Source organism: Cupressus sempervirens, chromosome 2, assembly GCF_028749045.1.
Source record: "Cupressus sempervirens isolate cs-2001-9-10 chromosome 2, ASM2874904v1, whole genome shotgun sequence".
Classification (NCBI taxonomy): domain Eukaryota; kingdom Viridiplantae; phylum Streptophyta; class Pinopsida; order Cupressales; family Cupressaceae; genus Cupressus; species Cupressus sempervirens.
Window position 1 is genome coordinate 503,145,292 of NC_143119.1, and position 144,179 is coordinate 503,289,470.

Below are 144,179 nucleotides of genomic sequence, written 5' to 3' on the forward strand. Positions count from 1 at the left end.
GGCCATAACTTTTGCGTTTCAGCTTGAATTTATGAATCATCAGTTGTATTGGACTCATATATTTTTTGTGAACAAAATGAGCTATCATTTTCATTATTTGATTACTATATTGAGTAGTAATCCTTGAAACTACTCTTGAGCTCCTGATTGACCCCCTCGTCAAGTTGATTTTGGCCCCCAGAGCCTCCTTGGGCACATTTTGCACTTTCTAAGTACACTTGGGATTCCCAAGTGAACCTAGGGTGCAATTGGTACTTTAATGGTTCACTTGGGCTTACCAAGTTTGCACTGGGCACACTTGGGGTAGTAGGATGCCCATAACTGCTCCCGAAGCCCCTATGTTGCACTCCAGAGCCCATAACTTTTGTGTTTTAACTCAGATTTGCAATCAATCAATTGCGTTGGATTCATATCTTTGTTGCAAACAAAATGAACTATAATTTTCATAATTTTTTGTCTTTCTTGAGTGGAAACCCATGCAATTACTCTTAGGCTCTTGATTGACCCTGTTCTGCACTCTAGATCTCATAACTTTCACATTTTAGCTCTGATTTGTGATCCGTCAATTGCTATGGTTTTGTCTTCTCATTGTCAACAAATTGACTTATAATGTTCTTATCTTATTCAATTTCTTGAGGGGGTACCCATATATATCATCCCTATTGGGTCATGTTGTGGCTTTTTCATTAGCATTCTTTGACACAACGCTCTAAATCACATTGTATCAAAGAGGGGCAAAATGTAGATGCTCAAAAATGGTTCGCATCTATGGTTTCATAAATTCTTCATACTAATTCACCCCATTTTCTCATTCCACTAACTTCGATCTTTTGGCCAAGTTGATTGTATTTCATCATTTGTATCCTCTTTCACGTCTATTTCATGTCATTTCAAAATCATATCAAATCAACCTGAAACCATTCCAAATCAACTCAGAATCACCCAAAATCAGTCATAATCATCATGAAACATATCAAACATCCAAAATCAATCATCATCTATCCAATCCTAGGCATTATTGTGGCTTTCATTGCCTTGGAAACCTATCAATCTATCAAATTTATCAATCTGACCTTAGTACTGTCATGGCTCTCAGTACTGGGTCAAACTATCAATCACATCATCTGATCTTTGACATTGATGAGGCTTTTAGTGTAAGATCATGACATCATCAAACCACTTTAATAATATTGATTGTGTCTATCGATATTATTATGATCAACCTTATCAATCAATCTCAATTTTGTAGCATTTACAATATTAGTTAAATGTTACGTATCAATCAATTCATGTCATGTGTCCTTGGCATGTTATCAATTTCAGTCAATCAATCAATTTGACCATTGGTTTGGTCTACCTATAATCATCCTATTCAATCCATATCGTCGTCACATTCTCATCAAAGGATACTGTCGCATTTATTTAATCAATTTGGCCAATCATTTGCTAATTTTCTCTATAGGATTAAATAACCCATAATTTAATCCTATGTCATTCTTACTAATTATTCTTCCTAACTATCATTCTAAATTAATTAATTATATTAATTAATTGATTCATCATTCGCAAACCATGAAAATTCACAATTTCCTAAGTCACATTTTCTATCATTAATTCCATTTTTACTAATTCCTATTTTGTGGAATAAAAGGATTTTTAATTCAAATATTCCATGAAATATTGACATCATCGTGACACTTGGGTATGACACCTCATGGATTCTCCTTTATAAATTGGTTAAGATATGTCATAATTCAATATTATAATTCTCTTACGCATGGCTATCTTTGGCTTCTTTGTCATAGATTCTTGGCTTTAAGTGGGCTTGAGGTGTCTTATGATGCATCATAGATTCTCTTCCACATTTAGCCAAGTTTGACTCCCATGTGTCATAGAATCCTACATTTGGCATCTTTTGTCATATGCGTCATGGATTCTCAAAGGAATCTCTTGCCACATTGCACATCTAAGGGTGACAAATCCAATGCTCTCATCCTCCATGCAATTATAAAATGAGCATTCTTCCTCTCATTTCCAATCCCTAATTTCTTAAGCCTTTTCAGGTCCCTATCTTCTTGCATTTTGCATTCTTGAACATCTCACATTCAAATCACAACTTCAAGTATTCTCATAGCATTATCATCATCTTAGGCTTTTGCTTCAACTTTGTATGCACTATAGGAAATTTTGGAGCTACAACATTTGGAGAAGAAAGAAGGACATGGGAGCTACAAATGAAAGAGGGGGTTTCTAACCTTGTGTTGATTTCTTTATTAGTTTGGCTTTCATGGTAGACTAGTGGGTGTTAGCATATGTTGATTGAGTTTGTGATTTTCTCATTGTATGTTAGACATTAGTGTATTTTCTAGTCCTACAATATCATTGTTATGATATATGTTAAATTGCAATGTATCGATGATAGGGATTTTAGTAGTAGATTAAATCCATTTTCACATACTTTGGCAGTGAGTAGTGAGTCTATTTGTAGTGGTGCTTAGTCATATTCTTTTGTAAGGGTAGTTAGCCTGACCAATGGCAAGATAACCCGCAATGAGAAAAATTGGTAGTGAACCTTTGTAAAAATCACCTTAACTAGTATCACCCTAACGTGTGTTTATATCATGAGAATTAGCATCTTTGTGCTTTTTCCCAATTTGGGTTTCCACATACATTTTGGTTTTGTGTCAATATTCATGTACTCCCATTACATTTATTATGAATGTTTCATGTAATTACTCAATAGATCATAAGTTAATAGTGTTATTATTTATGAGTTTATCAACAAAGTAAGAGTTATATAAAGTGTGGAAAAACTTAATTCACCCCCCTCTCAATGATTCAACTTGATCAATAGATCAAAAGGGCTTAGACCTTCTTCTGATGTGTTGGTTTTTTAGTGCCTACCCCTAGTTCACATTTTTGTTATCATTGACAAACTCTTCTAGGCTAGTTTTATGCTTGTTTATCAGTAGCATTGTTTAGAGATTATCAATTATTGTTTCAGATTCAGTTGATTTTACAATGAGATTACTTGGTACTCTATATTTCATGTATTCATGATGATTATCATAGTGTTCGCAATTATTGATGATGATTAGTTAGATGGATTATCATATGTGTTTTCTTATGGATACTTACCCCATACTTGCATGTGTATGGTGTGTGTGTTTGTTTTCTTTATGTATGGTGTTTCTAATGTGGTTAAGGAAGGGAGTCATAGTCACTTGCTAGTTGAGATCTACACGATGCACCACTTCCTGCCATTGCCTATTTAGCTTAGTATGTATTTCGTTTGTACATGCATGGATTTTATGCAAGTTGTAGGTACCAAAAATCGACTTCCTTGAATTGCCAGGATGAGCATACCCTATCACATTATCTCAATGGTAAGAGAGGGGAGATAAATTCTTAAGTCCAAATACTAAACCCTTAAGCCATTTGTCCTAATTGACAATTAGGACAAGTATTTGAGTCGTGTACCTCCTGAATGTGTCGGATGATGTTAATTCATGATTATAACCCTTTAGTTTGATTTTGTATGTGTTTTTCTATGGTGGATTTTTGTATTTTTTTCTATGAGTCCTTGGTGAATTTTCTATAAATTAAGTCTAATTAAAAGATTAAATTAATGATTTAATTTAATGAAAAATTATGATGATGTTTTAATATTTAATTATATTTAATTAATTGATAAATTAATTAAATAAAAAGAATTAAATTTGGAGATAAAAGTTATAAGGATAATTTTAGAACGTGATAATATTTATTTAATAATATATTTAGAGTTAATTTTTAAATAAATGCTAAATATTATTATTATTTAAGTTAATAAATATTTTATCAATTAAGTTTCAAAAATAAATTAAAAAGTGAAAATATATTAATTAAAAGTTTTAAGTTTGCATGATGCATGCATGAGATTAAAATACAAGAAATTAATTAAAAAGATAAAACAAGTATATGTAATAAAGATATTTTAATTGCATGAAGTGCGCATGAGTTTAAAAATTAATTAATTTATTAAAAAAAAGTCAACTAAAAATTAAATAAATTTATTTAATAATTCATTTGACGTGCATGAAAAGATAAAAGAGAAGATAAAGAAAGATTAAAAAAAGTTAAATTTGGAGTTGAAGTTTGTTGAGCACGAAAGTCTCCCGAGTGAATGCACAATTAGTGCCCCAATTTAAGGAGAGAACTCCTTATCACCAATGGAGGGTTCATTTTCGAGAGAGATGAATTTGGACTCTAACTTGGAAGAAAATTTGGAAGTGAATTTTGGAAGGGGAAATTTTGGGAAAATTGCTAGAGAGAAGTTCTTGGATAAGAGAAAATGCTCTCATGAATCTTCTAGGCATTGCGATTTTAGCATTTGAACCAGGTAGGTTCTTGAGTCCTGTTCACCCAGTTAGAATTATGTTATTTAGATACTCTTGTCTTCTTCGTGATTGTTAAAATCAAATTTTTAGGTATCTATCATGTCCCCTTTTCAAATAATTAAAAATAATAAACTTTGCTAAGGTAGGCAGGCTCCAGAAAGGTGAAGTTTAGGCAAAAGGGGCTAATCTTTGGAAACCAATGGACTAATAAATAAAAATTATTATTAAATTATATGTTATTAACCCCTCTTGGATGTGAGTTAGGGTTATGCCCTCTTTTAAGGGGTTTGGAGGCATTTTGGGCTCATTCCATAACTTGATTTTTGCTCATTTCTTTGATTTTCTTCAGACGCTGCCAAACCTGTGGAGAAGGAGACCCAAGAATGGGAGTTTGAAAGTTTCTAAGAAGGCTAAGGATGGGTGTTTGAAGCCATTCCATGTGCATGCTCATACAGAGTTTTCCTTTGTGTTGAACAGTGCAGATTTGTGGGTTTTCGGGTGTGTTTTTTGTATGAGTTTGGTGCTTTCAATTGAGTATTTCATATCAGTTTGGATTGCTGTTGTATTTCAGACTTTAAAATGTTAAAATAGAGCTAAATATATGTATTGGGACATGATTAAACTTATGAGATAGATTATTAGTGTTTTTGTGGTGATTTCGGGCATTTTTGTGTTAATTTCGGGAGCTCGATGAGCATAGTTTTTGTCCTACATTTGTGAGCTGTTGAGTAAATGCTATAAAAATCTAGAAATTTCATTTTGTAGGCTGTTATTCTGCTGAAATTTCTGTAAAAATGTCCATTTTTAGATTTATTAATAATTTGTGAAGTTGTGAAGTTTTTTGGCACTATTTCGGACATACCCGATTTGGGTTTATTTGAGAAATTGGTGGATCTTTGTAATATTGGTTGTTTGGTTTTGAAAATCTGATTTGAGGCTTGAAATATCATATAAAATTAGAAAAGGGACATTTCAGTGGTATCAAAGCAATGATCTTGCCAGCCTGAGGGTTTGTAGAAGTTTGCATGTCAGTTTTGACAACTACCCAGATCTTGCATGTCATAATTTATGGTTGCACATTGCTTCTAATCAGTTGCATGTCAAAATTTATGGTCGCATGCAACTAAGTGAAAGAGAAAAAGGATATTTGTAGCGAGAAAAGAATAAAAAATTTTTGATCAAACCTCCAATTGAAAGTAAAAGTACAAAATCCAAGGAAGGGAAAAGTATGGTTGATCCAGATGAAATGGCAAAGAAATTCTTCCAAGACATCCAAAATACTCAGAAGCAAACAGTGGATAGTTTGGCAGAAACTAGAGAGGCTTTGCGAATATTGACAGAAAAACTACAAGGAGTTGCATCTATTAATGAGAAAGGGAGCACCTCAGAGGAGCCAAGAAATCTGAAATCCACACCATCTAAATCAACCAAAACTATTTTCTTGCCTGTAGATGAGCCACCAGTACCAAATCCAGCCATTAATCCTGTGGAAGAGGTTACAGGTAACTTGATTGCATTAAGAGCTACTTACAATGGCTTAGATGATGACTTTCGTAGTTTGGTTCCTTTTAGAGAATATGTGGATATGATGAACACTTTGATGCCCAAGAAAGAGAACAGGAGGGAGCATGACGTAAGTGGAAGAGAGCTCAAAAATAAAATAAGCAAGTTTACAGCACCTACTTTTGATGGAACAAATAAAATTTCAACTAGAGCATGGCTACAAAAATTATAGACTTTCTTCACACTTAACCCCATGAAGGAGAGTGATGTTGTTCAATTTGCAAGTCTACACTTGGAAGATGCAGCCTATGATTGGTGGTATCATGGAATGACTACTCAAGGTCGTGATCAGGTAACTACATTTGATGATTTCAGTCAAAGAGTGATAGATAGATTTGACCTCAAGGATGATGAAGAGTACTTTAAAGAATTGTCAAAGTTGAAGCAAACCAAATCAGTTAATGAGTATATAGAAGAGTTTCAAAAAATGGTTGTTATGGTACCTGATATGAGTGAAAAGAGGATTGTTTGTCTTTTTCTTGATGGTTTAGAAGATTTTGTTAAGGGTTTGGTTAAGGCTTTCTCACCCTCAACCTTACAGGAAGCTATCAAAAGAAGCTTGCAACTTGAAACTTGCGTGCCTATGAAATCAGTCACAAATCAAAAACCCCCAAATCTTTGGCAACATAAGAGAAATTTTCAGAAAAAGACTTTCCCAACACTACCACCAAAAGATGTGATAAATGTGGCAAAAAAGAAGGTAGATGAAGAGACTAGGAGTGAATTACGAAAGAAAAAGCTTTGTTTTACTTGTAGAGAACCATGGGTTCCAGGACACAGATGTTTGGGGAAAGGTCAAGTGCACTATATTGAAGTTGCTTCAGAATTTGATTCAGATGAGCATGAGGAATTTCATGACACTAAGGAGGAGGTAGAAGAATAGAAATAAAAAGAAATCAGCAAGGATGGCACTTTAGCAGCATTATCAGGAGTCCCAAGATACCATCCCTTTCGAATACAAGGGGTACTAGCAGGGCAAAGGTTGACAGTTCTTCTTGATAGTGGGGCAACTCACAATTTTATTGATGAGGGATTTGTCATGAAAAGAGGGCTTAAAGAAAAAGATTTTGAGGGATTCAATGTTGTTGTGGCTGATGGATTCACTATGCCTTGCACACGGGTGGTGAAACAACTCAAGATGACCTTAGGAGATTATGAGTTATGTGATGACTTCTATGTGGTTGGTATTGGGGAGACAGATCTTGTATTGGGTGTTCAATGGTTGCACTCTATTGGAGGCCATTACATGAACCATCAAACTATGGAGTTTAAATTTCATTCCAATGGGAAAGAAGTCATATTGAGAGGCTTATCGAATGGAGCACCTAAGGCGGTCTCTGTAAAGAGGATGGAGAGGAATTTTCGAAGAGGACAAGTAGCATGGGCAGCAGGAGTCATAATCCATCCAACAAGCTCTCCAAAGAATCAAGGAAATTTCCATTTTGAAATTCAAAATATTCTTGATAAGCATAGTATAGTTTTCAATGACTTGCCTCCAGGATTACCACCAGATAGAGGTTTTGAACATGTTATAGAGTTAGAACAAAGTGCCAAACCAGTTATAACAACCCCATACTGCCATCCAAGAGGTTATAAGGAAGAAATTGAAAAAACTATTAAAGAACTCCTGGACATGGGATTCATAAGGCCTAGCTCTAGTCCATTTGCATCATCTGTGGTACTTGTCAAGAAAAAGGATGGTACAGTGAGAATGTGTATAAACTACAGGGCTCTAAACAAGAAGACCATAAAAAATAGGTATCCCATACCACGCATAGATGAACTCATTGATGAGTTACATGGTGTTGTATACTTCTCAAAAATTGACTTAAGATTAGGGTACCATCAAATCCAAATGAGGAGTGAAGATGTGGAAAAGACTGCTTTCAAATGTCACTATGGGCACTTTGAATTTCTTGTTATGCCATTTGGCCTCACTAATGCACCTGCAACATTCCAATCTTGTATGAATAAGGTATTTAGCCAGCATCTTCAAAAATTTATTTTGGTATTTTTTGATGATATCTTGATTTACAGTAAAACATGGGAAGAGCATCTAAAGCACATAGACACTGTTTTGGAAATCTTGGAGCAGCAATCCTTCTATGCTAAGCTATCTAAATGTGAGTTTGGTTTGACAGAGATCCTATATTTGGGACATATTATAAGTTCTAAAGGAGTAAAGGTTGATCAACAAAAAATCCAAGCAATTTTGGATTGGCCTCCACCCACTAATCTTACACAGTTGAGAGGTTTCTTCGGGTTGTGTAGCTACTATAGAAGATTTGCCAAGGGATTTTCTCAGCTTGCTGCCCCCTTGACTGATTTGACAAAGAAAGGAGCTTTTGTTTGGACAGAAGAGGCACAAAAAATATTTGATAAGCTTAAGGAGGTAATGAGTTCATGCCCTGTGCTTGCAATTCCAGATTTCTCTTTACCTTTTGTTGTTGAATGTGATGCTTCTGGAGAAGGTATAGGGGATGTCCTAACTCAAAGGGGACATCCAATAGCATTTGAGAGTAGAAAATTAAATCAATCACAGAAAGGTTACTCCATCTATGATAAGGAAATGTTGGCAATCATGCATGCACTTCATAAGTTTAGACAATATTTGGTATGTGGGAGATTCATTGTAAAGATAGACCATAATAGCCTTAGGTTCTTCTTGAACCAAAGGGATTTGAATGACCGTCAACAAAAATGGGTAAGCAAATTGCAAGCTTATGATTTTGATATTGAATACATGAAAGGAAAGAATAATGTGGTTGTTGATGCTCTCTCAAGAAAGCCCACTTTGTGTTCCTTAACATCTATCTCTACTGATTGGAAAGTCTCCATAATTTTAGAGTATGCTAAAGATTCCTTTGCCACCAAGATTTTGGATAAGTTAGTGGATGATAACAGGTACAAGGTTGTTGATGAATTGATTTATTACAAGAACAGGATCTTCTTAGTGCCAGGATCAAAAACTAAGGAGAGGATATTGAGGGCCTTTCATGACACACCTTTGGCTGGTCATTAGGGATACTTCAAGACATACAGGCAAATTCGAGAGTGGTTTCATGGAAGGGTATGAAGGAGGATGTCCTTAAACACATTAAGGAATGTATGGTATGCCAACAAAGCAAGAGTGAGCAAAATTTTTTGGCAGGGTTGTTGCAGCCACTTCCTATTCCTGAACAAAAATGGGAAAGTATTTCTATGGACTTCATCACTAGGTTGCCCAAGGTTCAAAGTAAGGATTGCATATATGTGGTGGTAGATAGACTAACTAAATATGCACATTTCTTTCCTATCACATCTAATTTCAAGGCATCACAAGTGGCCGAATTGTTCTTCAAGGAATTTTTTAGATTACATGGTTTGCCTAGAAACATTGTTAGTGATCGGGACAGTAGATTCCTCAGCTCTTTTTGGAAGGAGCTCTTTCATTTGGCAGGAACTGAACTCACTCCCAGTACTAGCTATCACCCTCAAACAGATGGACAAATAGAGATAGTTAATAAATGGATAGAGGGATATTTGAGGAACTATGTTTCAAATCAACAACATGCTTGGGTGAAATGGTTACACCTAGGGGAGTATTGTTACAATACATCTCATCACATGTCTATTGGTATGCCTCCTTTTCATGCTCTTTATGGTTATGATGCCCTTTCCTTTGTTGATCTAATACTTTTTGATAGCAGAGTACCTGCAACAAGTGATTTCGTCAAGCAAAGCCAAGACATAATAAGGTTCCTCAAGGATAATCTACAACATGCACAAAACCAACAAAAGTTATATGCTGATAGGAAAAGGATTGAAAGATCTCTTGAGGTGGGAGATTTGGTATTTGTTAGGTTGCAGCCATATAAGCAAAGCACCTTGAAGAGGAGTGGGGCAGAGAAACTCAAGCCAAGGTTCTATGGGCCTTATAAGATCATCAAGAAGGTAGGAGAGGTAGCTTATGAATTGGAGCTCCCACCAAACAACAAAATACATAATATTTTCCATGTATCTTGCCTGAAGAAGGTTCTAGGCCAGCAAATTATAGTATCTACAGAATTACCACTTCTTGATGATGAAGGGAAATTAGTTTTGATACCAGAAGAGATTTTGGATACAAGAGAGAAAAGATTGAGAAATAGGAGCGTCATAGAGCATTTGGTCAAATGGAAAGGATTACCACTAGAGGATGCAACTTGGGAAGGAGAACATATTCTTGAGAATTCCAACCTTCATTTCTTGAGGACAAGCAATATTTGGGAGGGGAGGACTTGTCATGTCCCCTTTTCAAATAATTAAAAATAATAAACTTTGCTAAGGCAGGTAGGCTCCAGAAAGGTGAAGTTTCGGCAAAAGGGGCTAATCTTTGGAAACCAATGGACTAATAAATAAAAATTATTATTAAATTATGTTTTATTAACCCCTCTTGGACGTGAGTTAGGGTTATGCCCTCTTTTAAGTGGTTTGGAGGCATTTTGGGCTCATTCCAGAACTTGATTTTTGCTCATTTCTTTGATTTTCTTCAGAGGCTGCCAAACCTGTGGAGAAGAAGACCCAAGAATGGGAGTTTGCAGGTTTTTAGGAAGGCTAAGGATGGGAGTTTGAAGCCATTCCATGTGCATGCTCATACAGAGTTTGCCTTTGTGCTGAACAGTGCAGATTTGTGGATTTTCGAGTGTGTTTTTTGTATGAGTTTGGTGTTTTCAGTTGAGTATTTCATATCAGTTTGGGTTGCTGCTACATTTTAGACTTTAAGATGTTAAAATAGAGCTGAATATATGTATTGGGATGTGATTAAACTTCTAAGCTAGATTTTTAGTGTTTTTGTGGTGTTTTTGGGCATTTTTGTGTTAATTTTGGGAGCCTAATGAGCATAATTTTTGTCCTACATTTGTGAGCTGTTGTGTAAAGGCTATACAGACCTGGAAATGTCATTTTGTAGGCCGTTATGCTACTGAAATTTTTGTAAAAATGTCCATTTTCAGATTTATTAATAATTTGTGAAGATGTGAAGTTTTTTGGCACTATTTCGGACATACCCGATTTGGGTTTATTTGAGAAATTGGTGGATCTTTGTAATATTGGTTGTTTGGTTTTGAAAATCTGATTTGAGGCTTGAAATATCATATAAAATCAGAAAAGGGACATTTCAGTATCGTTGTATGAATCTTTTGCTCTCTTGTTAGGAACTTTATGATATTGTGATATATCTCATATGTATATAAGAACTAGAAAATAAATCAATTTGAAAACCTTGTCCATAGGTAAAAAGAAATTGTATTTAATTCGAGTTGGTTTTGAAATTTTAAAAAAAAAAATTTAAAGAGAAAATTTGATTGGTTGCTCGAATTTTCTCTATTAGGTTAATGTTGAAAACAATTTTTTAAAAAATATTTTTAAAAAAAAACGAAATTTTGAGGGGTTATTGTTTATAGAATTTTACATAAAATATATCTAAAAATATATATAATTAAAAAAATGTTATTATAAAATTTTATATTAATAATAAATAATTATATATATATATATATATATATATATATATATATATATATATATATATATATATATATATATATATATTGTGGGGGGGTTTATACCCACCACCCATCTTTTAATAGTGGTTGCGGCTGCTTAAGCAGAGCGTAAGCCTACCAATGGCAGACCGCAGCTACCTTTGGCAGCTCGCAGGCCTGCAATAACAGACCACCCATGTTTTAATACAAGGGGTGTGTTTTAAAATTATATTTTATAATTATAATTTTTTATAAATTTTAAATTATATTAAATTTATATTATTATTTATTAATAATTTATTATTAAATTATATTAATAATTAAATGAATTATTTCATAAACTTTGTTATTAGAAAATTTAGATTTTAAATAAATTTTTTTATTAAAAGTTTCTTAATTAATTATTAATAATTTTAATCATTATTATTGATTAGTATATTTATCAATTAGAGTATTATTTGTTAATAATTATTAAGTTTAATAAAATATTAATGAATGATAATATGATTAGTTTATTAATTAATTTAATTTAATTTAATTTAATTAAGTTAGTTAATAATTGAAGTAATGTAATAAAATATTGATCAATTTAAATAAATGGAATTTGATTGAGATCGAGTTAAAGGGGAGTATTTAATGGAAGTGAATTCATTTGATGATGATAATGATTTTTGATAAAATCAAAATTATTTTATTGAAAGATCATTAGTTATAATCTTAATGTTTTAAATAATCAAACATCAACCCAAAGGGTATTTTTAGGGAAATTGATTTTAGAAAAATTATTATGGGTGTATATCCTTATTGTTATTCAAACAAATGCTTGGGTTAACTATAGGGAAACAGAGAATACTTTTACTTGAAACCTACATTGAACGAAAAATTGAAACCTTACTTTTAACTCAACAATGTGTTTTATATTCAACCAAACTATGAGACTTACTGTTTTCTATGTGTTGTCTATGCTTTGGGGTTTTGGGGGTTGATTTAGCTTGGACCAATCTTAGGTTGTTACTAGAGGCTTGTGGGTTATGCGTTTGTGATGTCATGATGATATTTTGATCTCAATCTCTTTATACCCAACCATGGTAATGTGATGATATGCTCTATGATGAGTTTGTATTTTACTGTTTGTTATTGCTTTCCAGTCTTCTTGTGTGAAGCTGAGGTGTATGTATATGAGATACTTGACTCAACCTTTTTTGAGTCCTCTATTAGTTATACATGGGTTACTTTCCAATCGCCTTGATGGGACTGAAGTGTTTGCTATGTTCTTGATGATGTCATGGTGTGACATGTTTGACTTGACCATTTTGGAGTCTTTGATCAGTATTATCTTGGGATACTTTCCGGTTGCTCATTGAGAATCGATGGATATTGTGAATTGTCATTTGATGCTTTCCAGTTGCTCGTGGAGAACTGGTGTAATTATTGTAGATTATCTTTTGATGTTTTCTAGTCGCTTGTATAGGACTGAGGTGATTTTACTATGATTCCTTCTTTTGTGCTTTTATCGCTTAGGGTAGGTTATCTACTTGTACTATCGAGAGGGGCTTGTAATGGGGGCCAGGGCCCTAAGTGGCTGCTAGGGTAACTCATTGTAAGTTGTTTTAATAAGTGAAAACATTACAATAAATAGGGATTAAAATGAACCTAATAAGATAATTGTATGTTCTCACCCATGCCTTGAGTGTTAGTACAGACTAGATGGGAGTAGAGAGAACGCTTGGTTGTGACCTTGCATTCCGTAGTATGCCTTGTCAATACAAGAGGATACTAGTGGCCGCATGGGGATCACTACGGACCCTGGAGTCCTAAGAAACTACCAGGGTAACTTCTACATGATTCATGAGATGACACTTGCCCGCTTACATAGTAGGTTTCCTACATGTCTTGTGTGCCTTTGTGAATTAGATGTCAACCTGTCTTAGAACCTTTGGGTTAGAATACTTTTAGGATTTCCTAGACTTAGAGAGAACTTGTGTTATGTGATTTGATATCATGTTTGGGACTTGAGACTATCTCCTCAGTGCGGTGGGAGTGGGCCATTTAGGTTCCGCGCAGTTGGGTGGTAGTGCTTTTTCACTCTTACCATTGAGATCCGTCCGTAGTCACCATGGTTGGAGCTTCTTGGGATGCTTGTTTATCATGTTTAGATGATGTTATTTACTAACACATTTCTTTATATTGATGATTAGCATGTGAAAGGTGATGTTATCTACTTTGTAGGATCATCTTATGCTTTATTCTCGCATGTTAGATTTCTTTATGCTTATGTTGTAGAATGTTTTAGTATTGGCGTCCCTATTACGATAGTACCAATGATCTGATTGGTTGCTTGGGATGTTACGCGTGGGGGATGGCTAGGGCCCATGATGGTCTTATGATGCTATTGATGGTTGGGGGGAACCGTGCACTTAGTTAGTTGTGTTTTATGATGGATAGTTGTATTTCATATTGGATGTTTATATCTTTTATGATGGATGGATGTATCTTGCATGGTGAATGGTTTCATTTATTTACTGTACTTTGTATCATGGATTCGAGGAGAATGATGTATCTTTATTTCTACATATGTATATTCTTTTAGCCTTTCATACCCTGTGACATGTACAGTGGATGATTGAGCATTTTGAATTAATTTACCAAGAGGCATTTAGAACAAATGAATAGTATGGACATTGGAATTTTCATTATTCTTTCATGTGGATGTGGTAGTTGTTAGACTTAGTATTAGATTAATTTAAATGTAATTCCATGTCATGGGATCCTTAAGGAATGTAACCTGTTATGCATGCTTTTAGTTGATTGTATGTTATTGCTTTTGCTACCATGTGTTTGATGTGTTTGCTATCTTTCTTACTTTAAAAAAAAAAAAAGGTTGGCAAACTTAGTAAAACTTTAGGTCATTTCTTTTGGGTCCCATGGTGGGGTGTTACAGGCTCCTCTCACCAAAAAATTATGAATAATACTATTTTCATGAGATGTTCCTCTATTGGTGAAGCTTGTACCCTCAAAAGGATTTTTTAATCTTATGTATGTGTTGTAGGCTAATGTATTAATTATGCTAAAATATCCTTTTAATGGTTGAACTCTCCTTTGCATGTCAATCCAAACATGATACTAAAGCCTTTTATAGCTTTAGATTGGCTAAAGTCATTAATTTCAAGATAGTGTAGTTAAAGGATGACTCTAATAATAAAATTCAATGCTTAAAAGGCTATCAAAATCCTTCATGGATAATTGAAAAAATGGATTGCTAAATTTTAGAAAAGCTTAAGGACCTTTTAAAAAGTGCATGTAATTCATTCCCACTAGAAACGAATTGGGTTGTTGAATGCTTTAAAAATGTGGGTGTTTAGGAAAACAAAGAGATGTGGCATATAGGTGATTATGTACTCGAAGATGTTAAAGCCCTATTGAGATGTGATATATGTCAACCATAGAGAACCTCCCCTCATATTCTTCAATGATGACATTATTGAGTTAGTTGTCCTTGTTATCATCATGAAGAGTGTTATGAATTTAAGGAGATTATTATTTTTTACATGTCATAGTATCTTTCATGCTTTCTAGGTGCTTTATAAAAAATGTTCAACAATTTTCTATCATGTATTCTAGTTTCTTGACCATAACAACACCCATAAAAAATAGGAAAAAGGATATAACCTCTTAAGTTTGAGGAGGTCAAAAGTGATGACACTATTTGGATAATCTTGAAGCAATAGGACTTAACTCCTCCTATTGAGAAATTACATGGGTTTGATCCCAATGTTACTACAAAATTTGTCAAGGATTGGAATGAAAAGCATGTTTCTTTTTTCAAAAGGAATTTTGAAACTAATAAAAAACTAGTGGAAGAGATAATTTTTTTGCCTATGGAAGGGGAAAAGTTTTATAGAGATAGGAGGTTCTTAGATGTGGCAGTCAACAAGTTCCCCAAAGATGATAAAGAGAAGAAGAAATTGGTCAAAACCATGAAGAGAAGCTATGACACAAGTATGATCAAATCTATTTGGCACTCTTTAAATATGTTATTATGATACACGCTACCCTTGAAAATTGTTATACTAGGGATTTTGGGCTTCATTTTGCTGTGATGAAAATTTTTAGGCATAAAGTGCATATTTCATTTCCTTTTTACATGCAAACCTCTATTATATCAATATTAAAGAGTATAGGAAAAACAAGAAAAAAATGATCATTCATTAGAGTTCACTATTATTAATTTTTGAGCATTTGAAAACTCAATCATCTCCTTCCATAGTAGTATCTACCTACTCCTATGAACCAAATTATGAGGGAAAACAATAACCTACCTACAGCTAAAGCATAAGGTACTTTGGATATTTTATCCTCCTGTTATTGTATCTTTAGACATATCTCCTTAGTCGATTTCAAATGACTAGGCAAAGGTGTGTTGATAGATATGGCATTCTCTAGATAGAAATGTTGTAACACCTCCTCAATAAAATCGACTTGAGATGATGTCAATTTTCTGTTCTTCTTATCTCTACAAATTTTCATACCAAAGATTTTTTTTGCTACCCCCAAATCCATCATAGCAAATAAACGTGCTAACTATTATTTCAACCTCTTAACATGATCCATGTTAGATCTTGGTACAAGCATATCATCAACATATAAACATAGAATAATATATCTATCATCATCCATTCTCTTAAATTAAACACAATGGTCAGAGTGACACCAAGTGTATCCATGCTCATTCATAAAATTGTCAAATTTATTATACCAATTATGAGGTGCTTACTTCAATTCATATACACTTTTTGTCAATATGCACACTAAATTCTCCTTACCTTTGACCTCAAATCCCTGTGGTTGTTCCATGTATATTTCTTCATCCAAATAACCATGAAGAAAAGTTATTTTAACATCAAGTTGTTCCAAATAGAAATCTCTAGCAACCATAATACTTAGAATAGTATGAGTAGAAGTCATTTTAACAACTGGAGAAAAAACTCATCAAAATCAATGACCTTTTTTTGTGAAAATCCTTTTACAACTAACTTGGATTTATATATTTTCTTACCTCCATCCTCTTCTTTAAGCCTATAAACCCATTTATTTTGCAAAGCCCTTTTATCTGTAGGTAAGTTACAATAAATCCCAAGTCTATTTTTTCAACAAATAGTCCATTTATTTTATAAATGTAGACTTTCACTGAATCTTTGTATCCACCTGCATTGCTTCATCATATCCTTCATCATATCAATTAATAAAATAGAGTACAAAGAGAGAGAAAATCTTTCTAGAGATCTACTTGGCCTTGTTGGTTGTCTAACAATCACTGGGTTTTGTGGTATTTGTTTTTTTTGTTGTTGTTCTTATTGTGGAGCATGAGGACTACTAGAACATCATCCTTTTGAGTATCATCCAACACTACATAATCATTTTATTTCTTCTCATGTCGTTGCAATAGATCTTTGTTCAACACTTTCTCATTGAATGTGACATCTCCACTTCTTATAATTTTATGATTGTCAAAAGCCCAATGTTTATAGCCAAATTCATTAATGTCATATCCAATAAATACACATTTCTTACTTTTAGCTTCCATCTTGATTCTATTTTTAGAATTTATATATGCAAATGCTTCATAACCAAAGGTTTTGAGAAAATAATAACTCAACTTCTTACCGGTCCATGCTTCCTCTAGAATACACCAACTCAAATGAATAGAGAGACCTCTATTGATTAAATATACAACAATATTAATAGACTCTTCCCACTTATTTAAGAGTAGCCCAACATTCAACCTTATACTCCTTGCACACTCCATTATTGTCATGTTCACGCCTTCAACCACTTCATTTTCTTGTGAAGTCATTTGAACAAATTTATGCCTACAAATATCATTAGTGGAACAATAATATTCAAAATCTTTCCTATAATACTCACCATCATTATCAGATTTGAGACATTTTAGTCTTTTACCAGTCTTATTTTCAACCAAGCTTTTCCATATATTAAGAGTTTCAAATACATCATATTTATGTTTAAGGAAATAAACCCACATTTTTCTAGTTACATCGTCAATGAGTGCAACATAATATAGAGAGCCACCAAGGGAAGATGCCTGAGTTGGTCCCCATACATCTATATACACAAGATCTAATTTTTTAAAAAAAAATTTCCTATCCACCCTTCACCTAACTAACTCTTTTTTATTTTCCATAAACACAACTTTCAAAGAAATCCATATTGACACTTTTTAAACCTGGTAAAATTTCTTTGAATGAAGTAATTTCATACCTTTTCTCACTCATGTGCCCAATCCTATAATGCCATGGTGTTGTTTCAAAATAACTGTTTGACATTCTTCCTCCTCAACTACAATAATTGTTCCTGAAAACTGATTTTTTTTTGAAATAATTAAATAGAAGAAACAATATGACCTATACACAGATATAAGGTGCTTACTTTACAACCTTTTGCTACTACTAAGGAACCTTTTGAAATCTTCCAATTTTTATCATTAAAAGAAACTATGCAACCATCATCACCTAGTTTTCCTACTAAAATTAAATTCCTACTAAGCCTTTGAATGTGTCTTACCTTATGTAGTAGCTATTGATTCTCTTTCTATAAATTTTTTAATTCTTCCCTTTTCAACAACCTCATGGGTTCATTATCTCCCTAATAAACTAGCCCAAAATCCCCTTAGACATAATCAAGAAACTAACTTCTATGAGGAGTAACACAAAATGAAGCCCCTAAATCTAAAACCCATGAATCATCAACATTTTCCAAGGAAAGAAGAAAAGAACCCTTTTCAAATTTGTTACTTACCACATTTGCCTCCTTTTTTCCTTCTTGTTTGTCTCCTTCATTGTTCTTCTAAGACCAACACTATTTATTTTTATGACCTGCTTTTTGACACTACCAGTAGTGTCTTGGTCCCCTAGATTGAGACCTCTTTCCTTTTGATTTTCCTTTTGATTTTCCATAATTTCCACAATTGTTTCCTCTCATTTGTTTTGCCTCTACTTTGTGCTTTCAAGACACTTCTTGATGTAGATCCATCTAAGCTTTTCCTATGAATTTTCTCAGTTAGAATGACACCAACACATCATCAAATTTTAGGGTATTAGAACCAGAAACAAAGTTACTCACAACCATTATCAAGCCATTCCATCTTTCAGGTAAATAACACATAATCAAGAAAGCCATAATTTATTCATCAAAATTGATAATAACATAAGATAATTGACTAGTAATCATATTAAACTCATTTAACATTTAAATGATCAACAATAGATTCACCTTCTACCACATTCATATTAAATAAATGCTTCATGAGAAATATCATATTTAAAGTGGAAGACTTTTCATACAACTTTGCTAGGGTTTGCATCAACTCTTTAGTTATCTTCACTTTTATAATATTGATTATGCCATGGATAAAAAATACTTCCAAGTACCTTCTTGTCCAAAATCTCCTAGTCCTCATCTAACATATTTGGGTCTCTCATGGCCTTTCCTCCCAATGGCTGCCATAAATCCTTCTAATAAAGGTAGTCCCCCATTTGCATTTTTTTCAAAACTCAACCTTTTTCCTATTAAACTTCTCAACCTTCATCTTACCCATGTCTTCCATTGCTCCCATTTACTGCAAGACTTTCCTATAGACCATAACTGAAACAACCTTTCTCTAATACCACTTATTAGGATTAAAGAGATAGAAATAACAATTACATGCAAATATAACTAGTATAACAAAGGAATAAAGAATAAAAACGAGAACACAAGGCACAAATATTTAACACAGTTCACCCCATCCTTGGGCTACATCCACCAAACAATGAGTCCAATATTCTTATTATACAGTGATTGCAACTTGATTACAATATGCAATCCCTTACAACTCAATATCACTGCAAGAAGCTACTATCTCATCATACACTATAAAATCCCTAACCCTAATCCATTTTATACAAGATTTATGACGGTTACAAAATTAGGGGTAGAATATTTTGACCAATAGAAAATTAACTCCTAACACCTTTAATAATAGTAAATTCATTTTTTTTCTTTGGGGGCCTTGCCCCTCGACCCTTCACTATATTGCAACAAGGAACATGCTTTGGGCACTACCCCTTGACCTTGCCTTGGGTGTTGCCCCTTGACCCCACCTTGGGCATTATCCTAGGACCCTACATGGGGCATTGTCCCTTCACCCCAAGTATGGGGTTCCACCCCTAAAGTCCCATAGAGACATCTAGGGGGAAACCATGAAATATGAAGTGGAAAAAATTAACCTCTGAGTTTGGTTAGGCTCCTCATAACAACAATTTGGTGAGGGGAATCCCTAACAATATAATGATAATTGTTTGTGACTTTGTGCTTGACTTATTTGGATTGTAGAAATGGATTTTCAATGAAATAAAATAAATTAACATAAAGATTCGTGTTGTTAACATGAAACAAGACAATTATAATATTGAGAAATAGAGCTTGGATGAAAGAAAATCCATTGTGAAATCTATATGGAAATTAATACTTTTAATAACCTAAAGAAGAATTTTGACATAAGAATGATAAACTTCGAATAATTCCTTAAAAGAGATTATGATGAGAGATTGAAAATTTTAAAAAAGAAGTTTCAAAACATAAATGACAACCTCATATCCTTTTACTTGCAACCAAAAAGTGGTTAAAAGCTCCTTAGAATAATTACGATTTTAAATTAGCAAAATGATGAATTGAGCTATTTGAAATCTCCTACCGTTGGGGCTAGGGTTTTGGTTCCTTCTTATAATGCTAAGGTGAGATTGATTCCTTCTTATTCACTTGGAACCTATTATGTTCACCTCCAATAGCTGCTCATAATAAAAATAATACTTTTTGCACAAATGCATAAATCAACAACCTGAAAATGATCAATTATTAGTACATGTGCTATCATTTTTTGGGGCTTTTTATAAGCAGTAATTGAGGGGATCTATAAAAGTAGACATAGAGGTCATTAAAACATGGACGACTATAGATATAGCAATCATTGAAACATGGGTGGTTACTGAGTGATCTACCTTATATCTATTTATTTCTAATTGTGAAGTCCTACCCTTCTTTTTGATATAAGTTGAACTAATGGAAAAAACGATCTCAAAACAAAACAATGTAATCGAATACCCATAAAACTTTCATTCTCACCCTTACCCCGTTTGGTTGCTGGCATAGGAATAGAAAAATGGAATGGGAATGGAAATGAGGAATGAGAATAGAAATAGGCAATTCCAATCATGTTTGGTGCACTTGGAATTCGACTGGGAATATGTTAATCTATTGTTTGGTTGTACAAAAATAGAATAGGAATAAGGTTAAGTTTTGTATTTTAAAAAATATTTTTCCTAATTTTTTTTTAAATTTATTATTTTTTTAGTTAATTCATTTTTATTTTCATTTTTTTAAACAAATATATATAATTTAAAAAAATGTTATTAAATTTAAAAAAAAAAAAAATTTAACAAAAAAAATTAAAAAGTAAAAGTAAAAAAAAAAAATTCGAAAAAAAAAAAAAAATATATTTTTTAATGGAAAATCGAAATGGGAATGAAAATGGCCTATTCCAATAACATATATTTTTTGGCATAGACATATCCTCATTTTAGGGGCAAAATTAAAAATGTCTCATTTTAGGGCCCCGTTTGGTTGCCAGCATAGGAATAGAAAATTAGAATAAAAAAATGGAATGGGAATGGAAATGAGGAATGGGAATAGAAATAGGCAATTCCAATCATGTTTGGTGCACTTGGAGTTCGACTGGGAATATGTTAATCTATTGTTTGGTTGTACAAAAATAGAATAGGAATAAGGTTAAGTTTTGTATTTTTAAAAACATTTTTCCTAAAAAAAATTTTAATTTATTATTTTTTTAGTTAATTCATTTTCATTTTTTTAAACAAATAGATATAATTTAAAAAAATGTTATTAAAAAAAAATTTAAGAAAAAAAATTCAAAAAGTAAAAGTAAAAAAAAAAAAAAAAAAAAAAAAAAAATCGAAATTAAAAAAAAAAAAAAAATTAAAAAAAAAAAAAAATAATTTTTTTTTTTTTTTTTTTTTTTTTATAATGGAAAATCAGAATGGGAATGGAAATGGCCTATTCCAATAACATTTATTTTTTGGCATAGACATATGCTCATTTTAGAAGCAAAATTGGAATATGTCTTCCTATTCCCAATTCTGACTGAGCTTACCAAACAGCGAATATAAAACATATTCTAATTTCGTTTTCCTATTCCACTCATATTCCAACAACCAAACGGAACCTAAAACATATTCTAATTTCGTTTTGCAACCAAACGGGCCTTAATGTAAAAGATAATCTCACCGTCCAATAAGAACGACGAAAACTGTAGCTCAATAGAACATTCCATTTCGGGTCTTTAATACCACGCAAGATTTTTATAAAAGTTAGTTGACAACGTTGACTATTTCAATTGTGTATGTGAAAACGATTTCACTAACATCCAAAAATGCCCATCATGCTCCTCTAAATCTACTGCGACACTCTCTTCCTTTTCAAAAACTCGCTTTCCTTTTTTCAAATTAGGGAATAATGGACGATCTAATTAAGGGATTCGTTCGCACAAAGTTGCACCTGGATCAACCGGAGGATGATAATTCTGCTCATCCCTCCTACATTGAAAGATCCACCTGGGCTGAGGTTCCAATCTCTGCCATTTTAATTTCTTCAAGTGATATAGTGAATTCAATTTCTTTGAATTGAGAAAGTTTTCTTTATAGTCTTCCTTGCATTTGCATCCAAACTTAGCATATTAATTACCATGCCGACAAGTATGGAATGATTGACGATATTTTCTTTTACTTATGGCTACTAAATATGATGGATAATAGGCTAGTTACAGTTCTTAACATAGTTGCTGAGTATTATTTTTCTATTTGGATAGTCAATGTTTAATTTTTTAATTAATTCAATAATATGTACATAAAATATGAAATGTGATCTAAATTTTTAATGAAGTCTTTCTACATAATTTAATGTAATATACAGTTTATAATAAAAAATATATGTTATGAAATATGGTTATTATTTTGGTTCTGTATGGAGGGATTTTTGACTTGGCCCACTTGAGTTGAGGTCACACGGTGGACAACATGCACACATAGTATCAACACAGATTGCCTTACGGTAGCCCAGCAGGGGCGGGAAGGGGTTATTTAAGTTATTTTGCATCAAACCCTTCAGCACATTGGATCAACAAGGGCAAAAAACCAATGATCACTATTAGTCCAATAGGGGTTTGAACCTTGGTGGCACGACCATCGCCACCACCACCACTTAACCACCATAGTATGTGATGAAGCCCAAATCATGGTTACTTTTTCTTATTAGAGTTGGTTTCCAATATTTTTTTGGTTGTTATAAGGATAAATAGTCTTGACTCTTTTTAAATTTCTGGTATTAGAAACATGGATCATTTACAGTGCACAGATAATCGATTTCCTTAACTTAGTACCAATATATATATATATATATATATATATATATATATATATATATAAAGATCTTTTTTGTACTTCTTTGATATTAGAAATATGGGTATTTTTAGTATAAGAATAATGTAATATCATATTCTTTATATAAAAGTTTAGATCTTTTTTATTCAGTTTCAAGGAAAAATTAAAATTCAGCCCTTAGATGAATATTCAACAAAACTAAAGAATTTACTACTAGTTGTTGCAAATTTTGAAGAGTGGATGTTGCATGAGATTTGATAGCTAACATTTTCAATTGATGCCAAATTTTGGAAATTTCTTGAAAAGATGCGAAAGGTGAAAATGCAGCACATAAAAACTACTTAGCCCTATGTGCACCTGACTGTGTTAAGATTATGAAACCTTGATGGCAAAAAATACCATAGCCCTAAATACATACTTATTACTAAACAATTCTGTCTTCAAGGTGACAAAATTCAATCACATAATTAAATCATCTGTGTAGCAATACATTCCCAGTGATTGAAGCTTGAAGAAATATAGTAAATAGTATAACATCTAATGGTAATCTCATTATCAAATCAACCTAATCTACAGTTCAAACTTGCACAACTCAATATGAGTATGCAGACTCGCTGCATACATATTGATACTTGATAGTAACTAAGAAACATAAACCACATTCTCATTTATATGGCAAACTGAACAAAACCATCTGGACAAGACAATGGTCCTTGTCATGCTGAGTTCTCTTCTTTATGCTTGGCAACACTTTCTCCTCCTAAGCTGGTTTCTTACGCTTGCAGATTCACACTTAAGCCTCTCTTTGGAGTCGACCCGTCTAGCCAACCCCCATCTCTCTGTGCGTCTCCCTCTTCTTTCTTTCTTCTCTGCAATCCCTTTTTCTATTCCTCAGTGTGCTCTTTAACTCTTCAGTTGTTACTTTCCATCTGCACACCATGCACACAAAGCCCTCTCTTTGTTCCGGTTCTGTTCCCCCAAGCTCCTGTCACTATCAGTGCTCCACAGGGACATATGCTTTACTAGATCTCCCCGGCTCCTGTCCTGGGAATGGTACAGGGATGCAGGGAGGGGAATTTCCCTTCCCCAATGCCGTTCCAAAAATTTAAAAAAAGGTAAATGTCCCAGAAACAGCATTTTGTGCAAAATGGGGGACTCTGGACACCATTAGGTACCAGGGACGGCCTAGCCATCCCGTGACAGTCCCTGGTACCTAACAATGCCCGCTTTTCTCCAGCCAAAATAAGCCCACCGTTTTGTAAAAAGTCACTTTTTAAAAACTATTTGGTGGGCCTCACATGCATAGAAATAACAATTAAACATTATGGAACCCTATTTGGAGGCTTAAAAAGTAAAAAGTCACATTTTTTTTTTGGTTCCAACCATTCTTGGTAAGAAGAAAAAGAAAGAGCAGCAGCAAGAAAGTTATCATTTTTGAGCACAGCCATATATGTGGCATATATTATTTGCAGATACATGATTGATTTTGATTATTATGGACATTGGATTACGTAGTTGAACTTCTATATTATTGTTTACTGTTATTATTTTAGTTAGACTTTTCTTTATGTCATTTTGATTTGATGCATGAAACTTGGAGCCTTTGGGCGTTTTTGCTATATGTATGCCATATTATTTACAATGAAATTATTTGAATTTTGTTAATTTGCTATGTATTGAGCTTCAAAAATGTCTATGGTGAATGGTTTATCAAGTGCAATGCATATTTGAATTCTCTCCCCACATAAAAAATCCCCTATTTTTCTAATAGCTGTCCCCTAAAAATTGGCTCTGAATCGTACCCATACGGGAAACAAGTTCCTGTCCCCAGCACAGCTTTCAAGTCATACTTCCTTCTTAATCTTTTCGACCCCTGAGACCTCAACCAATTCATCCTCCTTGTCAACTTCCTTTTGGAAGGAAGATCCAAATTCCCAAGATTGCTAACTATCAACATTTCCTTTCTACAGTTTCCAACTTTCTAGAATTAGTTGTGGCAATATACACCTGTATAGGAAATCACATGGAGCTAGAAATGGTTTGTGAAATCTTCTGGTTACCAATTGCAGTGTGTAATCTATCTTTCCACATTCACAGCTGCTGTTGTATAGACACGTCTCCGAGGAGGTATTACATCGGACAGTACGTGAACAACACATCCACATCAGCATCCCAAATTTTTACTGGCATTGCATGTAGTAACATCCAGGGGCAATCTGCAAACAGGCTGGTAATAGAATTAAACAATAAGAGAAACCATGTATGAATTGAACGAAGTCCATGCCTTGTGCCAAATCTTGCCTAAACTGAAGCAAATAAATGACAAAATAATTTGGTTGGTGCTGAATGCCGATTCGGCCAGGATGCTCCTGCATTAGACTCCTCGGGTAGGAAAGATTTGTGAACATGGCTCTTAAATGGAATTAGGTAGTAGGACTACCCTTTTAGGTTGCAACGACCTGTGGCAAACTCCATCACGGATTTAGATGGGGATAATTTCTTCTTCTGCCTCTTCCAGCTCTTAGCCGGGGTTCTTGCCATCCTCCTCCACCAAGTTTGTCCTCCTCTCTTCTTCCTTCTCGTGAACTCATGGCCACCAATCTCCTCCTCCAAGAACTTTCTCTTCCTCTCCTCGAAATACTCTCTACATTCATCCCTTTCTTTGTGGAATCTTGTCCACCACGTACTGACCACCTCCACCAATATCCTGCAACATCCTTCTACATGCTGTATATGCAACCAGCTAACTCCTATAGGACAATTTACAACTATACCTTCTCCCACTTTAAACAACGATAAACTAAACTCAATATAATAAAACCTATCCAGATTTAACTCGTTCTCTTTCACTGCCCCAACATCCTCTTCATTCTCATCTTCATAATCTGCAACCTTCATCTTTGCCTCCTTCACTGTCTCATCTGGCTTCATACCTTCAAGTTTTTCCATCCATTCTTACTCTATTGCAGAAAATCGTGCCCACAAATCTTCCTTCCTCTTTCTGTTTGCATCTTCTCTTTCTAATGCCAACTCTGCAATGTTCTCATAATGCCTTGGTTTGCTTTCATCTTTTTTGATCACTGCTGCTCCAACATTTACCACTTTATTATCTATTGCTCCTTTTTCCTATTCATTCAATTCTTTAATTACTGCTGCATCAATGTACTCCAATGAACATTTCTACATTGCTGCAAATTATCCCATTCTCATTTCCTTCTTTATCTCTTCCAACACCTTTTGTGCCTCTTGTCTCAACTGCTGCACTTCCTTTTTTAACACAGCTATCCATTTCTTCTTTCTCCCTTTCTCCAACACAAGAATTGTCAAAACTTAACCAATCACAAAACTTCACTTTTTTTTCTTTCTTTTCTTCATAAATTTTTTTGAGTCTTTCCAGCTCTCACTATTTCACCTCCTTTCCCCCAACTTCCAATACCATCCTTTACTCAATAGCATTCTAGAAGATGCACTCCTAGGTCTCCAAGACCTCTTCTACCCCCTTCCTCTTAGCTGAAGAAGTCTACACACCTTCTACCCAGCTTCATCTCTATTGGAGGACAGCTAACATGATCAATTGTTTCTCACAACTTCACTCTTCACCATTCTCGACCCCCAGGTCCTGGTGCAAACTGCTTCCCTCTTGTGAAACTATCTAGAGAATGAAGGATGTTCATGACCTGCACCAAATCTTGCCTAAACTGAAGCAAATAGATGAAAACAGAATTTGGTTGATGCTGATTGTCAATTTGCTCGGGTTACTCCTGCATCAAGCCTACGTACCCTACATCTTCAAGATTGGAACGGGGGAATTGCCATCTCCAAGTTAGATCTCAAGTATCTGAAATCAAAGAGGATATAATGCAATTGTTTTCCACGCGATTTATCTGGATGTTAATGTGTGAAATGCCGAAAATCTAAAACAATTACAAAATGAATTGGCGTAGCTGTACGCAGGTAGCATTTCCACATATGCAAATCCCCAGTGCACTTAATATTATTTAGCTAATGTATTCCATGTTCCTGACTCTATCTAGCCTAGTATACATATCGTAGCGACCTCAGGGCCTGAACTTTCACATCCTCTGCCCACGCACAAAATCATGTGATTTGTAAGTTATTCCTTCAATGATGAAAACAAAAATGTATATAATACGGTTGTTTTCAAATAAAATTATGAGAATCGTTTGCTTGTGTAAATCTCAAAGATCTAAAATTGACTTCAACATAACAGACAAAAGCATCTTTGCAGGTAGTTACTGGGGATAAGGAGGAAGCTAATTATGGAGAAGAAGCAGAGAATAGTAAGCATAGGATTCATTTCAATGAGGAGTTTAAGCAGCAGGACAGGAAGAAGGCTTCCAAATTTCCATGGCAGGAGCAACAAAATAAGGTAAATTGAATTCAAGAAGATATAATGCACTTGTTATCAAATAGATTTCTCAACATTTGTCCTCATAGAAATCTCAAAGAGCTAAAAGTGAATTCAATATAACAGACAAAAGCATGTTTACAGGTAGTTAGTGGGCACAAGGAGGAAGAAGACAAGTATGAAGAAGAAGCAGAGAATAGAAAAAATACTATTCATTCCGGTGAGGAGTTTAAGCAGCAGGAGAAGAAGAAGCATTCCAAATTTCCATGGCAGGATCATCAAAATGAGGTGCTCTTTTGCATTTTATTAGTTAATAACAATTCTTTAAAATTTTTGATAGGGAAAAACTTCTTTCAGGCTATTCAGTAGAGTTTCAGCAAATGTCTTTCTGTGGAAACCTTATTCTAATAAAAGAACTACTAGCCAAATGTTCATTAAATAGGTGATGGCAAATTTAAGATATGGGTATAGAGCACTGCAAAATCGTGTTTATAAATAAGGATGATTTATTTTTCAAGTTTTGAAGTGTTTTACTAATCAATCTTTTATCAAAGCTTTAGAGAACCAGCTTTACCCATCCACGGACACCTAGATTATTAATTGACTAAAATCATAACTATTAATTGTAAATCTTTTCTTTTCAGCTATGATATTAAGCTATCATTCATACAGTTTGTTCTTTTTTGATAAAAGGATTTACCACTATTTCAGTAAAAAGATGGTGGAAATTTCTCTTGTAAAAAACCTCTAATGCTTGTTGTCCACCCCCTGAAAAATTGCTATTCTATTGCACTTAATATCAGGATTTGGCAGGCTGCAGCTGATTCTGATGTATGGGAGACACAAGGAGAACACCATTCACAATCTCCAGAGAAATACTATAAGGTGTGTCTCTTTTCATCCTAAACGTATTATATCTCAGCTTGTTTATTTGATAAAAATTCAGTGGATTTACAAGGGATCCTCCTCTGTTCTTTATGGCAAAATCTATGTTATATTTGAAAGATTTAATGTAGTGCCTCTATATGCCCTCTTTCCCGTGGCTAAAATTTTGTAATCTCTTCATTTCTGTTCAAAACAATCCAGAAATTTTATTCTTATTTCTCTGAATCAATTGAAAGATAACCCAGCACATACTTTTTCTTATCAAATTGAGCATTATATTGCTGGCACATGGCAATAGTGCTTTACCTTTTCCCCTTTCCGAAATTCTTGCTGAATCTTTCCATTGAATTTTCAGGTGCTGTAACTTTTGGAGGTTTACCCTTTGGCAAACCCTAAATTTGTTAAGTGCTGGAGGGTCAATGGTAGAATGCCCATCAGTGCCGGTGGTAGATCCTGGGTTGGAATCTGTCTGGTCCATGTTTTACAGAAGTAACTTCTGTATTTGTTGGTTGCAATCCTTCTTGGTTTAGCTGCATCTTAGAAATAATCAATCTGTGTTTGAATATAGTTGTGATCTTCTGTCCTGTTAGGTTTTAACATGCTGAACCCTTCAGGAGATTAATTGGCCTAAAATAAGAATCAGAATGGTGCTCATCCTGTGGCTTAAGCATATTAGGGAACTGATATTAGATCTGTAGCTTGTGAGTGAGACTCGGATAGACTTTTAGATCTCTTTATGAAAAAATATAATCATTGGCTGAAATTTCCAGCTGGACTTTGAATTTTTTCTTTCTTTATGCTAGCTCCTTTTTAGGTCATTAATTTGTTTTCATAATGCAAGACCTAGAGAACCTCATATCTGAATTTAGAGGATTGACCAATCAATTATGAAACTTTCTTTGGGGAAGAAAAAATTCCCATTATATTTGCAAGCGAGTGAGCACTCCAAGAGCAAGCCTTATGCTAGTTGAACCCCATATAAATATCGATCTGGAACATGCTTTTCTAATGGGTTTACAACTTTACATCCACACATCTAATTTCCTAAAATATGGTATCTTCAAAACAAGATCATTCGGACTGTGTTTATGAGTGCATTTAGGATAAGTATCTTTATGGGTTTGAATTAGTTCTAGATTGTCGTTATAAGTGTCTGAGACTCTGAGAACTATTAGACAACCCACAGTCTGTATTTGATTGATGTTTGTAATTTGAGATAATGATTTGTAATCTCTTTCCTTCCATCTGATCGCAATCAAGGATTGACCATTGTAATCCACACTATATTTGGGTTGTTATTGAAAAAGAGTCTAGGTGCATTGCCATTTTCAACTCAAAGGAATAAGTTAGAAGATTTAAGCGCAGAATCACATGATTGACACAAACAAACTATACATGTAAAAATCAACACAGAACACAAAGATATGGAAAGTGCCGTTAAGGGTACCCAAGCATAGGAAAACTTAATATCTAACTGAGAATGAATCACAATGTATGTTGTGGGGGATGCTTCACCTCCATGAGAGTGCTTAGTTCCAATATAAATGAGAATGAATTGCAATGTATGTTATGGGGGATGCTTCATCTCCATGAGAGTGCTTCAATCCAAATCACCAAATTCGTTGAATATTTGCCAATATTCTCTTGATTGCTTGCCAATCACTCCACTTGGAATTGTTGATGTGAGTTTTATTCCGCTACAACACACAGAATCAAATACTTAAATATTTCTAGGTGAAACACCAAATATCCAATCCTCTCTTGAATAAAAACACTTCTTATACTAAGACTGCGATGAAAGATTATATGGTGACATTAAGGTCCCTTCTATTGTGGAAACTGGGTCGGTTGAAATAATGTGATTTGTTGTATCACTAAGGGGACTTAGGCTGTTTTCCAAGACTTGTCAACTTGATTGTAAAGATTTGGCTTCACAATGTGTAATGAAATTATATTTTGATTTTCCAACTTTGAACTTCAACTTCAACTTAATCTTGCTAACTTCTACTACTTCTAACTTCTACCTATAGATGCCAGGAAGTATGAAATTTACTTGGGACTCTACTATAGACGCAGTCTTGTGAGCAACTACACCCACCTAGTGCAAGCTTCTTTGGTGTTTCCAAATGATTTTTATATCAATACCTTCTCTCCATTCCCATCAATGGATGCAAACTGAAGATTGAGTATAAACTAAAGTCAAGTTCTTTCCAATACCATTTGGCCATGCATGACAAGACTCACAACCAGTAAGTAGCTAGTGGTTTGGTCTAAGATCGAGTGAAGCAACCATTCATTCACAATTACTTTTATCCAAATAAGTTACTTCAAGAAAATTCTAACTCAACAACTTGAAATCAAAATCTATTCTAAGTGAGAGATGTAAATCACCATGCAATAATTCCAACTTGGTCACAATAATTCACCATGCAAGACAGAACAATGAGTAGCATAGCAACTTTGGCATTATTATAGCCGTGGTTGAAAATATTGTAAGCATATTGCGATATATCGTGTGTTTTTAAACCAGGTGATAGTGTAATCATTTACATTGCCAAGGTTTTTTTGAATTCCTCACAGTGTTATTTGCTATATAAAGTGCCAAAGATGCAGGCAATATTGTTCAAACTAATCGACAACCAAGTCAACACAAATTGTTTAGGTTTTTCCGTGATCATAAAATGACCAAAAAAGTCACAACGGCTCATGGTAAGTTGGATACGACATGAAAGGAAGCTGCGAGTCATATGCAAAATGATTGACGAAACCTTCTTTGTGATCGTCAAAAGCATATCATCTATGAGACTGTGAATACTGAATAAGGCCTCCTCTGCAATCATTGCATACCACATTCAAAGGTTTTTTATTCTTTATGATTGTTTTTAACTTTCTGTTATTAACAACTTTACGAATTTATAGAGGGGATTATATTATATATCGGATACATTTTACAGTGGATAATATAATTTATAATGTGGTAATAATTTACAGTTTATTAAATACTAAATATTGTTACCACATCATATATTTAGATTTGCAATATATTTCAACTTACGGTGTTACCAGTAATATATATTATATTCAGTTACAGTACGCTACCGGTAAACTGTAATATATAATGCTACTTGTAATATATTACCAGTAATATAGTACACCATGAATATTGATATGATTTTTTCTCATCATTTTTGAGATGGCTGATTGTGTATAATTGACAATTTTAATATAAATTCTATTACAATATTGATTAAAAACTTTGTGAAATTTATAATGAACAAAAATTAAATTCACAGTATGTTTATTGTTATCAGTAATATATTAAATACTGTACATTGTTACTGCATTATATAATTGGTTACAATATACAATATTTTTTCTGTTTACAATCTTTATCTTTGCAATAACTATTATCTACATATTTTTCATTTTCATAATATTAAAATTAACTTCATCCGTTTGGTTCCTGGAAGATGACAGGAATTGGCTTTTTCAAAATCCGGATTTGAAATTTTTTGCGTTTGTTTCAAAATTGGCAAAATGGAATTGGCATACTGGACTTCCAATTTTGCCTTAAAACCAGGTTGTCCAACTTCCTACTAGCAAGTAGGAATTGAAAATCAAAACCTGGTTATGTTTTTTAAGGAGTGTAAAAACAATAGATTGGACTACTTTTTGAAATTTGCCTTCAACTCCAAGCTTAAGCATAAAAATGTGTCTTCACACACATCTTCCGACTGAAACAAACGGTTCAAGTAAAATCCCCAAAATCGGAATGAAGATTTGCAAAATCTTGATTTGGCCAAACCAAGGTTTGTAGAAATCTCGGTTTTTTAAATTCCATGATCCAAATGGACCCTAAAAGAAGTCGAATTCAAAACTTTAGTTAAAAAGCCCCCAAGAAGTCATATGTAAATCAAACAAGGCTAAGAACAACATCGAGATTCAGTGATAAGAAGCTCTCTAATATCTATTTCTTTATCCTTGACTCACAAACTTGTAGTATAGAAAATGGCTGGTGGAAGAACAATGGACAAATTATGAAAACATGGGACACCAGGATCAAATCGAGGATATGTCAAATGTAACCATTTCCCTAAGGAGATGAGTGGGGCCATAGACTAACTGCAATATCATCTTGCAAAGATTCTATTAAATAATATTACGCTATGTGATGGCTTTCCCGAAGAGGCTACAAGGGAGGCTTTGGAAAGCCTTGAAGCATATGCACAAAAGAAGGCAGCGAAAAAGAGGACAACATGGGCCATAACAGCCCCAATGGGAGATTTCAGTTCTATAGGGTTGCAAACAAGTGCATGGGCTTCTTCTTCCATTGAGCCACAGATACGAGGATCGGAAAATGTGGACGACCATATATCAAACTTTTGGGTTCCATCTAACATTCTTGGTGCTCATCTTGGATTGCAAGGTAGTGAACAAAGAGATGCACCTAAAGACAAAGGTGGCAATTGCAAGACTTTGGTACTACAATAATATTTCCTTCAATGCTTTATGTATTCCATATTGGGATCAATTGGTTACTACAATGACTGTGTTTGGTAAGGGGTTGAAGGCCCCAAGTGGTTATGAGGTGAGTGGGCTGTTGTTGCAGGATGATGCCCAAAACATTCATCGAATTGAGCGAGTAGAAAATAGTCTGGGATCATAAAGGCTGCACAATTATATTCGATGGGTGGATAGATTGCAGGAATAAGATGCTCATCAACTTTCTAGTTGCTTTAGGGGGACAATTAGTCTTTCTAAAATCAGTTGATGCCTTTGATCAAGTGAAAAATGAAAAGAATATGTGCCTCATGTTGTATGAGGTGGTGGTGGAAGAGGGAGTGGGTAATGTCATTCAAATTGCGATTGATAATGGTGCTGCATTAGTGACAACCAATAGACTTATGATAGATAAGCATCCCGCATTATTCTAAAGCCCTTGTGTTGCCCTTTCCTTGAGGACCTAGGAAAACTAAGTTGTATGGAGAAGGTGGTTGAAGATGGAAGGAATATCACAAAGTACATCTACAACCATACATGGTTTATGAGTCTTATGAGAGAGTACACTACTAGTAAGGATCTTGTTTGACTAGGGGTCACACGCTTCACTACTAATTTTCTCACCTTGTAGAGTATATTAGCCACATTGCCCAACTTGAAGTGGATGTTTATGAGTCATAAATGGTTGGAGAGTCCTTATGCCAAGAAGCTCGAAGAAGAGAAGGTTGTTTTTGATGTTAGGTTTTCCAAGGTGATAGAGGAGATCATTGGCGTAAGTTTTCAAACCTTGATTAATGATTTTTTATTTAATTTTCAGATATTGCAATTCACTGGTTTTGTTAGATTTTTTTATGTTCAGGTATACCATTGGTGAGTGTTCTATGAATGGTGGATAGGGATAAAAACTCCATGGGGTATTTGTATGAGGCTATGGATAGGGCCAAAGAGGCCATTCAACACTTGTATGGGTTGAATGAGACCAAATATAGACCTATATGGAACATAATCGAGTGTAGGTGCAACTAACAATTTTACCAACATATTCATGTTGCCGCCTACTACTTAAACCCCAAGTTTCACTTCTCCAATACTTTCAGAGCATATGTAGATGTTTAGGTTGGCATGGACACATTTAATCAGAGATTAGCTGCTGGTTTGGACCATTGAGATCTCATACTTGATGAGTTATAGAGCTATAATAGGGATAAAAACTCCATGGGGTATTTGTATGAGGCGCCAAAGAGGTCATTCAACACTTGTATGGGTTGAATGAGACCAAATATAGACCTATATGGAACATAATCGAGCGTAGGTACAATTGACAATTTTACCAACATATTCATGTTGCTGCCTACTACTTAAACCCCAAGTTTCACTTCTCCAATACTTTCAAAGCATATGTAGATGTTCAGGTTGGCATGGACACATGTAATCAGAGATTAGTTGCTGGTTTGGACCATTGAGATCTTATACTTGATGAGTTATAGGGCTATAATAGGGAGGATGAGCCATCGTTCTCTTCACTTAATTGCAAACGTAGGAGAGATGCCTTGTAGCCTGGTAAACAAGAAAATGTGTTTTGTTTTATTATACTAGTTATTTCACTCATTGAGTTTACTGGAATCTTTATCAAATTATAAATGACATTCTTTTATCCTTGCAGATCTGTTGTGGGAAGATTATAGTGCCACAATACCAAATCTCAAAAGATTGCCATCTGAATGCAACCCTGAAGTGCTTTTGGTTGTGAACGAAACATAGTCCATACACACAAAGAAGCACAATAGGTTGACTCAGAAGTGTGCTTGAATGACTTAGTTTATTTGTGGTACAATCTTCGATTACACGAAAAGATGCAAGGGAAGGCTTCATATGAATCACTTGACTTGGATATGATTGATCCATACTCAGTAGATTGGGTTGCTACTCTTGATGATGATGATGTGGATGTGCATTTGGATCCTTTCTTGATTAGTGATCACCTATTTGAGATCGAGATGGAGTAAGATGATTGGGATGCAAAAGTGGTAGCATGGGAGGAGGAACATGAGCCTAGTCGTCCATCAAAGGCTTTAGTTGCTGCACCTATATCCAGATGCTTGTTGAGGATGTAGCAACTACTTGAACTTTACCCACCCAATGACGACAATCTCTTTTGAGCTTTAGTCGTAGATGCAATTTATGGTTTCTAGTTCTACTTCTAGTTTTCATTGGTACTAAAACTTGAACTTAATATGTATTCAAAAGTTGTAGTTTCATGGAGTTTGACTTCGATATGCATTGAACACAATTTTATATAGATTGTACACTTGTTTTTTGATGTAGCAGTAATGGTAAATCAATATTGTTGTAGTTGTATTAAACATACAAGATGAAAAATCCTTATATAGATTTACAAAGACGATGTTTCTAAAAGAAACAATCGTGAAATAAAGACGAAAATTGAAATTACCTAATAAACTAAAAACTAAGTAAGATGACACTTAAAGAAGCATCATAATATTCTAATACCCTCCCTTTATTGTCATTGTCTAACTACTGTCTTTTGATTACAAATACTTCAAAACATTTTGTTATTGTTTAAACCCTCCTTGGATGTGCAAACTATTAATGACCGAGAGGCCAAAATCCTTTTGGAAAAGAATAGAGGAGGGTGCCCCCTTCTTTAGAAAGCTTTGCAAAAAGAGACAAGAGCCTGTCACTGAGATGAAGCTACCACTAGCCTCCTAGAATCAACAAAACATCTGACCAGACATCATCACAAGCCTATAACAGAGCTTCTCTTCCCTAGAGACGGAGACAAATATTGAGAATAGCTAGCACGATTTTGAAGAAAAATTGGCAAACCCTCCAAACTTGTAGATAAGCATGATGCCCCAAAATGGACTGCAAAAAATAATTACTTTTTAGGAGAAAAACTGGTGAAAACCCAATGCAAATTTTGAGGTGAAGAATTGATCAGAACACAACATGATTTTTGAGGTGAAAAATCGATTAAAACCAAACAAAAATTTGAGACATGGATAATAGAATACAAAACTTTGTGTTTGAGGAAAAATGGTAAAATAAAATAGATAATTTTTGAGGAAGAATTTATGAACCCACAAAAGAATCCCACACAACTTTGTGAATTACAAAATCATAATTTTTTGAAGGAAAAAAATAAAGAAAACTCATCATATAATTTTTGAAGGCAAACAATTGTGAAAACACATAAGAAAAATCTTCATGTGGCAAAATACGACACTTCTCATGGTGAAACAACACATGCAAGCAACATGCAACTTACGCACAACCTTAAAAAATAAGAGGCTTTTGGCAAAACTAAGAAATCGTGCAACTAAAACCATCAATTAGGCTTGCAATTTTCAAGAAAAATCTTCAAAGACAAATCACAAATTTCATAAAATACCTCGAACGATTTTTATTCCAAAAAAAAAAAAACACATTTTTGGAAAAAATCTAGATTAAAAGAGGCTTAAAATTTTCTTAAAAAATTGATCAAATTTTATGAAATCCCATTGACTTGCGCTAATGATATGTTATGGTAATTCAATGTTGTAGTTGTATTAAATAGAGGAGATGGAAACTCCTTATATAGATTAAAAAATATGATGTTTCTAAAAGAAAGAACCATGAACTAAAGACGGGAATAGAAACTACCTAATAAACTAAAGACTAACTAAGATGACCATTAAAGAAATATTTTAATAGTAACAATATATGATTCCATGTTAATTTGTTAAGTTCTAATTGCTATGTATTCAACTCAAAATTAAATTAGTATATGTTCTACACATTTGGTGTATATGTGTGCATTTTTAGGTATGTTTAAGAAATTATATATTTCCAAATGGTTCTCTAAAAGTGCCAATTTTTTTGCTGAGTTTTTGGCGAGTTTGAATTATTCAAAAAATTTAGGCTAGTTGAGTTATTGCCGAGTCCAAGTTTCCAACTATGATTTTAGCAACAATTCTCCAACATAACTTCCTTACAAATGATTAGAGAAAGCCTTATATAGGGGCCTTAGTTACAATGAATGACCAAGATTAAATATAATTAATGGCCTAGATTAACTCCCACAAATCCTAATTTGGTTTGTCACCCTATCAACCAATTAGATTAAAGCACCTTAAAACATGCCAATGGGAAAATTACAAAGTTTTAACAACTATCAAATGACACCAAAATGTGGGCTAATCATAATTAAGCATCTAATCTAACAACAATGAGAATTTCTTTCCACTTAGGCTTACATCAAATCTTGTTTTAGAAGATAGTTTCTTTTGTTTTTCTCTCTCTTTGCCAATTTAATGAACCTAGACAAGATATTGTTGAGCTCATTCTTGGAGGCATAGGTGCCTTTTGCAATTTCCAATTTCTATGTCCAACTCAGTTTTGCTTGTAGAAATAGTGTTTTCCTAGTTTGGTGTGTTGTCTTGAACTGAATTCATGAAAACTATGAAGGTTGCTCAATTGCCCTCTCTTGATAGTGACATTATCCTCAAGGCTGAAAGTCTTCAGTTTCTCTTTCAAAATTTCAAAATTCATATTTTCTTCTCTTTTCACACCAAGCAGAAATGCTATTGCCACTGCTTCTTTAGCCTTCTTGCTCATTGCTTGGATGGTGGGACTAAGATGATGACAATCATTTCTTATTTTCTCCAAAGTATGTTGCCTAAAGATCAAAGAAAAATACCATTCAATAACATCCATCGTTCTAGTTGCCTTAATCAATTTGCTCTTCTTTAATAGTTGCACAACAAGCTTTGTCATTGCTTGTAATTGAGGCATAGTTCTCTCTCTGATGTGTTGGAATTCTTCCCAAAGTGTATCCAAGGCCCAAAATCTTATTTTAAGTGATGTGAGTGCATGATATTGTTTCAAGAATATTGGAAGAAAGACAATCACCTCTTGTCCAACCTCTTCCATCTAAATTTGTGACTCCTTGAATGCCACCTTCAAACTCTACATATTGTCCATTGATTCCCTCTCAAGGGCGAGAGGTGGTGCAAATGGGGGATCTCTCTACTGGATGGGGTTGAAGATATTCTTGAAGTATTCTCTATATCTTCGGCTGGCTTCCTTGTACTTCTTCTTTCCAAACTCCTTGTTCACTCTATCTTGTAAGAATTGCATGTCATCACGAGAATCTTCAAATTCTTGCTTCTTTTTAGTAGCTCCTACGTCATGGTCAGCAATCTCATAGTCTTGGGGAAGGATGCTATTCCTTGTTTTGTCCTCCTTTGGAATGACAATTTGGATCTCATGAGTCCTTGAATAATCTCGAATGACTTTGGCTAACCTTCCTATAGGCTGACTTTGTGTCTCTTCTCCAAGATTTTCTGCTATCTCAGTTGGACTTAGAGGAGAGTAGCTTGAAGAGTTTTGGTTAACACTATCTTCAGATTCAGAGGTGGAGTCTTGATTCATTTCCTTTCCCTTTGCTGGAATAGTCTTTCCTTGTTTTGAAGTGGCACTTTTCTTGGATGGAGGACTATCCTAATCCCTTTATCGTTTGAATTTGTATTTGGTTGAGCCTTTCCCATATTCTTCTTACCTCATCGTCTTCTCATATGTCAATGGGATTCCTCTTTTTACCAAACTTTTTGTCTTACTTTCCGGCCACTCTTGAGTGAAAAGGGTGCCCAAAATCATTGAAGTCCCTAGGTTGATCTCTTTATCTTCATGCCAACCTATGACTTCCAATTCTTGATTTTTAGTGGTCTTGAAGTCTCTTCTAATGATGGTATTATCTTCCTCTAACTATTCAAGAACTTGGAATTGTTTCAATTTGTATTTTCTAATCATGTCTAGTGTTAGCCTTAAGAACATCCTTGTCCTAATTTCCAAATCATCCTTCACATCTGGCCAATAATCTTCTATGAATGAAATGCAGAGATATCTATTTCCATATATACTCTTGATATTCTTCTCAGAATTAAAGTTCTCTCTTGCTTCATGATATCCTAATTCATAGAATTCAAACTCTTTCTCTACGGCCTCAACTGTTGTTGGTGATAGGCAAGTTTTGCTTCCAAGATTGAAATGAAATCCAATCCCTGGCTTGTGCTTGTGCTTCATAATTTTGTCATAAGAAAACAATTGTCTTGCCACCTCCATGATCCCCATCTTGTTGGTAGGATATCTTGGAAGCTTCTTAAGACATCAAGTACTTCATAGCACCTGAATGTATGTGAACTTGGGACATTGGATGAGCCATGACCCATGCTTTTTAATCAATTTATTAGCCTCTTTGGATAGTCTCACATGTGGAGCCTCTTGTAGTTCTCTTACAATTGTCATGGAAAATGCATTATTAACAACCTTGAAATGCTTGTTGTTGTAAAGGTGGAGCAATGAGTAGCAGTCATGTACTTGAAACTTTCCTATTGCAATTCCACATTGTCCCAAGCTTTTCAATCTTGGATACTTGAATAATATGGCCAACATGTAGACCAAATAGGATGTCACGTAAAATACCTTTGTGTTATCTATCATCCTCAATTGGAGATCCAGGTTGTCATTGATTATCTTAGCCCATTCAAATATCACTCCTCTTGTAGATATCTTGTCTATGAAGTAGAACATCCAATGTTCAAACAAGGATTCTCTAGGCTCTCCCATAACCCTACTCAACATGACGATAGGGTCACTATAATCTTCCTTGAAATTTGACATGGTTAGCTTGGACAACATCAAAATTTTGCATGACGACTCCATGGTACAACTAGCCACTCCTCATTCATCTTCTTAGCACATGCATCCACTTGATCATTATAGTGTTTCAAGGCTTGCTTCTTTGTGATGTAGGCTCCAATCTTTGATGTAGGCTCCAACCTTGTGATATGGTATGTTGAGAGTTTCTCTAATGGCCTCGTCTGATTGGAGATTCAACACTTGCTTGTTCTTTCCATTGTCGACTGCCTTCATTGAGGATTGCCCATTCTTGATCATTCTTCTAGCCATCTTAGAAGGATTTCCTCTAAAAATTGTCTCTCACTTGGAGCATGTTGACAGGTATTAGATTGGTATCCCCAATCTTCTTGTTCTTCTTGGTCAAACTTGTCTCAGGCATCATGTCCTTTGTATTATTTCTCACTTGAGTTTGCCTATCCTTATTTGAATTTCCAGCCTTGGCTCCTGACATGCTTACCCCTACCATCAATTTTTCACTATTAGCTTTGAATTTTGAAATTTGATTAGAGGGCTAGACTTTTACTTTGAAAATAACTTCATCAAAAGTTATTCATTCAAGTGCCTAAGTCAATTGGAGTAATACTTGAGAACTTCTAGTTTCTTTTCTGTGAGATTCTAATCATTTTTTTAATGAGAAAACCGAGAATTGCATTGAAACCTAATTGCCTAGAATTCTAATTTTTATTGTTAAATTATTCCCAATCTTGCAACTTGAAATGAATTTCTGAAAAATAAACAAGTTTTGCAATGTATAACGTGGTCAAATTTCATTTTTGTGACCACCTTCATCTCTGATTTTGGAGAAGAATTCTGCTTTGGATATCCAAAACTGTGGCCTTTTGACCACCAATTTGTTAACAAAGACGAAATTGTTTCTTTCATGAACAACTTGTGGAAATGTGTTTGGATCATGTGGGTGATCATGAGGAATAATGAGATCTTGCGATGGAATAGGAGCAATGAAAGGATTTTTTAGGACAATAGGATATTATGGAGGGTATGGAGGATTAGGACATGGAGATGAGGAAATGGTGGGCTCGTGAGGAGGATTTGGAGAGATGATGAGATCTTGTGGTGGACATGAAAGGGAAGGGATACTTTGATCTTGACTTGGAAGGTGATCGTTGGACTCCATTTTAAGGTGGTTTCTCTTGACTAAGGGAATCCTTTAGAAGAATGGATAGGATGTCATGATCTTGCTTAGGAATAGGAAGTTGAAGGTCCATAAGACTTAGAAGGACACTTTGTTCTTGAGATAGATGGGGATCCTCATTGATAGGATGGGCATGGATGGTAGAATCCTCATAAGACTACAAAAAGGTAAGTTCTTGGTAAAAAATTGGATAGTTTTGGTGATTATTGGGATCTTGATCATGATTTATTTCAGGACTCATTTATCGAAACACTGAACTAATAAACTTATTTAACGCTACAAACAACAAAAATGAAAGCACAAATGAATGCATGTAAATTGATAAACCTTGCAAGCCTCCGTTGCTTCTCTTTATATGTATGAAGTGTGCACTTTGTTGTGATTTCGGCAACACTTAAGTCTTCGTGCTCTGCGAAATATGAACAAAGACTTTGATTGGTAATGATTGTGATGATAAACTGACAAGGGTTTGATGCATAGCTCAGCAATTAAAAACCTGCATAAGTTTGATATAGAATTGAGAGAGAGAGAGAGAGAGAGAGGGTTGCTTAAATAGAAAATTTGGCTAACAATGGGTGATCAGGACTAATCAAAGAAAATTGAGATCAATGAACAAGAAGAGATGAGACCGAACAAGATTTTGGCAAGTTTCCCGTTTAACTCAAAAACAAGAGAGAAGGGAAGATGAGAATGAGAAGATTTCTCTTATTTTCAGAAGATAAAACTTCCAAAAAATTGAAAGAGGAAATATTCTGATTTAATTCCATTTTATTTTTGTGTTTGAAAGATAATGATTTTCAGAATTTTTGATTTTCCAATTGTGAGGATTTTTAATTTTCAAAATTTGATAGTTCCTCATAAATTTGTTTTTTCTAATTTTAGAAGATTTAATTGAATAAAATATTCAATTAAATTAGAAAGATGGAATTAGTTGAAATTAAATGAAAATTAATCAACATCAATTAAAGGGATGTGGATAACATGGAGAAGATATGGCATGTGATGTTTATAAGGATATTCCTAGACTTGTCAAGAACAAAGTTGGGAAAAAGGGAGTATGATGCTAATAAGGTAAGGGACATGAGAGGTGTAGGATGATGGAGGAAATGAAGGGGTATGATATGATAGGAAAACATGGATGAAAGTTGTTCCCAAATCCCAAGTATAGAATGCAAGGACTTCATAACTTACACATGATGCATGTTTACTAGGTTTTCATCATGGTACTCATCCAAAGCACCTGTTTGCAAGGTTTTCACTATTGGATGCAATTATTTCTCTTTATTTTTTTGACTCTTTTGGGAAGATGATAGATACATGATAAGGCAGGGAGCAATGACTCATGCATCTTTTTCCTTAGATAGTGATGTTGAAAGATACGTAATAATGGACCACAATTTGTGACAATATGCTCAATGATGTTGGTAGGGTAATGACAAAGGGAGACAAAATGTATAGTTGGATGAAATTGGATAAGGGTCTATGTAGAGGATTGGATAAGGGGTATTGAAGGATATAATATAGGAGTTGAATAATAGAAGGGGTATGGGAAGACTTGTTTAGTATTAGATAGAAAGGGTGACAAGGTCAACATTGGCACAGACTTTGAAGGATGGTGGAGTGATGGAGGAAAAGGAGATTTTGGATTTGATGGAGGATTGGCTATGCATTTTGGATTTGATGGGGAAGTGAATATGGTTTTTGATTTTGGGAGATAAGGACCAAAAATGGATTTGGAAGATGTTTGTATGGCTGATTTGGGATGGATGTGGATTTTCGGACTTGTTATTTGTATGTTTGGCATTCAAGTTGCTTCCCAAGGTATTGGGATTTATGATGGATAACAATGACATGGAAAGTTTTGGAAAGGTCGAGGGCTCTTGAAGATGTGTGCCTTTGCTGACTTTGATTTAGGAAAGGATAAGTGGATTGTGAGCTAGTGGATGGAGAAATATATGGACCTAAGATGGATGGAAGGGATGAAGGGGGAGGTATATGCTTGGATTTGGATTTGGAAGGGAAATCAACACCTCTAGAATGAGCTTTATAATTGAGGCCATGATTATTTGAATTTTCTTTTTGATATTATATTAAGATCGTTTACATATTGGGTGCTCCTTAAGAGCAATAATTACAACTTATTCAAGCTCATTTCAAGAAATCACACTAGAAACAACAATTGGAAGACCAAGAATCACAACTTAGAATCCACTTCTTGCAATGACACAAATACAACCAATAGAAGACCAAGGGCACAACTTAGAATTCCACAAAGATGTCCCTCTTGGGATTTGAACTAGGGTGTCCACAATGAGAACTCATTGCTTCAACCAACTAAACTAAACCCCTTGGACACTATTTGAATTGTCTTTGATATCTAAGGGTTTTAATATACTTTTTCCATGGAGATTTAACCCTTTGACTTGATAATGCTCTTGACTAGTAGGATACTTGTTACAAGATGCAAGTCCCTTTTGAGGTGGATATAATATGGAAGACATAACAAGATCATACAGTGGACCGGATTGGATAGAAGTAGAGGGACCTATTTGACATGTATGGGATTCATGAACAACTTGTAGAAATGTGCTGGATCATGTGGCTGATCATGAGGAATAATGGGATCTTGCGATGGAATAGAAGTAATGAAAGGATTTTTTAGGAGCATAGGATATTTTAGAGGATATGGAGGATTGGGACATGGGGATGAGGAAATGGTAGTTTCATGAGGAGGATTTGGAGAGATGATGAGAGCTTGTGGTGGGCATGAAGGGGAAGGGATACTTTGATCTTGACTTGGAAGGTGATCATTGGAATACATTTTAAGGATGGTTTCATCTTGACTAAGAAGGGAATCATTTAGAAGAATGGATAGAATTTCATGATCTTTCTTAGGAATAGGAAATAGAAGGTCCATAAGACTTGGAAGGGCACTATAATAATAGATAAGCTTCTATTATTAGTCAATGGTTATCTCTCTGTAATCTATTGTAAATATTAGAATATTTCTAATATGAGTTAGTCTGTAGTTAACTGTTAGCTTTCTTTAGCTTTCTTTTAGCGATAATAGAATGTTTCTATTCTTTACTATTGTTTCCTAAGGAAACATTGTTTTATTCTTTTGTATATATTGACCTCTCAGTCTTTGTTAATATCAAGCAAATATTTTACCAATTACATTGTAATATGGTATCAAAGCCAATTTTTTGAATTTTTTTGAATAATATTTATAATTTCTTGTTCGAAATTATCAAAGCAATATTTTTTGAAATTATTTTCTGTGATATCTGCTTCTTACGGCCATTTTTCTGCAATTGCCGTGTGTTTTTTCTACACTTTTTCTCCATTTTTTGTTTTTTTGCAGTAGGGCCATTTTTGTTCGAAACCCTAATTTTTAGTACTAGACCAGAAATATTTTTACATATTCTTGGTGGGTTTTTCGGGAGCTCAACTGGGTTGTCCGATTTTTCTGGGTGCCTCGATTTTTGTGCCTCATTTTTTGAGCGAGCAGATCCAAAATTGGACAACATATTCTTTTTGGGTATTTCGAGCTCTCTTTTGGGTACCTCTTATTTTTTTGGGTCTTCCTCATTTTTGCTTTGAAGTACGTGCCTTCATAGATTTTCATGTTTTTTCACTGAACAACGTGCTATGGCGTCTCTGACTAATATTTTGCTCAAGGGAAATCAAAAGTTCAACGGTCACAATTATGGTACGTAGAAACAACAGATGCTAGCCATCTTCGAATATCGTGATAGTGCTAAGGTGATTTTGGGTACTAGAACTCAACCTACTCAAGTTGGTCGCGATCTGAGCAATTTGGTTAGCAACCCATAGCGAACAGTGCGTAGCACTTTAAGTAGACAAAATCTGCCTTTTACACTTTTTGACAGCTTTGTGCTCTGAATAGATTAACCATTAATGGAGGGTATTACGATAATAGATAAGCTTCTATTATTAGTTAATGGTTATCTATTTGTAATCTATTGTAAATATTAGAATGTTTCTAGTATTAGTTAGTCTGTAGTTGTCTGTTAGCTTTCTTTACCTTTCTTTTAGCTAGAATAGAATGTTTCTATTCTTTACGATTGTTTCCTAAGGAAACATCGTTTTATTCTTTTGTATATATTGACCTCTCGGTCTCTGTTAATATCAAGCATTTTACCAATTACGTTGTAATAGGCACTTTGTTCTTGAGATAGATGGGGATCTATTGTGAGGTTCTCACATCATCGCCCCAAAATTTTGGGGACTGCCTTTTTGGGTCGCCTTGGCGAAATTTTTTCGGAGTTGTCCAAAAGTTTTTGATTTGGAAATTTTACACTTTGGATGCCTTCGGGCCAGGAGGGATGTGGGTGGATTTCTTTCTTCACCAGGTCCTAACTTGATTTTCTAGAACTTGTAATTTTATCCTTAGGCCAAATGAATTTCAAAGACAACATTTTTTCGATGGTTAGAACAATATTCGATAGGATAAATTTGCAAGAAAAAAATAATTTGGACTTAGACGAATTTTGAAAATTGGATAATAAGTTTATAGACTTGAGCATTTTCAAAATGAAATTTTTTAAGATTTAATTGTTTTGGAAAATCTTGATTTTTCTTGGTGAAAAGGGAAATTTTTTGATGGTGAAATAAAAAGTGGAAAATCAATTTCGAATGCTAGAGAAAGGATTTATTTTGGTTAAAAATTAAAATTGCATTGCAAAATTGAAAGTGGGCTTAATTGCAAAATTTTGCATTAAATTGGTTACAATTGCCTTGAGAATTTTTAAATGTTGAAAGAGATTGGTAAATTAAAATTGAAAATCGATTTTGGCTTGCTAGAGTTGATTTTAATGATATTTTAATTGCTAAAACGTTTTTAAATAATTTTTTTAACATCTCCAAGGCTTCCCTAATTTTATTTTGCAATTTTTGGTCACAACTGTCAATTAAATGGGCAAAATAAATTTTAGCATGGTATTTAAATTTGGACCATTAATGAAGCACTAATTTAATTCGGCCAGCTTGAGGGAGCAAGGGGATTGTGGTATAAGAGGGCTCCCCCCTCTCTCATCTCCTCATTCCATCTCAGCTTTCATCTATATTTGGCGATTTTTTGGAGGAGCAGCTTTCATGTGTTTAGTGATTTCTCTTGGAGGGCAGCTTTCAAATCTTGGCGATTTTCCTTGAAGCAGATTCTTATTGCTTGGCACCATTCTCCTTCTCCCAATTTGAGTGAATTTCTGCCCTAGACGATTTGGGAAGCAAGCCTGAATATTTTCTTTTCCTTGGCAATTTTAATGAGTGATTTTTCTTGCTAAAGGCTGCGAATTTTGCCCTAGATTTGGGTGATTTTTATTTGGTAAAGGATACATGATCCAAGGTTTGATTTCTTTGGCAAATGTGGGGGATTTCAAGAGGTCAAAGTTCTGATTTTTGCTAGGGCATCATTATTTGCAAGGAGGCTTGACATTTCCGAGATTTGATGTGAACTTGAAGAGGGCTTGATTATTGGTAAAGGCAAAATTAAGGTAAATTCTATTCATTTTAGAGGTGAAGATTGTTAAAGGTGGATTCCACTTCTTGTTTTTGCTGGGTTTCATTTCCCTTATATTCTTCTTGCATTCATCATCCACCACTTTATCATCCCATTGATAGGTTTGAGTTTGGAGAGATAATGTAGATTTCATGATAGGACACTTGGCAAGACAGAAATAAGTTAGACCATCCTAGGATTGAAGTTGGGAGATATAAGTGTAGTCCATCCTAAGGTAACAAAGAGACAGAAATAAGTGGTAGTTCCACCCTTAGGTTGAAGGTTGGAGATTGATAAGTGTAGAGATAGGAGTTGGAGAGGCAAAAATAAGCTAGATTCCATCGATAGAAAGAAGGCTGGAGATTGATAAGTGTAGTCCATATTATTTAGAACGAAGGGGCAAAAATAAGTGTTTAGGATGGTAGATGTTAGTGCAAGCAAGAACCCAAAAGGAATGAATACCAAAAAAGACAAGGAAGACATGATGTCTAAGACCGCCTTCTTCTCGAAAGTGAGGCGAATAAGTGATATGAATATCAATACAGTGAAAATGATGCAGTTAAAGGATAGATTAAAAGAAGGGCAATCCCCCATGGCAAAGAAAATCTACAAAAGCGGAATTGTACACGCGGCGGCCTTCCCTCCTACCTTGCCTTGTCTAGAATTGGTCATGGAGTGTGCATCCCGATTTGATTTGGTTAGTAAGTCCATCATTTTTGATGAAGGGAAGAGAGTGTTGGCCAACATCAGTGGACAAGTGGTCGAAGAAGCATTTAATATCCCCCTATACAAAGGCATGATAGTGGTAATGATGGATCAAGCAGCCAAGTCATTTCGGGATAATCAGGAGGCTTTCTTCATTCACCTAAAGCAAAATTGGTTAGACGAAGGCAAGAAGGGAGTTACTAGATCATCAAGGCTCACCGTGTCAGATTTCAAATCAGAGTATGACGATCTCATCATGCTTCTCAGCCAGATCATGGGCTTAGCTCAAGGTATGCAATTTGAAAACTAGATGTACTTCTTTATTGATGGAATTGAAAATGGAAAAAGAAGATTTGATTGGGCTAAGATCATAAGCGAAAATTTAGAATTGCAACTTAGGACTGTACAAAATAAAAAACAATTCTATATGGGGTCCTATCTTTTCTATCTGATAGTGAGATTGTACGAAAATCTTGGACTTAAGGCCTTAGGAGGAATTGGCAATGGGTTGGGGCAATGTTTGGTACATGAGTGCTATCCATAGCTTCATTTGCACAACACCAAGGATTATAAGATGTTTTGTGATGCCTTTGCCATGAAGACAGTAAGGATATTATGAGGGACACCTGCTAAGAGACTCTCATCAGAAGCATAAGCAAAAATTAAGAAGTATGGGAGTTGGTTCATCCAATTTTCGCAATTCACCTATATTAGAGTAGTAGGAAGCATAGTATGTCCCAAGAGACTTCCAAGGTACCCACTCGACAAGGTAGTTTTGATGGAATTGGCTAGGCAAGTGGAGCATTATGACAAAATGATGAAACTTAAAGGTGAGATAGGGATTACCTTCTCATTTGAAATTGGCAATGATAGTTGCCCCAATCCTATTGCCTTTACAGCTGCGGAGAAAGAATTGGAATGGTATCATCTAGCATGGTATAGAGCAAGGCAAGGATTTGATCCTAATGGTCTTATCAAGGCATCTCATGGGAATACATTCAAACAACTGTAGAGGATTTCTGGGCCAATGCACGGGATGACTTTCACATGAGAAAGCTAGCTTTCTCAAGATTTTCGGTGAATATGATGAGGGCAATCAGATGGAGAGGTCTTGATATTCTTGATCAATTAGAAGATGTTGAAAATGTGCTAAGAGAAGACTATGATACAGTGGACGAAACAGAGCTGAATCCAGTGGATTGGGATGATCACCAGGATTCTTCCTTGGAAGTAGTTACAAGAAAAGTTGATCTGCACACCGAGTTGTGGTACAACATGAAGTTAAGGAAATTACAAAGTCAGAGGGTACACCTTATGAAAAGATGAAACTAAAGGAAGGTCCAACAGAGTTAGTTAGACAAAAAGGTGAGGGCAGTAGCCAGTAGCAAAGAATAGTTAAGAACAGGATGAGAAGTTTGGAGGTCGAGAAAAGTAAAGAACACAAAATGCAGCATTGTCAAGGGAGAGCATAATTGAGGCTAGAAGCTAAGAGGATAATACAAGTGGACAAGGGGCCATGGTAGAGGTGAGCTCTGATTCAGAATCAAGTGGTTACAGTGATAGCATCGAGTACTCTCCTCTCTTGGAGAACCAACATGGAGAGGATGTGACAGTCACTAGTGAAGAAGAGGATAGGCCAATTGATATTGAGGAAATAAGCTAGGTGCCCAAGGCCGTTGGTGATGCATTGCTAGTCGAACCGAATCCAGATTTGGAGAGATGTGCTGCACCATTGTGGTTAAGGAAAATGCTTATGCCAAGAGGTGAGGTAGTGATTGTCCGAACTATTGAAGATATCCAAGGATTAATGGAAAAGAGTGATAGCAAGAACCAGAAAAAAATTGCAAAAACAATAGCAAAGATAATTAGGAGTGACAATGATGGTCACCGAAAAGTTCAGATTGCTATACCAACGGTTAGCAAGGCATTGGATGAAATTGTAGCTCAATGTAATGTCCCCTCTTTAGTTTGACATGGTATTGATCATGGATTTTGCCTATTCCAGACTCTCATAGGCAAATGGTGTGGAGAGAGTCAATTCTGCGGATCAGATGGTCATATCTTGCTCTTGAATAAGTGTTAAGAGGTTATATTTTATTATTATGTGTTATTGGGGCCTACATGTTATAATTTTAAGTTGAGTTGCACTTTTTATTTTATAAAATTACTTTATTATAAAAAGTGCATTATAATGAGATTTTATAAAGGATGTTTCTAGAAGTTCTAGAAAAAGTGCATTATAATGAGATTTTATAAAGGATGTTTCTAGAAGTTCTAGCAACTTCTTAGAAAAGTGAATAAATAGAGGGCTGGGCCTCTCATTTTTGACATGCTTGGATTTGAGATTTCTTCTACTTCTTCCATTGTGGAGCAAATTTGTAGTCTCTTGGGTCTGCAAATTATTATTTGATCTTTGGGAACGAATCACTCCCTTGGATTGGCGACTTTGAGGGTGTGAAATATCACCTGAATTGTTGCATTTGAGGAGTTGGTAATTCAGCCATCTCATTTGGACTTCATTGAGATTCAGTTATAAGGGTTTACTTTGGTTGGAATAAGGGTTTCAGTTGTGCCCTAGCATTTGTGGATTGATTAATAGGGTTTGTAGACACAGTTGTGCATTATTTTCAGACTGCCAGTCCAGGGTTTGGACCCACGTTTTTGCTCATAACTCCTAATTGGCTTGACGGATGAATTTCATATTTTAGGGGGTTATTCAGCGACCCTAGGCGCCCAGATTTATTGCTTTTGGAGTGACAAAAAAAAAACGCTGCAATATTTTCTCTAGCAGCCGTACCAGGCCGTACCCGTACGGCCCTGTCAGTTGGGCAGCAGCAGCAATTTTGTGAGTCGGTTTGGGGCAGATTGTGAGGTCTTCGTGTGGCATTAATTCAACATTCATATCCGGCAGAATTGGAGCTATTCCAGGTACACAAACTGAAGTTTTGATTGCCAAAATATTGCATGTTATGGATTAGAACAGTCAGCACTGTCATTGCATAAATAGTTATTTCCAGTCATTAATAACTGTTGTAAAAGTTTCGTCATTTGCATTCCAAATCTGAACTGGGTTATTGTTCATGTCATAATATTGCATTGTCAAGAGCTTGATGTATTAGAAGTGCATAGTTGTGACAGTCTTTCATTGTAATCAGTTCTATTTGCTATCATAAAATCAGAATTGCATTGGACTTCATATTTGAGTTTCATATTGTCATCTATCTCTTAGATTGGTAGTGTTATAATCTGGAATTGTTGTTCATACATTATTGGCATCATATATTGAGGTTTCAACAATTAGTAATATTGCAGCCTTACTCGGTTACATGCCAACTGTTTGACAAAATTCCTAAGTCCAGTTTGAGGGTTTCAGTGGCCTTTATAGTAAGGGTCATTACACTCAAGAATTTGAGATAGTTGAGCATAACTTGGGAAGAATCACGGATGACATGGAATGTGAGGAGATCCTGGAAGACATCGTTTCAATTAGAGAAAGGTTGAGGAAGGCAAACAAAAGGATTGTAAAGTTGGAGGCCAAGAACAAATATTGGAGAGATTACCAGCCTATCCAACAGTTGCATCAGGTAGCTCTTCCTGAAGACAGTGAGAGCAACACAAAAGAGATATCGGCTCAGTTGCATGAAGTCAAGGATTGGATCCATGATACAATCCAAGAAGGGCAAATTTCTTTCCTTCCTTTGTCTTGACATTTAGGTCATTAGTGGCTATTAGAGACAAATTCAGAATATTTGAAGGTGAATAGAAGGATTTCCTTCCAGTTAAGGAATTAGCCATTCCCAGGCTACAGGCATTCATCGAGCTACTGGAGAAATATTTGGAAAGAGCCAAGTTGATAGATGAAGGAGGATTGAGGTTTGTTGCCTTAACTATCAGATTGAGAATACTTGAAGAGGTACAAAATGAGATTGCATAGCACAACCTAGGCATTGACGCTTCCATTTCAACCATGATGAGCAATGTTGTGGGTGCGCTTGATTTTGAAAATATCAAAAAGGAGAACATCAATGAGACAAAATTTGGATCGAAATTGGATGAGTTGGGGAATGTTGTCATCAAGAAGAAACATTTGGGCACCCTTGCCTGCCTCAATGCCTTTATGGGATATGCGAAAGAATATGAGAAGGATCATGAGAAAACACTGCAAGCAATGAGCAACATGATAAATTAAGCTGAGCTCAAGATGAAACATACGCCTTGCCCTCCCATGAAGGAAGTCAACGACAAGCTAGCCAAGTTCATCACTTTGGCTAAAAAGATGAAAGAAAAGGGTAGAACCATATTAGAAGATCATTTGATGTAAGCCCACGTGGCAAATTTTCTTGGGTAGGATAGGTATCTAATTCTGATTGGCTACCATTTTGGTGCCTTCTCATTGGTTGCCACTTTCCTTTTTCATTGGTCCATTGATGAGGTGGCATCTTCTCATTGGCCGATGGTGTAGCAACCCTAATTAGGTTTTCTAGGATCCAATTTAGATCATTGGTTTTGCCTCTTCATTTCTACCGTTGGTTGTAATTTTGGGCCTCTATATAAGGTCATTTGCTCTCATTTGTAAAGGGTCAGAGAAAATTGTTGCTAAGATAATATCAAAATTGCCTCTCTTTGTCATTGTTGTGACTTGCATGTTGATTAAGAACATTTGGTGTTATTGCATGGTTTCTACTTCCAATAGTTAAAGTTAGATTTCCTTTGAAGTTGTTAAAGTAGAATTTATTTCAAGAAGTTGTTAAGTAAGAGTAAGAGTAGATGGATAATTGCATGGTGATATTAGTGGATGTTTGATAGAGATCTATAAACTAGGCCACTAGCATCCTAGCGGCTGGTTAGGAAGCCTTGTGTAGTAATCTAGCCACTTTCCCTTGAATCATTGCATCTATGGAGCTAGAGCTGCTGGTCAGCTTTCATCAGATTTGATCCCTGTCCATTTGCTAATTTTTCCATTCATAGGAGTAGGAGTAGAGCAGTGAGTAGCTTAGTATTTGGAGTTTTGAGGAAAGAAGTTAGGAGAAGCATCATTGGTAAACACACCCCCATCATCACCACCTTCTACATTACTTGGCATTTGTATATTTTACAAACCCATTATCATCACCATCATCCCAAAACCCAAATTATCCTTGAATGAACAACACAAGGCCGCCTATGTGATTACCAACAAATCACATCGATAACTGAGTTAGTATCCACAGGTGTAAGGAACATTGGAGTTGTTCTCATGTCTTCATGAGTATTAACTTTTCAAGAGAGGAATTGAGTGTTTGATATCCCATATCAAGTGTTCAATTGCTATATGTTATGTAGTAGTACAAAATTGACATCAACAGGATCCTCATTGATATGATAGGCATGGATGGTAGAATCTTCATAAGACTCCAAAGAGGTATAAGAACCTAAAGTAATGTATTTCATTTGAATGCTACAGAGATAAGTTGTTTGGTTGCTAAGATTGATGACGGTTGTGGCACAAGAGATTTTGTCATGTAAACTTTGATAATATTGTGAAGATTGGTAACAATAATGCAGTAAGAGACTTGCCAAAGATTGTGAAACCTTCTAACATGATTTGCAAGGAATGTGTGATGGCTAAGTAGAAGAACTCATTTCCAAGCAAGTTCTTCACTACATCAGAGAAATTGGAGATTGTTCATACAGATTTGTGCGGTCCTACACGAATTAGAGTATTCTACGGAGAAAGGTATTTCAGTCTTTTCATTGATGACTTTACAAGAATGATGTGGGTATAATTTCTATATGAAGCATTTGAGAAGATTAAGATTTTTCAAGACTAAAGTTGAGAATGCATCAGGATTGAGAATTAAATATTTAACATCAGAGTGAGGAGGAGAATTTACATCAAATCAATTTAACATTTTTTGTGAGGATATTGGAATCAAGAGATAGCTTTCAACTCTTAAGAGGCCACAACAAAATGGGATAGTAGAAAGAAGGAACAAGTCAGCAAGTGAAGTAGCTAGAGCGATGATGCTTGAAGGAAATGTGGCACAAATCTATTCGAGAGAAGTAGTTACTACAACAATGTACACTATCAACAAAGAACATATCAAACATGGTACTGATAAGACATCCTATGAACTTTGGTTTGGACATGCACGTACTGTGAAATACTCTAGAATCGTTGGAAGAAAATGTTATATCAAGAGAGAGGATGATATGGAAAGTTTGATCCTAGAAGTGATGAAGGTATATTTCTTGGTTATCCATTGAAAAACAAAACATACTAATGTTATAATCAGAGATTGAGAACAATAGTTGAGAGTGCAAATGTAAGAGGTTGATGAGAAATTCAAGATTCAAGAGAGAATACTTGATTCTGATTCTGATAATGAAGCGGGCACAAGTCAAAGGCCTAACAATCAGAATGCAGAACAAGAACTATTCTATGAGACAGATAATGATTTGTAGGTATAGATTGAGGAACCTAGAGATGAACCTAAACAAGAGGCTAGAGAAGGGAAAAGGACACTAGAATAGAGGACACCTAAAAATGTTGCAAGAAATCATCTTGTGGAACAGATCATTGCAAGCAAAAACAAAGGAGTAATGAAAAGGAACAAGGTAAATGAAGAGATATGTTTGATTTCACAAGTTGAACCTAAGACAACAGATGAGGCATATAAAGATGAATATCGGATGAAGCCTATGAGAAAAGAACTTGATGAAATTGAAAAGAACAAGACTTGTGAACTGGTCATTAGACCTAAAGACAAAAATGTTATTGGCACAAAAGGGGTATTCAGGAACAAGATGAATGAACAAGGGGAATTGGTAAGAAACAAAGCAAGGTTGGTATGGAAAGTTTACTCACAACATGAATGAATTGATTTTGAAGAGACTTTTGCCCCTGTTGCAAGACCTGAAGTAATAAAAATGTTTCTGGCTTATGTATCTAACAAAAACTTCAAGGTATATCAGATGGATGTTAAGTCAACATTTTTGAATGGAAAATTTGAGGAAGAAGGCTACATTGAACAACTTGATGGTTTTCCCCTTATTGATGAAAAAGACATGGTTTGAAGATTGAAGAAGGAATGACATGGACTGAAACAGAGTCCTAGAGCATGGGTATGTGAGAATGGACAAGCACTTGATAAGCTTGGGATTCAAGAAAGGTAATGCAAATAGTAACATGTAAAAAAGGAAGTATTTAGATGGTTTGTTAATAATAGTAGTATTTGTAGATATCATTTTGGGAGGTAATGATGAGGCTAGTGAGAACTTTTTTTGGGAGATGAAGAATGAATTTGAGATGAGTATGATTGGTGAAATGAAATATATCTTGGGATCTATGCTCCCCCGAGTTTCTGGGACGGGGACAACGGGATGGGTTTTTGGGATGACAAATTTTTTTGGCGATTTTGGAGACGGGAGGGGGGGAGGATGACAACGGGGACAGTTATATATATACACATATATATAGGGAAATTTTAAAATATACACTGAAAGATGCAAATATACATGTCATTAATAGCAAACTAAGCACAAAGCATGTCATGTAAACATTATAGAACCTTAACATGCACCATTTGAATGTCATCCAGGAAATAATAACTGATTTTAGTACACATGCATATCAATATGTGAACAAATATATTTAAATATAAGTTTAGCTATGAACAATATCATAAAAATCACCTTCGCTTCTTGCAAAACAAAAACCCCAGCCAGCTGCAACACACTCCAACTTCACAGGCAAAACCAAACAAATGACAAAACAACCATAATGTGGTCTTTTTGACCTTTTAGGGCATTTGGAGGGGCATGGCCCACCGGGCGACCAAGTTATGATTAAAATTTTTTATGTTTTATTTTCTTTTTTTGTTTTTGCTTTGCAAAAAATGGGGATAGTTGGCTTTCCCCAGTTGTAACGCCCCGCTCGAGAATCCAAGAGAAATAAACCTAACATGTTACAATGTTTACTGAACTATTTTTTTTTAAAAGTTTAAACAATATCAAGATAACATTAATGTGGAAGCAACATGAACATACACATCAAATACACATTAGCAATTATAGATACAGTTTCAATTCCTCAAGGGTTCCTTTACGTTGAGTCACATTTAATAATTTTAAATTAATTAGTTTAAGTTTTCAAGTACAATGTCTCATGATCATAAGAAATAACAGATACATAATCGCATAAGCAAAGCATAAGTATAACTAATACAATGAAAGTACATCCAATAAATAACATCCACTGCACATGTCGCAGGGTATGTGAGAATAGATACAATACATCAGAATATATGATAACATATATACATCAATGGAAAAGAAGTCTCTGAGATAAGAAATAAGAATGATAAAGGTACAACTTCTGCAACGAGCATCCAACAGCTGGCAAAGAGAGGGGGACCCAAATGGTAAGAAGACACTACCTCCTGACCACGTGGTTACCTAGTTAGGCTTCCACTCCCACCGTGTAGGGAAGATAATGACTGATCCACATACGGCTAATCAAACATAAAACATTCCTAGGCAAGGTACCCCTAATAGCCAAAACCACCTCAAAGGTAACACATGCTACTCAAGAAGATAAAAATAATCCAAAAGAAAGAACACTCAATCCAATACCAACGACACATAACCAAACATCATACATGAACCAAGTATAAACTAACTACCAAGATCATAAGATAAAGTCAACGAAAGACATCCTCCTCAAGTCATAAGCCACATGTCAAAAGTACATCATCCATGAATCACCAATCATCAACAATGAAAGTAAATAACCACAATAAATACATCCAACAATAAGTACACCACATCTAACAATAAGTACACCACATCTAACAATAAATACACCACCAGAGGTACGCAAAATCTACAGAGGAGACTCAGGCTACATACTAGGGAGTGTCATCACATGGCTGCTTGAGTTACCCTGGACTGGTCTCTCAATGAACCCCGAACCCTCAAGCGTTGAGTTACCTTCGACTGGTTACTTTGAACCCCAGACCCTCAACGTGACACATGTGGAAACCAAAAGCCCTCTCAAAAAGACGAGGCAATCATCCCATTCCCATCCTTAGTCTATACAAGTACTCAAGGCATAGGTGGGTCAAATATCTCTAACTTATCCTTTTTAGTGTGTTTTCCCCCCAAAAGTTTTAGGGCCCGTTTGGTTGCTGGAATACAACCGGAATAGGAATAGGAAATTAGAATATGATTTGTATTCTTTGTTTGGTGCATGGAATAGGAATACGTATTCTCATTTTAGCCCCAAAATGAGCTTTTGCCCATTCCAAAAAATACCTGTAATTGGAATTGCTATTCTTGCATTCATTTTAACTTTCTCAAATTTGAGTAAATTTTCAAATCCGCTTTGACCTGGGGTGAGCGCTGGAACTTTGTTTTCAATATTTTCAAATATTTCAGCGATTTTCCAATGGCGCCAATTGCATTTTCAGAAATATTTTCAAATGGCGCCGATTGCAAGTTAACCCTATTCTAATTTAAGCTTGCATAACCAAACAAGGGATAAACAAGATTGGATTGCATTTTTCCATTCCTATTCTTCATTCTCCATTCTCATTCAAATTTTCTATTCTAATTCTCAATTCCTACGCTTGCAACCAAACGGACCCTTAATTACTAGATTATCACTTTATTACATAACTTGCATTAGGTTACCCTGGCACTGGCCACTTTGGGTCCCGGACCCCTACTGCAAGCCACTCCCAAGTCACGTACCTAGACAACCTCTCCTAAGCACATAAAAACACAGTTGTGTCCCATACCACAACACCCATAAAGATCAAACTCGGTTCCTTAATAGGCAACATGATAACAAGATGGTTCTTCCATCCAAGTACACATAAATGCTACAAAAAGTAAACCTCATAAATATAATTTCCAATCCTAATCACAAGACATCATGACATCCAGTCACATAAATGGTATAATAGAAATCTCACAAAACCTCTGGTGTATGTCCTAGACTGGTCAATATCTAAACAACTCGCAAATTCCAAAAGCATAGATAGTACAAGCAACATCACAGTTTCATAGTTTGGGTTTGATTTAAAAACACAAAGTCTTGAGTCAAACAATAAGGTTTCTAGTTTCTATTTTCAGTGTAAGATTCAAGTAGATAAGATTCATCGTTTACCCCTATAATTCAACCCGTTCTTACATTCTTATAAATTGCATAATTACCTCCATACGTTTTTAAGTCAATTCTTCCAAAATAATCCAAGGTAATTATTTATTTAAACTATTAAATAATACTAATTGATATTAGAATAAGAGCTTATAATTTTATTAAAATCAATATTAATAAAATTAAATATACTTAGATCTTAATTGAACATCTTTCATTAATAATTAATCTTAATTAAATCATATTTAATTAAATTAATCAATAATTATATAACATATTATATTACGGCACAATTTGCAATTCTAATTTATTTAATTAAGAAATCTAATCAAACATTATTAAAATTTAATTATCTTTCTTTTATTTTCCGACTACATAATAATAATTTATTAGAACTTTTAATTAAATATTATTAGTATCTCTTTAAAATATGAATATATATTTTTAAAACTATTAATTAGAAAACCATAATTTTATTAATAAATTATTAAAAACAATTTAAAATTTAATTGTTATATCTACCCTTTAATAATAATTATTTATTAAATATTAATATTTTAATATATATACATTCATAATTATTAAAGAAACCTTAATAAAAATTAATTATACTAAATTAAATTAGAATTTTACTAAATTAAACATAATACAAATTTAAATCTTTTTAAATAAACTATACTAAAATTATTTAAAATAACTACTACCCTTTTCTTTTTAAGAATTACATGTGCCCTCTCTTATTTTTTTTTTGTTTTAATAAAAATAAAGGGGGCCACTTTAATGAAAGGAAAGGCATGCGGTTGTTTTAGATATGCTGCAGTCCACCAAATCGCATGTACTGTGCAGTCTTTTGGGAGCCGTCGTCGGCAGTGGGTTGGGAAAGAGGTAAGTTTTGTTTTATTTATTTTTAATTTAATTTAATTTATATTAAAAACTTTGTAAAACGTCTTTGGCAAGTAATATGTATATATTATATTTTTCTTTAAAAATAAATAAATTTTATGAATTATAAAATTTATAATTTATTTATTTTTAATAACATTTACGATGTTAATTTGATAGGAAAAATAAATCGAACCATTCAAATTTTCAATTTAAGATTTTCATTTCCAAAAACAAACCCTTTCCAAATTTAAATTTCTCAATTCCATTTTAATTCAAAACCCAGATCCCGATTTAATACTAATTTCTTTCAATTGTAGAACGAGGTTATCTAATTAGTTTTTCAATCCGGATTCACAGATGAAATCAAATAGCAAAAGATTTAGAATGAAGGGTGGCAAGATTCATACAACGAAATTTGAGAAATCAATTTTCAACAAGCACGAAGAAGACAGAGATTCAAAGTATTTCTACAATGGTTCACAAACCCTACCTTGATCTGATGCTAACAATTTGGTGAAACCCTTGCTAATCCAAACCCTTCCAAGCTTCCAAAGATTTCTTTGTTCCCTTTCCAAAAGTGTGTTCCTTGAAACCGGTGTGTGCAATAATGACCCAAAAATGCTCTAATATAGAATCTAATTACCTTTTAGGGTTTCTGTCACCACCACTTCTAAATTACAATTATTTAATTTAATTAATTCTTTTATGCACAATTAGTTTGCTTAAAAATATTCTTTATCTTTAATTTAATCTTTTCATGCACGACAATTGAATTATTAAATTACTTTATTTAATTTTCCACTTGACTTCGCTTTATTTAATTTATTAACTTTTAAATCTCATGCGTACTTTATTAAAATATCTTTAGTAAGTTCACATATTTTATCTTTTTAATTAATTTCTTATATTTTAATCTCATACACGCATCATGCGAACTTAAATCTTTTCCATAAATTAATATCTTTTCACTTCTTAATTTATTTTTTTTGAACAATTAATTTGATTAATATTTATTAACTTAAATAACAATATTATTTATCATTTATTTAAAAATGAACTCTAAATATATTATTATTAAATTAAATAAATATTATCACGTTCTAAATTTATTCTTGTAACTTTTATCTTCGAATTCAATTTTTTTTATTTAATTAATTTCTCAAATAATTAAATATAATTAAATATTCAAAATGTCATAATTATTTTTCATTAAATTAAATCATTAATTTAATCTTTTAATTAGACTTAATTAACAGAAAATTCATCAAAGACTCACAAAACAACATACGCACAAAAGACTCACGGGTTTTAAAAAGGATAGACAGTCTGTTACAAGTCCTCCTTGCAGGACAAGTATTTTAAGCTATGGTTGGGATTGGACCTTATCATTATCTTCCCATTCTCACCATTTGAGTATATTTAATTGGGCACGCTCATCCTGGCAATTCAGGGAAGTCGATGCCCAGTACCTGCATCCTGCATAAAATACGAGCATGTACATGTATATAAATATATCTAAACTAAACAGGCAATGGCGGAGAGTGGTGCATCGTGTAGATCCCGATTAGCAGGTGACTACGGCTCCCTCCCCTAACCACATCAAACACGTTAGACAAAAAGATAAAACAAACACGCGCACCATACACTTGCAAGTATGGGGTAAGTATCATAAAAATCACAAGTCTAATATCCAATGCGTACATATAAATAATGCATCTCTATCAATACAAACATAATCATCATTAAAGACATCATGTTAACATTCTTATGAAAGAACCACATTTACTAATTAGGAATCATCAAGACATCATTAACATGTGAAATGAAATCAACTAAGCTATTATAACCGATATATTTGTAATCCAAGACATGAAATAATCATAATATTGTAAATCCAATATCTCTAAACTAATCAATGCATAAAATCGACTTAAAAGAATTTGACAATGATAATAGAAATGCAATCTAGGGGCAGGCACTACACCAGTACCGTTAGGGGACGTCTGGAAGTCATCTTTTCGTACTGCAAACGATTGATCGTCCCCTTTTTATTTCCTTGACGCCCCCAATTAACGGGGATGTCTCTTGTGGATTTTGGCAAGTTGGGGACCGTGGGGGGATGTCCCATACTCGTCCCCCCGTCCCAGGGACATCCTCGTCTTGGAAACTTGGGCTTTTTGAGTGGGGATGCGTCCTTGGGTTACATAGCTTGGGATTGCAAATAAATCGGAGTAAGGATCACATTTCCATAACACAGGCCCAGTATCTTAAGGATCTATTGACAAGATTTGTATTAGAGAATTGTAAGCCAGTAAGTACACCTATAGTTACAAGTTGCGAATTTTCAAGTAAGGATGAGTCTCCTAGTGCAATACAAACAAGGTACAAATCAATGATAGGAGAATTGCAATATCTAACTCATTCAAGACCAGATATAGCAAATGTAGTTAGAATTGTTGCAAGATTTTAGGTAGACCCTAAAATAAAACACTTAGTAACGATAAAGAGAATATTCATATATTTGAAGGGTATATTAGATTATGGATTATGGTATGATAGATCACATGATTTCACTCTATGTGTATACATTTATGTAGATTGGGCAGGTAATGTGGATGACAACAAGAGTGCTAGTGGTGGTGCATTCTTCTTGGGAGGAAGATTGGTTTCTTGACTAAGCAAAAAACGGGATTGCATTTCACCATCTACAACAGAAGCATAATATGTGGTAGCATCAAATAATTGTAATCATATCATATGGATGAAGAAGATGTTGAAGGACATAGGTATTGAGTTTCTAGAATCTATAATCATTCATTGTGACAACACAAGTATAATAAGCATGTCAAAGGATCCAATTTTACATTTAAAGATTAAACATATTGCTATAAAGTATCATTTCTTGAGAGAGAAAGTTGTTGGAAAGGAAATCAAATTGGAGTATGTGAGTACAAAGGAACAAATAGCAGATATCTTCACTAAACCTTTGGCTAAGGATACTTTTTAGTACCTTAGAGGTATGTTTATGATGATTTCCCAACCTATTTTAGAGTAATTGAGGTAAGGATTGCATTAGTCTAGCATAATCAGAGCTATTCATTTTGGACTAGATGCTTGATGCTGCTCCTATGGGGGAGCAGTAGTTGTTTTAGGTAGAGTTATTTAAGAACTCTTATGTAATTTTTGGTACGATAGTGTCTACTGGCACTTGGTATTTGTAGATTGATTTCGTAGGTAAATAATGAGAGCACTTCAAATTCTTAGATTTGCATAGTGACACATTTTTCATTGATGCCAATGGGGAGAAAAACACATGAAAAAGTCTCATATGAATGAGGGAGAGTAGCACATGTATGTATGAGGGAGAGTTACATTGATGGGGGAGAGCATGTACGTTGACGATATTTAGAAAATTATATTTTGATGCTCACATTTTTCTGAGAGCAGAATTTCTTTTTGGGTTGATGGTTTTTCATCATATATTGCCATCAATGCCAAAGTGTGAGATTGTTAGCATATTGATGAGTGTATACCGAAGGAGGAGATTGTTAAGTGGTTGGCACTTGGATTGATTGCTGGTGTGTTGCATTCATGACTTGGCTTGTCATTGATGTTAACATATATGTAAGTTGGTATGTGACAGACATAGTTTTAGAACATTGCAGAGGTAGATTTGATCAATGAGGTTTGGTTATAACGAGTTAAGATATGTGGGCTTAGATTCATGTTCATGGATTTGTTTAGATACTACATCTGTGTTTGCGCATGTTAAATATGAAGGATTGGATCAATATTAGTTGATTTAGTGAAGATTGGTTGCAGGCCAGTGTACAATAAACAATTTATTGGTAATTCAATTGTATCTATTAAGAGAGATGGAATGAAGGTAAGCAAGCTTAGATTGTGGTTGAAGACATGTTCTTGATGCCATGTTCATGATAAAAGATGTTGGAGATCATTCAGTGGAGGTCATTGAAGTGTAATGTGTGATTTGTTCACTGGCAGCCGACTCTTGTGGTAGGATTTATTTTGGAAGTTGTAAAGTATGTTGTAGTGTGTGGAACCTGTTGGTTCCCAAAACCCCAGATTGGAATCTTACGAGTTTTGCCAACTTGATGTTGGGATATCCAATTGGTTATGGCGAACTTGACGGGATTGATTGATGTGATCCAAATTCCTTGCGTTTTTGGCTCTGCAAAACCAAGGCGGGTGTACCTAATCCTGAATAAAACACTTAAGCCCAAGATACTTATAGCAGATCGATTTAGAATGCAAATGTAATAAAAGTTTCCAAAATGGCAAGAATTACGCAAAACTTTAAATTTGCAAATTATGAATTAAGGATAATGAATATATGAGGGTTTTTAAAAAAGAAGTGCAAATTAATGCAACAAATGAATATATTAATTCTTCAAAGGGAAGATATGAAATAATTATCAGCGTATGGATTGCAAATTATGAAAAATATAAAGACTAGTACTGAAGGGTGATAGAGTCAATATTATAAGTTCAAAACGTGTAACTTCATAAAATTCTACGCACATCAATTATAAACAATTTAGTAATCAAGATGCGATAGATCAAATATATGGACACAATTTTAAAATAGTCTAGAATGCATTTTAACTCTTGTTGTTTCGGAGACAAACCAGACATAGATCTAGAAACAATTAAATATTTCTCAATATCTATGATGTTCGATTTTAAAATGTTATAATTGATTGTCCACTTATCTTTCATATAAATTATTTATAAAATTAAAATAATATTTATAAAGGATGAAACTATATAATATTTTAACTCTAAAGCTTCATGCAAATAAAATAAATATTTCTTACTCATCATGCCGAAAATATAAATTGCACTAGAGACACTCCTTATAGATGATCCATCCAATACATTTGAATTCCAGAATCGCATATAAATTTGCTCAGTAACCTAGAATACACGAGCTTAGTTCAAAAATTCATTCCTTTAACAATGAAGGAATATAATATATCAAAGTGCATAAGATATGTATAAATTTAATATGAGTATGAATTGTATATATATATGAATTATCTTCTTTGTTATTTTACATCTATTTATAAATGTGAAAGGGTGCCAGTATGAACTGGCACATCTCTTTGCACGTCCTAATCACAATTGCCTTTCAACCTAGACGATAATGATAACTTAATGAATTACCCCATGAAATGAAGGCAGCTTGTAATATATAATAAGTTTTCTAAGATTTTTTCGATGAACTTAATAATAAATCAAAATCATCCATGGGCATGTATATCTCCAAGGTAGGCATTCTGTGTAGAACGGTTTTCCCCTAACACCTTGTAACAACACACGACTTGATTTGATTCATCATCGATGTTCTATTTCGTATCACTTTTTCCTCTATGCTCGGGTTGAGAGCGATCAAGACGTGGTCATTCACTTGCTCAATGTGATGCGCGGGCGCACTGGGAGTTCAATACTTCATAGACGTAAGAATCATACACCTCCCCGTACATGTTCAACACCTGCGATAAACCACACAATATGAATCAAATGTATAATCGAGAAGTAATAAAAGTTTTAAAGCTTCTTGTGCTCTTCCCAAATGGATGAATTATGATCTTTAAACAAACTTCTTAAGTGACAAGAAACATGGAGAAGAATTTTAATGCCTTTCAAACACTCAATCATGGATTGAGACCATAATAATCTCTATTTTCTGAACATACACATACAGACATGGGACACCATTTTCTCTTTCGAAATCAAGTCTACTATCCACGAACTGGAATAGTCACGAGATTCTGAAGATGTATATTATGCATCCTTGCTTAATCCTTCAACATTGACTCACTCGGTCTGTTCTCTATGTACCAGAAATTCATCTATTTTCAGTGGTCTTTATGGTTGCCAGTTGTCTCTGAAATGTGCTTCAGTTTTACTGAATCCATGAGCAAATAATAATTTTCGTAGATGTTCTTCTATCTATACACCCGGCAAATTTCGTCTCTCCCTACCTTTACTAGTATTTGGGGCTGTAGAGTTGTATGCCATCATGTAATGCTTTTCCAGCAAAGACCCATAAGATTGGCATATTCACACTTCCATAATCTGAAACAAGTTTCTCAAATTTACACTGATTTTCTGGTGCTGAATATGATATATATTGCTTGTTTTTAAAATCACTGCTCAATTATCATTCCATAAACAAACTGCTTCTTTGCTTCTGCATTCACTTCCCACCTTGGGATTCCACTTTCTTTGTGACTCAATTCATTTCAGATTTTAACTGATCAGGCTCATGATGCAGTACCAGTGTACTTCATAGTTGTCCACCTCATCAAAAGAATCATCCGCAGGCATACGAATTGTGGTATTGGAGACTTGTGTCTTCTTAACTTTGAATGCTTCCTCAAACTTTTGTTCATATGATGACCATGCTCTTCATATTTTCAAGTCTGATTCTAAGTCTACAACAGATTTCTTGATAGATTGGCTTCCTCTTTACATATTCATGTAGATATCAGTGATACTGATTATAACTACTGCATTTATTTATGTCATCAATATCTTAGATGTGCTGCTAATACTGTGCTTGCTGCAGTTGACAATTCTGAGGATGAGTTCTTTTAATAACTGAATGTTTGTTTTTGTACTTCTGCTCAATACATTACCAAAATTTATCATGAAACTACATTTGTTCTTTGTGGCTGCAACCCTTATATTGTCTTCAAGCTGTTTTTCACTGCAAGAATTGTTTGCTTTCAGACTGGAACCACTAAAGAATCTCCAGCTTTCAGACACTTCTGTACAGCCGTAGTCATAGTTATTGGATTGTTGTAAAATCAATGAACTGAAAGTGACCTTTTTGTCAAATCCACTCGGATACGTTTATCATATCATTCATACTTTTATGTCCAGAAACTTTGCTATACTCATGACATCACTCAACCAGATGTGTCTGTCACAGTTGTCTCGTTCTCCATTATTCAATGCTTGAAGCATATTGTTTGAATATAAGTAGTGGGTAAGATCTGAAAATTCTCCCTTTGTGAGGGTGCTTTGGGGCTCTAAAATTTTGTCAAAATTTAGAGTTCTATCAGAACCTAATTGTAATATCATATTGAGGTCCTATATTACTCATTGTACATTGGGAAAGCCCTCAAAAGCTGACTCAATCTGTTATTAGGACAAGGTAGAAAGGAAAGGTTGTTTCCATGGTTGTAGTCATTACATTGTATTGTATTGATGCAGATGTGGTTAGGATGAGAGTTCAATTAGAGCAGAGAGGAGGCTTATGTTGAGATTGATTTGAGAACTTTAAAGGAATTGTATTGGCAAAGACGTTGTTGTATAGGTCAGTTCACTACTTGGGATATGTTATCCTAGAGATTTGTTTAGTGTTAAAGTTCTGAAGCAATTTGGAAAGTGAGTTCAATTGTCTTCCTTATTGCTCCTAACAAGGATAGAATCTTTTGATAGGGATTCAAAGTCTCCTAATAGGGACTCATATGTACTGATTGTATGTAGTTGGCCCCTAACAGGGTCATATCCTCTTACAAGAAACTTTTATATTAGTGCGTCATTTTGTGGGTACTATCCCCACTAGGGTTTTCCCTCTGATCAAGGGTTTTCCTAGTTAACAAATCATAGTGTCATTGTGTATGTTCTATCTTTTGGCATTGTTCACATTATTGATTATTGAAGTTGGATTTGATAAGTTTGATTAAGCATACAACTGATTCAACCACCTCTTTTAGTTGTATTCGTGGACTTTACTTTCTTACACTTCTTTGCTTTGAAAGAATTCTCCTTGAATAGTGGTTTCTCTGTTTGATCATCAAGCTTAAATAAGTTTTCTTTTAATAATTGAAGTAGATAATTTTCTGCAAGTGAAATATGGACTCTCACTTTCCATGAGGTGAAGTTTGAATATCCTTCAAGTCTATCTTCAGCTTTTAGCCTGTTCACCATTTCATAGTTCTAATGTTGTACCTTGAAAATGAGATAAGAGGTAATGCTTTTTTTGTTATGTAAATTTGATCATCATCCTCAAACTTGCTCTAATACCATGTTAATTTTGTAAGAATATGCCTTAGGGAAAAATCACTCAAGATCAAGGTACTCAAGCACAAGCACAACAGTAGACCAACAAGGTATGATCAAAATAACAATATCCAAAATTGATTTATTGTCATACAATGTTCAGTCATGTACATACACACTAGGAGTGCTTGAATATAAAGGCCTCTGGAATGATTCTAGGATGCCTAGGAGTCAACACACTGATAAGTCTTACAACCAAGCGCATGTCCACTAGGAGTGGATTATCCTCTATTAAGCACAGAAGTAAATGCGATGATGAGAGGATAAGCCTACAGAGGTGTAGCACGTAAAATTATGTTGTAGACACCATGTGCTAAATTAAGAGTGCGAATAATTGTGTTGTCAACATGACAACTCAATTAATTATGCAAACTCCAGTGTTGTAGACACTGTGTGCTGAATTAGAGTTGCTTACTCCAGTATTGTCAACATGACAACTTAAAAGAGTACGCAAACTCCTAGGTGTCAAATTAATAAATTATAAAATAATGCATTGACCTAAGTAAACTTAAGTAAAGTGTAAATAGTGAATACTTATTTACACCAACAACCCCCCTTAAGTGCAACTTAGGGGAATGCACTTAAGCTCACGAAAGCTAGGATGAAATGTAGAAAGGGTCCTGGTTACTAGGCCATGTTAGGTACCTATGTACATAATGCAATGCAATCTCTCATAAGGCGGAGAAAGAGGGAAAACCTCAAACAAGATGCATGGATGGATGGAGTAATCAAGACCCCCCCATTACAACATACATCAAGTATATACAAAAGAGAAGTAGAAGGACAAAACCCCATAAGAGGAAAAAGTCTCCTCCATAAAAAAGGAGACAAAGTAGTCCCCCCCCCCCTCAAATGTAGAGTGCCGATCAATGATAGCTGCTTCAATGTAGAAGCTGATCCATGACTGCTGAATAATGTTCCTCCCCTTTGGAAGAAATAATGACAGAGGTACATATGACATGCTCCCCTTATGTGTAGAAAGAATCCCAATGATGAATGGTGTTTCTGAAACTTGCTCAATTGTCTTTGTGTCGATACTGAAGGTTGCCCCTTCCAATACTACTAAAAAAACGAGTGCATATCTAGCAAGGATGGATGTAGAACCTGTCTCAAAAAACAAATTGTCTCCTCAAATGATAAAGAGACCTCTTGTAACTGTTGTACATAAGGATCCACAATCATATCAACCTGTGAAGACTGATTATGAAGAGAATGGATAGGAGGGATAGAGTAAGCCCTCGTGACAACTGAAGAAGATTCTGCTTCATCAAAGAGAAGATGTAGATCATCAAAGATGTCTCCTAGATCTGCTATGTGTGACTCCACGAACAAACCTAAAATATCTATCAAGAAGTCATCCACTGATGCTGGAACTAGAAGATAAGGTGTACCCTACTGTGCTGAAGTACATAAACCTATCACTGTGGCAATGGATGAAGTATTCTCGTCAATAAAGAGAAGGCAAATATCATTGATGATGTCTCCCACATCTTCAATGTGAGACTCCACAAACAACCTTGCAATGTCTGGAAGGAAGTCGTCCCATGAAGCTGAAGTAGGAAGACATGGTGTTTCTTGCTGCACTGAATCAGAAGAATCTGTGGCTGGAACTGGATCAGTAGTAGCAATAGGAGCATTAGGAGGTGTGATCTCCTTTGGAGAGGATGCAACTACAACTGGAGGTAAAAGATCTTTTGGGAATGGAGCAAGGTGTGGATCTCCATACATCTCCCAAAGATAGATCCAAATATCATATAAATCAGTTGACTTCATCCATAACCTCCATATCCATATGTAGAAAGAGGCCACGACAAATGATGGAACTAGTGTCACCATTGTATGAAAGTCCTTTCGCATATGGCAATGCATTATGTTGACTAAGATAAGTGAGAACCAATTGACTCCACTGCTTATAGTTTTGTGTTGTCAAGGTAATTAAATCTTCCTCATCCATGATGTACTAATCAATGTACCCCCTGAAATGCAAAAAAAAAAAATCACCCCCCCCACCCCAAATGTATGATTTGGTGCTTCATAGATAGTGTGTGCACAATATGCCACTTGTCAAAATGTACAAGGTGGACTTCTGATTTTGTTGTTTACAACTGCCTTTTAAGGCTCAAATTTGTCACTAAGCACTGAAGCTCAGATGTACAACAATTTTAAAAAGTAATCAAAGCAATACAATGCATAAAAGGACCTAATTCTAAAAGTGATATTTTGGTCCACACAATCTTATAATTTGATTGCAGATCTAGAAAGTAGACGAAAAATTAAGCACTTAAAAAAAAAAAACGGAACTTGAAAATGTGTCCAGATGAGCCTGTACAGAGTGTTTGAAGTTGCAAAATGTAGGATTGGACAAGTACAGTCACCAAAAAGTGCAATTTCTGACAAATTTGTGCACCAAAACTAGAAAAGAACTACACTGAAAAGTTCAGGAAATTCTACCGAAAAAAATTCGCACCTAATTTGGAGTCTGGATGACTAAGTTATGGCCGCCCAAAGTTAGACTGTTGAATCAAAATTGAATTTGGAGAGGGGTCTGGTTAGGAAAATACTAGGTTAATTTTGAAGGTCAAGCGACCGTCACAACAGTGTTATTTGGCCTGGAAATGACTGTCATACGATCGTCAAATTTAGGCTCATAAAATGCTAACATCAGCGAAAACAACCCTCTTGGTGGTGTGGCCGATGACGTCAGCTGATCGGAAATGATGTCAGCAGTATGTGTGGCAGGTACGGACAGTAAACAAGTGGACTGTACAGAAGATCCACATGGAGATAACGTGTCCTATCGATGTCTAATGGACATGTGTCCTGCTGGCATGGCAATCCTAGCTGGCGGGGCTGTCAGGCTTGTTGACTGGACTGTGTGCGTGCTTAGCTGTCGTAGGTGAGCTAGCGAATTGTGGAGATGCCGCGTGGCAGCTTAGTTGGTAGTCTGGGCTGGAGGTTTGAGTCTTCGCTGGCATTGTCTTTGTGTGACACGTGTGCTGCCGAAACTCGAAGAGGCGACGTTAGGAGGGAGATACAACAGCAACGAAATTTAAAGATTCGACATCGGGAGCTCGGCCGACGTCGAGCCAGAGTCACTGTTTACTGCGCCGGTGGACGAGAAGTTTTAAACGTCGGAGATTGGAGACTTAACGTTGTGCATCGGAGAAATCAGAAACTGTTGCCATAAAAGGAAATACAGCTGCCGATGGGGTCGGAGAAATAATGTGGTTGGTAAGCACTATGGGGTTTTGCGGGTGTTGGAAATCGAAGTCGTCGGGCCGATCAAGTAGTGACAACCAGAGTTTAATATGCCGGTGCCGGAGTTTTAAAACGTGCCAGAGAGTATGTTTTTAATCCCACATCGGTGGGTTAAAAAAACTTTATGCTGTGTAAAAGCTGTAGCTTGCGGAGGGTTCAACAAGAGAAGCCGTCGGTTGATGCCTGTTGGTTTGGTAATGTTAAGCCGCTGTACTGTGATAAATGCCGGTGGAAACCAGAATTGATGACCGCCAAAAATAAATGGAATATTTCGATCTAATAGTGAATATTCCCTATGGGGGCCGAGGTTTGATCGCCCGATTCTTGCAAAAGAAAAATATTTTCCCTGCTGGCCAAAAAGGAATTTCAAAAAATACTGTTCGAAAATTGCAGAGAAAAAAATTGAAATACCGATTTGAAACAAATTAAATTGCAGATCTAATAGATCATACTGAACTTGCAAATCGGGCCTTTGGGTGCCGGTTTACAAAGTTTTTTTTGCCTCAAATTCGACTATGGCCCACGGTAGGCGAATTTATAGTCAATTTTCACCAAATTGACGTTCCAGACACAATGGCGAGGTCCGCTTTGGCTCTAGATGCTCCCAATCACTGTGATACTTCGGATCTAGGTCGAGGTGTCCTTAGAGAGGTGAAGCAAGAAAATGGTCTCGAACGGTTATGTGAAGAGAAATTCCCTCAGCTCTGATACCATGTAAGAATTTGCCTTAGGGAAAAATCACCCAAGATCAAGGAACTCAAGCACAAGCACAAGCACAACAATAGACCAACAAGGTATGATCAGAATAACAATATCCAAAATTGATTTATTGTCATTCAATGTTTAGTCATGTACATACACACTAAGAGTGCCTGAATATAAAGGCCTCTAGAATTTTTCTAGAATGCCTAGGAGTCAACACACTGATAAGTCTTACAACCAAGCACATGTCCACCAAGAGTGGATTATCCTCCATTAAGTATAGGAGTAAGTATGATGATAAGAGGATAAGCCTACAAAGGTGTAGCACGTAAAATTATGTTGTAGATACCATGTGCTAAATTAAGAGTGCGAATAACTGTGTTGTTAACATGACAACTTAGTTAATTATGCAAACTCCAGTGTTGTAGACACCATAGTTTTAAAAAACGGCGATATTTCGCCAAACTCGCAATATTTTGCAGAACAATTTGCAGGCCAAAAAAAGCACAAAAACTTGGCTCCGAATTAAACCTAAAAACCGCAACGATTTTTCCCAATAATATCGTGCAAAAGTTGGAAAAATGTTGTAAAAAATCATCGACAAGTCGTTGGAATTTTAGGTTTGAGGCTTAGTTTTTGATGCGACAACAATCGGTCTTTTGCATTCGGCACCAATAATCTTTGTCTCCCTGCATTCGATGAGCATTCACAACTGACCTTGTTTGCATTCGACTTGCCTCCATGGTGCCATTGAATTTGTCTGCATTGTGTCATCGACTTTCAGAGGTAATATGAGCGGCGATTCTATATATAGGCAAACAAAGGGTATTTGGGTCAACCCCGCAACCAACAAATTTAGTACAAGTCGAGAGGCTTGCTTCTTTGATCAAGGAAGAGCGGTCGTTTCTCTTGTCGAATGTATTTACTATTAATGTTTTTTGTAATTGTCATATATTCGATTTTTAAAAATTGTTTAAAACTTAATTTATTTTGTAAAAACAAAAATGTATTAAATAATTTATTATTTCATTTTGATAAAATTTAAAAAAAAAATGTACTAAATCATTTACTATTTACAGTGTATTTTAAATTTACAAACATGTTTTATTTAACAAATTTAACTATTATATATATAAAATAATAATAGTATTGATTGCATTTTTGAATAGATTTATAATTGATATATTTAATAGTAATACTGTAATAGATTTATAATATATATTAAAAGATTTATAATAGATTTTAATAGTTTTATAGTAGATCTTAGTAGATTTATAATAGTATTTTAACAAATTTATAAAATATTAAATTGTCATTTATTAGATGCTTTCTAATTATAATTGGTTGTTTATTGGCTAGGTCCTCAAAGTCTACCTATTTCTTCACTTTGATTAATGTATGGTGGATATCTCAAATCATTATATGTTCTACAAATTTGTTGTATATGTGTGTTTTAAGAATATTCTACAAAACTATATATTTTTAAATGTTCAATAAAAGTACCGATTTATTGCCGATTTTTTGGCCAAGTTTTTGCCGATTCTGAGATTTTCAAAATTTTTGGGCCAGTCGAGATATTGCTGAAACCGAGTTTTCCAACTATGGTAGACACCATGTGCTGAATTAGAGTTGCTTACTCCAGTGTTGTCAACATGACAACTTAAAAGAGTACACAAACTCCTAGGTGTCAAACTAATAAATAATAAAATAATGCATACCTAAGTAAACTTAAGTAAAGTGTAAATAGTGAATACCTATTTACACCAACAGATTTTTCCGATCAGATTAAACGAAGAAAGCAAAATTATAAACTTATTAATACAATAGACCAATGTACCTTAGAAAAACCTTCCTCTTTGAATGTGAAAAATTCAGCAATAATGTTTCTCTTTATTGTTTGAATTTATAGTACAATATGGTCAATTACAAGACCATTTACAAGTCCCAAGTTGCAACAATAATAATGACGACAACACAATGAATCAATTTGCTCCTTATAATTATGTATAATGAATACACACACACACACACACACACACCAATCTATATCAAATTAGTGTCTGCTCTTCTATGTGTTTGATCGTTACTTTTGCAATATGATCACTAAATATCTCAATTGATGAGCATATATGTTGACAATGAATATATCAATGGAAACATTGATAGATATGAGATTGCTGTTGCCAAGAGTCTTGTTGTTTATTTATATTTGATCTGATTATTGTTGGAACTGCGGGTCGAGAGAAGTATGTTGTCTTGCTTTCATCAAGATCCCCATATATATATATATATATATATATATATCTTGTGCCATTGATAGTATATATATATATATATATATATATATCTTGTGCCATCGATGGGGAGGCCCTCTTCAAGATGTGATTGTTGAGCCATCAATGGGGAGTGCCTCTTTAAGACATGATTGTTGTTTATCAGAATAGTTAGCAAATTAATCATTTAAATCCTTTTGATTAGATTTATAATCATTATGCTTATTGATACGTCTATTAGACTTTTATCACACATGATGAGAGGACACATTGAAATTTTGAAGAAGTAATGCTATGTATGTCTCAAGTGATGCTTTTGAGACAATAATTTTTGGATTGGAATCCTTCGTTGATGATTATGTCATTTTGGCATTTTTCACATAGAGCTTCCCTTGGCCATGCACTTGCATTTTTGGATTGAACTTTGATCTATTAAAGTCTTGAACCTCGAACTGTTTAGTTTTACCCATAAATTAGGATAAACAACAATAAGAATAAGAAGAGCATAAACAATACAAAAGACTCCATACATTTATCCTTGGTAAACCCTTCCACTTGAAGGGAAAAACCCAAACACACCAGCAAAATATCTCTTTTATTAAAAATAAAATGGTGAAGTACAAAGCTTTCACTTGATTGCTTACTATACATTGAGCAACCACATAAATAATTTGAAATCTTAGTTGTCGGATTCGTCCTAGATAGATTGGATTTGGATCCGGATTTGGATTTGGTTCCTTGAGGATTCGGGCAGGATACGTGGCCTGCGGATCTTGATGGATCCACAAGCATAATCAAGGATCCTGCCCAAATCTTCTAGGAACCAAGCCATAGTTCGAGGATCTACTGAGGATTTGCGACAATACAAGGCACAAAAACATAAAATGGTGGACCCAAGTTAAATCTTTAATTTTTTTTTTGCTTCAAACCCTAAAAACGACCTTCGATTCATGATGCAAGTTCATTTTCTCTCTCATTTTGTTTTCTCATAGTTGTTAGTTTGAAGTAGAGTGCTTGGATTGGATTCAATTATCAAGTATACTAGATTCATAGATCCATACTAGAACCATAAATTCATTCTATGAAATGATTTAGTTTTGGAATTATGTATATTCTCTTATTTCTTAGGATATATATATACACACAAATCCTCCATGAATCGTAATTGGGAAAAAAAATTCCTGAATCCACAGATCCGATTCACGTGCTCGGATTGGATTCGTTTCACAATTCAAAAATTAAGATTAAAAGGAGTCTCTTCATATTACACATGAAGGTCTACTCAAACTTCTAAAACTAGAACCTTCATATTTCTAGTTATTCAATAGTTCATATTTTCATATGCACGCCTTTTCGCATGACGTATGGTACATGTCTTTTTACGTAATATTATCACAAATGCTTCTTTCAGCTGAATATGACCATAACAGTCATAAAAAACATATTTCTATTTCATAAAATCGGAGCTGAAGATCTCCATCACAGCTACAATCTTTAATAGTCCCTCTTAGCAAGAGAGAGATCTTTAGTTAGGTAGGCACACAGCCACAACCAAAGATGATAAATGCACATCACATAACACATGTTATCTTAGCATAAGATAATTTGCCATAGTTACTTCATAAGCATATAAAATGGAGTCACACATATGACTTCCAAAGAAAAATGCATTTCCACCATGCCTACTCGTAGAGCGTGGTCCACAATACCTACTCATAGAGGGTGGAATGAGGCATTCACCTCAGGCTTGTCCTAGAGAAGAATGCATTTCCACCATGCCTACTTGTAGAGGGTAGTCCATCAGGTTTTTTTTACCTTAGACTTCTCCCAAAGAAGAATGCACTTCCAACATGCCTACTCGCAGAGGGTGGTCCACGAGGGCTTTTACCTCAGAATTCTCCCTGAGAAGAATGCATTTCCACTATGCCGACTCGTAGAGGGTGATCCACCATACCTACTCGCAGAAGGTGGAATGAGGGATTTCACCTCAAACTTCTCCTAGAGAAAAATGCATTAATAACTGAAATTTTCTCTTAACAAAGAGTCCCTCTCAACAGGGACAACTTTGATTACCAAAATAAGATAGTTGATTCCAATTGATTCAATAACATAAGCTTGCAAAGGGTTAGACATCTCCCTTTGTCAGATAACCTCCCTCTGAAGCTATACTTCTTCTGAGTATCAATCTAATGACTGTAAGCAATTGTTCTTATGTTCATGACTTTGCATTTAATTTCTCATAATCTCATTCTTCTTAATGCGTCTTGCACCCAAGAGAAATTGATCATAGGAATCAATGTTAAAACCATAAACTATTTCCAATTATATAAAAACTTGATCCATACTCAAGGATTATCTCATTCTAGTGAAAACTTCTTTGAAAGAATAAAAAATATCTTTAGGTACAATTCTAAATTTGAACTGAAAAGATACAACAACATCAACTTTGAAGATACACAAATCATAAGCTGAATGTTATAATACAATGCAACAAATACATATTATGACTGTAATGATGATTTGATTGACTGAAAAATGTTTAGATATAAACCATGCTTGCCTATTGGTTATTTTCTTTGCACCTCTTATGTCTGCAAGCAGTAAATATGTAATATTTCAGCCTTTATAAATAGTCACCAACCCGTGTGATTCCCATAGTCCTCAAATTTAAAATATATAATTATTCTAGAGAAACAATTTCTAGTAGAAAAACATGACTAGATATATTATTCTCGGAAAAGAGAATATCAATATACATACCTAAATTTGAGCAAACTATTTCTTCACTAATACTTGCAACTTCTGCCACTGTGCCAAACACATTGTCCTTCACCGAAAGGGGCAACTCCCATGAGATATTGCACAGGGGAAATCTCCAGAGTGGAATTGCAATCATGCACAGAAGTTACATCTTGCTTGCGAGACGGGGCAAGTGTCACTCCTATTATGACCAAGACCACTTTCCACTCCTGGCCTTGCTGCCATATTCTCCACAAAGATCTCCTCAACAAATGCCTCCTTAAAGATAGAAGAAAGAGTTGCTTCCTGAACAATTGTCATCAAAGCATAACTAGTATCTTTGATTGCCCTAGTGAGATATTACAACCCTCACCCTGAGATGATCACAACTTCCATAGATATCTCTTTTGATCATTGATGATGCACATTGATTACAAAGAATGTCACCAAGAACATTCCTAATACACATGAGACTCACACCAAAAAATCACGATAGTGTAGAAGAGAGCTTTGATACCAAAAGAACACCACCCAATACCAAGAAGGCCCCTTTGATCATCGCTAAGACAAGACCAAACAAGCACCAATAATAACGCATAAGGAAGAGCAATAGTTTCTTCAGCACAAAACTGACATGAGTGATCACCGCTGAATCATGCTAATGGAACGAACAATTTCCTTCAATTGTTGGCCTGTTGTTTTTACCATTGTTGATCAAACAATTGCAAACAAAGTAAATAAATCCTTCAACAATAAATCCTCTGACTCTATTGATATTCCTGACAGAGTTCTTGCAAATTAAACTTATCATAATGCATTGAGCAGTCGTTACGTATCTTAGAAATCAATCTCTAAGCGTTTCGTACAGAGTTCTAGCAATCTCTATGTTGCCAAGGTCACCCTTGCATTGGTAAAGTTCGTAAACGACATCATTTCCTGATGTGCCAAGGCTTCCATTGAAGTACTTCATGGATGCCTAGCTCACCAAAGTCTCTAGAAAAGATTGCAAATAGCTGTCATTATTTTGGTTCTGCATAAACCTCATGTGGGCACAATTTGCATATGAAGCACATGTGAATACATGCACACCTCCAAACATGTTGCAATAAATGTCCCAATTGCAAAAAAAAACTTTCTTTCACTTTCAAATGCATACAATTTTAATAAATACAGTTAAAACAATATGACCTGACAAACAAGGTGTCGTGAACTTTTATTTCTCCACCGTATAATATTGAAGCTGAAAATGTTTGTGAAAAGCAAGAGTCGATTGTTACCATGAATTGACAACTCATCCATAAGAGGCAAAATCTCCAAAACTTGACAAGTATTTACTATCAAGGCTGAGTCATCACTTACTCAGCTACATGGGCTCCCTGACGTTCTGAAGATATAGTTAGATGGTGTCACTGAGTCTCCTATGACCCGCCAGCCCTTGATCTTGGAAATTTTTATGAAGTTCCTCTGACAAGAAACTTATGACAACAACAACTTTTCTTTTCTCTGCCTTAATGATGTTGTATCTACTTCAGTAGCTTTGCTCCAACACGATCCCAATCATCGAATCATTGTCCTTCAATAGTTCGTCGGAGGTTGGATTAGATCATAAAGGACGACAAGAGATAGACGGATTGCCAACAATACTACTATGACAATGAAGGACCGAAGCAATTGGATAAGAATAATCCCTTCATTTACACACACAAATAGATAGAGTTGACATAATAGTTTCCATCAAATGCAGCGCTTGACTGTAGGAGAAAAATCATACTACATAGAATGATCACAACACACAGTATATATAACAACTGCTCAAAGACTATGTGAAGGAACCAAAAGGACAACATCCATTATGCTCCAGCGAACTGATGGCATAATATAAATTTCATTGATAAAAGGCTAAACCAATTCCAAGAACATGACAAGAATATAATGACTGAAGCTGATCCACATATGCAAAGTAGATGCCAAAAACAAGACGAAAACAAAGAAAAGCATTCACTTTGCATGATGCATTAACCTTTAAAATAGATAGCTCTCCCGATAGAGCAATCTTCATTGCATACAAATTGCCTACTGAAAAACTAGAACACTAGAAACTCCCTTATTGTTGTTATCAAACTAGGCTCTACTACCATGTTAAGTTTTATCCAGAAATTAGGATACACAGCAATAAGAAGATTGTAAACAATACAAAAGACTCAATACATTTATCCTAGGAAAACCCTTCCACTTGAAGGGAAAAACCAAGCCACACTAGAAAAATATCTTTTTTATTAAAAATAAAATATTCAAGTACAAAGCTTTAACTTGATTGCCTACAATACATTGAACAATCACATAAATAGATTGAAACGAGACTCTTCATATTACACATGGTCTCTTCAAATTTTTAAACTTCATATTTCCAAATATTCAATAGTTCATATTTTCATACACGCCTCTTCACATGACAAATGACATGTCTTTTTACATAATATTATCCTAAGTTACTGGTTCGAGTTCGGTTCCAAGTTCGAAGTTCAAGAAATAGTTCACAAATTCATCAAAATTTTGGAAACTTGTTTGGGTTTGTTAGTACAAAAATATGTAAAACTTATATATATATATATATATATATATATATATATATACAACAAAAACACCATAAACTTGTAATCATACCATCATATAGTTCAAGTACCAAGTTCAACATCAAAGATTCAAAACAATAAAAAATAAATCATAGCATCAAGTTCAAGTATCATTGTATCACGTTCATTGTTCAACTAATGGAAGCATCCAAGTCCGCAGCCTTTGTACCTACATCCCACTTCTTTGTCTCCCCTTCTTTGTAATCTTTATTGTTGTGCAAAAGAAGGCACAAGTTGTATTGCACAATGAAAAACTTGAACCCACAGCGAAAAATTCGAATCCACAATGAAAACTCGAACCTTGCTCAAACCAGACTCGAACCTAGAACTAGTTTGAACTTTGGCTGGTCTGGGGGGTGCAGGGATGAACCATGGTAACTTAGATAATTATTAATATATACATTTTATTCAATTATCTATTTGATAAAATATATTCAATTATTAATGTTTAATTGATAGATTCTCTCTCTCTTTCTATATATATATATATATATATATATATATATAGACACACACACTACAGACAGGGCAATCAGATCTAATAAGTGAGACCAAGGGATACTTGGTCATTTTTCTGCATCATTGTAAAACTTTTTTTTTTGTGGGACTAAATGTTGGCACTCACTTTACTGTAGTCTAGTACTGTGAAAGCCCCATTGACACTTATTATTGAGAACTTGGTTTTGTCCAATCGTTTGACAAAAGGAAAGTGATCAATCACATAGATACCAAAGATCATGTGAGAGAAGTGTATACACAACAATATTCATTACATACATCATCATATAGAAGAGTATTCCTACATTTCATGATTAGTCATAATGCATGCCTTAGTCTTACCATCCCCCTACCCTTAGGCTTACTAAATAAATGCCAATTGGTAACATCTCTTATGTAGCTTATAATGCACTAAGTAATCACCACCAATGGCTCTTTGCTTTGCATGCTCTTTTGCAAGACATCTGACCTGTCAAGTTTGTCTTAACAAACAACCCATGTAGGGGTATTTATAAATGTTTGAATAGCTTGAATTTTGCAACTAACATATTTAGATTATTCATTGAACTTGCCTTGTCATGTATAACTAGCTACATGGCAACAACCTTTTGATCTTTGACATATGGGGTTTCAAGTGGCATCCATTTGTCATTTGCCTATGCATTTTTTTGTGTGATCTCCATCAGTTACTCTCTTTTCCCTTTGGCTTTTTTTCCAACATACTCCTGCCCTCCAATTCCTACCATTTCCAATGCAATAACTACAAGGAAACATCCCCTTATTGTGCTGCTGCCACCACCTTTTGGGACAACTTTGGGTCATCCCCCTAATTTGGAAATTTTAGGGATATTTAGGGACATCTTGGGAACCCTCAACAGACTTGTTAGCATCTCCCAAATGTAGCAAAAACTAATAGAAATTTCTTGCATCAAATAGTTGAAAAAATGTTTCTTTAAAAAAAATAATTGAGCATTCTAAAATACTTGGACCACTACTCCTAACCCTAGTGGATTATGAATCCTATCCACAACTAAGTACCCAAAGAAAGCACTATATTATAATCCCAACCTTACTTTAAATCAATATCTTCCTTCCATAGCATTGAGCAAGGCTGCAAGTTGCAACACGAAGCTTCAAGAGTTAGAGTAGTAGCATTAGGATAGGAAAAGTGACAACAATAGCAAGAGTGATAGTACGAGCCGAGTCTTTATTGACCGAGTGCAAGCATTAGGAAGAGTGAATGAAAAAAATACAAGTCTTTGTGTACATGGATAAAAACTATGTAGCCCTCGTCATTTGGACAATGGTTTCTCCAGCTTCAGTATTGGGCTTTTGAAGAGTGAAGATTTGGTTAGAACTGTTAAGGGCTTGGTGTTGCACAAAATATAGTGATAAAATTGTGAAATGTGTTGGGTGGATATTTTGCAACCGACAGTTTTGGGTAAAATCTAGTCGCAAAATAGGATGACCAACCATAGTGTGTGAGACAAAGTCTCTCCTACCTTAAAGGGACGGCTCCCTCTTCTCATCATTCCTTGGATCAACTCAAGGTAAGCAAGAAGTTGAGAGATTTTGTAAAAGGTGTTACCGATATTCTTTCCTATTAACTTTTTAGAAAGAATCCACTTACCCACGGAGCAAGTAATGGGCAAGACAAAATCTCTAACTACACTTCTATCTAGTAGTTGGAAACGATGATACCGATAAACCAACACCAACTCAAATGCTGATTGAAAGCATACCGGTTTGGCTTTGGGTCCTATTTAAATCTATTCTATAAGAAAAACCTCTACCATTGGGGCGCAGAGACTTCTAGTAGGGGAATTCTAACTATTTTTCGTGAATTTGAGACGGCAATACAAGCTACATCCAAAGCTTCTAGTCTATGTATCACCACAATCGCTCCCAGTCAAAGCTTAGGCTTCGATTGCTTCTTAACTCACTATGCTTTATTATTGATCACACAATAATAACATGAATCAAAGACAATAGGCACAAATTACAGTCAAAGCTTCTAATTTTTTTTATCACAATTGCTTCCAATCAAAGCTTTGAATCCAATTGCTTCTTTTTATTCACTTTTTTTCCAAATTTGTACTACACAATCAAAATTATGCTTGCAAAAGTGTGGCAGAGCTTTCTTGGATACAACAAAAGATGAATTTTACAATGAGGGGGCACTCCTTTATATAGGTAAAGGAGTTGAGAAAAAGATGAAGGAATAAGTGGGAGCAACTTAACCAACTTTGACCCAGTCTAACTAAGAGAAATTATTGGGTTACAGGCAACTGCACATGCAACTTGCATTACATGTAATTACATCTTTTCATGCAATGCATCCTCTTCAAATACAAACATGAAATAAGAAGAAGAAGAAAGATGGAAAAGAATTAAAACAATCCTAGGGATTGTTTTGAAGGACCTTGTACTTGGCGATGCAATCCTGGATGATCACAGGATCGAGAGTTCTTGTATTTTATGTCAATGCATTCACCTTGATAACCATGGTCTTGTGTCTTTTGATAGCCTCCAACTCTCTTTGATGAATTGTCTGTTGTCATTTGAAAACTTGATGTGATCAAACTTTTCTAGTTCAAGTTGTCGCGAATTCTCCTTTGTAGATTGGCACATTTTGGAATCTTTGACACTTTGAAAACCTTCTTGATGGTGTCTGGATATAAATTCGAAATAACTTTCCATCAACACTTTTAACTTTTTTTTCCTTTTTTCTGAAACAAAGTGCTTGGCGCATTCCATCACGAACTCGGGTTCTCAGACAACCATTGGAAAAATGGAGACCAAAAGAATTATTGCTTCTTTGATTCGAAGCACGCCTTCTTTACTGGATGCCTTCATTCTTTATAAAAATCCGGGCATATCTTGACTTGCTAAAACATGAAAGTTTCAATGGGATTCAATTCATGAAAGCTTTGAGATTTGAGTTACAATGATGAATCCATGAGGTGTGGGTATTCAAAGTATGGATTAGATACTCATGAAACAGATGCAATAGTTGTAAATGAACTAGAAAGCATATGTAAAGGATGGAAAACGGTAGGTGGAGAGAGAAAACATGAAGTGGGTGATGAATATGCTTTGGGACATGAAAGTGAAATGCATGGGAATGCATGTAAATGAAAACTCTTGACTTTTAAAAAGTGACCTAGGCTTTCAAGATGTCATTGCACGGAAAGTGGATTACATGTATATGCAACATGTAATGAGAAATGGAAAGTGAGAGGACATGCGAATGTGGATAAAGGATGAGCTTACTTGTAAGTATGGATGACAGATGAGATGAAATTCGTAATGACACGGGAAGTGGAATAACATGTATTTGCTCATGGAGGTGTAAGTGCATATGGAAAGATGGAAATGCAATGTAACTTGATGCAAAGTGAACTTTATAGTTGTCTTTGTGGAAAGGTAAAGTCAGCGTACATGGGAAAACATGCACATGACATTTTTGACCTATTAAAAAGTGACTTTAGTCAAAAATGAGTTTTAGAGATGCAATTACATTTAAGACTTTTCATGTAACCGTGTTGTGCGATTGGATGTAGAAAGTGAGATGAGTGGAAATGGAAAATGAGATTACATGTACGTGCGAATGATGGATGGGATGAAATACATGTAATCCCATTTGACGAATGAGATGTGAAATGTTGTGACATGGAAAGATGGAAATGGAATGAAATGGTGCTCTTGCATGAAATGGAAGATGGAGATGGAGTGAAATGAGTTCCTGGGAAAGAACTTGCAAGTTCTTTACAATGAAGAACAACCAAAATGCAAACATGCAAAACAAAAAGACAAACTTGAAATGAAAAACATACCTTTGGCAAAAGACTCAAACATATTAACAAGCAAGTCACTTCAACATGCAAATTCAAATTTGGAGTTTGGGAAAAAACCAAAACCATGAAAATGAACCATTTCATCATATTTAAAAGAAAAATGCACTATTCATGGCATATATTTGGACAAATGTGCAATAACAAACCACAATATGCATGAAAATAGCAAGAAAATCATGAGTTGATGAGCAAGTTTGAAAATGTCCACTTATTTGGAGGTTATGAGCCAAAATAACAAGATTTATAGATTTTGAAGACCCATTCTTCCTCAAATCCAGATTTCCAAACTACTTTTTGACTTCTTCCATACTTGCATGTAATGGACATTCGATGGTCAAATTTGACATAAAAATGCTAGAAATGTAGTCTCCAAAGACAATAGCATGTATGAAAACTCAAAAACGATCCCTCTTGGTCAAAGGTATTGGCTGGAAATGCCTTTTTTTCAGTTTTTTGAACAAAAACTTTACTTTTTAATGAAAAAATCTAGGAGGTTTTTGCAAAAACGTGGCAAAAAAATGCATGTTTTTGAGTCATTTTTGACTTGTGAATGCAAAAACAACTTTCCCAAATGCATATACAATGATCAAAACTGCAAAACGACCCCTTATTTGGCCAAAATGTGAATTCCGAAGGTTCAAATCTGGGTGTTTTTGTCCAAAACGTGGCTCCAAATGAGGCTGAAATGAAATGTTTTTAGCATGAATGAGGTTGCTAAATGCATGAGGATGTAAAAATACCTCTTGTGGGAAAGATTTCAAGTCATTCCATGGAGAAATCTAGAAGAAAACACCCAAAAATGGGTTCTTGGAGGCCAAAGTCATGAAATTCTTCAAAAATGGATTTTGGAAGGGCAAATGCATGAAGTTGAATGCAAAACGGAACTTTTTTGTGTGATTACATGTTTTAAATATGCAACATAGACCCAAATGCATGTTTTAGATGCCATTACATGTTTTAAAAATATGTAATGGGCTCTTCCAAGGCATAAACACACCTTTTTGGTGCATACGCATGTTATAAAACATGGTTTTTGCCCAAAAATGGGTTTGGGGAGTGCAATTACAGTCTATTGCAAAAACTCACCTTTTTGGTGTAAAGACATGATTAAGTTACATGCATATGCAACTCAAGGCAAAAGCTCACTGTTTTGGTGCATATGCATATAACACATGCAGTTCATCTTTTTGATGTCATTGCAAATTTTAAGTGAGTTTACATGCAATGGCATCAAAAAGGTCCATTTCTAAGTGATTTTACACGTTAAGTTGAGTTTTACATGCAATGGCATGAAAAAGGTCCACTTTTAAATGACTTTTACATGTAATGACATAAAAAAAAGTCCACTTTTAAATGATTTTAATTTTTTACATATTTAAGTGATTTTAATAAGCACATGTCAATTTAAAAATATTACTTAAGTGGGACATAAATTATATTTACATTATTATATTAACAATATAATGTGTAAATATCATTTAATAAGTAATAATTACTAGAGCATTTGATTTAAATATCAAAAATTAAAATTGAACTATATAGTTAATATAGTCACTTAAGTGAAAAATAAAAAAACAACTCAAATTAAAAATATAACATAAAGTGCACTATAGTTACTTTAAGTGAAAATTTAATTGATAAAGTAACTTAAAAACATTACATAAAGTGAATTTAAGTTATATTTTTCAAAAAGTGAATGTCAAATTAAAAATATAACATGCAGTTGCATCAAAAAGCTCCAGTTTTTGGGTGCTAAAATGTCCATATCTTTTGACTGACAACTTTGATTAAGCCCCAAGTTAGATCAAATTGAAGGGAAAACCAAAAGCAATGACTTGGGCAAAACCAAAAGACTAAAAAGCAACAAACACTCACTCAAAAACAAGAAAAAACACTTTGAAGGCCTCAAAAATCAAGCACAGGCTTGACAAACAGAAAAACAAAAAGACTTGACGAAAGCCTTCAGTAAAATGATTCATTATATCAATTGGGATCAATTTATTGAGCAATCTTATCCAAGTAAATAATTAAATCAACTCAGAGAAATGTGAAACTAAGTTAAAAAGTTTCGTATTGGTACTTACATTTTGTGGTGACAAAATGCAGGACAACAAAATGAAGGTTTGTGTGGTTTCAATGGCTTTAATTGTTGGTTTTCTGATCACTGGAAATGTACTTGTATTGCCTTGTGAGGTATATATTTTCCAAAGACAGCTCTCTCTTATAAGCATAATCCATGAAGAGATATGGGACATGTCCATTTGATAATTAATGTAATAGTTATTAATTTAAATATAGTTATATATATCATTATACATTACTTATATCTATATAAGTTATACCAAATATATTTAAATATATTCTTAGGTTTATCCGGTTGAAGCTACCAAACATTAACACTCCCTCTTAGCTAGGTAGGATAAACACATGACCATATATTACCTCAATGTAATATAAGAATATATTTGATTAGAAGATATTCAACATTTTAGATATCACCTCATGATATCAATAGCAATGGCCTCTGAATGTCAAATCACATAACACTCAACAAGTACTTAAAATATAAATAAGGTATATACACACATTCTAAAAAATGCTTACCAAATGAATAGCCATGGTCTGTTTAAGGAACTTAATCCACCATGCAATTAATCTTCTATTGTGCTCTGTGTAGACATCATAAGGGTTTGTTTAAGGAACTTAATCCACCATGCAAGTAATTTTCTATTGTGATCTGCTTAGACATCATAAGATGTCCATCACAATAGAAGTCCATGGTCTATTTAAGGAACTTAATCCACCATGCAAGTAATCTTCTTTTGTAATCTAGACATCATAAGATGTCCATCACAATAGAAGGCCATGGTCTCTTTAAAGAACTTAATCCACTATGCAAGATCTATCATGATCTGTTTCAGCTATCATAAGATGTCTATAATAATAGATTAAATTATTGAAAGATTGTCACATTTCAGTAACTCCTACAAATACCAGTGATAATTATTTGGAAGTTGTCACTTCCTCATCATGTACATAGGGGATAGGCCCATTAAAATCATATAGTCACATATATGGAGTTTCGATCTCCCTTTAAATATCATTAATTTGAGCTCCTAATCCAATGTTTCTTTTGATGGAGTGTCAGACTCCCTCTAAAGCTGATGTCAATCTTCCTTTTCCTGCAAGAACATCCTTGGAAAAGATCAAGGCTAATACCTCAAATTGTGCAACCGTTTTTACGGTATTTAAACTATTTCTAACAACCAAAACAATGTCTTTGGCTATCGAGAAAAGTCTAAGATAAACTGAGAACTTGCAGCCCAATAAACATAAATGCAACTAATTCTTGAAGCCAAGAACAACCCAATAGCATTCGGGCTCATCCAAAACAGAATTGTTAAACATATAACAACGACTCGAATGAACAACTTGAATGTAAGACATTCGGGATTTCAGAGTTGTACTGAGAGACAAAATGCAGAAACTATTCTTATTATTGCAATCTCTCTCCTTAACATATTAAATATTTGATCCTAGATCGAATTTCCATCCTCTGGCAATACCCTCATCTATTTCTCTTTTGTTCAATTATCTCCACCTTATGTGTTTAAAACTTCCGACCTCTCTATTTCTTTATATGTTTTTGTTTGTATCCTCTTCTCCCCATAGGATGGTTCTTCTTGTCAATCAATGGGGTAGCGTGCATTATCGAGGGTCTCCACTACATGGTCAGTAACTGGTTTGGGGCTTTCCCTTATTTATGCGCAATTATGTTAATCAATATTCAAATTACATTTGCAAGTTGGCTCCAATACCATTTTGGTTTTCTGATCATTGCAAATGTACTTGTATTGCCTTGTGAGGTATATATTTTCCAAAGGCAGCTCTCTCTCTCTCTCTCTCTCTCTCTCATAAGCATAATCTATGAAGAGATATGTCCCTTCAAGGAACATGTCCATTTGATAATTAATATAATAACTATAAATTTAAATATAGTTATATATGTATATATATATCATTATTATATTATTTCTCTCATAAACTTATATTCTTAGGTTTATCCGATTGAAGATACCAAACATTAACATTAATTGGGGTCGCTAGTGGAGGGATCCTACAAAGGGCTTTGGCTCTTGATTTTGTTGGGAGCTCTACCTCCTTACCTCCCATCATCACAAAATCTAGGCCCTTGGTCTCCCTATCCCTTTGACATATCCCTGCATCTTGTAATAACACTACCCAAAAAAAGTGATCCAACTTGCAATTTTAACAATATGTCACATAGATGTCTTATCAAACAATCTTCGTTATATCATAAATAGATTCCCAGAATTAATATTCAAATTCCAAATGCCAATAACAGATTTCATTTACTAATTAGTAATTTGCCAACAATTATATATCCACGAGCTTTTTTTTTTAATCGGTAAATGGCCAAAGCCTTAAATTATATTAAAATTAATGAGTATACAAAAGTTTTCGTTCTGACAGGCACTGGTAGGAAAGAACGGAGAAAGAAAACCTCCAGTCTAGCCTAGGACCGTAGTCCTTTATTATACATGAAATATATCCACCAGCTATTATTAACGACTGTATATTTTTTTTGCTAACTGCAACATACAGAATTTTCTTATAGGTATGATAGTCAAACAAAATATAAATATTTATTAATTTCAGTTGCTGACCTCTGAGGAGGAAGTATTCAGTCCAATCTGCATTCCCTTAATATTCTTCACCCTCTCTCAAGGCTGCATGGCACACTATGACATAGTATGACTCCCTCATAAATGGTATGACACCTACAAAGGGTGCATGGCATCCTAATGTGTGCTGTGATTTCTCCTTTACATACAATACTTGTTGTTAAGAAGGCTTAAATGCTTGACCATATGCATCAACTCACCTGTTATGATGTCAACCACTCCATTGCGGGCTATGAAATTGTACGACTAGGTTGAAATCCCAACTAATATAAAATCATACATATAACCATTTGGGAACTTGAATCAATCACCATAACTGAAATCTATAAACATTTGTCATAACTCTAAAAATGAATGTGGCAAACTCAAATGTCCATGCGTGACAAGCTCACAGTAAAATGTCTCATAAAATGTCAGGCTACTCATAACAGTAGCAGATAATTCTATCATGGGCACAAAAAAGGTCCCACCTTTGTGGACATGTGGTTGCTGGTGCCACCATTTGATTTGGGTACACGCCTGTCAGCGTGGAGGAGGAAATGTGCATCAGGGTTTAGCCTACATACCAAGTTTTCATCAAGCAAGAACATTGCATCCCCCCATCAGGAGACTTTGTTGAACATAACTTTTTTCAGTGATCCTCTATCAATTCCATTGTGGATTCATAATTGAATCCTCATTTGATGTTCACAATTGAATGTAAGTGATTGGCTATGCCTCAGCATATATTAATATTAAAACTAGAAGCCTCCTAAAATGGGAAGTTATGATCTGGAATTGATCAGATAGCTTATGATCTTTTGATATCATGCATCATACTTCCAAGCATTGAACAATCACCTCAAAAAACCAATGTGACATGAGAAGACATGTTGTCAAACACAAAACACTAATTAATGAAGATAATGAGCAAACCAAATCCTGCAGCTTCACCTCTAAATTCAGCTAACTAAACTTCTTAGAAGGACCTACAGGTCCTCAAGAAGGTGCTCCAACTTGGAGGAGTTGGAACCAAATATATACAAAATAGATTTTCCAATTGATGAATGATCCATAGATTGCAAATTCTATGAATACCCTCCAAGCTGTGAAGAACTCTGTGTTTTTTTTTGTGCTCCGCTAGTGTTTACAAGTTTAACTCACAAGTTTTTATAGACTCAAGAAAAATGTGGGTAAAAATGTACTTTTTTGGCTATAAAATCATGCATTTTCTCTTTTGAGATGCCTCTGTATAATTAATACGATTGGAAATTGAATTTTACAAAAATAATATGCTTTTAAAAGAAATTTTAATTTTTAGTACTTAATAAGTTGCCAAGTTTTGCTGAGTTTTTGTCAAGTATTTTCCAAGTTTTTGAGATGGAAATTTTGGGCTTGCCGAATGCTCTCTGAGTCTGAGGCTATGAACTATGGATGAATCCATCACTATAGCAGCAATTCCTTTGACAGTCATTCACTGGCAAGGATATCAAATAGAAAACCAGCATAGTAGATTTGCTAGTTGACAAATTCAACAAGGATTAGCCATTAGTGGATAGACATTACAATCTGTCCAGTTCCACATTTGGATGGGTATTCCATATTCAACTCAATATAAATTATCATTGTCGGATGATGAAACAATGTATTTCATGGTGAAAGGGTTCCTTTTGGTAGTTGCAGGCGGTGTTTACTGACATAGGAGGTTGTTTCAGAAAACAAGCAAATCAGAGCATGTGAGATTGTTGAAGGATTGAGCTACAATGGTGCATCAAGAGGATGTCTTATATAATTCTCCTGGTAAATAATGATTCACTAAAGAAATTACGATGCACATCCTTTTCATTTTGTAGTTTCTGAATTGGGTTTTCCAACGACATGGCTTGAGTCAAACGTGTAATCTGCTGGAGCTAATTTCCTTTGTTGGAGCATGATTTATACCCAAGAATTATTACTTACTTTGTGTCAAGGTAGATTACATCCAATAAGTTTGTCCTGATTGAGTTTATTGTGTAGTTTTGAGAAGGATTACTCTCGTTTTTAGATGAATAATATTAATTATACTATAATATAAGAAACTTGTGGATTTACATATGTTTTGTTCACGGTGGTTCTTTTCTGTAAGTTTATCAGTGCTGATTATTCAGATCATTCTTAATCATATTTTTCTTTATCAATCTGGTGATGATTCTGACTTCTACTCTGAGTATTTTGAGTTGGTTTTTTCTTTTGGGGGTGCAATTATAGAGTATTTGTTATCACCAAATGCTACTGATTAGCTTCAAGATGATAGTGTTTACATCTCTTGGAAGAAAGTACATCTTAAGAATTTTGCCATTCATCAGATTGACAGAATAGTGTCCCATATATTGTTGATATATATCTTCTGTGAATATTACTGATGCCTTACATTGTCAGAAGTTGAGAGCAAACATCTAAACAGGATCTGAAGGGAAATAATTGATCCATGGAGGCGTTGGTAAACCTAAGAATCAAGATGGTCTCAGTTTACCGCGTCTTCTTTGTTCAGGGAAACCAAGCAGGCAAGGCATCGAGCATCTCATAGCTTCCACCAACTTAGTTTGCTTCCAGAGTCTGCCCATCCTTCATGTCTAGCTCACACATAATTTCATTGAGATTGAAGAAAAATTATAAGTTTTGGAGAGCAATTCTCTGTATCTTGTGTCTCATTTTGTCTGTCAGTGCAACCAGCATGGAATAGGATGTATTGTTTCTCTTTGGATGGTGTGGCATGTTCCTGTAGAGTCTATAGTTTGCTATCAAGAGGCTAATCTATTTAATAGTGGTATCTGTTGGTTTCTGATTTGACAGAATTTCAACAACCTTTTGGATGATCAGAAAACCTAGGAATTAGCTAGAGACTGTGATTGGCATTTTGAAATATAAACCTAAAGGACCAACAGACAAGACTTTGTTGTCTTCTCCACTTTGAATTTTGCAAGATTCAGGTGGGCATACCTAGGAATTCACTCTTCACTTCTTTAAAACTCAGAACTCAACATGAATTCCAAAAATAACATATGGTTTAGCCCTAATTCTTCTAATTCTGTGATGGCAAAAGAGATGACAAATGGCTACTTTATCAAACCCTAGAACTCCATGAATTGAGTGCAGGCTGACGTTTCATAACTTCAGCAACGGAAAATTAAAAGATTGATTTATATGAATTTTTTGCATAGTATAAGACATTTTAATTAGATTAACTTCAGAGGATGACTAGTGCCTTATCCATTGGGCTCTAAACTCACAGGAATTAGACATTTACTTCTGGATCTTATCTTAACACTTTGTGCAAAGATTAGCAGTATTCATTTCCAGATCTTATACTTATCAAAATCTTCAATGAAACCATAAAGTTCTTTCAATTTACATTAAGCATTTACATAACCCATTAGATTATTAGCAAAAACAAATTGAAATATAATTCAAAGCGAATTACAACTGAAATTTAATAAACTTTGCCATTGAATCTCAGAGAACAGAATAGAAATAAATGAAGAGACAAGATCTAGGATGAACAGTTAGCTTTCTGCATTTGTATTAACTTTTTGGAAATTGTATACATTCAATGACTATCACTACCAGAAAAATAACTCAAATAGACCAGCAACTGTTAACTTTCCATTCAATTTTGGAACGAAATTATAGTATGCATGGACTGACTTCAAACTTCGAACAAAACCTAGTTCAACAAAATGAAACTTGGACCTGTCCTCTAGCCTTGGGAACTCACTTATATGGCATGAGTTGCAACAAGATTCAGTTCTAGAGGGAAAATGACAACTGTCCTTAAAACAAAAAACTTAAAGATTACAAACAAGACAAAGGGTCACTTTCATCGTTGCACGAGAAAACAAAAACAGTTGTGGCCTTTTGCTTGCTAACAAAATGACTCCTTTATTCGCTGCTTTGTGGTGGGGCTTGTTCTATATTGTCCTTTTCTTGTTCTTCCACAATTCCTGATGATTGGTCCTTTTCCTTCTATTCTTCTTTAGGTTGTGGGGCCACCTTTTCTTCTTCTGCCATGCTTTGATCTGATTCTTTATCATCTACAGCAGGCAATTGATTATCTTTTTCCTTAACCACTTCTGGTACTATGTCTTTGATTTCTGGTATTGGTTGAGGACTTGTCTCACCTATCTCAACTGTCTTGGCTTTAGTTTCATGGAACACTTGTGAACTCAATTCTTCTGCTATTTCATTGGTTGTTTGAACAACTTTGTCAACAAAATGCAGTTATTCTGTAGCTGTTGATTTATCTACAAACTTATCCTCAGATGCCACCTGTAGTAGTTGTGAGGCTGGAAAATACTCTGCCATCCACCTGCTGAAAATAGTGTCATCTGGCCAACTAAAACTGAGAATTTCATTTTCTCTCTTCAAAATATCCTTTCTCAACTTCTTTATTTCTTCAAAATCTTGTTGGAAGGAATCAAAGAATATTTGGACATTTACAACCTCCTCAATAGTTCTTGCAAGCCAGATATAATTTTCGTTATTAACAACATCATTCATTCTGATACTCATTATTTCTTTCAATTCACTTCCCCATTCCTTTTTATCTTTTATAATGCCTAGGCCCTTTAGCACATGAGGGAAAATATCAAAATTCCTATTAAGATATCTAGAGAAACATATTCTCAACTTCCTCTGTAACATATCTCTTTTTTGATCAAAATTCAGTAGGTCACTTGCTTGGTCATATGTTTTCTCAATTTGATTATCAGTTTTATCAATGACAATAAAACATATAGCAGTGATATCATCCTCCCTACTGATCCATTTATTCAAAATTGTCCTCAAGGTAGTGTTATTACTCTCTAATTCTTTCCAAATATTTACTAACCTTGACATCTCTAAATAGAAAAGAGGCCAATTTATCCACTAGAAACAAAATTGTATCCCTAATCTTGTCTTCATGTTTTATCTTCAATTCTACATGCAATGCCATGAGTTTTGTTTTTTCTTCATCCAGATCCTCTGCAGTGCAGAAATCTTGATGCTGAGGTGTATTTGGAATCTCCACAATAGGTCTAGTGAGAGGTAGGGGAGCAGGGGTAGACACAATTAAAGTTGGCTAGGTTCTTCCCCCATCTCTCTCTTACCTTGTTGCTTCTGTAAGTTTGAAATGATTTTCTCCATTTCATTTATTTTCCTTCCCCTCTCATCATAAGCTTCTAATACTTTCTCAAATTTAGCATTCAACTTAAGAAATTTATTTTTATCTTTCACAGCAACCTCTACACAAAAATCAGCTACTTCTTTATTCATTCAGGCAACCTTTTCACTGTCCGCATCCCCCACTGTGTACACAACCAGTCTTCTTGCATGCTCTGTATGTGAAGCTTCCTGGAGTCTTGACTTATCCCTCTTTTGGATAGACCATATCACTAGAGCCTTGTGGTCATTTCTATATTTGACCCCTTTATGGGCTTCTTTAACTTCTTCTGAATTGAACTTGGTTTCTTTTTCCTTCCTTATGGCATAAAAAACCATTGCATTAGTAATGTCCCACTTTGGAAGTATAAGTACACCTGAATCTTTCAGCAATTGCCTTCCCCCTTTAGGGGTTATCTGACTGAAATTCAGCATTAACTCAACTTTTACCTCGTCCTCTATCTTAGAGTCCTTTTTATTAGGTTGCCCTGCATTTGCCTTCTTGCACTTTGCCTCAAAATTTGATATATTACACCTCCACAAAAATTGGATACAGGCCCTAGATTTTACAAAATCATCATCATCCAAAAATCTCTTGGCAGCCTGTTCTATAACAAGATTCATCTTTTTCCCTTTAAAGTCTTCAACAGTGAGGGCTAAGAGTGGCATTGGAGGTTCTTTAGGCATTCCCTCCTCTACTTCTGGTGTTGTTAATAAAACATCATATTGACCCCCTATCTGTTTCAATTGCTCCCTCAAGGAGTCTTCATTGTCAAAATGGATAGGGGTTTGGGATGGAGAGTACTCTTCTACTTTGGATGAGGATCCTAACTCCAATTTTTGTCATTTTGCTGCTAGCACTGAGAGTGGGCTCTTTGAATGTTGTCATTTATAAATTAGCACAAGATGTGCCCCCACATTCTTGGCAACTACATACCCGACCTTTCTCTAGATACGCAAAAATTTGAAAATTGGTCATTGTTTTGGGCAAAATCCGACGGCTACGATTCAAACTTGCTACTGCGTCAGCTTTTACTTAGCGGGACATGTGTTAGTCCTTCACATTCTTGCTTTAGCTAAAAAACCTGCATGTTTCCTTTGCAAGAATACGACCACCACTATTGATCTCTATTCAAATTTGTTGCTGAGAAAAGTGCTCGTTCTTCAGACTGGTTAATGTAATGCGAGCCCACTAGGACACTTGTCAATTTCTCGTATTGTCACATTTTTAAAAATAGCTTGCGTCTTTTGTTGGTTCCCAAAACTGTAGATTGGAATCTTACAAGTCTTGCCAACTTGATGTTGGGATATCCAACCAGTTATGGCCAACTCGATGGGATTGATCAATGCGATCCAAATCCCCTGCACTTTTGGTTTTGCAAAACCAAGGTGGGTGTACTTGATCCTGGACAACAACCTTAAACCCAAGATGCTTAAAGTAGATTGGTTAGAACACAAATACAATGAAAGTTTTCCAAATGGTAAGAATTATAGAAAACTTCGAATTTGCAAATTACGAATTAAGAGTAAAGTAAATGATTGTATGAATGTTTTTAAAATAAGAATAAGTATAGATTAATGCAACAAATGAATATATTAACTCTTCAAAGGAAATATATGAAATAATTGCTAGCATATGGATTATGAATTATGGAAAATATAAAGACTAGTACCGAAGGGCAATAGAGTCAGTATTATAAGTTTAAAACATACAACTTTATAAAATTCTACGCATATTAATTATAAACAATTTAGTAATCAAGATGCGATAGATCAAATATATGGACGCAATTTTAAAATATTCTGGAATGTACTTTAACTCCTGTGGTTGGGAGACAAACTAGACACAAATTCGGAAACAATTAAATATTTCTCAATATCTATGATGTTCGATTTTAAAATGCTATAATTGATCTTGTCCACTTATCTATCATATAAATTATTTATAAAATTAAAATAATAATTATAAAGGAGAAAACTATATAATATTTTAACTCCAAGGCTTCATGGAAATAAAATAAAATAAATATTTCTTACTGATCATGCCGGAAATAAAATTGCACTGGAGACACTCCTCACGAATGATCCAACTAATGTAGTTTGATTCCAAAATTGCATATAAATTTATTTGATAATCCACAATCCATAGGCTTAGTTCAAAAATACATTTCTTTACCAATGAAAGAATAAAATATATCGAAGTGCATAAGATATCTAAAAATTTAATATGAATATGAATTATCTCTATTGTTTTTTACATCTCATATTTATACACTAGCAAGGGGTGTCAGTAGCCTCTCTAGGCATCACCTCTCTTCATAATGAAAAACTAACCATAATAAACATGAGGTTTTAATATAATTTTATCAATAATCTCATGATTTTGTATTTTATGTTTTTGAGCAGTGGTAGAGTTCGCTCAACATATCCTCCGTGAGCATCTCCAAACAAAGAAGCAGACACACACATCTTCCACCTCCATGGGTACTTCCTCCGCTAGGCATCATCTTTACTAGATGTGTTAATCAATAATTCTAGTTCCATGGGATATTGTTCTCTTTAATGGATGATTAAATCCTCTTGATGAAGATCACCATCCTCCTGTATATATTCTCCAGACTTATGCAACACATCTAACAGCATATATATTTGTCTTTTTTCACTGGTGTGTCTTTCTAGACAGTGTGGAGCTTTGTATATTCTTCTTATTCGAACCTTCATTCGTGGAACGGGTGTTGTCTTTGGGCTTCAACATCTGGACTCTAACATCGCTGCTCTCGGTTCATAGTCAAAACCTTGTGTTCATTATGTTTCCATCATTCAACTCCATATTCGAGGGTCTCTAAAAAATCTTCCACTCCTCATCTGCACGTGTTCATTCATACCTACATGCAACAAATTTAAAGAAGTATTAGAAATAATACAAAAACCACAGAAACAAAACTTCCATTTCAGGCCTCTAAGGAATCAAAGAAAACTCTATCAGACTTGGTCTTGGATAATAACTTTGCTCTATTGCACTTTAGCGTTATTGTACTCATAATATCTGAAGACTCCTTTATGTGCTACAAATTTGACATGTTGTGTTTGATATTTGTTACTTTGTGTGATGTTATTCAGCGAACCATTTCCTCCATGTCTATTGAAAACATCACACTACTATATCTTATTGCAGAATTTAATGAATACATCTTCTACATCTCTGTTGAAGATAGCTGTGTCTTTTTTTTCTATTAAGTATAATTTAAACAATTACATCAAAGATTCAGTATGAGCGGCTGGAGTGAACTCAGCCCAATCAGCCGAAGCAAAAAATAACAGATAGTGTTCTCATCTCGAATCAAAAACCAAAAATGTATGCTGATAAACACCCTGCATACTGAGAGTAGCAACAGGAGACATCAACTTTTGAACCATGCAGTCCAGGGCATTGCATGGTCAGCCCACTACAGAGTGAGGTCCTCATGGGTAATTCTGCTGAACGGGTTAGAGAGCAGGCCTTCCCAAGGCAGGGGAGGGTGTGGAAAAGGGGTCTTCTTGTCCGCTTTGCCAAAATGAATGACTGAAGTTGTGGCCATAATGTTGGTAGTGTTAGTCTGATCCTGTTAAATTCCAGTCTTATCAGCTTTGATCTTCCTGAGAACATCAGAGAGGGTAGCCTCAAATTCATCTTTGGGGGCTGCATAGGTGTAAGCCGTCTCGGACCTGCCAATGGTAATATCCTGACCATCTACAAACTTATCAAACTTCTCTCCTTTAATTTTTATCATCATCATGACCTGCATTGAGATGTCAGAGAATATGAGTCTCCTTAGAGACCCAGTAAGAAACCTACACTTCCCATTAAAGATGTCATCATTCCTTAACTTCCATAATAACCAGAGCACATAGCAAGAAAAGATAGACCAGAAAAAATTAGCTTTCTTATCCCTGCCTAAGATATTGCCAGTAATAAGATTAATAGGATGAAAGTCAACATATGGAATAAACCCAAACAGCTTCCAGATTTCGGAGGCAAATATACAATCAAGGAAGACATGATGAACAGATTCAATATTTTTACAAACAAGGCAAGTATTTGGTTCCCCCCTTGGTATAGCTGTGTCTTTTCAATTTATCAATATGCAAATATATTGACTGCTGCTTAGAATTCCCAGAATATGCTTCAGATGCTTCCAAAATTTGACGAGTCTCCCAAATCTATGAAATGATTATCTTTGTGCTCATTAAAGCCACTTCCTGTGGATACAATTAATGATGTAAACTTTCAGTTCGGCTGCTCTGTAGCATGGAATACCCCTTTAATTTTTGTTTGAAGAATTAAAAGTAAAAAGAATATAACACTTTCCAATTCTGGAAATATATCTCTCATGTGCAAGTTATTTTGAATGCTATGTAATTCACATAACAAGGATCTCACATTTGTTCCATGTATTTTAAATGCTTCATCTCATACATGGCTTCATACAACAAATGCAAATTATGCACGGTCTGATGCCCAATCAATGTCAAGCAGAATAAATAGTCTAGTGTCTTTCTCATAAATATACCAGAAAATACATTAGTCACTTCCAGACTTCACATGCTTTACCAAGGCTTATCCAAGTTTAAAAAATGTCATGTCTTCACGGTTCAACACAAATTCCAAGTAATAACAGAATTTGAATAGCCACATGTGTAGTAGGAGCATCCTTCATAAACTGAATACACTGCTCACTCATCTCTCATTAAATCTGGCATAATGATGAAATAGTTAAAAAATATCTCCTCCTTGTAGTTGCTTGCATAGTTCTACTTCAATCCTCTAGCACTATAAATCTGCTTATATAATCAGTTATAACCATAACATCAGCTATGCTACAACAGTGATTATAATTTCTTTATAAATTTGTCCACAATGTTTTCATATATTTACTTCAAAATTGCTCTATCCGTTGGTACTTCTAATATTTATATCTTGCAAAAATTACCAATGACAAAAATCCTCAACATCGTTTCACAAACTGAGACACAAATTTTAGGCTCCATCACCTTCATTATGCGACAACATGATGATCGTCAATCTTCTTTTTGATCGGAGGTTGTGAGAATTGCATACTGTTCCATCCTTTGGGGACCCACAAGGACATGTGGCGTCACCTCGCATTCTCGCTTTTCTTCAACATCGATCATTTCTCTCTTGCGAGGATGCGAGAGACCTTGATCTCCATTTGAATCGATGATTAGGAAATAACTGGAAGAGACCACTCAACCTGACTTGAGAACCAATCGTGGCATGACAGCTGGCACATGATAACAAAGCATTTGAAGTAATCTCTTATAGGCCCATATTGTACACGTGTCATACCTTTGCTATGTCGCATTAGTTAAAACTTTGAACACCTTTATTTTGTGAGAAAACGAGAATTGATCTTGGCAAGATTTGAGGGTTGTTAAATTGTTGGTCTTTGTGTCTCTTTGGTCCCACGAGACAGGTGTCAGCTCCTCGCAATTTCGCTTTGGTTAAACATCCTGTATCTTCAAATCGCGAGAATGCAACGGCCGTCGATCTTCATGAAGATCAATGGTTATAAAAATAACTCACTACTTTGGTTAAACAAGGCAATTTATGCGGGACACGGGCTAACCATGATGAAACCATAGGTTGAGCAGAGAGATGATTCAGAGAGATAATCGTATTCTACGAAAGATTTCAAAAATAACAAAGAAACAACCCTAGCAAAGAAATATTAAAGTAATACTAGGGTTTTTCCAATTATGTCATGCTATAATCGTTAAAAATTTCAAAAATATTGCACAGCTATTTTGAAACAACAGGGCATAAAAACAAGGGATAACAGTATACAAACCAGCTGCAAGTACATTTGGATAACTTTACAAAACGACAATAGCTAACCCTCGGGTATTGTGTTAATTTAGAGATTATTCCACTCCGACAAGCTGTAGTTACAAGGTGCCTTTCTATCCTAGGTACCTACAGCCTGGGAACATCTAGCCTGTTAATAGTCATTGAGAGCCCCTTTTTGTCTTGCTGATGCATTTCTCGAGGATCTTCTCGAATATTGCGGGTTGCTCTATCCTTTGTAATTATATATAGTTTCATAAATTTAGTCTCTAATGATAATAGTCGATAATTTCTACATTTCAAAGTATTATTTCTGTGAGGTAGTCTCTAGTTGGCAGATTCAGTAGGCATACACGGTATCAGTTCACGAGCTTCACATTAGGGTAATTTGAACTGGCAAAATGAGAAGCTTTTCCACAATAATATTTGTCATTAAAGGCTCAGTTAGTGAGAACTGTAGAAGAATTGACAATTTTAAAATCAAAATTTTCTTCCCATTCTATTTTATTCCAAAATCATAGGTTCTTATTGGATCAATTTCATTTGCAATTTATTTGTAATAGCCTATACATTTTCTTATTGCAATAAACAGTGTCTTTGGTGTAGGTTTCTACTGAGCAATGTCAGAGCTATAAAATGCCTCCCAGTGAACAGTTATATGCAGATGGAGTGGGGGATGATATTGACCTAGAACCAACAGAAGAGGAGCTTTCTGACTTGTCCAAAGCATGTAACAGGCTTTGGGAACTTGATCTTAATCGCTTGGTGCCTGGCCAGGACTATGAAATTGATTGTGGAAAAGGCAAAAAACCATACAATGAAGGTGATGTGGCACACAATGTACTTTTCAGCTGGGTGAACAAGCTCGTATTTAGAAGACCTACCTATTCTCGGTTCTATGTTCTTTTGGATAACTACAACCCAAGTCAAGGATCACATGAGGTGGTTACTTCAGAAGAAAAACAGGAACAAACAGCATTTATTGAAGAAATCAGCAGAACTGCTCCAATCAAGTATCTACATAAATACCTGGTTGCCAAGGGACTTACATCTCCTAATTATTCAGTTTTCAAGGGAAAGCTGAATTCCATTTGGTTTGATCTCTTGGATAGGTGTGGGACTAGTGATAACTCCTCAGCATTTGAACATGTTTTTGTTGGAGAAATTAAGCGGCACCAAACAAAAGAAGTTTCTGGCTTCCACAACTGGATTCAGGTGCAGACATTCTCCAAAGTATTTTGTTTCTTTTGTGATTTCAATCTAAAAGTAAGTCTGGCTTGAAAATAATGCAACAATCTATTTGAATCTGTTTTTCAATATTCTACATTTCTGAGACATTTCTTCAATTAACAAAGAATGGAGAACAAAAGAGAGATGCAGGGACAGATTTAGTTTTGTTTAAGAGGGAAAGACACACTATTGGGGGAAGAAGAACGTTGAAAATATGTTATCTTTTCAGCTAGACATTAGGCCTCTCTTCATCAGTTGATTTTTTTGCTTAAAAAGGACAAAAAAGTTAATTCAAATGCAAAAGTACAGGCCAATGGGAGAAAAGAAAAAACAAATCTGAATGCTGCTACAGACAGTGTCAACTTTCCTTTGTCCATGATAATGATTGATGCTGTTTCTAGGTGTAACTGTTTAAGAGTTTCTCCATTCAAGGGTTTGGATTACTCCATGATCCATTGTTAGGGTGGAAGCTATTTTGTTGTCCCTGAGGCATATTAGTTTAATAAGTTGTTTTTTTGTGTGTCACAGTTTTACTTAGAAGAATCAAAGGGAAGGGTTGATTATCAAGGTTATATCTATCCAAGGAGGCGTGGACAAATTGTGAGTGTACTTACCTCTCTGTCTCTCTCTTTGCTTCTTGCTCCCTCTCACCCTTCCACTCAGCCCTTCACTCTCTCACACGTACACATACCTCTTTTCCACTGACATACAATGGGAGCTTGAATATACTAACTGTGCCTCTCTGGTGTTAAATGGTTCAGCCAGATTCTGAAACTCAATTGCTTACTGCTCAGTTTTCATGGAATGGTATTCTCAAGTCACTTTCTAGCATTTTGATTGGGGTCAGCCCAGAGTTTGAGGTCGCTCTGTACACCCTTTGCTTTTGTGTGGGAAGGCAGGATAATCACATTGAATTAGGTCCTTACAATGTGAATATCAAATGCTATCCACTGGAAGGAGATAAGATTGGATCAGTATTTCCTATAGCTGAGGAATAGACCCAGCAGAAATTGTTTTGTGGCATTTGTATGCTTTGAAAGCAATGAAAATGTTTTTCTATTTTGTTTTTAAAGTGCCAAGCAGCATTTCCATAATGCTTATTAACTTGATTATCAAAATGAACGTATTTGTTTTATTATTATGAATGTGATTTTATGGATTCTGGATTTAGAGACAATCTTTTAAGCCTGCAATATCTTTGGTGCGGTTCTGTGGAACTTCATAATATAGTTGACACATTTCAACTTTCAATGGAACTTTCTGGTATGATATGTTTCTGCTTAAAATTTACTTATTATGCATTTCTAAAAGTTCTAGGTAGGAACTGTTGTATTAAAAATCATTTAATTGCTCAATTAGGGGAAAGACCCAGTACCTGAAGACGCTCCATTGGCTGTGATAGCAGATGTTGATTTGATGCCCTTATTTGCTGATTTAATATTCACACTTGTTGTTTTATTGTTCAATTTTTTGACAACATTGCATCAATAGGTGTGAGTTAAAAGCTTAGTTGCCGATTCGTGACACGAATCCGATTCGGGCACGTGAATCGGATCCGTGGATTCGGGATTTTTTTTTTTTTCCCAATTATGATTCGTGGAGGATTCGTGCATATATATATATATATATATATATATATATATATATATATATATATATATATATATGCATTATATATACTAAAAAAAAGAGAAATATACATAATTCTAAAACTAAATCATTTCATAGTATGAATCTAGTATACTTGATCAATGACATTGATAATTAATCTATTTTCACGATTATAAAGAAAATCAACACATTCACATTGAATTACTGAAAGTGAAAGCTTGTAACATTCAAAATATAGATCATTAAACTTAAAGTTTATAACATGATTTACTCATAAAAGAGTCAAGAGTCAACACTAAAGTTTTTTATTTAATCATCAAATGGATTTTCAAGAAAATCCGCATCAGAGGGGTACTGGTGAGCTGCAAGTGCTGCATCTGTATTAGTAGAGGAACCCAAACCACTAGTAGTAGAGGGGATTGTTAACTCATAATCCTCCTCCTCATCATCCACATCAATCAAAGTGGATCTAGCAAGATCTCGGATGGTCATATCTAAATCAGGAGTCTCGGGTGCTACATCCCAAAGCTTTTCGGGCCCCTTCTTGTACTTAGGATCCTTCCGTGACAACAAGCGCAAATTGTTGTGAATGAACACAAGGTCTTCTGATTTTTTTGGAGCCAACCGGTTGCGTTTGATTGAGTGGATAAAGGAGTAAGTACTCCAATTCCGCTCAGCGGCAGAAGAGCTGGCAACCTAAAGAGAAATTAAAAATTATCAATACAACAATCAAGATAAATAAATTAAATAATAAATTCAAGGAATTGAGAATGTTAACCTTAAGCTTAATTTTACAAACTTACTTGGGATAAGACCTTTATGGCAAGAGGTTGGAGGTACGTGAAGGCTTGCCCATGAAGGTACCACCATTTGATGACACCCATCCTGCTTTGGTCTGCTATGGCAATAGGGTCGAAATCCTCACCTGAGTTGAAAGCAGCAAATTCACTCCTCACAATTGCCCCAATCTCTGGATCTTGGAATATCTTAGCTAGTGCCCTCTTATACCCATCTGCAACCTCTGCATCTCTAAATGGTGGCACTCTACTTGGAAGGCGAAGTACATCTGCACTATAGTACCTGGGGATAACAAAAGACAATTGAACACTATCAAATATCAATAGCACAAACATTGGATAAAATAAGCACAAACATTTGATAAGAACTACAGTACCTCGGGGATAGAGCATATGCAAGGAGGTGCAAAGGTGTGGTCATCTTGTTCCATCGATGATGAACAATTTTTTCCACCTTCTTGTAAAGGGTGTCCTCAGGATCATTCTCCCTCCTCTGTATGACTTAAGATATGAAATATGAATAATAATTATAATTAGTGAATATGTCAATTTAAACTTTAGAATCTAGATATCTCTCAAATAAAAAATTGTTGTAAAAGAGCGTAAAACTTACCATTTTAATTTTTTCCAGCATACTATCCATGGAATCATAAATATCCCCAAGGCATGGCTCATCACTATCTGCGAAGCGAAGCATTGCCATTATTGGATCGGTGATTTCCAACACATAACTCACAAGACCCCACCAATCCTCATCTAGTATCATTCTTCTCACATTTAAAGCCCTTGCTGTATTGGAATTCTTCCAAATGCCCCATTGGGGGCTAATGACCATATGCTTCAATGCTTCTTTTACCTTCACAAGTCGTCTCAAGACGATTGTGTGAGAGGCAAAGCGGGTTTCAGCAACCTAAGAACATGTTAAACTCAAGTTAGTAAAACATTTAAAAATTAGAACATGTTAATGTAAACAACAACAAAAATTAATAATTGTGGAATCCAATAATATTCAATTATATATTAAATATAAAAATTTACCTTCAATAACTCCAAGTCCGAGAAACTCCTAAAAATTGCTTGTGACATGTGGTGATTTGTCACAAACATTTGAATCTCTTCAGCTTCCTCATATATCATTTTCACCCAATCTATTTCGGTGCCAATTGCTTTCATCACTAAATTGAGAGAGTGGACGGTGCATGGTGTCCAAAAGATATGATCATATCTAGACTCTACAATTATCCCTGCAGCCCTGCAAACTTTTGCATTGTCCGTGACCACTTGAACAACATTATCAGGACCCACTGACTCTATGGCATCAATGAGAATGCGTGAAATAAATTCTGCATCTTTCACTTGCCCTTCACAATCAATTGCCTTCAAGAACATTGCCCCCTTAGGGCATACAGCAATAACATTGATCAATGGACGGTTTCTACAATCTTTCCAACCATCCGAAATAATAGACACACCTGATTGAACCCAAAAATCTCTTATTGGTTGAAGTTGAGCCTCTACATTTTTCCTCTCATCATGTAATATGGTAGTGCGCAACTTCTCATAACCAGGCGGTTTGTAACCATGGGGTGCATCATTTATTGCTTCCACCATCTCCCTAAAATAAGGTGATCTAGCAAAATTAAATGAAACACCATTTGCAATTAAACAACGTCCAATTTTGTGATCAGCAATGTCTCTCTTTTCAATTTGGAATGCCCTATCTAGTGGGCCTCTCTTGCGGGTGAGTGGAGATGGGTCTTCATCTTCATCATTTGTAGTTGGCATAGGCAAAAAAGGATGTGTTCTTGTGTTTGTTTGATCAAATGATGGTGTTGGTATATTTGTTTTTTGGGAAGCACCACGTTTTGCTTTTGCAACTGCTCTATCAGCATCATCTTGCTCTTTTGCTAATGCTGCTATTTGTGCAGCTGGTAATCCCTTCTTATCACTACCTTGACACATGTGAATTCCTTCACCCGCAGGGCCCAAAAAATGTAGTTTCACTCGGGAATAGGAGCTTCTATGTTGTATGTTGCAAAAATTACATTTCCATATGTATGCCCCACCCCCAGGACATTGTGCAACTCTTGTTGTGTGTCTCCATAAAGGAGACCCCTTATCAATTTTGAAGCTTGGTGATGCAGCCCCACCCCCACCCACTGAGCCTTGACTACTCATTGTTCTATTCTTGCAATCTAGAAAAAGTGAAAGAAAACCATACTTCACACTTGCACAAAAACTTGAAAATTTGAAAAACTAAAAATAAATCAATAATCTATGAAAGAATTCAAGAATATGGTTGAAATGCATACCTTAAACACTTCTTGCAAGGTATTTGAAGCTCCACAACCGATCTCCTTCGAATCCAAGCACTTCACTTCAAACTAGCAAGTATGAGAGAGCAAAATAGAGAGCAAAATAGAGAGCAAATGAACTTGCATTGTGATTTAGAGGGTCGTTTTTAGGGTTTAGGGCCTTTAGGGCAAAAAAAAAACATTAAAAAATGATAATGGGCCCACGTTTTTGCATTCTCCTCCTTCATTGCCGTGGATTCACGCAGATCCGCGCGTGGATCCTCGAGGATCCGGGCAGGATTCGTAATCCTGCCTGTGGATCTGTAAGGATCCGTGGGCCGCGGATCCTTACGGATCCACAGGCAGGATTACGAATCCTGCTCGGATCCTCACGGATCCATACGTGGATCCGGATCCGAATCGGACCCGAGCCTGGATCCGGCCTTTTCCAGGCAAATCCGGTAACTAAGGTTAAAAGTTGTTATTGCTATGATGATTACACATAGTTGAATGAAATATGCCCTGAGTTGTAAAAAGTGACCTGTCATGTGATGCCACATCAACTGCCCAAGTATAGGTATCCTTCTTGAACAATCATTGGTCTCACCCTTTTCTGGGGCTGTTTTCGACACCTTGGAAAAAACATCTGATGTGACCTTGAAACCTTAGTTATGAGCAGGGGACTTGCCAAATAAGCTGCTGTAAAAAATTGGGAGTGATTTGAAATTTCCACAGGATATTGAGAAATGCAAAGTTAGAATGCTCAACTATTGGGTCCTCTCCCCTACTTGTTATTAAATAGATTGCGAGATTTTTAAAGAAAATATTTATGTTTTCAAATGTTCTAAAAATTGATTATCTGCAATCTAATTGGCTAAGGGCCGAGAATGCCGGTACATTTCAAATAATAAAGAACTGGCTTGGATACAAGATTTTGACCTTGATCTATCTGTCATGCTATTGAAGGGGTAGAAACCTGAACAAACAACTGTCCTCCCAGATGGGCCAATCAAAATAACTGTCTTATGGTCAGATGAAGATACCACAACCTCCAACTAGCTTTCCATCCTAAACTGGGGAGTTTTGGTAAATCAAGGAGCTAATTCGATATAACCCACGAGACCTCCAACAATGCACTACGGGCCGAAAATGGTAACCTATAACCCAACCCCTAGACTATAACCTAGACTAAAATCCTCTCATCAATCTTTATCTCTGGTCTGACACAACCCCCAATGTAGTTGTGAGGAACATGATCCATCACCAATTCAAGGGGCGGATCTTAGCCCAATGGGGCAGACAGGGTTGGGCTTTCTTGGGGTGGGCAGGAGAAAAGGGTTTGCCACCCACCCCAAATTAATCAGCTTGCTAGAGTATGCTTGCAGGCTGATTAACTAACTCCCAACTATCATATCTTTGGGGGTTTTGGGCAATACTCTGTTTGTTGACCTCCTATAGTTCACAATTGATTCCCTACCAGCGGCACCAAACTACTCTTTACCTACTGGCCTAGGGGCTCAAACAGAACAATGTAACCCTCTACTGCTCATGTTGGGAAATGGTTAGTAGAGAGAGCCAAGGACAAACCATAATTCGAATATATTTGTTTTGGGTTGAACGTTCTCAACTATCTTAGCTAGTTATGAAACAAGCCTCTTGGTTAGTTTACCAGCAACTGAACGAAAAGACACTTCCATTGTGCTTTGGCCCTACCCAAACCCATCCCTATCAAGGAATACAAAATTTATGTTGTTTAAAATGTTACGTAGTCACAAGTGCTTTCAAATAGTAAACTTTTGGAGGTTTAAACATTTTATGTACTAATATAGCGTTATTTAGTAATAATTATGAGGCTTTAATGCATATTGCTTGAAATGCAAATGTATATGGTATGTCTTAATAAACTAAAAATTAGATTTTTTTAAGGTTAAACAAAATGGTATGAGATTTCAAATGTAAAGATGTGAGTTTTTCAATGAGAAAGATTTGTTATATAGATAAAAAACAGAATGTCTCTTGATGGGGGCGATGTTGATAATTTGAGTTATTATTTGTTGTGTTAGTTTGAGTTGTCAAATTCTAGTCATATCTCCTTACTTTTGCTTCTGTGCTTTATTTTTAAGTCGAGCTTAAAATTTCCGAATTTTCATTGAGATAACATGTTGTAAACTAAGAAAAATCTGGAAGAAGACCCACTAAGAAAACCAGAGAGTTAGAAAGTATGCAGAATATTGCTGATGGCAGACAGGCTACTATTCTAGATTTTACCCTTAAAAAATAGATATGAAAATCATTACTTGGTATATTAGGGGGCTGAACAGTATTCATAATTTGGATATTGTTAGATAACAAAAGTCTGAGTTTCTCCTGCTTCAAGATAAGTGCTGGAGAAAGAACGTTTCTAAGGAATTTGTAACTAGAAGAACAAATTTGATCAGCAATCCTTGGTGATTTTCCTGGTCTGGGAGGCTTCTCAGGTCGTCTCGCGTTCCATTCTGTTTTTCCAGGTTCCAGTGTCCTCGCTGGTTTCTCTTTCTGATCACTTTTGTTGGTTTTAGGTCCTTGCTTGACCTGGTTTAATTGTATTGCTGGTTTCAGGTCCGCTTAAAACCTGGTAGAGCTTCATGGTATATCTTTCTTTTTGATGTAAAGGGTTTCGGGGCCCCTTCAAAACCTGTTTTTACCTTAATCTAAAAACATGTTGTAAACTAGTTGATTTGCCATGTTCTGTAATATTTGTTCATATTGGAAATGGCTATGTAGGCGTCAACGGAATGCCTCATGTGACAAGTTTTCAAATTTAATAAGTAAATGAAAAATCTAAATATATATGTATTCCACATCAATATAATTATTAAATTTCAAAAATTGAGAGTCAAGCATTTGTTTGATGCTTGGATAGACATCTCTAGTGTTCTTCGTAACGAATTTGTTTTTTAGTTAACCACATAATATTTTTTGGCTCTGTAGATTTTTAAGGCACTATAATTTGGGTTGTATGGGTTTCTTCTAGAAAAACTAATTCATTTTCATAGTAACACGGAGACACGTTCCCCCCCCACCTTTTGCCCCATGTCCCGAAGACTTGGATGCACTGGGGACTTGGGGACTTTGTCCCCTCGTCCCCAATGGCGCCACCAGATTTTGCCACCTTCGCTGAGGATGGGAGACGTCCTGATGTTGACTATTTGTTGATTCGACTAGTTATGTTCAATGTTCCAATTCCATCCAATGTTCAAGTATTTACTCTTTTACATCTTTATATCTTATATTGCAACACATCTTTTTAGAACTAGCATTTAAAGTACCATATGTATATATATACACACCCCCTCCTATCCCTCGCCACCGTCCCTATGCTGTCCCCAAATTAAGGCCCCTTTGTCCCCCCATTCCGGAAACTTGTCCCTTCGTTCCCCTGCCCCCCCTCCCCCAGGGTGGTGTAACTATGTTTATTTGCTTATTTTAACAAGATGTAGTTTGAAAGATGTTATTCCTTTTACATGGTTTGTTCATAATGGTTTGCAACAAAAAAATATCGAGAAAAAGCACATGTTATAGGTGAGTTTTACCATTTATCAATGATGTGAAGCTTTTATAGAGTTTTCCTCAATTGGGAAAATTATGCATCAACTTCTGCTTAACACAATTTTTTGGAGCTTAGTCTTCCCCTATTTTGGTAAGCATTTTTTCTAATAATTGAAATAAATCAAGAAATTAAATAGATTAAGATAAACAAATGATCACCCAAAACATTAAAACGATATGCCTATATGCAATTTTTTGAACTTAAGTAAACATTTGAAATTATTTGTCACTCTTTTTTTTCAAAAAAAGTTTGTTTAAAAGATTATTTCTTTATTTTTATTTTGAAGTATTATTTTAAAGACTAGAGAATGAAATTGGTAGAGTTGAGTATGCTACTTGGAAATTTAGAGAAATTAATGCTTGATGCACACCAAGAATACCTTGAAGATTATATGGCTTTGTTGTATTGCATTTTGAGAAGCACTCAATTGTTGAAAATAATTAGAGCTTTTGTGTATTATGGCTTGGATTATTATGGATTTCTCATGTATCTTAGATTTATAAATCATTTCCTAGAAATTTAAGGGTTAATTCAAAAGTGTCTTTTGCAAATTGTAATGATTTAGAAATAGAAAAACAAAATTGTCGATGTATATAGGTATATGTAAGAAAGAAAATTGTAAATTATTATTCTATCATCTTGTAGAATTATTCATATCTTGTTTCTTTGCTCAACCATATTTTTCTTTTAACATGTAATCAAAGTAAAAATTAAGAGCTATTTGGTATTGTATTTGAAAATAATTGTGTCCTAAAAATTTGTAATGTTCAAGGGAATTATATTAGTTGTTACTCTATTTCATGAAACTAAACAATATTTTGTTATATAACATTTGCAAAAAATATAATGAAATTCATAATATGGAATGTGCTTGATAGCTATAGGCAATTCAAATAATCAATGTGAAGATGATTAATCTTTTCTAGGAGATTGAATTTTTAGTTATTTATATAATCTAATGTGAACATTTTTTGTTAGAATAATAGGATCATTGAGAGGAGGGGAATCAATGATCTATAAATAATTTCAAATGATTTTATACATTAAATCAATGATATATGCAACAATAGATATGTGCTCACATTAGGATCATTAACACTTTGTTTATGTGGAAAATTCCTAAGAGCCTAAACTACTTTGTAAATATCCTTTAATAAGCCTTTATGGCAAATACTTAGGGCAACCATTCTAATAGTACCAATCCCCATCCCCATTATAATTTTAGGACCTCTTATTCTAAGGAGCACCAACATCTTATTTGCTTTAGAAGTACCTACTTTAAAGAACATCCATCCCTCACCATCCTAAAGCACCCACTTCTTGCGTAGATACCAAAGAAAGTTTAAATCAGAGGGATACTTTGTTTCCTTACATAGCATTTAGAAACATATCAATATCACAAAGATCTTGTCTCTATTCCACAAAAATCTTGTCATGAATGATAATTAGAATAAACACACTGTCTTCAGCCACTTAGTGATCATTCTTCCTCTTAACTACATTGATCAATAACAAACATGCCAACACACCATCTGCCAGTTCAGTTCATTTGCAACCAAAACCCTGTCACCAAACATCTGTAATACAAAGAATCTGAAGCATTCACCTTATATCCATTGTTGATAAGGTCATCTTTTCATGATGGTTTTGGTCATCCTTTCATTAACCCAATATCTGTGCTCTAATCAGCTGCAATCATATTATCTTCACATTGTTTTCTTCGTATCTATTATTTCCCAAAGTATTAAAACTAACAATTTTCTTGTTCAAAACAATATCCTCCCCATTCAAACCAATCCATTTCTCATTAACTTAAATCTATTGAAATAGATTTGCTCTTTTTCTTTTAAATAAATCTCTTTTCCTTATTTCAGAAAACCAATCTCAAAAAACCAAACTGCAAATTTCGTTCAAAATGAATTTATTGTTCTAAAATGAAATCGACGTCCTCACCTTTTCTAGAACCACCTTTTTTCATTTGAATCGGTGTTATAAAACTGATCAGTTCTCTGTGTCAAACAGATTCCTAACTTCCCTTTAGAAATAGTTTCTTCCTTACTTAAAACGTTGCACATTAATTTCATCCTTACAAAAATTTGTTACCAAAGTCTGTTAATTCTCCTCACAAACCGAACTCAGTAAAACCATAAGTCTTAAACATTTATTCCATTTGTTTTATGGAATAAAAAATTGTCTATACTTCAAAACATGTATTAGCTTTGTATAACAAATACCATATTGTCGTGTAATGATAGAAAATGTGCCAACCTTTGATAGTCTTTAAAAACAACTGTTGGCTGCATATGATCATTATATCTAGACTTATATCACTATCCCATAAACTTCCAAGCTATATTCCTAAACTCATTTCTAGACTTCATGTTGTGCGAGTGACAACATATTTGTCCTTCCAAGTTGCTTCACATTATTATTTTGTTCTCGTCACCATGTTTTTCTTTTCGTCACAGACTAGGATAGTTTTCTGTTGTTAACTGTTCTGTTATGTTTCTGTGACCACAATGTTCTGTTCCTGTTGCAAACTCGACAAAAGGTAAGATGTTTACGGCAGATCTAAACTCATGTCTATGTTTTTTGTCACCACAAGGTTAGAAACCATAAACTTCCATATTAATCTCTTGATTCATCTCTTATCAACATATCTATACCAATGTGTCATGACTCATCTTTTGATGCTCCTATTTTCTAGCTTGTTTTTAGCTACTTTTATGACTTCTATTCTTTTATGACTTGGTCAATGGATTTTGGATATTATTTTAGAGTAATAATTGAATTAAAATGCTTGTTACCTAAATTGATAGGAATTATGACTCTATATGATGCACACGATGTTATGTTTCTATGATGATGATGCTAATTATTAGCTCATGTCATTGATGATATATGATGATGTTGATAATTAACAATTTACTTTATATGAATGATTAGTTATTGCTTGATTGTGATTAAAATTTCAGGCATTGACTTATAACATGTTTTTGAGTGTGTTAGAGTTGTAGGAAAAAGGCGAGAGTGTGTCTAGTAGTCCGCACATACCACGTAGCAAAATTTATTTGTTGAATCTTTCTATGTATATTCTTGTTTATATCATGTCATGATTCGAGTTTCGTTGGTACTTTATGATATTAAAATGTAGAATGATAGATAGAAATTATCATGTTTTTGCAACACTAATAATATGCATTTTTTGACAAAAAGAAAAAGTCAATTCTTTGATGTTGTATTAAAATAACATAAAATACATAAATGTTGCACTTATTTTTAACCTTTTTGTTCCCAATTAGTATTTTTTTTAATATAGTAAAATTTCCAAGACCTTTTGTAGCAATTGAATTATGAAAGGGATAAAAAAGGAGTAATGTTGATAATTGTTACAATTGAAGACAAAACTTAGAAATTTCATACTACTATCTGACCATTTTTTTGTTTGAGTTGTTGATTTTTGATGCAGTACAAGGTAGGTGAATCCCTAAAAGAGATGACTAAACCTCCAACAAATACACCACAAGTACACAAGATATAATTGCAAGAAACACCTTATTATCAACATATCTCAGTTATATCAAATGTTCACCATATACATTCTACTAATACCTAAGACAACTCGCATGATAAATATACTATATGCTAGGTTCTAAGGCACTCTTGGTTACGACCAATGTACATTCCAGATTATAGACCAAAGTTCACTATCCAAGCTTCCTCTAAGTACCCCTTGAATAACACTGCTTGAATGATGATATCTCCTAAGACACAAGAGCATTACATATATAACAATAAGAACACAGAGGCTGACTAGAGTTCACAATCTCCAATAATAGGAAACATGAATTACATTATAGGATTGACCCTCAAATAATTAATGACCAAATACATAATACATGATATTACATTATGAGACCTCAGGTATAGGTACATACGTTAACTAGCTACCTAGATCCAAGAGCATGTAAGCTGACTTTTAAATATAGAACCACACCGAATTCAATATGAAGCATCACATTAAAAGCAGTCACATAGGATTTTGTACACTTAGGGTAATGATCCATGACAAGTCCACAATATGAAGCCAAGCTCGTAGAGTTGAGAAATAAAAAATAACCTATTTTCCAATACAAACGGTCAAACAAGTAACTATAAAATAGAAAACAACAAATATATTTTTGGGTGATGCAAGATTGCCAAAATCCCATGGATGCTCCTCCATCAAACACCCAAGGTGACACGACGATGTTCCATAAGGACTTATGAACATCTAAAAGAATCCAGAACATAAATCCCATGCTCATTCTTAATCCACAAATCCCCTTCATCACTCAACACATAAGTTTGTCCAAACTTATTGCCACAACCAAATGTATCATCCGAAATATCAGCTCTATTACTGCTATTGCAACTACTAGGATCAAATGAATCATACCTGCTACATGTCTCCATATGATTAGGAAATTTCTTTCTTTTACCTCTTCTTTATCCACAAAATCAAATAACTTCAAATTAAGTTGTCTAGGAACCTCAACCATAGGTTCTGCTATATTCAAATTGAAAGTCTTGAAAACACTCAAGTTCATTACTTTGATAACTTCTTCATCCTTCAAAGGAATCAAAACAAATCTCTTACGATCCTTTTCAACTATAACAATATTCTTTTTGCAATCATGTATAGATCCTCTATCAAATTGCCAAGGTCTTCTAAGTAAAAATGACAAGCACTCATGTCTACTACATCACACAAAACTTCATCCTTAAAAGTGTAATCACCTAAAAATGGTCATCTAGACTATTAGCCCCCTTTTCAACATTCTGGCTAATTTAATTTAATCATTTACCTAGACCAAATTGCTAATAATTAATTTATTTGATTATAACTTATAGTTTGACTATGCTATCCTAAGTTCATTATTTGATTAAAAGAACATGTCCCCTTTTAATTAAATAAAACACCCCATTCTTCTAACCCACTTAAAGTGCACACATAAAGTCCTTTTTCTATTTTACAATTAAAAGAAAAGGCTTGTGAGACTTTTGTCTTATATGACAAGTCAACTTATATTCTATTGGTTGACTTGTGTGTGCACATGGATCACTCCTCTTTTTGAATTCCACCGTTGATCATCCACCATCTTCATCTTGATCTCTACCGTCCATACATCTTTAAAAAGGAGAGAGCTTTCCCCCTCAATCGATCCTCATTTTGAATATTGTTATGCTGCAGGTTTTCTAACAGATTTCTTTGGAGCTTTGTGGAGAACTTCTATTTCTTGTCTACATTCTCTCATACCATAGCATTTTAGCTTAGATTCATGTTGCATGTTAGTTTAGCTTCTATTTTGCAATAATCTATCTCACATAGCTTAATATTTGGATTGGAATCCTCTCATACATGTTTTAGCATAGCTCCACTTTGCATCTCATTCTAGCTTAATTTTCATTTGCATTGCATTCTTGAGGAACTCCTTGAGACATTTGCATTCTTGCATCTTGTCTTTGGAACCTCCCATTGCATGGTTTACTAGCAAGAAGAGTATCTCTAAGGCTCATCTAAGAGCCTTCTTATTCTTGAAATACACTCTCTTGCACTCCGTGGATAGGGAGCTCTAAGCCGGCATCCAAGCATTCCAACTCATGGAATCGTTTGGATAGAAGGGTTTAGAGTGGGACACTTTCGAGTGTACAAAAAGGTCCAATACTAAACTTAACTAGACAATGTTCTTTAACATGCACCTAATGATCACCTTGAAACCAATTGGTACCATAAGGAGTAGGATGTCTCAATCTTTGCAAACCAAGTTTTCTAACCATCTCTTTACTAACAAGATTATCAATACTACCTACATGCATAATAACTTTACAACATTTACCCCTAGACTTTCAAAAAGTTTAGAATAAGTTCATTTTTTTTGCATTGGTTCAACTTCATGCTTAACCAACATGTTTCTCCTCATTAAAAGAGATTCTCCAACTTCTAGTGAAGCCAAATCAACATCAAAAGATTCCACTTTTTGCTCTTCCTATACTACCAAGTTCTGTTTGTCAACTTTTATATTAGGACAATTCCAAAGATTGGTGTCCATCCTTACCACATTTAAAACAAGTACCTCTGAAAACAAAATTCTTTTCTAAAACAAGTTTCTTACCCTTATCAACTTCAGTAACTTGCTTATCTTGCTTTCTTCCTAACTTTTCTTCATCATTCAATGTGTACTGATAAGCATCTTCAACTGAACCAAGTTTTAACACACTCAATTCATCCCAAACATTGAATTTCAAATCATTAAGATACCTCACAAATTTCTCCTTAGAAGATTCAAAATGTGCAAATCTGATTTGTATTTTGTAAAATTCTTCAGTATAAGCTTTTACAGACATATCTTTCTGCTTCAAGTTCTGCAATTTCTTAAATAGTTCATGTTCATAGCTTTAGGGATAAATTTAGCCTTCAATCTAGAAACCATGGGTTTGTGTCTAATAATCTTAGGTTCATCATTATCTTCTCTATCCTTTTGTAATTCCTTCTACCATAAGGCAACATGAGCTTTCAACTTAGTCTGTGCTAACCTAACTCTCTGTGGGTCTACAATATTTTCAAGCTCAAAATAATCCTCAAGTTCATTAATCCAATCCATCAATTCCTCAGGATCTAAAGAAACATAATAATTTGAAATTTCATCGTATGACTCTTACCAGCTTGTGCCATAGCCTTTGAAAATCTATCTATTTTTGTAAGGATCTCTACTTTGGGAACTTCAAGATCTTTAGCAGTCTCATCATATTCTTCTTTAGCTTTAGGGTTTCTTCTCAAGTCATTCAAGACATTTTAGATCTCATTCCTCACCCCAGGCTTGAGTTCTTCAAACATATTCTCTAGCCTTCTAGGGTTCTTCCTTCTAGGTGGCATACTAACTGCCAGAAGGTGTAATTGCCTTAAAACTTTGACAATCTGTATACTAACAAGGATCAATAGGTCTGTAACAAGGTTCCAATCAAAACTTCAACAAGTCCTTTGCAATTATGAGTTAGAACTCCAATCTGCCACCTCACAATCAAGGATTCAAGTATTCACAAGCTCTCCAAGCTTAACCAAGATTAGATCAGCAACTATCAGATCCATTCAATCTCTAACAAGTTACCAACAAGATCAACCTCTCTCTCTGATACCATTTGATGCAATACATGACAAGTGAATCCCAAAAAGAGATGGCCAAACTAGTACATGAAGTCTCCACTTTTTACCAATCTTTTTGATGACAGGCCGATTTGGTTTGTAAAATTCACTTAAAAAAAAATAAAATGATCTTGATAAGGTCAAAATTTTGATCAAAATTAAGTTTTTTCATTGAAATTTTGACAACACTTAGGGTTTTTGTCAAAATTAAGTTAACACTTAAGTTTATTGTCAAAATTTCGATGACAATCGAGATATAAACAAAAGAAAAGAAAAGTAAACATTTCATTTTGTATCCGATAGATTGCAAGTGCATACGTGGGAGGGTTTTTGCATGTTGTCTTCAAGCAAGGAAAGCACATGTAAGAGATTCAACCCACACCATTTTTGTAAAATGGAAGGGAAACTAAAAGTCATTAAATTTTGATTGATTGCTTTATAAAAGCTTTTCAGGTGCCCTAGACTTCCCTATAGATTTTAGCTTTCGTCGTTGTCTTTCCTCTTCATTGTCAGATTCATCTTCATTTTCCTTGTCTACATTTCTGCCTTTAGCTTCTAATTCATCCCATCTTTTACTTTCATGGAGTTCAACCATTCTTTGATGCCATCAAGAGAAGATTGTAGAATGACATCGATGTGGAGTACATCTTGCTTGAAGTCTTTGAAAAAAATCACCATATCAAATTCCTTTTGCCCATGTCCTATTCTCTCAAGGTTAACAATCTCAATCACACTAATGGTTATTACTAAGAAAGGTAGTTCAATCAAGTCTACCAAACAGTTTACAGTGGGAACAATAAAAGAAAAGGCTCTAAGGAACTCCATGAAAGCCTGACTCTTTAAATAGTATATCAAACTCTAGTTCAAAATATTTTAAATGAGGTTGCTCCCATAGTTCTATTACTCACTTAACAAACCCTTGAAACTCTGCATTTCCCCCCCCCTATCCCTCTCTTGTTTATCTTCCTCAATTTCATCAAGATCATACATTGACTGTCTTGCCCCTCCTAAAGTTTGGACCACATCCATTACCTCCACATAAAATTGGACATCTTTGGTCTTCTTAGCTCCCACCATGAAAATGAAGCAATGTAATCATCTCCTTCTCTACTGGCTGAAAAATGTGTATATAATATTTTGATACAAAGATATCAATTTTCTCTATGGTTAATGTGTTAGGTCTCATCTAGAAAAAAATTCTACAAAGATAGTAGTCTTGAATTCTTACTACAATGTCTCATATCATTGTATCAAGGTTTGTGATAAGAGATATCAAATATCTACCTCAATATACCTTAATCCAATCTTGTACTATGTAACTCTCTAAATTGGGGGTTGAACAATCACTGCATAATTGCTCCACCTCAGAAAATTGTAGAAAAATAGGTTATGAAGAGGGTTCAATACTTGGCAGTGATACTCCCTTATTTGATGTAATATCCTTCACTTTTTTCTTTATGTGCCTTCTCATTTCCACCATTAGTTTCATTTACAAAAGTCTTATTAATATTCTCATAGTTTGTCAAATTCATACTATTATTACTTCTTGCATTATATTTATTCCTTCTAACATTAGACATTATTATATTGCTCACAAATCTATGAAATCTGTAATATCTAGTTTTATGCCCTAGATTACTACACTTGTAACGTTTAAAAATTGAAATTCCATACCTTGGTCCATTCCAATTTACTTTTGATCTATAATCTCTAGAAATGTGTCCAAAATTATTGCATTTGAAACATGTCACTCCACTAAATAATATATTGCTATTCCCAATAGGTCTTGCCACATAAGTTAAGTGTGAAGTGTAGTGTAGAGTAGTGTCAAGTTTAGTGTGTTAGCAACTTTTAGAAGTGAGCCAAAAGTGACCATAGATATTGAAGTGGTGCTACGGTTGCATACTAATGGTATACTTTCATTGAATTATTTTTAAAATTATATAATGGAATCAATCTCACGTTGTGAAAATTATCACAAGTTAGTTACCTCTTCAATTAGGAGTTTCATGGAATCAATTTATTTTCAAAAATATAATTTGATTCACATCATCAAGGGGTTCATCTCTTGAGCAAGAAAAAAAGGGAAAGGGTACATATTTTTGAGAAAATAGCTTATTAAAATTCCAAATCCAAAATCAAGTTGAACTCCCTTGAATTGCCTCATAATCCTCATAAGATGGAGCCTTGAGTTAAACCCTTGAGCTTGTAGTCCAAAAAAATTGAATCACAAACACACAATTCTTCTAGATAAAGCTCCTCAAAGTGATATCTCAATCTAGATAAGGGTGATAATTCTTAATCACAATTTCATTAGCTCTTTGAGAAACCATCTATATTTGATCTCTTCACAAAACACCAAACCCTTCTCCAAAATATTACCTTCATAACACATGTATCCATCAAATTCATCGGCATCAATACAGAAGGAAAAATAAAAACATAAGCCAAAAACTTAAAAAAAGATTCTCATAAGAGCATCAACTTGGAGAAAGTAGTTAACTTGTATTTGTGAAAATCCTTCATCCCTTGATGCAAAAAACTCCAAAATTGACAATCGTTAACCCTTAATAAATAAAAAGTAGTAGTAGAGGGATAATGAGTACAATAAATAATTTATCAATCATCTATAAGGCCATACTAAAAAGCTTCCTTTAGACAAATGAAATTATTCCATTCCATACACCAACATTTTCAAGATTTCTCTTGACAAAGGGAATATGCATACAATATTTTAAGCCTCTCCTCCCTAGCTTGACAATTTTCCCTCCTCAATTAGGTAAATAAATGAGGCATATTTTTCAATAAAATTCCAAAAGCCTGATTCGCACGATAAATTTTCTTTCATTTCTATTACTTAAAAAAAAATGAACTATAATTAGGATTTCTCCATCCACATGATTGCTACCATAACATGAAATACCGACAATGTACTTAAGTTTGTCCAACATTCACAAATATGTTTAAAACATGTAGCCAATTTTTTTGATGGTTTGGAGGTGATGAATTGAATGTGAAATATCATTCACAATATGCAAAATATATAAAGATGTTATGTATAGTTCACTTCAAAAAATAGTTATGTAATTAACACTAGCACATGCGAACTAACATTTATCTAGTCCAATGTTTTAGAAAAAGTTAATATAGATACATTGAAGAAAAAGCAATAGTAGACTCATCTATTGAAGTCTTTCTTACTATAGATGCAACTATGCACTCTGATCAATAGATAGTGAAAATTTATTTTATTTGAGTTACTATGGAAATGGATGCACAAATAGATTGAACAAAAATATTTCATTTAGACACCTCACACTATTCAAGAATGGTAGTTTTATTTCCCTCAATTCACATTATTTTTATTATCATTTTTTATATTCATCAAAATAGGAAAATCATGATTGGTGTATTAAGATGTCTCAAAAGCGTAGGAAGTAGGAAAGTTCAATGATATCTTTTATAGGATATACACTATGACTTTGAGAATACCTTTGCTAATCTACACCGAGCCTTCCTTATTTGATGGATTTCCATTTACTCTTCGTTCCTTTCTTCCTTTCCAACATTGCAATTCTACTCCTTACTTTTATGCACCCTTCTACATGGAAGAAAGGTGAACTTCCATAGCTCACTATGCTTGAACCTTCCACATATTCATGTAAAAATTGTATTGCTAGAATCCCAAATAAATCCTTCACCATTAAGATTTCTTTATGCTAACATACATAGAGAGAAGATGAGCTAATTCCTTTCTTCCTCTCCAACATTGCAATTCTTTCTTAGTAAATCTATTTTGCACAAATCATGTGATCATTTTATTCTAATTTAAAATCCTCCAAAATTCATGCTAGAGATGCAAGAAGGGATGTGAAGTTGAAGTGGTGCTATTAGGCCCTTTAGGATAAGGTATAACACAATTTTTGAAATGACAAATGTAGTACATTTTTGTAAACATATGAAACTAACTTCACTAATACTCATTTATAATTATAGACCATCATATTGTTGGAAAAAATTGATCCATTATATATTGTCTTTGATGTTAAACAAAATGTCATATCTTTACTAGTCAATGCCTACCAAGCTCACTCAGGTGATGAAGACAATTTCCTGTGTATTATGAGCATTCTAGTGTTTGCCAAGTTCAGAAGACAGTGACTACCGAGTTGACTCGGGCTCTAAAGAGAAGTTTGCAAAAGTCCACTATTAACCAAGCTTACTCAGTTAACAAAGGAAAATTTAGATGGAACAAATGTTAACTGAGATCACTTAGTTACCAAAGGAAGTTTATGAAGTTGTAATATTAACTGAATTCACTTGGTTAACACAAGAAAATCATTTCATTGTTAGTGTCTACCGAGCTGGGTTGGCTAACAAAGGATTTTCATGTTTTGGCATATTGAGTTTAATGAATTTGTTTGTTGGTTCTAGCCAATTGAAGAGATGAAGCATTATTGTTATAAGTTATATTCAAGCTAACTTGAAAATGTATATGATATAAGTATAAGGTCAAGTTGAGGATTGAAGATGTGTGGGAATGTGTGGAAGGTAAGAAGATTCTTAGAGGAAGCAAATTGGAAGGATAAGCAAAATATCCTTGTTGGGTGGCAGAGATTAATCTAATAAGGAAGGATCAAGTATTTGAGCCAGAATTGAGATTTGAAATCAGCAATATAGATGTATCAACAATCAGGTCATTTCATTGTTACTCTCTAGATATTGTAGTAGTGAACTAAATATCTTAATAGAGTTATCCTAACAACAATTTGTAAATCCTCGAACAAGGTGGCATTTCTAGATTGAAGTGTCTAAAGACCTCTAACAAGGCCACTCCTAATAGGGTGATTAAATCCTCTAATAGGGTGATGCCTAGCAATGTGTGTTGTAACCTTTTATAGGGTTGGATCCTAATAGGGCTCACTTTAGAAGAGTGAAAAATAGTAACTAGTTGCAATTGGTGGTTTTTACCAAATTGGGTTTTCACGCTAAATCTTGGTGTCACTTGTGTTCATGCTATTTCATTTATGTGTATGCAACTAAGTTAATTAAGGTTAATCATTGTTAATATCTTAAGATCTTCATGTTCAATATTTTTGAGTAAAAGTTGATATTACAGTGCTTGTCAAGTTACACAATATTGTTAGTGTTAACTGAGTGCCTGTGTGTTAACCAGGCAACAATAGTTTCAACAGAGTTTATGTTTTGTATTCACATCTAAGGGATCTGAGATTTATTTTTAAGGTAACTGATTCACCCCTCCCTTCTCAATTTTAGATTAAGGAACAAACATTTTTTAAAGGGAATCAAAGCCCTTAAGAAAAAATAACTTTAGGGGAAAAGTCCAGTCCTATACCCCAAGCCAATGGAGCAAGTACTTGACATGAAAGTCCCATAAAGGAAACTGGCCTACAATCCTTCTCCACTATGAAGGGGAGTCAAACCTATGACCTCAAGGAAGTAAACCTCAAGGCACAAACCAAATCACCTACAAGTGGTAACTTTTTAAGGGTGTAACATCGATTACTCCTCTTATATTTCCAACAATTCGTATCAGAGCTTTTGGTTTGTAGAGAAAGTTTCAAGGACCTAAGCTAAAGATCAGGATGTCTTACAAAAGAGAGATTTCGAAGTTGAAAAATTTTAACTTCAAGGAATGGTAGGAACTTATGAAGTTACATCTAGAAACCATCAGTGATTTAGGTCTAAAATATTTGAATGCCAAGTATAAAGCTCCTACTGGATCTTTGACTATGGAGGAGATTGCTAAAAAGAAGAATAAAAACATTGTGATGATAGACATTACATCCACTCTTAACTATGCTGAATTTGATGAGGTCAAAGGGTGTACTACTGCTCATGAAATGTGGACCAAGCTGAAGGATATCTATGGAGGTGATGATAATGTGAGAAGAGCCAAGACAGAAAGCTTGATAGGCCAGTTTGATCAAATGAAGATGAGGGAAGATGAAATCATTGCAAAATATGTTGAGAGAACCAAAGCTAGTGTAAGTGCAATCAAAGCCTCTAGAGGGAAAATTGATGATGTGACAGTGGTCAGCAAGGTACTTAGAACCTTTTTTCCTATTTATGCAATTAGAGTGTCAAATATTCAAGAGATGAAATGTGATCCAAATAATAAGATAACCTTGGATGCTCTAGTGGAAAGGTTGACAAAATTTGAGCTAGATAACTATGATAATTATGTTCCAAGTTCTAGCAATCTCAAGTTTGTATTTGAAGCCAAGTTGTCACTCAAGAAGAAAGTTGCAAAATCTAAAGGTAATCAATCTAAAAGTGAAGAGGAAGATAGTTCTAACATTGATCTTGAAACCATTGAAACACTTCTTGCAAGAAGGTATCCCAACAAAAAAGGACAGTACAAAGGTAAAATTCCTCTAATTTGTGTTTCTTGTGAAGAAGTTGGTCACATTGCTACAAGGTGTCCAAATAGAGAAGACAAAGATGAAAAGAAGAACATGAAATATAAAGGAAAGAAGGATTTCAAAAACTACAAGGACTACAAAGATTAAGGTAAGAAGTCTTGTTTCATGGCTAAAGATTCTAATAGTAGTGATGATGATGAAATTTCTTACATTATTGTAAAAAATGAATCAAATAATGAAGAAGATAATATGACACTTATTTCTCATGTTAGAAAAAATGATACATGGATTATTGATAGTGGTTGTTCTCATCATATGACTGGTGATAAAACAAAGTTTGAACATATGGAACACTATGATGGTGGAAGTATTAGATTTGTAAACAATGAATCATGTTGCATAAAAGAAAAAGGTTGTATTTCTCTAACCAATGAACTTAGATGTGACAATGTTTATTGGGTTGAAGGACTAAAACATAATCTACTGAGTGTGGCCCAGTTGAAAAACATTGAATTTAAGGTAGAATTCATGAATGGGAAGGTGAAGTTGCCAGATGAAAAATAAAATCTAGTTGGGTTCAGTAATCAAACAAAAGGTAACCTATTCTACCTAGATCTAAGTGGCAGTTCATGTTTCAATGCTCAAATAGAAGAAAGTTGGTTATGGCATAAAAGATTGTGTCATCTAAACTTTGATAAACTGATCAAGATAAGAAAAAACAAAAGAGTGAGAGGTATTCCTAGTCTAAGGAAACCTGATATGGGCATGTGCAAGAATTGTCAAGTTGGTAAGATGGGCAAGACAAGTTTCAAGAGAAAGAACTATCATTCTAAAGAAGTCTTGGAGCTGGTTCATAGAAAACTTTTTGGACCTATTGGCATTGAGAGCTATAGTGGGGATAAGTATTTTATTTTATTTGTTGATGATTATTCTAGGATGATGATAGTAATGTATCTAAAAGATAAGTATGAAGCTTTTCAAAAGTTCAAGTGGTATCTAGCTAGAGTGGAGAAGGAAACAAGAAATAAGCTGAAATGTTTGAGATTAGACAAAGGAGGTGAATTTATTTCTAATGAATTTAATGAATTTTGCACTGAGAAAGGAATCAAAAGGAAAGTATCAGCCCCTGGTACACTTCAGCAGAATGGTATAGCAGAAAGAAGGAACAAATCAATCATGGATTATGCAAGAACCCTAATGATAGAAACGAATGTTGCAATCAAATATTGGAAGGAAGTAATTAGTACAATAATTCATACTTTAAAAAAAATAAAATTTAAGTAAGACTCAAATCTAACTCCTTACAAACTATGGTATGGCTATAAACCTAATGTAAGTTAATTGAAATTATTTGGTAGCAAATGTTATATCTTGAAGGAGACTAGGCAAGGTAAATTTGATGTCAAAAGTGATGAAGGCATATTCCAAGGATACTCTAGTAGAAGTAAAACATACAAATTTTTGAATCTAACTGCTTATAAGATCATAGAAAGTGCACATGTAAAGATTGATGAATTTGCAAAAAATAGTGAAGAAGAGAGCAACAAAAAACCTAAAGATTACATAAAGTTTATTTATTTTGAACCTGATACATTGCCTAATCCAATTGGAAGTCAACATACTTCACCTCCTAAGTCCCTAATATCTTTAGAAGGACTTGAGCCATAGTTAGAGGTTACTAAGTTGTAGCCAGTGTAACCCAAGTTTAAGTCCAAAGGACCTGAGTCACAGATAGTAGGACTCGAGCATGATGCAAAAGATCATGGTGAGGAAAGTGGAACAAGTTCTAAATCCAAAGTACTTATACTTGCAAGATATTTTAGAAGACACTATGCACGTAAGAAGATCATTGGAGACAAGATAAAAGGTACAATGACAAGGAACAAATTGAAAGATACATGTTTTCTTACTAAATTTGAACCTAGAAGAGTTAAAGATGCTTTGAATAATGAAAGTTGGATTGAAGAAATGAATGAAGAAATAGAACAGATAGAAAGGAATAAGACTAGGACTCTTGTTCCTAGACCCAAGGATAAGAATGTAATTGGCACAAAGTGGTTGTTCAGAAATAAGCTAAGACAAGATGGAGAATTTTCAAGGAACAAAGAAAGGGCAGTATGCAAATGTTATTCTCAAAAGGAAGGTATTGATTATGGTGAAACTTTTTCTCTTGTTGCAAGATTCGAAGGTGTTGGGACTCTACCTTCTTATGCTGCATATGGGAAAATGTACCAAGTTGTGGTGCCAAAATGATGACACCCAACTTAGATTTTTACAATTCTAAAAGCGCGCACACACTATAACACACATGTAGCATGTGTGCACTATAGCATGCACATGCTTTAAAAACTTAAAAGTTATTATATATGGGCTGCAAGTCTATGACACATTTCATTTCATGTTATTTGTTTTTTCTGTACCTTCTTTCCCCTCAATAGTGTGCACACGATTTGTAAAAGTTGAATAATTTTCTCAATATCCCCCTCAAAATGCCTCCTCATTGTCAGAGATCAAGATTGGGATCACGTAGTATGTTTTCTACTCTTGTTTTTGCATTGTTTTGTATTTTTTTTTTTTTTTTTGCTTCAAATTTGTTTATTTATTTAAAATGGAATTGGTTTCTTATAAGGAAATGTGAATAATCAACCACCAAACCCCTAGCTTGATCAAAAAAATCAAAATGAAAACCCTCCACAAGATCAAAATCAACTTCCACAACTTCCACCAATTCAAAGACCTCCTCCTGGCACTCAAGACAATATAATGAATGCAATAGAAAGAGGGAAAAATGAATTAGAAGCAATCATTGGTAGGTTGAAAACTTGTGAGAATACTAATCCTATGAGAGCACAATTGACATCCTCTCTTGAGTCCATTATGATCCATGTAGCTTCTGTTCATGGTCATGAGTTGGATATTTGGTGTGTTAGGAGAGAAGAACACAGAAGATATTACATAAAAAAAATCTTATAAAGATGTAAGAGAAAAGGAAATAGCAAAAGGTAGCATATGTGCATTGTTTTAAAAATTTGGAGAACAAGAAGCTGTTAAACATACAACTAAAAGGTTCCCCATCCATTGGTGCATGCATGATGATATTAGAAATAACTTTTAGGATATGGTGGATGGTCTTTGATGCCCCTCCTTGCAATAATCACCAGGTTCCAATGTATTTCTTAAAGAAATTATATTATGGATTTGTCCTTGAGGAGATCCCCAATTATTTTTATATCTTAGATTCTTAGGGTACAGATGGAGGCTCATCATTTGAGAGGTCGAGGGCACATCATGACCCTAATGTAAATAGGGCACCTATTGTCAAGTCACAGGGTCAACATATGATTATTCCTTCTATTGATCTCAGATTGGTTTTGACAATTGAGTGTCAACACACATAAAACATTCACTAAGTTCATATTGAACTAAGTAATACATGTCAAGTATGATATGTTAAAATAGACCATGCTGAGTTGCAATGAGTGCCAAGTCACTCATGTGTCGAGAAAACAATACATGCCAAGTGATTCAAGTGTCGAGCAAACAATAGATGCCGAGCAGTTCAGGTGCTGAGTCAAAGACATAATTTTAGTATGTGACGAGCATCAGTAACTTCAAGTGCTAAGCATCAAAAATTAGACATATTTGTTTGTGATTGCACAAACAACTATGTAAACCATTTTTTAGTTAACCTAAGGACAAAATACAATCTTTTGAAGATAAGAATGAATCTATATGTGGATTTCCTATGCAATTACATGCAGCCAATTAGAAAAAGGGAAGGATTAAGTGGAAAAAAGGATGAACCTCAGCTGTAGATTCATACCTAACCCTAAGTCTTCTAGTCTTCTTAAGGAGGATAAAATCGTAAACTTCATTAAGAGTGTGTGCATAAGAAATTGAAGTTAGAGAACAATGAAGTTTACATGGAGACTTAGAAGTTGTAAGAGAGCGAATTGCAGAATCAGTTTGTGAAGAACAAAGGATAAAGGATACAACATTGACATATCAAATCTGAGAGGATCAAGAAGGACACAATACAAATTTGATCTTTAATTAGGCTACTAGAGCTAATCACAAGATCTATGCTAAAACATCCTGACAAGTGATTTTGGTTAAATCTCATAGTTGAAGTAGTCCTAATAGACTATTGTAAATCCTTTGACAGGGTGACATTCCAAGTGGATGTTCTAAAGTCCTTTAGCCAGACACACTTCTAACAAGGTGTTGAAACCCTCTAACAAGGTGGGACTTAAAAATCCTTGTAAGCCTTTAACAGGGTAGGCCTTTCATAGGGTAAATCATGTCTCATGGTCAAATCATTGTAACCTTAATTGGTGACACTTTATTGTTGTAGTAGTGAAGAACTGTGAGTTTCATCCCCAACCCAGTTTTACCTTCTCATTTGGAGGGTTTTTGGGTAATCATATCAGGTGTCAAATGTGTGATTGCTTATGTTTTTACATGTTTTAGATATTTATGCTTTGCATGTTATTTAAAGTTTATCTATTGAATGCATGAGATGTATGGGTACTGAAAAGTTTTATGGGTTCATGTTTTAACTACTGATTGACCCCCCCTCAGTAGTTCACCTTTCCTACTTGTAATTCCATCAATTGGTATCAGAGCTAAGTTCTTAGAAGAAGAAGTTTTGTAGCTTAGAGGAAAGATCTTGAAATGGAAGTCTACAAGTTGGGAAAGACCATTGAGAGCTAGGAGATTGAGATACATCTTATACTACATCAACTAAATGAAGCCAAAGATGCTTTGAAGAGTTTCTTGAAGAGAAAGAAAGAGATTGCTATAGCAGAAAATGACACACAATACAAAGAGATTGAAACCAAAAAGCTATTTCCTAATGGTAACTCTAGTGAATTCAATGCAGCAATTACAGATCTGATAGAAAATAATAGAGCACAAGCTGAAGAGATCAGAAATCTCAAGTTGGAGCAAGAATCACAAGCTATACTACAGTGCGAGGTGACTAAACAAAAGAAGAAAGCTATATAAGACAAGGCCATGGGGTAAAAGCACAAACTTGTGTCACCTTTTATAAAGAAAAGTGATATCAGAATGTGACAGTTCAACATTAATGACAAAAAAAATGGTATTTGCGTTTAAAATATGAAGATGATGTAAACTGATGAAATGTGTAGAATTGTATGAGTTTTATGCCTATAATTTTTATTATTTTTTTGACTAAGAATTTATTCATTTTATTTTATTTTGAAGTCCCTTTTTTAACTGTAAAAAATATAGGATGTAGTTCCTGTCAAACAAGTATGTACAAATCATCTTTTTTTGTTATGATTTGAAAATTTTTTATAGATGACATGTATAGCTAGTGCAAAAAAAAAGAAATTATTATTTTTGATGAATATTTTCTTTGTTATAAGTACTCAAGTTTGACCTTGTCAGAATCCAACAGTTTTTTCCTCCCGTCAAAAGTTCCCTATCAAATCTATACCTTCTTGAAAAAAAATTACATATTCATGAAGAGGATTCTCTCCTCTAGTGATAAATATATATTTTTTATTTTTTTGATATGATTTACTATTTTTTTTCATTTTTTGAGAGAGCATCTTCTGAAATATTGAAATATCGACTTATAATATTTTTAGATTATAAAATATTATAACTAATAAAAACACTCAAAAATTTATATAATGATGATATTGAATCTGAAATCTATAAAAGAGTATTTTTAGTTTTTTTTTTAAAAATTGAGTTTTGATAGAGAAATGAGATTTGACCAAAATAGGTTTTTGTATCACAAACGGTGACACAGATCTATGCTTTTACCCCATGATTGAAGAAGACAAAATACTTTTGACAAACAAGTTGGAAGAAAAGTCATCAGAGCATCTAGGATCTCAAACATGCAATTGGATATATTAAGCCAAATGATGAATGCTCATCATGAGTTGAATGTCAAGGACATTGAAATAACCACTTTGAAGTTGCAGAATGAACAAATGCAGAATGACTTAAAAGGAGAAAAGGAATTTTTTGAAAGTTTCAACAAGCTTAATGAAGCCATCAAGTACTTTTAACAACTACTAAAATCCCCTAAATCTAGTAGAGATACATTAGGATTGGGCTACACAAGCATTGAAGAAGGATAATCATCCAAAGTTGTTAAGGAAAGGAACAATAAAGGTAAGAACTCTAAACCTACTTTTCATCATTGTGGTAAGAAAGGACACACAACTAATGTTTGTAGGAGCAAGAATACAAATCAGAATGCTAAGCCTAAGAACATGACTCATTGTCACAAGTGCAACAAACAAGGTCATCAGGTAGATGAATGCATAACCAAAACCATGCACCAAAATTTGAAGGACACTACTACAATTTTCAAAAGTATGGACATAGAACCTTTGAATGCAGATCCAAGTCCACATAGTCATCAAGCAAGCTAAAAAACATAAGAAGCTATGACAACTCCTATAACTGTGATTATAATACAAGATATAGCTGTCACTATGTTTAGGAATATGGGCATATACCTAAAAATTGCATTAGGACTCACTTCAGTGGTAACTACAAGAGATGGTTGAGTCAAACCACATGTTTTAGTTATCACAAGACTAGTCATATCAACAAGAATTGTCCAACTAGGTCCAAGGCACCAAGTTGTAAATTTGATAAGGGTAAAGGCAAGGTAGATGTTGAACACATCAGGAATGAAATGAACAAGACATGGAAGAAGAAAGATGTTGGCAGTACATCAAATGGAGAAGGGATCACTTCACCCAATGGGTCAATTGGTCACACTTCATCAAACTAAGCAAACAAGAGGTATGTGGGACTGATAGTTAAAGTGTGTTGCATTATACATTAATTCCAAAAGAAATTAGCACTGAAATGATTCCATTAGCATGAATTAAGATGCAAGAATTCATGGAAAATTCAAGGTTAAAATCTTCAAGATTTCATGTTGTTGCCAAGTATGAAAAGTCTTGTGTTTGTCGAGTGAAAAACTAGTTAATGTTGAGCTACTAGTCAAAGATAGTTAGACTTGAGTCTGTAGTAGCTACCGAGTAAAGAAAGTCTCTATAGATGCTGAATGGAACAATAATTGTGTTGATGTTGAGTTTTATAGTTGTACATGACCAAGCATTAATTGTAAAGTTTTGTAGTGTATAAGATAAATTTTCTCCTATTTTTTGTCACTACAAATTCAAAGTGAGAACGATCAGAGTGAAGAAGTGATTCAAAAACTAGTTGAAAGCATTTGCAAGGATTCTAGTAACAATTGAGCACCGCTTCATCAAATCTTAAAGGTATTCTTCATAAGCTGAGTTGCTTAGTTTTAAATTTGTTAAACCCTAGTTTGATAAAATGGCCTCTAGTTCAAAGAATACTAAGGAGAAAGAAGCTTTTGAGGTTCAATTAGTTAGCAATGAGGTCAAAAAACCCAATCTCAAGGCCATCCTAGACATTGCTTAAAATGACTTGTCAGGCACATTATCCATGATTCTGCCTAAAGTCATAATGGTACAAGATGTGAGGAAATGCTAAAACTACAAAGCAGGAGGCATAGGTGACATGGAGATAAGACAAGCATATGATAAATTGTGAGAAAATAGAGTCCTGAAGGAAGAATTTAAGATTATGGAGAGAAAGGGTTTGACCCATGCCCTAGATTTTCCCATGGCTTTCAAAACTGAATGTATAAAAATAGTTATGAGCAGAATTCATGATGGATGTTTGTCGTTAGAGAGTGGACCTATTCAGATTTCAAAAAAGAATTGTTCATAGGGTGACAAGTTTTCCAACCCTAGATTGGCCAAAGACCCTATGTAGTGACTCCAAAGAGGTAATTGAGAAAAAAAAGGTGCTAAATGGAACAAATGAGGTATGACCAGAGATACCATTACAGATCCTTTACTTGGTTTTTCCATCAGAGTTATTTCCCACAAGTTCATTAGTCAAGAAGGTTAAATAGTATACCCTACATAGCAATGGATGTTGGTTACAAAATTGTTAAGAAAGATCACACCTATGATCTTGTAGAACTTCAATTGCAATAGATAAATGAAAACCTAGGTGCCATTAGGAAGATAAAAAGTGCACAATGTAGGTTTGGATCAATCCTTGTCTGCATATTCTTCTATGCGCAAAATGAATTCCCATAGTTTGGCAAAATTGGATGGAATACCAATAGATTAGTGGTTGTCCAAATTAATGAATATATTGAGCAAATGGGAGAGAATTTTGAGTTAGTTATTACAAGCTACTTTAAAGATTCAAGAATTCCATGAAGTAGAGATTGAGGATACCTATTTCCTTAGTAAAACAACACTACAATGATATATGTTTCCTTGTAGACATTTATTACACTTATATTCAGGCAGCAGTACCCAGGGTTAGATGGTTGAGACCCCTAGGATATGAAATAAATGTTGATGAAGCCTCAGCTGCCATTACTGCACTCCTAGTAGAGGAGATTGACAAATTAGCCAAGATATTTGGCAACTATGATGTAATGAAGTCTAACATTGAAATGGAGCTAAAGACAACTTCTACATTAAAGAAGAAAGAGAAACTAGTAAGGAAACTCAAGACTTAATTTGGTGATAAGGAAGAAGAAGATGATGAAGAGAATGAAAATGAAGAATAGGTACAAGCTCAACAACCTCTAGCTTTGACCCAAGGCATGGGCGAGGACCAAGAAGAAGAAGGTGCTAAGGAAGGGGAAATCAAAGAAGAACCATCTCAATCAATGCCAAAGAAGAGAAATGCCAAGGCTCATCCTATGGCTAAACCAAAAGCAAAGACAACTGTGAAGTCCAACCCAGAAAAGACAACAACACCAACAACTAGGGAAAGTATAAGGGCTACTACTTTGGAGGCCAAAGAATAAGAAAAACAAAAAACAAAGGCTACTGAGAAAGAGGGCCCAATGCAAAAGAAACAAAGGAGAAAGTACATTGTACAACCTAAAGTAGATGATGAAAAGAGAAAGTCTGAAGATACAAGTCAATTTAGAGTGGTAAGTCATACGCCTAAATCTGATCTTGAAAATATTTGTGATAGTATTAAGGATAATGTAGATATGACAAGTTTAAAGAATTTTGATTTTGAAAAACTTGGTAGAATAGAGCAAAATTTGATTGAAGAATCAATTTATGCAATGATGTCTAAGTTTAAGAATACTCCACTTGAACTAGATAATACGATGCCAAAGGACCTGTATACAATTGTTGAAAATAAATGGCATTACTACCTAAACCTAGGAAAAAAAAAAAGGGAATCCACACTAGCCCAAGTAATGCTAGATTTGACAAAAGGTCAAATTGTAAACATAAATAAGAAGTATGGTAGAAAATTTGCACCAAAATATAGAGCATTCAACATACTTTAGAATAATATTGAGGATGTTGTAAAGAAATCCTCTCAAATGTGGAAGTTAATATATGGTTTGACAATAGTTAAACAAGGAGAAGAGGATCCCTTTGAGGGAAGAAACAATGGAGAAGAAGAGGAAGGCAAGGAAGATGAAGCAACAAGAGGAAAAGATGATGCTACTATGGAGGAGACACAAAAGAAGAAAAATGAGATGGCTACAATTGAAGAGTGGTAGGAAGAAAAGAGTGTGGAAGACACAAATGTCAAGCATGAGCCCTCCCAATGACATAAGCATGCTTGTAGATACTGTAATTGTAAATGATGTTCCTGATAGTTGAGCTCAGAACATCTATCCCTTAACTACAAAAGACCTAAAGAAGATCCTTGACCAATCCACACAAGAAAGATTGTGTGAGAATCTCGTGTTGGTCAGTGTTGATGAACTTCAAAAGGAAGTAGCTAATATTACAAGGGATAAGGTGAATACACAAGAATCACCTTCTACTATCCCTTCAACTACTAGTGCTCAAACTTTTATGTAAACATCAAAAGATACATCAACAAAGGATGACACAACTATAAAAATTGATAAAGTGAAAAAAAAACAAGTATAAGAAGAGAAGACTATAGAAGAATAAATAGGACAGATAGATATATCAGCACCTACAACATAGACACAAGGTGTAAGCTAGACAATAGTAATTGATCAAGGTAGATCTGAAGAAAAGTACATACCAAAGGAGAAGGAGCAAGAGGCCACTCAAGAATTGGTAACATTACCAACATTTGACACTCCTACAAAAGTCCTTCAAGTGCCGAGCACTAAAGCTATACCATTGCAGATTTTAGCACTAGCCTCCAACTCATCCAAGGTTGCAAAGGTGATTCACTATGGAGATGTAACTCTAGATGAAGAAATAGTGATACCTAAATATGACTATGTAACCATTACTTTGGAAAAAATAGGCTTGATGCAACAAGCCTTAGAAAAGAAGAAAAATAAAAAAATACTCAAAAAGGAGTATAAACAGAGGCAAGAATTGCAAGAAATAAAAGACATTTTCTTAGATGCTTTCAGTTTGCCTACACTTGAAGAATGAAAGCCAATATTAGAAAAACTATCATATATTGTGGATCTAGTTAATGATGAAGACCAAGATACAAATGCAAAAATTATGAAATGGTTAGAAAGAAAATTTCAAGGGAAAGTCAATGAGAAAATATTTGGTGATATAACATTGGCATAGGTACAATTGGCTACAAAATTTGAGATAGTGAAGAAGGTACTTGAGAAAATACTCTCATTGTACACAAAAATGTGTGATCCTACACTCTTCACACAAGAAATAAGCCACAAAATTTTGAGTTTGGATAGAAAATTGAAAATCTCAGGTATGCAACTACATCAAAAGCTAGCTCAAAATGAGAAGCACTTTCATTCATTGCTTCAATTACAGAGTCAACTAGCTATATTAACAATAGAAGAGGCTAATATAAGAGCCAAGTTGCTTAACATTCAAGCCTCCCTAACCTCTCATATAGAGATACTCCACAAGGAACTATGATATGCAAAAATCTTGATGAAAAAAGATCTTAATCTTTCTACATCTAATGGACTAGTTCACCTTGTAGCAACTCAATAGAAATCCAAATCAAGTCACTTGATGTTGCATATGATAATTGGGATGCTGCTCTAAAAATAATAGTGGTGGTTTTCCAATATTTCTTGGAAAAATACACCATTAGTGTATAAACCCTTTGACATAAGTGTCAAAAAGGGGGAGATGAATAAGTAATGGGAAGATGAGATAAATGTACAAAGAGGGAGATACATAGAAAGGGGGAGATAATGGTAAACTAGAGGGGGAGAAAACACAAAGACAAAGAGTATCAACAAGAGACATAATTACTTAGAGTGGAGAACAATTTTTTGGATAAAATAGGAATATTAACTTAGGGGGAGTTATAAATTTTGAGGTATATAGTCTATTACAAAATTTTGAAAATTTTAAAGTTTTGTATATAAGCCGAGTTGTGAATATATTATACTCAAGAAGGTTAGATTGATCATGTAGAGTTAAGTATTTTTGACACTCATGTCAAAGGGGGAGATTGTTGATCTTAGATTGGTTTTGACAATTGACTATCAACACACTTAAAACATTCACTATGTTCATATTGAACTAAGTAATAGATGCCAAGTATGATATGCAAAAATAGACCATGCCAAGTTGCAATGAGTGCCAAGTCACTCATGTACCGAGTCACTTAAGTCTTGATCAAACAATACATGCTGAGTGATTCAAGTGCCAAACAAACAGTAGATGCCGAGCAGTTCAGGTTTCAAGTCAGAGACAAAATTTTAGTATGTGCTGAGCATCAGTAACTTTAAGTGCCGAGCATCAGTAACTTCAAGTGCCCAGCATTAGTAACTTCAAGTGCCAAGCATCACAGATTGGACATATTTGTTTGTGATTGTACAAAAACCTATGTAAACCATTTTTTAGCCAACCTAAGGATAGAATACAATCTTTTGAAGATAAGAACAAATTTGTATGCAGATTTCCTATGTAATTACATGTATCCAACCAGAAAAAGGGAAGGATTAAGCAACAAAAAGGATAAATCTCAACTGTAGATTCATATCTAACCCTAAGTCTTCTAGTCTTCTTAAGGAGGATGAAACCCCAAGCTTCATTAAGAGGGTGTGCATAAGGAATTAAAGGTAGAGAAAAAAAAAGTTTGCATGGAGACTTAGAAGTTGTAAGAGAGAAAATTATAGAATTAGTTTGTGAAGAACAAAGGATAGATGATACAACATTGACATATCAGATCAGAGAGGATCAAGAAGGACATAGTATGGATTTGATCTTTAATCAAGCTACTAAAGCTAATCACAAGATCTATGCTGAAACATCCTAATAGGTGATTTTGGTTAAATCTCCTAGGTGAAGTAGTCCTAACAGACTATTGTAAATCCTTAAATAGGGTGACATTCCAAGTGGATGTTCTAAGGTCCTTTAGCTAGGCACACTTCTAACAAGGTGTAGAAATCCTCTAACAAGGTGAGACATAATAGTCCTTGTAAGCCTTTAACAGGGTAGGCCTTTCACAAGGTAGATCATGTCTCATGGTCAAATAATTATAATCTTAATTGGTGACACTTTATTGCTATAGTAGTGAAGAAATGTGGGTGTCATCCCCACCCTAGTTTTACCTTCTCATTTAGAGGGTTTCTAGGTAATTATATCAGGTGTCAAATGTGTGGTTTCTTATATGTTTACATGTTTTATATATTTATGATTTGGATGTTATTTCAAGTTTATCTATTGAATGCATAAGATGGATGAGCTGTGAAAAGTTTTATGGGTTCATGTTTTAACTACTGATTCACCCCCCCCTCTCAGTAGTTCATCTTTCCTACTTGTAATTCCATCACTTTCAGTAGTAAATGATCATGTAGAGACCAGTACTCTAGGGACTATTAATTCTTTGACACAAACCCTCATTCATTGTGCCAATCCATTAGTTGAGGAGGAGCCTTCTTTGCATCGCAATCACATATGCACATCATGTGGATCCTTATGCACATTTGACAATCATGTTGGAGACATCATGAATGATGGGCTAGTCACTGATGAGTTCCTAAGTGACACATTTGGAATTGACACACAAGTAAATTACAATTATAATAAACTAATTTGATCACATTTTATATGTATAGTGAATGACTAATTAATTAGCATGTCTTGACATTGTTCAAAATTGAGGGTAAGAGTGTTGATGGCCCTAATATAGATTCCCTGACCCCATTTTAATTCCTCTCAATGAGTCGAGAGTATGTATTGATTTAATTATTTAAATTAATACATATATTTATTAAGTAATTATACAAAGGATTTACAAAAAATATTTATCCATGTGCATCAGTTCTCTATTGGACCATCAACATTCACAAGGGACTCTGAGCCTATGCATGATATGAGCTTCATAGAGGTACATTTTTTTCATGTTAATTTAATTCATTTGATTATATTTGTTTCATGTTTCATATAAATTATATTATATGATTTGTAGTTGTTGACATCCGAGACTCCTCCTCATCTTTGCTAGTCCATCAATCGTGGAGTTGCTGTTGCGATGGCTAGTTTAGAGCCATTGACTAAGGCATGAAAGAGTTTTCATAGTTAGTATTAAAATTTCAAATGGTATTTATAAGTATGATTGAGTGATTATATTGATTGAATTGTTGTAGGGCCTTGTTACTCCTGATCATTCGCGAGCCTTGAGGTGGATGTACAGAGTAACTATTTGATGGCGGTAAGGAAATAATTAATTTTTTATGTACATATACTTATTTTAATGAATAATTATTATTGATTCATATCTACTTTATTTGTATCATCTCTAGTTAGAGAGGAGCCTAAACAAGAGGATGAGTGAGTGTGTGAAGAAGACCAGTTCATCTCCATCATCTCCCTCCACACAACGACTAAAGACCTCTAGGGATTTTTTTTTCCTTCCCCTCATGGAAAGGATAAGATAGATGAGAATTTTTAAGCACGAGTCTCCATCATTGGATGAGATGACATATCTAGCTGCCACCTAGGTGCCCTGCACCACAAGTTTTAGCATCACCTAAGATGGGGTCGCAAAATTAAAATAGAATCAAATCTCCAAAAAGAGAGAGAGGTTATTGTAGGTGTTGGAAACATGATCCTATAGCACCTAGAATTGCATCCATACCTCACATGAGCTCCAAGATATGCCTTGTCAAAGATCACTATCCTATGGCATTTAATGACTCTTAGGGTGAATTTGGTTTGGCATACCTGAGAATGTTCAAGTAGTCAATATGATGAGATGAGTTTGGAAATAGGGTTTACCTAGCCACTTGGAGCTAACAAAATAGATAATTCAATCCCATGATGAATGGGTGGAGAGATTCACCAATTAGTGACTTTGTATTAGCTAACACTACAAGTTTTAGCATCACTTGAGATGGGGCTGCAAAATCAAAATAGAATCTGATTTCCAAAAAGTGAGAGAGGTTATTGTAGGTGTCATCAATAATATCCTATAGCACCTAGAATTGCATTCATACCTCACACAAGCTCCAAGATATGTCCCATCAAAGATCACTGCCTTATGGCATTTAGTGACTCTTAGGGTCAATTTAGTGTAGCATGCCTGAGAATGTTTAAGTACTCAATAGGATGGGATGAGCTTGGAACTAGGATTTACGTGGCCACATGGAGCCAATGGAACAAATAGTTTGATCCCATGATGAACGGTTGGAGAGATTCACCAGTTGGTGACTTTGTACTGGCCAACACTACAAGTTTCAACATCATCCAAGATGGGGCTACAAAATCAAAATATAATCCACCTAAAAGAGAGAAAGGTTATTGTAGGTTTTGGTAACATGGTCTTGTAGGACCTAGAATTGCATCCATACCTTGCACGAGCTTTGAGCTATGCCCCATCAAAGATCCCTGCCCTATGGCATTTAGTGACTCTTAGGGTCAGTTCAGTTTCACATACCTAAGAATGTTCGAGCACTCAAAAAGATGAGATGAACTTGGGACTAGGGTTCACCTGATCATCTGAAGCTAATATAATAGATAGTTTTATCCCACAATGAATGGTTAGAGAGATTCACTAGTTGGTGACTTTGTATAGGCCAACACTACAAGTTTCAACATCACTTGAGATGGGGCTACAAAATCAAAATAGAATTTGATCTCAAAAGAGAGAGAAAGAGAGAGAGGTTATTGTAGGTGTCAAAAATAGAGTCCTTTAGCACCTATAATTGCATCCATATCTCGCACAAGCTCCGAGATATGCCCCGTCAAAGATCACTACCCTATGGCATTTAGTGACTCTTAAAGTCAATTTGGGTTGGCATGCCTAAGAATATTTGAGTGCTCAACATGATGGGATGAGCTTGGGACTAGTGTTTACTCAAGCACCTAGAGCTAATGGAATAGATAGTTTGATCTTACAATGAACAGTTGGAGAGATTCACTAGTTTGCAACTTTGTGCTGGCCAACACTATAAGTTTATCAGAGTGGTGTGTGCAGAGGTAGATTAACTAGTGAACTATAGTTGGGACCCCTACCTAATCCTATTGCCTGGGCACATTTTAGTTGTGTGGGAGGCCCCTACGAGGAACAGGCACGTTAGTAGATTAATTGGGGGATTATAGCTTATTATAGCAGGCGCCCCGTAGGGCCCTTAGAAGTTGCCCCTTTCATATCCTTAGAATAGTAGGGGCCACCCAACCGACATCTATAGAATAATATAATAAAGGGCACCGTGCCTATAGTTTCCCGACCCCTTTGCCGGCATCACTTGAGATGGGGCCACAAAATAAAAAAAGAATCTAATCTCCAGAGAGAGAGAGAGAGAGAGAGAGAGAGAGAGAGAGAGAGAGAGAGAGAGAGAGAGAGAGAGAGAGAGAGAGAGGTTATTTTTTGTGTCAGAAACATAGTCTTGTAGCATAAAGAATTGCATCCATACCTCATGCAAGATTTGAGATATGCCTCGTCAAAGATCATTGCCCTATGGAATTTAGTGACTCTTAGGGTCAATTCAGTTTGGCATGCTTGAGAATGTTTGAGCACTCAATGGGATGAGACAAGCTTGGAACTAGGGTTTACTCAGTCATGCAGAGCTAACAAAATAGAAATTTTGTTTTGATGATGAATGGTTGGAGAGATTTACCAATTGGCGACTTTGTACTGGCCAACACTACAAGTTTCAACATCACTCGAGATGGGGCCACAAATTCAAAATGGAATCCAATTTCCAAAGAGAGAGAGAGGTTATTGTAGGTTTTGGTAATATAATCTTGTAGCACCTAGAATTGAATCTATACCTCACCCGAGCTCTGATATGCCTCATCAAAGATTTCCACCCTATGGCATTTAATGACTCTTAGGGTCAATTTGGTTTGGCATACCCAAGAACTTTTGAGTGCTAAACAGGATGAGATGAGCTTGTAACTAGTGTTTACCTAACCACTTGGAGCTAACAGAATACATAGTTCAATCCCATGACGAATGGTTGAAGAGATTCACTAGTTAGCGACTTTTTATTGGCTAACACTACAAGTTTTAGCATCACCCAAGATGGGGCCACAAAATCAAAATGGAATTTGATCTCCAAAAAGAGAGAGAGGTTATTGTAGGTGTTAGTAACATGGTCCTATAACACCTGTAATTTTATCCATACCTCATATGAGCTTCGAGATATGCCCCATCAAAGATCACTGCCCTATGGTATTTAGTGACTCTCAGGGTTAATTTGGTTTGGCATGCTTGAGAATGTTAGAGTACTCAATGAGACATGACAAGCTTGGAACTAGGGTTTACCTAGCCATCCAAAGCTAATAGAATAAATAGTTTGATCCCATGATAAATAGTTGGAGAGATTCACCAATTGGCAAGTGGTTGTTTATTAATTTTAACTCACTTGATGTGGTTGTATATGATATGTAGGTTGTACTATTGGAAATATTGGAGGAGTAACTAAGAGGGGAGGGGTGAATTAGTTACTACTAAAATAAATTCCAGATCCCTTAGATGTCAGTACAAAATAAAATCTAAAAATTGAATGCTGCTGATGCTCAGTAAACACACATAAAATACTATAACTTGGTAAGTGATGATTATGAAAATCTTTAGATCTTATCTATGATTATCCTTTACCTTTGTTGCAAACACATAAAAGAAAATAGCATGAACACATTTGACACTAGGATTTAATGTGGAAACCCAATTTGGGAAAAACCACCAATTGCAACTAGTTACTATTTTCACTCTTCTAAAGTGAGCCCTGTTAGGAGCCAACCCTATTAAAGGTTACAAAACACATTGTTAGGTGTGACTATATTAGAGAATTTAATCACCTTGTTAGGAGTGGCTTTGTTAGAGGTCTTAAGACAATTCAATATAAATACCACCTTGTTAGAGGATTTACAAATAGCTGTGAAGCCAACTCTGTTAAGAGATTTAGATAATTACAACAATGGTTAGAGAGTAATAATGAGGTGATCTAATTTGAATGCAAATTATTTGCTAATTATAGAACTCTATTCTAGCTTGTACTTGATCCTTCTTGATCGAATGCAGCTTTTTTTCTCCACAAGGATATTCTGCTTATCCTTTAAATTTGCTTCCTCTCTTCATTAAATCTTTAATACATTCATCATATCTTCAAACTCTTTCAAATTCTCAACTTGACCTTATATCTTTCATCAAGTCAGCTCATATGCAACTTAGAATAACTAATATTCATCTCCTCAGTCGGCTAGAACCAATATATAAATCAATTAAGCTTAATATTCCAAAACAAGAAAATCCTTCATTGGCTGACCGAGCTTGGTAGACACTAACTCAAAAATGATTTCCTATGTTAACCAATATAAGCCTAGTTAACACTACAAACTTGCAAAGATACTTTGGCAGTTGAGTGAGCTCGATTAACACTAGTTCCATCCAACTTTTCTTTACTAATCGAGTGAGCTTAGTTAATACTCATCTTATGCAAACTTTCCTTTGATGCACGAGTGAACTCGATAGACACTACGTTCTAAAATAGGAAACCATAGGAACACTTGGTAGACACAAAAAACTATCTTCACTACCTGAGTCAGCTTAGAATATATTGACTGATAATGATATGACATTTGTGTAACATCAAAAAAAATACATAATTAATCAATTATATCCAACAATCTCCCTCTTTGGCATTAATAGAAACACAAAATGTCATAGCACAATGAAATTTTGGAACAAGAATAAAGTACATAACATATCCTTAGTTTTATTCATGAGAACTCCCTCTATCAATATGATCTCTTCCTTTCACTAGATTCTCCCTCTGTCTACTTTCTACAACAACTTCTGCCAAGTTCATTCACATAACTTTCTCCCTCTTACAAAAAACTTCTCCTTCTTGAAATGAAAAAAATTTCTCAGAGATATGATAGTAAAGTTCTCCCTCTTTGACAACACATGCCAAAGAAAACTTTGTTAATATCAATGTACCTTAAGTACTAATTTATTTGCAATATGCCCTTGTCAATTCTGCACTAACTAATTGATTTTCAACTTGCTCTTATTGATGCATCACTAAACTTTATTTAGTGAGCTTCAAATAGGGGAATGAACCCTAGCTTACCTCTTAGATACAAAAATGCATCCTTAGGTAATAGCTTGGTGAATATGTCTGCAATCTATTCTTTTGTATTTACATATTCCAATCTAACTTCTTTATCCTGCACCAACTCTCTTAAGAAGTGATATTTTATAGAAATGTACTTTGTTTTGATATGCATCACTAGATTCTTTGATATATTGATTGCACTGGTGTTATCACAGTATATGAATATTAGATCCTTGATCTCTATCTTCATTGCTTACAACAATTGTTTGAACCAAATAATGTTAGAACAATTAACTACTGTTGCCACATATTCTGCATCTACTATGGGTTTAGAGATGCAATTTGTTTCTTGCTTTTCTAGGACACTAGTTTCTTACCAAGAAAGAATGCTCCACCACTAGCATTTTTTTTGTATCAAGACTTCCTACCCATTCAGTATCAGTAAACATCTTCAAGTCCAAATTTTCTCCAAGTTTATACCATAAGCCATAAGTCTTTAGTACCTTTCAGATATTTCATGATTCTCTTGATTCCCATCATGTGATTTTCTCTAGGATTTGCTGAGAATCTTGCCACCATTCCAACTACTAATGCAATATCAAGCCTTGTATGCACTACATAATGCAATTTTCCAATTATTGATCTATATGTGATCTGATCTACTTCTTTGAAATCATCATTCTTAGAAAGCTTATATCTAGTAGATATAGGGGTTCCAACTGGTCTTGAATCTTCCATTCCAAACTTCTCTAGTATCTCCTTGATATATTTATATTGAGTGATGCAAATACCATCTTTGTTCTACTAAATTTGTAACCCAATAAAGAATTTTATCTCACCAAACATGGACATCTCAAATTCTTTACCCATTTCTTCTAAAAATACTTTGCACAAGTCATCATTTCCTATGAATACAGTATCCTCAACAAATATTTCTACCAATAGAATCTTCTTGTCTGGTCCTTCTTTGATATACATACTATTGTTATTATTTGTTCTTTGAAAGCCAATTTGTACCAAGTAATTATGAAGTCTTTCATACCAAGCTCTAGGAGCTTGCTTGAAACCATATAATGCTTTGTGTAACTTACAAACCATGTCTCTTTTGCTAGGATTTACAAAACCTTCTAGTTGTTCAATGTAGATTTCCTCATCAATAATTCCATTGAAGAATGCAAATTTAACATCCATTTGATATACTTTAAATCCTTTGTGTGCTACATATGCTAGTAAAGTTCTAACACCTTCTAATCTTGGAATAGGTGCAAAGTTATCACCATAATCAACACCTTTTTCTTGAGAATAACCTTTATATACCAATTTTTCTTTGTTTCTAAAAAGTTTTTCATCTTCATTCAACTTATTTTTGAACACCCACTTTGTGCCAATTACATTCTTATCTTTGGGTCTAGGAACAAGAGTCCAAGTTTTGTTTTTTTATATCTATTCTATCTCTTCATTCATTGCTTTAACCCAAATTTCATTTTCTAGAGTATTTCTAACATTTCTAGGTTCAAATTCAACAAGTAAACATTTACCTTTTAATTTGCTTCTTGTCATTGTTCCATTAGATTTGTCTCCAATGATTTGATTATGTGCATGATGCAATCTAACATATCTTGCTAACACAGGTTCTTTGGATTTTTAATGAGCTCCACTGTCTTCGTCATGAAATTTAGTATCAAGCTTGAGTCCTTCTATCTGTAATTTGGGTCCATTAGACTTGGTTTGAACTAGCTTGGTAGCCTTTGACTATGACTTGGGTCCTTTAGACTAAGACTTAGGTTGCACTGTCTACAACTTGGTAACTATTGGAGATTTTAGGAACTCAAGAGATGAAGCCTCCTTTCTTTTAGATAGGTTTGGCAAGGTATCAAGTTCATAGTAAACAAATCTTTTGTAATCCTCTGGCTTCTTGTTGCTTTCTTCTTCACCCTTTTTGGAAATCTCATCAATTCTTCCATATGCACTTTCTATTATTTTATGAGTAGAAAAATTCAAACATTTTTATGCTTTAATTCTACAAAGTATCTTAGAAATATGCCTTCATCACCTTTTACATCAAATTTGCCTTTTTTTGGACTCTTTCAAGATATAACTTTTGCTGCCAAATACTTTCAAGTAACTTACATTAGGTTTGTAGCCATACCATAGTTGACAAGGAGTCTTGTTTGAATCTTTCTTCAACCATACTCTATTCAAGGTATGAACTAAAATGCTGATAGCTTCCTTTCAGTATTTGAGAGCAATGTTCTTTTCAATTATCAAGGTTCTTGCACAATCCATGATAGATCTATTTCTTCTTTCAGCTATAGTATTCTATTGTGGTGTACTAGGGGATGATACTTGTCTTTGAATTCCTCTTTCAATATAGAAATGATTGAATTCATTGGAGATGAATTCACAACCTCTATTTGATCTTAAAAATTTCAACCTCTTTCTAGTCTCTTTTTCTACTCTTGCTAAATACCACTTAAATTTTTGAAAGGATTCTGATTTTTCTTTTAGATACATTACAGTCATCATTCTAGAATAGTCATCAACAAAAAGAATGACAAACTTTTTTCCACTATAACTCTCTATTCCAATAGGTCCACATAGGTCTGTATGAACAATATCTAAGACTTCTTTTGACCAATTATTTTTGCTTTTGAAACTAGTCTTTCCCATCTTACCAATTTGACTATTTCTTGCATAAACCCATATCAGGTTTCATCAAGCTAGAAATACCTCTTACTCTTTTATGTTTTCTTATCTTAACCAAATTATCAAAGTTTACATGACATAGTCTTTTGTGCCATAACCAACTTTCTTCTACTTGAGCAATAAAACATGAACATTCACTGAGATCAAGATAAAATAGATTACCTTTTGTTTTCTTGCCAGATCCAACTAGATTTCTTTTTCTATCCACTAGTTTGGCTTGTCCATTCATGAATTCCATCTTGAATCCAATGTTATTTAACTGTGCCACACTCAGTAGATTATGCTTTAGTCCTTCAACCCAATAAGCATTATCACATACAAGTTCTTTAGTCAATGAGATACATCCTTTTGCTATTATGTTACAAGGTTCATTATTTCCAAATCTCACACTATCTCCATCATAATACTCTGTGTGCTCAAATTTTGTCTTATCTCTAGTGATATGATGTAAACAACCACTGTCAATAATCCATATATCATTTTTTCTAATATTAGAGATAAGTGTTATCTTATCTTCTTCATCATCATCAGATTCATCTTTTGCAATAATATATACCATTTCATCTTCACTGTTATCAGAATCTTTAGTTATAAAATAAGATTTTTTACCTTTGTCCTTGTAGTTATTTTAGTTCTTGGAATCCTTCTTGCCTTTGTGCTTACTACTTTTCTTTTCATCTTTGATTTCTTTGTTTGGACACCTTGTAGCAATGTGACCAACTTCTTCACGTGAAAAATAGATAAGAGGAACTTTACCTTTGTACTTTCCTCTGCCTTTGGAATACTTTTCTTGCAAATAGGGTTTCAACAACTTCAAGATCACTATCTAAAATTTCTTCTATTTATTCTTCTTCACTTCTTGATTGATTGGACTTTGATTTCATACCTTTTTCTTTGAGTGAGAGTTTAGCTTTAAAAGTAGACTCAATAACCTTTGAACTAGGAACATAATTATGAAAATTATCTAACTCAAAAGATGTCAATCTTCTAATTAGAGCATCCAAAGATATTTTATTATTTGGACCACATCTCAATTCTTGAATAGTAGATACTCTAATTGCATAAATAGGAAGAAGAGTTCTAAGTACCTTTCTTACAATTGTTTTCTCTTCAATGTCTCCTCTAGATGCTTTGATTGCACTTACACTTGCTTTGATTCTTTCCACATATTTTGCAATGTTCTTATCTTGTCTCATTTTCATCTAATTAAAATAACCTCTAAAATTTTTAGCTTTGGCCATTCTTACATTTTCATCTCCTCCATAAATATCTATAAGTTTGATCCACATCTCATGAGCTATTTTTTAGTCTTTGACTTCATCAAATTTAGTATAACTAAGAGTAGATGCAATATCAATCATCATGATGTTATGATTCTTTTTTTCAACAATATTTTCAACAAATAATTTTCCAATGGGATTCTTGTATTTAGTATCAAGATATTTGCATCTTGAGTCATTGATAGTAGCCAAATGTAACCTCATAAGTCCTTGCCATGCTGCAAAATTGTCTGTATTCAGTTTGGGAATCTCTCTTCTGTAAGACATCCTAATCTTTAACTTAGGTCCTTGAAACTTTCTCTGTAAGCACCAATAACTCTGATACCAATTATTGGAAATATAGGAGGAGTGACTAAGAGGGGAAAGCTGAATCAATTACTGCTAAAATAAATCCTAGATTCCTTATATGTCAATACAAAATAAAGTCTAAAAGCTGAATGTTGTTGATGCTTGATAAATACACATAAAATGCTGTAACTCAGTAAGTGTTGATTATGTAAATCTTTAGATGTTATTTGTGATTATCCTTACTTTAATTTTGTTGCAAACACATACAATAAAATAGCATGAACACATTTGACACTAGGATTTAATGTGGAAACCCAATTCAGGAAAAACCACCAATTGCAACTAGTTACTTTTTCACTCTTCTAAAGTGAGTCCTATTAGGAGCTAACCCTCTTAAAGGTTACAAAACACACTATTAGGTGTGACCTTGTCAAAGGATCTAATCACCCTATTAGGAGTGGCCTTGTTAGCAGTCTTAAGATAATTCAATAGAACTACCATCTTGTTAGAGGATTTACAAATATCTGTTAAGCTAACCCTGTTAAGAGATTTAGATCACTACTACAATGGTTAGAGAGTAACAATGAGATGACCTGATTTGAATGCAACTAATTTTCTGATTACAGATCTATATTCTAGCTTGTGCTTGATCCTTCCTAATTGAATATATCTTTTCTACTCCATAAGGATATTCTACTTATCCTCCAAATTTG

General features: G+C 34.6%; 3 protein-coding genes across 3 annotated transcripts; 1 reads left to right on the plus strand and 2 right to left on the minus strand.

Annotated features, from left to right (window-relative positions):
- Positions 1 to 21,779: 21,779 nt before the first annotated feature.
- Positions 21,780 to 100,060, plus strand: LOC149573199 (uncharacterized). Its single transcript, XM_089814374.1, has 7 exons — positions 21,780 to 22,141; positions 27,206 to 27,346; positions 27,470 to 27,613; positions 28,139 to 28,210; positions 98,186 to 98,794; positions 99,338 to 99,409; positions 99,571 to 100,060. Exons 1-7 carry the CDS (start codon positions 22,034 to 22,036, stop codon positions 99,805 to 99,807), a joined length of 1,383 nt encoding a protein of 460 aa, XP_089670500.1. The 5' UTR covers positions 21,780 to 22,033; the 3' UTR covers positions 99,808 to 100,060.
- On the minus strand, positions 99,977 to 101,713 carry LOC149573200 (uncharacterized). The gene is made up of 4 exons (XM_089815925.1): positions 101,595 to 101,713; positions 101,236 to 101,500; positions 100,185 to 100,238; positions 99,977 to 100,069 (listed from the first exon to the last, which is right to left on the minus strand). The coding sequence occupies exons 1-4, from the start codon at positions 101,636 to 101,638 to the stop codon at positions 99,977 to 99,979; spliced, it is 456 nt and encodes a 151-aa protein (XP_089672051.1). The 5' UTR covers positions 101,639 to 101,713.
- A 31-nt stretch (positions 101,714 to 101,744) lies between these two features.
- On the minus strand, positions 101,745 to 103,445 carry LOC149573201 (uncharacterized). Its single transcript, XM_089814376.1, has 2 exons — positions 102,256 to 103,445; positions 101,745 to 102,127 (listed from the first exon to the last, which is right to left on the minus strand). Exons 1-2 carry the CDS (start codon positions 103,393 to 103,395, stop codon positions 101,768 to 101,770), a joined length of 1,500 nt encoding a protein of 499 aa, XP_089670502.1. The 5' UTR covers positions 103,396 to 103,445; the 3' UTR covers positions 101,745 to 101,767.
- Between the last annotated feature and the right edge of the window lie 40,734 nt (positions 103,446 to 144,179).

Bases quoted from the DNA above. Each gene is read 5' to 3' on its own strand.
- LOC149573199 (XM_089814374.1), top strand. From the start codon at position 22,034: ATGGACGATCTAATTAAGGGATTCGTTCGCACAAAGTTGCACCTGGAT. The intron at 27,347-27,469 runs GTAAATTGAATT...GCATGTTTACAG, and splicing joins GGCAGGAGCAACAAAATAAG to GTAGTTAGTGGGCACAAGGA. The intron at 27,614-28,138 runs GTGCTCTTTTGC...AGGATTTGGCAG, and splicing joins GGCAGGATCATCAAAATGAG to GCTGCAGCTGATTCTGATGT.
- LOC149573200 (XM_089815925.1), bottom strand. From the start codon at position 101,638: ATGACCACACCTTTGCACCTCCTTGCATATGCTCTATCCCCGAG. The intron at 101,501-101,594 runs GTACTGTAGTTC...TGTTATCCCCAG, and splicing joins GCATATGCTCTATCCCCGAG to GTACTATAGTGCAGATGTAC. The intron at 100,070-100,184 runs GTACTGGGTCTT...ATATCATACCAG, and splicing joins AGCCAATGGAGCGTCTTCAG to AAAGTTCCATTGAAAGTTGA.
- LOC149573201 (XM_089814376.1), bottom strand. From the start codon at position 103,395: ATGAGTAGTCAAGGCTCAGTGGGTGGGGGTGGGGCTGCATCACCAAGC. The intron at 102,128-102,255 runs GTAAATTTTTAT...ACATGTTCTTAG, and splicing joins CGGACTTGGAGTTATTGAAG to GTTGCTGAAACCCGCTTTGC.